This window comes from Hemibagrus wyckioides, linkage group LG14, assembly GCF_019097595.1.
Source record: "Hemibagrus wyckioides isolate EC202008001 linkage group LG14, SWU_Hwy_1.0, whole genome shotgun sequence".
NCBI classification, from domain to species: domain Eukaryota; kingdom Metazoa; phylum Chordata; class Actinopteri; order Siluriformes; family Bagridae; genus Hemibagrus; species Hemibagrus wyckioides.
Genome location: NC_080723.1, coordinates 14,708,350 through 14,852,528, shown reverse-complemented (window position 1 = coordinate 14,852,528; position 144,179 = coordinate 14,708,350). Strand labels below are relative to the sequence as shown.

The 144,179-nt window shown below is 38.4% G+C and overlaps 4 protein-coding genes across 9 annotated transcripts; 2 read left to right on the top strand and 2 right to left on the bottom strand.

Annotated features, from left to right (window-relative positions):
* Positions 1–60,033: 60,033 nt before the first annotated feature.
* Positions 60,034–67,367, top strand: smu1a (SMU1 DNA replication regulator and spliceosomal factor a). Its single transcript, XM_058408392.1, has 12 exons — positions 60,034–60,162; positions 62,230–62,440; positions 62,543–62,695; positions 62,882–62,992; positions 64,053–64,181; positions 64,328–64,447; positions 64,553–64,669; positions 64,826–64,953; positions 65,073–65,199; positions 65,347–65,514; positions 66,689–66,841; positions 67,016–67,367. The coding sequence occupies exons 1-12, from the start codon at positions 60,137–60,139 to the stop codon at positions 67,112–67,114; spliced, it is 1,542 nt and encodes a 513-aa protein (XP_058264375.1). The 5' UTR covers positions 60,034–60,136; the 3' UTR covers positions 67,115–67,367.
* Positions 67,368–68,147: 780 nt separating this feature from the next.
* elp1 (elongator acetyltransferase complex subunit 1) lies at positions 68,148–87,211 on the bottom strand. The gene is made up of 37 exons (XM_058408391.1): positions 87,106–87,211; positions 86,790–86,941; positions 86,333–86,485; positions 84,527–84,608; positions 84,360–84,440; positions 84,188–84,273; positions 83,942–84,041; positions 83,502–83,592; positions 82,695–82,818; positions 82,474–82,567; positions 82,116–82,346; positions 81,039–81,209; positions 80,814–80,898; positions 80,532–80,693; positions 80,285–80,391; positions 79,757–79,860; positions 79,613–79,666; positions 79,265–79,370; positions 77,747–77,862; positions 77,459–77,532; positions 77,259–77,337; positions 77,107–77,186; positions 76,871–77,023; positions 76,058–76,143; positions 74,531–74,679; positions 74,299–74,422; positions 74,096–74,193; positions 72,923–73,124; positions 72,643–72,704; positions 71,380–71,442; positions 71,182–71,242; positions 70,971–71,084; positions 70,732–70,843; positions 69,824–69,951; positions 69,277–69,428; positions 68,365–68,443; positions 68,148–68,284 (listed from the first exon to the last, which is right to left on the bottom strand). The coding sequence occupies exons 2-37, from the start codon at positions 86,937–86,939 to the stop codon at positions 68,217–68,219; spliced, it is 3,981 nt and encodes a 1,326-aa protein (XP_058264374.1). The 5' UTR covers positions 86,940–86,941; positions 87,106–87,211; the 3' UTR covers positions 68,148–68,216.
* An 812-nt stretch (positions 87,212–88,023) lies between these two features.
* Positions 88,024–109,368, top strand: tbc1d2 (TBC1 domain family, member 2). 3 transcript variants are annotated; one of them, XM_058408073.1, is made up of 14 exons: positions 88,024–88,216; positions 89,772–90,242; positions 91,817–91,964; positions 97,732–97,849; positions 98,050–98,174; positions 98,607–98,851; positions 99,730–100,122; positions 102,543–102,653; positions 103,602–103,774; positions 104,172–104,672; positions 105,416–105,536; positions 105,637–105,822; positions 107,376–107,497; positions 108,690–109,368. In XM_058408073.1, exons 2-14 carry the CDS (start codon positions 89,772–89,774, stop codon positions 108,874–108,876), a joined length of 2,901 nt encoding a protein of 966 aa, XP_058264056.1. In that variant the 5' UTR covers positions 88,024–88,216; the 3' UTR covers positions 108,877–109,368. The 3 variants fall into 3 exon arrangements, with proteins under 3 accessions (XP_058264056.1, XP_058264057.1, XP_058264055.1); XM_058408072.1 differs by lacking the exon at positions 88,024–88,216 and adding an exon at positions 88,361–88,713; XM_058408074.1 differs by lacking the exons at positions 88,024–88,216; positions 107,376–107,497 and adding an exon at positions 88,359–88,713.
* On the bottom strand, positions 108,481–143,003 carry slc44a1b (solute carrier family 44 member 1b). Of its 4 annotated transcripts, none has more exons than XM_058408076.1 (17): positions 142,720–142,999; positions 140,515–140,604; positions 138,689–138,831; positions 132,438–132,574; positions 126,879–126,972; positions 126,567–126,736; positions 124,121–124,210; positions 123,719–123,885; positions 122,920–123,106; positions 121,745–121,913; positions 120,567–120,723; positions 119,102–119,185; positions 117,730–117,867; positions 117,362–117,598; positions 116,655–116,762; positions 115,857–115,905; positions 108,481–115,567 (listed from the first exon to the last, which is right to left on the bottom strand). In XM_058408076.1, the coding sequence occupies exons 1-16, from the start codon at positions 142,777–142,779 to the stop codon at positions 115,873–115,875; spliced, it is 2,064 nt and encodes a 687-aa protein (XP_058264059.1). In that variant the 5' UTR covers positions 142,780–142,999; the 3' UTR covers positions 108,481–115,567; positions 115,857–115,872. The 4 variants fall into 4 exon arrangements, with proteins under 4 accessions (XP_058264059.1, XP_058264061.1, XP_058264060.1 ...); XM_058408078.1 differs by lacking the exon at positions 142,720–142,999 and adding an exon at positions 141,251–141,869; XM_058408077.1 differs by lacking the exon at positions 115,857–115,905 and having other exon boundaries at positions 142,720–142,997.
* Between the last annotated feature and the right edge of the window lie 1,176 nt (positions 143,004–144,179).

Below are 144,179 nucleotides of genomic sequence, written 5' to 3'. Positions count from 1 at the left end.
CCGAAGGTCTAGAACTTTAGTGGTGGGAGCAGAAACAATTTATGTGTGATATAGTGAGGCCCAGGTTTGAAAGTCTCTCACAGACAAACTACATATTGATTGAATGTTCAGCACAAAGTGAAAGATAGGGTCATGTTGGACCAAAACACTTCACAAAATAAATGACTAGCCTATATCTTCATGTTCTGAACTGAAACTATTTATTTAGCTGGAGTTTGTCTGAAGCATGTTGTGGTCACAGAATTTTTTTGTTGTTGTTGTTATTAGTTTTTTTGTTTTTTTAGATTTTGGTATGCTATAATTAGCTAGTGTGTTAATGCTTCAGTTTTAGAAAACAGAGAAAAACAGCAGATGTAGTTAATCTTTAAAGGCCTAAACACATTGATTTCAGTGGAACAGATGGAGGTTTCCTTAAGGAAGGCTTTTCCCTTCAGTGACTCACATCCCAAAGTAATGCCAACCTGTCTATGTGCTCGAATCCAGTTGTCAAATATCCCTTTCTTTATTAAGAAACTGGCATATTTGTCAATCTCAAGCATTATTTCTCTCTAGGATCACTGCACTTTATATTAAAGATAAACTTTGATAAATGTTGATACTTTCCTGCACTGGCTCACAGGGAGGTTTCCAGACATTTTTCTGTTTCAACAGGCTGATTTTCTTAAAAAAATTTTGGTAAATAATAAATAATCGGTGTAAACAAGTAAATTAGAAGAATCTGACGGTAAGGTCATAGACTGGTTTGTACTCTAGATTGTGAATTATTATTATTATTATTATTATTATTATTATTATTATTATTATGATATAGATTTAAAAAAGGAGATAATACAAAAATATTTTAGAGCAAGGTCACAGAGGAAAGGTATAACCATGCTGTCTGAAGAAGTATTGATGAGCAGCAGTTGGCTGAAAAACAAGGATTTTGTTGTCAACATATACCAATACAGATTACAGGATGGTGGGAAAATACTGATTAGCTATTGCAGCAACCTGTCTGTCACCACCAACCAAAATCACTGTGATCATATTTTCCACCTATTCAGATGTTTGAATGAATATGAATATTAATCGAAGCTCTTCACATGGCTTTAACATACAATAAAGGCTGTGTTCACGTCTTCTGTAAAGTCCACAGAAACCTACAGAATAATCCAACTCTTCAATGTGATTCATGCCGACTTGATCATTCAAAGCCTCTTTCAAGTCTCCAAACAGTTTTATATTCTATCATGTTCTGTTATGTTTATGTTCTAATAAATATAAATAAGAAGCAAAATTGAGAATTGGGGAAAAGAATCGAGTATAACAGTGACAGCTCATCAGCAGAAGGTAACGCTGAGTTTTAAACTGAGGCTATCATGGGCACAAGCTCACCTAACCTGCATAGTTAAAGCCTGGGGGGAAAAACCATGTATTCTCATTTTTAATGGTCCAGTTGGGGTGAGTCTGTGCCCATGATAGCTGCCGATTCCTGTTCTTGGCTGACAGGAGTGGAATTTAATGTTGTAGCCCTTCCGTCTCAAGGGTCAATGTTTTGTGCACGGTGAGATGCTTTTCTGCTTATTACATTTGTAAAGAGTAATTATTACGTTTCTATATCCTTTCTGGCAGCTTGAACAAATTTGACCATTTTCCTCTGACCACTATAATCAACATGGTGTTTCCACCCACAAAAATGTCACTCATTCAGTGTTTTTTTTGTTTTTCGCACCATTCTATGTAAAGCGTAGAGATTGTTTTGTTAGAAATTGCCAGGATATGAGCAGATTCTAACAAATACTCAAACCAACCCATCTGGTACCAATGGTGCCACGATCAAAGTCACATGCAGATCAAAAAGTGGGCGAATAAAGATGAAACTTCTAACTAAAACAAATCAAAAGGACAGTACAAAAGATACTGTGCATGATATCAGTTTAAAATTGAATTTAATCTAAAATCTGTGAATCATAACCAGAATCACAAACACAAAAACGAACCAGAGCTCAGAAACAAATATAATTCCTATAGGCTTCATATTCATGGGCTAAATACATGAAGGGAAAATCCAGCACAGAGGTGTAGCTTGGCCAAGCAGATATTGTGTATTCGTTGTTAGGCTTTTATAGTTGCCTGTTGGAGGTTTAACAACCAGAGAAAGAAATCCCTCGTAGTGACTTCTGCAAAGCAAAAGTTTTCATTTGGTGTAACTATAGCAATCACTTTTGAATCCTGTCACCTGCTGCACCTCACACATCCCCAGAGGTGTGATGTCGTTGAAAGCACAATGATTTTTTTCCTTTTTCCCGATTAATTATCTAGCAAAAATGACAGTTTTTCCATCCAGAATTAGGAATAAAATAGAATAGGAAGACATGAAGCACAGTGAAATTCTTTTCTTCACATATCCCAGCTTGGAAAGTTGGGGTCAGAGCACAGGGTCAGTCATGATGAAGAGCCCCTAGAGCAGAGAGAATTAAGGGACTTAATCATGGACCCAAAAGTGGCAGATTGGCAGAGCTGGGGCTTGAACCCTGACCTTCCTATCAACCATAACAACCTAGAGCACAAAGCCTGCTATCACAATACTTGCATATTACTTTGCAGTTAAACATAACCAGAATTATTAATCAGCAGCAATATTCAATAACATCTTGGTGACACTTTGCAAACATGGAAAAAATAATAAGGACTATGGCACATAGTTTATACACATGATGTCGGTATTAATGAACTTAACTGGCTAACTAGCTCATCATTATACAAGCTACCACTTTTTTGGCTTCTGGGCAATCATAACATGGCACCAGGCAGCACAAGCGAGCTTTCACTTGTCTGGTGGGCTAGCTCTGATCAGCAGAAGGAGTTTTCTGGGTTGCTACAGTGATGACAATAAAATCTTGTTGGTTATTATGTTTGAGTGAATGTCCAACATCATCCTTAAATTTCACTTTTTTTTTCAGTGTGTTTCTCCAGAGGTGGTATAAAAACTTTTCTGTGCTGACTGAGGTAGGCTTGAGGCATAGCAGGAACAGAATGAGAGACCCTGCTGCTTGTACACCTTACCAACGTCACACACTGACAAAGAATAACTTTGTGATTTGACAGCAATTACATAATCATGCAACATCTTTTGCCTCCTCATATAACAAAACTGTATATTGCACATGCACATAGTTTACTCTATTCATGATTTACCCAAGAAACTATTATCATGGAAATGTAGCCCTTTATGTTTTCCTTCTGAATGTCAGAGACTTGTAAAGTAATAGTCATCCCTGCTTTCAACTGCACAGAGATCAACAAAAGCAATCTGACAGCAGCTTATTCACACATAGCTATGCTGTCATTAGCTGTAGTACCGTAGCAATAGCTGCATTGTATTTGTAAGATCTCATCTCTCTGGTGCTATTTTCTCGTGTGTCCATTTGGGTTTCCATTGCTTTTGAGTTCATTCAGCCCTGCTCTGCAGCCATGAGTGATTAGTAATGGGTAAACGTCCGCCGGTTTGAGCATGCACAATGAAAGTTAAAACCTCACAACAGCATTTGATAGAGTTTCCATGGCTACAGGATCACAGATGAATGAGAAACGGAGCCCAGATGAGAAAATAAGTCTAGTGAAAATCAGTGACTTTCTATAGAATGACAAGTGACTCCTCTAATCGTGTGATAGAAATTCTGATTTACAAGCACACATATTATAACACGGTTAATAGTGTTGACATTAATGGCACTGTTTTCCAATCTTTCAAGACACTGTCAATTTTACTCCCCTTTATAGAGTTTTAGCTAAAATTGTTCAAATAAATCATATAGGCACACAGTAAACATGCTTAGACACCTGGTATCTCCAATACCAGGAGCAATAACATAAACCCTGCAACTCTCTGGTGAATACATGAGCACATCTTGCCAGTGCTTTCAGCTTCTATGCTATGATATTCTTCTGTCTTTGTGGCTGTCATAATTCTGCATGTATCCACAGAGCCTGTGCCTTTATAACACCTTTTTCATAGAGAAAAGGGGAACTTTTGGGAAATAAGATAGCCTTGATACTATTCTATCCTGCTGTTTTGGTAAATGAATAGCCATCTCCATCAACATTCACCACCAACTCTACGTATGAAAAACACACATCCCATTCAGATTTGAATGATAGATACCACTCCCACTCCCTATCTTCCCTTGCATCCTCCTCTTATTTCCGTCTGTGAATGCATGTTTACACAAGAGAACACAATGGAGCCCATTTTGCAGGCGCATTCTAAATCCAATATTGACATTTATGCTTAGTAATTGATGACAATGAATGCATATTTGTTGCAACATGCGGTGAGAGACACTGATGCAAGAGCAGAAACTCTGTATGATCTTTATTGTTTTATAGAAAGAAATACCAAAAATACAGCAGGACACACACATAGATGAACGAATTATGGAGTAACACAGAATAGGTGAAAACAATCAGGTAACAAGACAGAGGTGGGGGGGGGGGTTCTTTTGTATTTTTCTTAGTGATGGCCTTAAGGGTGTGTATTGTAGTCAGTGCTGATCAATGCTTATTTTGAGACATTTTTTACTTTAATGTTTTCTTGAATAAGACAATATAAGGGACATGTTTCTGAGTAAATATCATTGTTGGTTCAAATACCAGAACTGCCACTCACCACTGAGCAACAACTTTCAGCCTTGGTTTCCCAGCTCAATTGTACGTTGCTCAATTGTAAGTTACTTTGAAAAAATAAATGTGTGCTGAATGAATAAATGTAAGTGAAAAATCTCATAATTGGTATACTTGAATTCTTCAGGTGCTTGTCCTTGGTAAAGATCAAGCTATTTTGTTTAAAGGCAGTGGACATTGCTCCATTTGTCAGTCTGTAGGTGTCTGTAGGTGTTTGACACATACCAGTTTCATCTTCTACACATATAGGGTGATTGTGAAATTATGGGTTATGGGTGGAAATAATGGTTGCAATTTTTCTTCATTAGTTTGAATCTAACAATATCATCCTCAAATTATTTGTAATAGCAATTTTATCTTATTGCTTATAATAATAAAAAATAAAATAAAATGATAATGTTGCACATGATAAAAAACACTGATCTACATTTTATTTATTTATTATCATTATTATTATTTATTTATTTATTTATTTATTTTTACATTTGTCTGAATCTCTGGCAGACTTTGCATTTTAGTGTTCAGTCCAACAAAAGGTTGGACTCACAAGGTTGAGGTTCACAATTCATCATAGCAACCCTTTCTACTCTTTGACATCTGTTTATACCAATGCTCATTATTTTGGGTTTTGGGTTTTAGGTCTTATAAAAATCTGTTTTCTTGATCAAACTGACACATGACTGCTCAAAGAAAATGACTTCCACTTTTTATTCCTTAATTAAACCCCACAAAGTAAATGTGTTGACTGTTGTAAGTCAAGCATTCACATAAAAAAAACAACAACAACCAAAACCTCAATGCAGAAGCAAAGGTTTGAGTTTTCTCATTAAGATGGCTGCTGATAACATTATGTACACTTCTTTGCTGTAATATGTAGGTTGTGTTGTTGCAAGCTTTCGAAAGAAATGCACAAATAAATGAACTTGGAATTTTGGTTTGGCAAAAATCCTCAAGTAGAGATGCATTGTACTGCTTCTTTTCTCACAAAAATCAAAGGGGTGCAAACTTTTGCACTCTTTGAATTTGGATGTTTTCTTTGGTGAGCAGCACTAAGAAAACTCCTATACACTTCAGATACATGAAAATGAATTTAGACACACACACACACACACACTAAATGTCTGTTGGCACTTTCTTAATCTCTCAGAACTCACAGTACACCCACTTGTGCTTATGAAACAGCAGATGCTCTGTGTAGGTATATTCCTCCTTTCTTCTTCACAGGCATTAATCCTAAAATTGCAGGGAAGAAATAGGATAATCCTACAGAAAATTACATTTCACTGTCACCAACTCAACCTCTGTATGATACAGAAAACTGAGCCATGAATATGGATAGAGGGTTTAGTATGTATTATGCATTGACATTGCATTAATGTAAGCTGTGTAAAATCCCTCACTTTGCCCTCTCAGAGTGAGGAAGCATCAAGTTATAAGGTGGACTTGATTGCCTTGCCAACATTTATGACCTCAGGCACCTCCACCCCTGCATTTCTTCCCTCATTGTAATTTATAATGGTCCTGTTTTTCTGCCTTTTGCCTTTTGGGCAACAGATTCAATTAAACATGTTTATTTATGACAAGTTAGTTAACTTTTTGGATTTAATTAACCAGTATTTAAATGTGTAGGGGATACAAATCACCATCATGGCAACCATTTTAATCTTTCAGTAAAACTGGAAGGAGTCATTCTAACAATTTCATGTACATTCTTGCCCACATTGTATATGAACTGGGATCTGTGTTGCTTATCTATCATGTTTATTCAGATAGTAAAAATGATAACACAAATCAATGAAGACCCAAAGCACTGCATACTGTAAGTTTTTACTTATTTATATAACTTGGGGTGTGTAAGGTAATTCACTATTCCACCTGCTGGCACTCCCAAATGTAGAGCACTAGATACAATTATTATTGCATATATAAATCTGGTCTCCTTAAAATTATTCCAAAGATTTTATATTGTATTATTGTCAGCCATTCAGTGTTACAGTGTTTGTGTCTCTGAAATACTACATCAGATTATTGACAATCACGTCTTTAGAAACCAATCAGCCTTAACATTAAAACCAATGACACATGAAGTGAATAGCATTGATTATCCTCTAACAGTTGCAGCTGTCAAGGGTGGGATATATTAGACCAGTCAGTTCTCGAATTTGATGTTTTGTAAAGACAAAAAAATGACCATATTTAAAGATCTGACCAAAATTGACAAGGGTCAAATTTGCCTCTAGGGTCAAATTCAAGTGATGGCTAGACTACTGACTAGCCAGTCTCCTCCAATCCCATAGAAGAGCTACTGCAGCACAAATAGCTGAAAAAGTTGGGCCTATGTTTAGCTATGATAGAAAGGTGTCATAAGATACAATGCATAGAATCTTGCTGTGTATGGGACTGTGTAGCCACTGACCAGTCAGAGTGCCCATGTTGATCCCTGTATACTGCCAAAAGCACCTAAAATAAGCATCAGAGCCATGTGCAATAGAAGAAGGTGGCCTGGCCTGATGAATCCATGAATACATCAAGTGGATGTCACTTACCTGGGGAAGAGATGGCACCATGGTGCTTCAGGCGAAGAAGGCACTGTGATGCTCTGCATAATGTTCGGCTGGAAAACTTTGGGTCTTTACATTCATGTGGACGTTACTTTGACACCTACTACCATCCTAATCAGCCAGTTTTCTTCTCTTTGACCCCAGGCCATGGTTGCATGGTCAGAATTCAAACATCTCCCAATGATTGGAGGAAACCCCTTAGTGTTGCGTCCTATTCTGATTTTTTATATATTGGATATTTGCATGACAATATTTCAATTTGGAATATGGAAGGTGGACATACACTTTCAATTATGTTTTATTATAAAATAAAAATGAAATAACCAACTTAACTTGGGTTTTTCTTTATGTGTAATATGAGACACTCAATACTGGGCATATAAGGGTGCACATTAAATCTTTTGTCTTTGGTTCACAAATTATTTATTTGCTGTTCAAAAGCCAAGAAGCAAGAAACAGACTGATTGAGCCAGTGTTGAGTTACCTAGTATCAGTTCCCTACTACTTGTATTGATCTTTTTTTCTGAGCAGAGACTAGACATTATTGAAAATGTGGGGTGATGCATGATGCTAAACAACATTCTACTGTCTGTTATCAAAATCCTGATAACAGACAAATTGTGTTTCAGTTTTTTCCACATGCTAATAAAGGAGCAAAACCTAATACCTTCCAATATCTTGAGCATTATTAAAGAACATAATACAAAGGAAACACAGTATATTTAGCACGCTTGAAGGGGCTTTGCAAGTCTTAAATATGTCATAAGTCATTGCCATTTATCTTTAAGATTCATTGCATTCATGTCATTTCTGTTTAAATTTAAGAGGCAATAACTATGACATATCACCATTGGGAGTGTTGTAAAATGAACCAGAAACACAAGAGCAGTACTAAGAAATACACAGGCTTGTTTGTGCTGCAGCTTTTTCTCTATCCACTCTCTCCATTCCACAGTGATCCTTTTGCTGGAGATTAGTTGCTGATGTAGCTATTACCATATCACACACCTGGGCCATTCTCAATGTACTCTCAGTGTACTCTCCACTCATCCTGCTAGCTTTGTATTCCTCTTTTATATGTTTTGTAGATCCAGAACTTTCAATAAAGAAGCTTACAGAACTTGGTTTCATTTTTTTTTTCACACAAGAAGCAATTATTAACAACAAAACCCCAGCAATGTTAATTTTATATCCTCCAACAACCACTGACAAATCAATCCTTCGTGGAGTAATGCCAGAATGTTACACATCCACTCAGGAGAGATGATTTTTCAGAGGTTATTTATTTCTTTGATTTCATGTGTATTTTGTTTTTATTTTAAGAGGAGAAAAATATGGTTTATGTACTATATTACCCGTTTTTGGTTTTTCCAAATCCCTGATTCTTTTGCATTTAGGATTTCTCCCTATAATTATATAAAAACAGAACAGCTACTAATAAGCTCTCCATTGCATTAAGTATAGTCTATGTAAAGGCATTTACAGTATGACCACCAAGCCAAGTTTCAGGGTGAATCTTGGACTCTTATTGATTTTATAGTACCGTACATAAAAGCCTCCATACTTTGCCCTATGTAAAGCAAAAAAGCAGGAATGGAATGGGAAGCCATTTGGTATTTGGCCAATTCTCTGGGCTGGCAAAACACTGTTACCATAGAAACAGACATAATTAAGAATGCCATGATCAAACCTTTGCCCCATTTCTTATGGAGAAACATTTTGTGGTTATAGGACTTTCCCTCTTGAGGTATATAGGAGCCTGGTCTAGCAATAACTTCCCCTGAACATTGACAAGCTGGCCACAGAGTGGAAAGACTACTAGGAACACATTGGACACGCTTACTTACACTGTATGAGGATTGTAACCATGGCGATATTAGAGTACGTGTATAATATATAAATGCACCTTTCATGTGACATAGATCAAATCTATGATTTTACATTTCATGTAAAAATAGTGAGAAGTCATTAATGTTTAAACACACACACAGTATACAGTATAGTCCCTGTAATAGTTGTTGTTTTAGATACGGTTCATGAATGTGTACGTTTCTGTGTGAAAATCACTCAAGCTGAAGTTTATTAAAATAAATGATGTCCATTTTTTTTTCTTGGGTATAAACAGACTGTCTACCATTATCGTGAGTTGACACGGAAATAAATCAATCAGACTATATGCACTATAACCTGCTCTGAACCAGACCAGTGGAGTGGCCTTGATTTTCCAGGCTCAGAAAGAGAGAGCACATTAAGCCAATGAGTAAAAACCACCACAGGCACTTTCTATTTCCATCAGCAGAGACACGAATTGGCACATCTTAGCCCACTGACTGCATTGCTTTTTCCATGGAAGAGTATTGAACATTGACTCATGTGTCCACATATTTCACTTTCTCACTTCTCTATCTGCTTTCTTTTCTGTTTCTACTCAGTTATAATGGGGAATGTATGGGTAGTAATATGAAAATGACCATGTGGGAGGATGTTCAGCATCCTCATTTCCTCGTGTGTATACTGTCCATTAACCATTACACTCTAAAATCGTGAAACACGTAGAAAACCTCCACACACTAATGGAGGAAATAATTAAGCAGTAACACAAAGATGCCATTTTATCTGCTTCTTCTGTTCCTCTGGCTATGGCTCTGATTTTCTGATACCTGTTGTCTAAAGCTGTGAAATTTAGTTGGAGTTTATTAGGAAACATAAAGCTAACTATTCTCTCTCTCTCTCTCTCTCTCTCTCTCTCTGTGTCTCTCTCTCTATCTCTATCTAGCTGCTGGACCTTAGTGCCTGCCATGTGAATGTAATCCTCTCATTATACAAGCCCCTTTTATTTAATCATTCTTCCTGTTATAGACAGACTCCCGGGTTCACAAAGGGGTTAATTATCTATTAGGATGAAGACTGGCTTAGGATGTGATCCATTTGTGCCTCCGATTATGTGGCTAAAAACCCTATTTGACAATAATAGTAATAGTAATTATGCAATAAAATCAAATGAGCTCATTTTTTTTTGTCGTTTCACTAGTATCTTGAAGTCAAGACCAGAGCAGATAATAATCCATCCATGTACTGTAAGTCAACAACAGTTTAATTGCACAGCTGTCTACAACACTGTCTGCTGCACATAGCCCTGCATTTAGGTAGTATGAAAATAGACAATCAGAGCAAAAAATAATAATACTAGTGGGCAGTTTTTAAAATTTCCCAGGAGTCCAGAGTGAAGTTCAGACATTCTGATTTAGATCTTGTCAGTCCCAGTTTCCGGAATCTCAGTGGAACCTCAAGCATCATGAAGATGTGTTGCAACACAGTAGGAACATAAACTGTGTGCTTTCCATGTGCTATTTAAGCTTCTGCCTATAAGAAAGCTTGTTAAAATAAGTGGTATTTAGGATATTGTCCTAAATACATACCTTATACTAAGGTGCTATAAAAAAGAATTAATATTCACAAGGTTTAATGCTGTAGTGCTTTTTGCCAACAAAATTCCATATTGTGAAGAATCTTTCAAAGTAGTAAAATGAAACATTTCTAAATATACATAGCGAGAGCTATATAGATCAATGACCAGTATATATATATATATATATATATATATATATATATATATATAAAAATACATGAATACTTTAAATATACATTTATATATTATTATACTGTGTTGGTCCCACTTTTGCTAGCCCTGAGCTGTAGAGCCACTAGATCCCTGAAGGTGTGCTGTGGTATCTGGCACCAAGATGTTAGCAGCAGATCCTTTAAGTCCTGTAAGTTGCGAGGTGGTTGGATCGGACTTGTTTGTCCAGCACATCCCACAGATGCTCGACTGGATTGATATCTGGGGAATTTGTAGGCCAAGTCAACACCTCAAACTCGTTGCTGTGCTCATCAAACCATTCCTGAAGCATTTTTGCTTTGTGGCACGGTGCATTATCCTGCTGAAAGAGGCCACAGCCATCAGGGAATACTGTTTCCATGAAAGGGTGTACATGGTTTGCAACAATGCTTAGGTAGGTGGTACGTGTCAAAGTAACATCCACATGCATGACAGGACCCAAGCATTAACCAGCATTAACAAACAACAGTTTGAGCAACAGTAGCTCATCTTTTGGATCGGATCACATGGGCCATCCATCGCTCCCTACGTGCTTCTATGAGCCTTGGCCGCCCATGACCCTGTCACCGGTTCATCACTATTCCTTCCTTGAAACACTTTTGATAGATACTGACCACTGCAGACCAGGAACACCCCACAAGAGCTGCAGTTTTGGAGATGCTCTGATCCAGTTATCTAGCCATCACAATTTGGCCCTTGTCAAACTCGCTCAAATCCTTACTCTTGCCCAGTTTTCCTGCTTCTAACATATCAACTTTGAGGACAAAAAGTTCACTGCTGCCTAATATATCCCACCCACTAACAGGTGCCATGATGAGGAGATATTCACTTCACCTGTCACTGGTGAATGTTATGCCAGATCGGTGTATGTATATACACTATATTGCCAAAAGTATTCGCTCACCCATCCAAATAATCAGAATCAGGTGTTCCAATCACTTCCATGGCCACAGGTGTATAAAATCAAGCACCTAGGCATGCAGACTGTTTTTACAAACATTTGTGAAAGAATGGGTCGCTCTCAGGAGCTCAGTGAATTCCAGCGTGGAACTGTGATAGGATGCCACCTGTGCAACAAATCCAGTCGTGAAATTTCCTCGCTCCTAAATATTCCACAGTCAACTGTCAGCTGTATTATAAGAACATGGAAGTGTTTGGGAACGACAGCAACTCAGCCACGAAGTGGTAGGCCACGTAAACTGACGGAGCGGGGTCAGCGGATGCTGAGGCGCATAGTGCGAAGAGGTCACCAACTTTCTGCAGAGTCAATCGCTACAGACCTCCAAACTTCATGTGGCCTTCAGATTAGCTCAAGAACAGTGCGCAGAGAGCTTCATGGAATGGGTTTCCATGGCCGAGCAGCTGCATCCAAGCCATAGATCACCAAGTGCAATGCAAAGCGTCGGATGCAGTGGTGTAAAGCACGCCGCCACTGGACTCTAGAGCAGTGGAGACGCGTTCTCTGGAGTGACGAATCGCGCTTCTCCATCTGGCAATCTGATGGACGAGTCTGGGTTTGGCGGTTGCCAGGAGAACGGTACTTGTCTGACTGCATTGTGCCAAGTGTAAAGTTTGGTGGAGGGGGGATTATGGTGTGGGGTTGTTTTTCAGGAGCTGGGCTTGGCCCCTTAGTTCCAGTGAAAGGAACTCTGAATGCTTCAGCATACCAAGACATTTTGGACAATTCCATGCTCCCAACTTTGTGGGAACAGTTTGGAGCTGGCCCCTTCCTCTTCCAACATGACTGTGCACCAGTGCACAAAGCAAGGTCCATAAAGACATGGATGACAGAGTCTGGTGTGGATGAACTTGACTGGCCTGCACAGAGTCCTGACCTCAACCCGATAGAACACCTTTGGGATGAATTAGAGCGGAGACTGAGAGCCAGGCCTTCTCGTCCAACATCAGTGTGTGACCTCACAAATGCGCTTCTGGAAGAATGGTCAAAAATTCCCATAAACACACTCCTAAACCTTGTGGACAGCCTTCCTAGAAGAGTTGAAGCTGTTATAGCTGCAAAGGGTGGACCGACGTCATATTGAACCCTATGGATTAGGAATGGGATGTCACTTAAGTTCATATGCGAGTCAAGGCAGGTGAGCGAATACTTTTGGCAATATAGTGTATGTGGTGTCCAACGATGAACTGGTGTTCGATACAGGGTGTATGGAATCATCTCATTCAGTGATTGTATTTATTCACTGCCTTGATCATGGCACAGTTTTAATTCGTATGATTATGGTAAACATTCCCAAAACTCACTAAGGATTTTAGACATTGCCTTGTTTTCAGTACTTGTTTTCAAGTACTTGGAAATAAATGCTGCTTCACTTATGTTTTTTTTTTTTTTGATGAAATATGACGTCATAACATAAGGCATAAAAACTAGATCACGATTTTGTTGCCTCTAATAGTAATAGTAATAATAGTAGCAGCAGAAACAAGCTCCACTTAGTCCAGAATTCAACAGCTGGAGTTCTTATTAGAGCCAGATAAGATATCTACACATATATACATATCTACACTGCACTGGCTCCCAGTAAAATTGCTTCTTGATAAAATACTATTAATGACCTTTAAGACTGTGAAAGGTCAGGTCCCACTGTACCTTGGTATATATGTTTTGGTCTGTTATGATTTATCATGCATGCAGGCTTTTTATTAGTACCTAGAATAATGAAGAATACTGCAGGATTACAAAAGGTTTTTCTGACAAAACGTACATCCCACAAGCAGATGTGCAAAAGACTCACACTTGTTTATTATCAGTGGATAATTACACCTGCATACTCTAGACTTATGCCTTCTTCTGCTGTAATCATACATACTGTGCTCATCCCATATCCTAGTGAGCATTCTTTCAAAACTCATACTATTATGTGCCGTTACTCTTTGACAGCTGTGTACTGTAATGATTTTTTTTTTTTTTATCCCACTGTCTTGTGTCACCCAGAAGAGTATAGGTTCCTTTTTGAGTCTGGTTCCTCTCAAGATTTCTTCTTCATGTCATCACTGGGCATTTTCATGGGCACTGATGCCTCTTGCTTTCTCATTAGGGATCTAAATCAACATCTAGATTTCTGTAAAACTGCTCCATGACCACGTCTGGGGTCATTGTTCAGACCACTATACAAACAAAATTGAATTCAATTCGGTTAATACCATAATTGTCCCATCTGCCTTCAACTCTTCTACATCATTAGCTGAAATTCACCCAGACCATGACAGAGCTGTCACTGTGCTTCACAATAAACTTGCATATGTGCAGTCTTATACTTCTCGCCAACTCATCTTCTGACATAGTGGTGTCTTTGTGAACCAGAAATTCATACATAGCACTGTGTAAAACTTTTTTTTTTTTTTGCTACTGGTTGTTGTGCAATGCTTTAAAGCTTTTGCATAGTGAAATTTTCTGCCTTGTCTTTCTGAAAATAATGGTTTTATAATGTAGCTACAACCAGCCTTCATGACTATTTCTCTGAGACTTCTGCTTGCCAGGTGAAATGTGCTCTTTGTTGCTAGACCTTGGTCATTTTTCTGTCTGTCCCAGTGTGTCCACACTTGCATAGCTCACTCTTGTAACTATGTACCTTTCCTGTTATGGTTATTATAGTTACTGGATGTTGGGTATTGCAATGCAACGTCTTCAATTTATGAAATATCCTTGAACATAACACTGTTTACAGTGCATTTATATCTGTTAGTGTTTTCAAGCCTCTCATCATTTCAGCCCAGTATCTGTAATTAACTTTTAATACATCCCTTTCTTGACAAATGTAAATCATTGGCTTTTATTATGTTAACGAAAAGGATAAATAAATAAACTGGATTAATAAATGTATGTATTTTATTTATGCATTTTAACACACAGGGTTGTAGGTGCATGGCCCTTTACCACTACACCATTTTTCTTATTCATTTTAGGGTAGGGTCTTTAATCTGTTGATTAATCACAAGCCCTATTAGCAGCTAGGAAACTTGACTCAAACTGAGATAACGATAGGTTTACCTTACTGTGCTTATTCCAACAATCTATCAGTTTTACATCTCATTTAATGAGACATTCCACATAATATAAGAGTTGTTTTCTTACCCATACTTGAATTAAAATCTTGGACTGCCGTTTAGTTGATCTTTTAGCCTCTTCTCATAAGCATGACTCAAAAAGCAATGTTAAAAGCTTGTTGTTTATTGAGTGTTAATCTTTTGTCCCATTAAAACACTGTGTGCATGAATCTGCAATAAACACCAAAAGATGCACAGACTACTCTGAGTGTCTAAACTTACTGTGTTGGGGGATTTATAGGAGATTTTCCCACAGGCTTCACTATCTGCCAAAAACAGTTTGAGGTCAATGAATGAACAGTGCAAAATTGCAGTGAAGTGTTTGAGCTTTTAATTTACTAAACTTCCAGCAAGACCTATGAATATTCTAGACACTTTCGTAAACATTTTAATGAAATTTTAGTCTTCACATACAATCACCTGTGTTGTTTTTTTTTGTCAAAGATTCACCCTTGCTTCAGTAGATAATCATACTGTATCTTAATTGTATGGAACAAAAAATAAAAAAAACCTAATTCAGAGTATGCTCATAAGTCTTACAAAACGGTGCAATATTAGTATGGTAATTGTGTTGTGTTGTTTGACATTATAGAATATAGCTGTAGAAGTGTATAATCCCACTGTCCAGTGTAATAAAGGATGAGGTTAAAGGATTTTCCTTTTCAGTATGGCTCCTCTTATTGTGTCTTCTTCAAATTTTCTTGCCGCTCATCTGTAGCATGTTCATAAAGGGTATAAATCTACATCCTGGTTTCTTTAAAGCTGGTTTCTTTTTTCCATTGTTGAAAGTGTTATACATACCTATAGAATTTAATTCTCTGGAGAGACCCCTAAAAATTACGTGTTGACTTTCTTAAAGAGACACATTTTCTTTTAGTATAGGTTCCGATTAAAATTGTTGTGTTTTATTATAGTGTTTTATTGTGTATAAAAGTGTTTTATTATAAAAGATTATTCCAAAAAGGAATAACTTCAGTTTTAGGAAGCCAAGAACTTAAATACCCATATGTGTTTACATCATATATCATATGATGCTTATTAGGAATAAATAACATTTTCATTTTTAAACTTTTATTCAGAGTATTTAAATTCCCGTAAAGCTGCTTTGAAACACTGTCCAGCGTTATAAAAGCATTATACAAATAAAATTAAATGTCGTACCATGTCATTTCATAGCTAAAAAAATAGTATTCAGATTTGTAGTCAAAAAGCCAAAATTCTTTCTTTACACAGTCACAAGTGCACATTACAGGTGTAACGTCGATAATTGGATTCGGGAACCTTGTTCTGCACCTCAGAAATCAACTGTCAGGAAGCTTCTGCCTTTGTTCGTACATGTTCCATGACTCGTACATGTTCCATGAGCTAAATAAGGAAATCCTAAGGCCATAAAAAGTTTCATTTTAATTTTCAGCACTAGCTTTATCCTGGAGAGTATCTAGAATAATAGAGTAACCACCAAATGTGTACGACAAACACTGCCTATTACGATTTATCACGTTATTTTCCTTTCTGTTCATTATCCCTCATTCTGTTTATTTGACTCCTGCTACTTGTTAGGTCTGTCGCTGTCTATTGTGTGTATTGTGTGTGGCACCTGAGTGCTTTTTCAACGATGTGTCTAGCCTCTGGTCAACAAACGTCTCTTGAGAAGAGCAATAGGGACCCATAAGGGTTTTAATGGAATGCCAGGGAGACGGATGCGGCACTTGCTCCAAACTGTGATTTATCTGGCCTGCTGAGTGAGAGAATCTGGGTAAATAAGTGGCATGGAAACTATCGTCATAGAAACTGTTGTCCTGCAGCACTGCTGAAGGGGGTCAACAGTGCTGTAAAACAGAAAAGGGCAGCACGCAAACATGGAGAAGACCAGAATAGTTAATGAAATCTCTTCACAGGTTTTTAATGAGCAAAATTGTCATGTTTAGTGAGACGGGTGGTGACCCTTTATCTGGACTACCAGCTGTAGCCAGTGTCTTATTTCTCTGAAAAAAAAACATTCTCATTAGGGTAGTGCTCACCTACACAATACAATGTGTTGTGCATATGTTGTCAGCTTATGGTTTCTACCTAAAAAGACTACATGAGTCCAAAGGTGTTGAATGCTGTTAAAGAAGAGATTGGATGGACCACCAGGCCATGCTCAAGTATCAAGCCAGAAGGTCTGTGCTGTGTAAAAAATAATCAGTGATTTACAAAAGTCTTTACATTTATTTTAATCACTTAGATTATAATGATTAAAAGGACTAATAATTAAAAGAACCATGTGGTCTGTAACAGTGCAAAGGCTTATTAAATTTTAAATGCAATATATATATATATATATATATATATATATATATATATATATATATATATATATATATAAAACAACAGAGCATGCTGTTTGAGGAAAACAATTAATGATATGTTGCATAACCCAATTCAAACCTGAATTATTGCTATGGCCCAGACTCTATTTTCATTACTTTAATTTAAGTGTATTTACCCGTGCACCAAATTTCCAACAATGATAATTATTATTTTTAATTAATTAAAGAATGACAATTTGTACACTTTGTACGTTTATAGAAATGTCTGCAAAGCAACTTTCAGCCTTTCAGCAATGTGCATATTATACAGAAAGCAAAAAGCCTAAAGACTTTCCTGTGTTAAAATGTAATGTTATAGCTTAATCTCTGGCAAGTATGGAGACTGGAGAAAATCGCTCAATAAACTTCTCCTTACAGGACACTATTAAGGACTAAAAACCTTTTCTATGAAGTATTCACCATATACGTTCCTGTGTAAGCTGTTACTATAGAAACAATAACATATTAACCTGAGTGCATTAATAAAACTGGGAGCCAGTACTGACCAGTCAGAATCGATTAGTATTCAACAGCCCTGTGGTGGTAACAGAGACAAGAGGTATTTTAATTCTGTTTGTCAAGTGAGATCATTCCTGTGCCAGTACCACACTATGTTTCCTGACACCTGAAAGATCAATACATGTCTAATTTACTTCTTTTTTTTCCCCCTGTGTGATCATCATGCTAACAAGGCATCAGTATAATGCAGTAGGATAACAGAAAAAGAAATTTGCTAGTGAAGAGTGTTAGCACTCACATGGCAGTGCTGCATGATGGTCACACAGAGCTCTCGCAAACAACACGCATTGCTCAAAATGAGGGGGTGTAAAGGATTACATCATCTCTGAGTCTGATAATAAAACCCAAGAATTTAAAAACCTGAGAAACCAAGTTTTATCTATGCTCTCTTACATGCCAAATCAAACTACTGCCAACGGTGGCAATAAAGAGAGAGAATAGATCTGAGCACTCTGCCTCAACCTTCTGTTACTGCATTGCATTGCGTATGCTTCAGTTCCTGCATTGTGGTTTTTCATTTGTTTGAATCTGTGTGTGTGTGTGTGTGTGTGTGTGTGTAGGTGTCTATGACATTGTAATCCTGAGCATGCTTTTAAGATTGATGTGTGGGAGGCGGACTCCCCACGGTGCTGGTGTAAGGAGGTGAGTACAGCCATCAGCTTTTAATGTTTCTGTTGTACCTTCAACATCCTTTCTGCCCCCAAATCTCCCCATCAAACTCCTGCACCTGAAGGAGAGAGGAGCTGAATATAGCCACTCATAAAAATAACTGCTCTGTCAGAATCCGATTTTTAAACATGACTCTGAAAATGATTTTGGAACAATGGAGATGTTCAGCTGTCATGTTATAAAAGAAACTCTGTAGAACTGTGAAGAGGTAGCTCTTACCTAGACATACCTTTTTTTTTTATTTTTTATCTTAAACATGGTGGTGAATCAGAACTGTGTTCCTTAAAAACATCCACTTAGTCACTGTTTCTGGAAAAAATATTAACTATAGATTTAAAAGGTCTATATTTTGGCACAGTGGCACAGCAGCTAGCATCACTGCCTCACAGCTCCAGGTTCCTGGGTTTGATCATGAGGCTTACTGTTTGCTTGGAGTTTCACATGTTTTCTTGTGTCTCCATGGGTTCCCTCTGGGTTTTCACCCACTGTCCAAAAACTTGCTGGTAGGTGGATTGGTGACGCTAAATTTTTGCCCATTCTTCATGGAAAATTACTCAAGCTCTGTCAGACTCAGTGGATGCCACTGATTCTCTGAAGTTGTTCAGGTTTCTTGCAAACAGCATTGTGTTTCCTAGTCCCTGCTGATAAAAAGCATTGCCACAACATGATGCTTCCACCCCCATGCTTCGTTGTGGATTTTAAGCAGTGTTGGAATTCTGACAAATGTTTGCACTCAGTGTTAACGTCACAAATTCTTGCCACGTCAGATCATAAATCATCCTTAAAAAATTTTGAAGGTGCTTTTTTTATTATTTTTTAATCACCACTTTTCCATAAAGCCCAGCTTTGTTGAGTGTCTGGAATATCATTGTCCTCTGAACAGGATTTCTGATCTGTGAATCTCTCCAGCTCCATACACTTACCTAGTCTCTTGGTTGCTTCGCTGATTAATGTCCTCCTCTGGGCAGAATTGTGGGTATGCCATATGCTTTCCATTTTTAAATAACAGATTTAATGGTGCTTCTGTTGGCAACTGGGCTGGCACTATGACACAGCAGGGTGCCTTATATCCCCGGTTCGATCCTGAGTTTCTGTCACTCTCCATGTGGAGTTTTGGCACATGCTTGCTCGAGTGAGTTGAATACTTATACAAAATGTAAAACTTTTAGATTGTTCTAGACCGAACCATTTTTCTAATCTTTCTAATCATTCTGATTAAAGAGACATCCGGCAACAGATTTAATTACATTATATTGCTTGAATGTTTATGGCATTTTTAGAAGCGCTTCTCACTTTTCATTTCTAACTGCGTTTTGACTGATTTAACATTTACGTTTGATGTAATGTCATTTCTAGAAATGGTTTTCCGATGACAATTATGAATAATGAATTCTCATAGAGGGTTAACTTTAATCATACCTACAGATACTCTACATGTAGTGATGAATAACCCATCACTTCATGTTTAAAATGCAAGCTCTCCTAATTGCACTTCATGACAGATGTGAGCTGAATGGGAGTTGTTGCCACTTGTGAGTCATGTCACAGCTGAAAGAAAGCTGCCAGGCTCATGTATTGATTTCAGTGCCGTTCATGTAATGAAGATGGCGGGGGCATTGACAAATGGGCAAACGATCAGGCAGAAAGAGCCCAGCTGTCTCTGCTTTCCAGCTTTTATCTGGCACATGTTGAAGATGCTCCACTCCAGCAGTGGCCACAAAAGCACAAAACCCTCCAAAAAGATCCGGCACTTTGTAATGAAGAAAGCATCTTATGCAGAGTCTACAATTAAGAGACTGACAGAGCAAGAGCTGCCATTTCCTTTATAAATAAATATAATACAAAAATGATTCATAAACTTCACAAATATGTTTAATTTACAGAATAGATATTGATTTGTTCAGGGTTGGTTTTTCTGTGCTCCTGTCAATTGTGTTTAGTTTTATTGTGAAAACCAAGAGCTGGATGCATTTCTACAAGATGCAAGGCTTTCACTTTTCATCTTCAGTAACAATTCATGAGTAATTAAATTAGTTCTTAGAGTCGAACCTTCAGTATCTGCTGGGCCAAGAAGACTTCCTGCATGAAGCAGCTTTGACGGGTAATTGGATGTTTGTTAAAAGACAAACTTGATGTGGGCAAAGGTGAGCATTAAAAGTGTAAACAGTCTATCAACCTTTCAGTTCATGCACACTACAGTACACCAATCAAACAGTTTACAATATGAAAGCAGAGTTACTTTCACCTGCTAGCTCCATCTTCAGTAGTCTTTAGAGGTTGTCTTCTTGCATTGTGTCTTTTTTCTAAAAAGGAACAAAGAGCCTCAGTAATTGTTTTTTTTTTGTATTTTTTTGTGTTAAATTATGTATTTTTAAATAAATAAATAATTAAATTGTTTATTTGTTGGTTTGTGTTAATATTTTAAGTCATTTTTTAAAGTCAGCCACTAATATTCATTGCCACAATGCAACATAACATTAAAATTAATGTGTTATGATTCATTACAGCTGTGTCTCAAGGGAAGCAACAAATAAAAAGGACACACATGCAGTAAGATGTGGTAGTTTTATTAGGTTCAAATCACCTCCATTAACCACATCCGCAATTAATATTTAAAAAAAGCCAGGCACGGGGAACACAGTTTGCGTCACTCCTTTGGGGCTGGGGGTAAAATTCCCACCTTTTGTCCTGTGTGCTTGAAATTTGCATGTTCTCCTGGTTTCTTCCCCAAGTCCAAAGACATGTGTTGCATGTTTATTGGCACATCTAAATCATCTGTGGTGTGTGTGTGTGTGTGTGTGTGTGTGCGATTGTGCCCATGTTCAATCCAAGGTGTCCCCTGCCTTGTGCCCGGAATCTCCTGCAATAGGCTCCAGATGCCCCACAACCCTGTGTTGGATAAGTGGCACAGAAAATGAATGGATGGATAGAAGCATACCAAGCAAACAATAAGAAAATGCTGAGAGAAGGAAAAGGCAAAGAAGAAAAAATGCTTGTTGGTTATTTCGCATTTATTTCTCGTAAGTTGGAGATTCTTTAAAACCACACACACACAGATTGCAGACAGAGATGATTTATTATTACAGATCTTTCGTCTGCTGATTGACCTAATCAATTTTCATGATCTTTCATGCTAGAAGCTTTATTTATAGTACGCTATCCACAAGTGACTTCATTGGCTAAGTACTTGAAGCTGCTGTAATGAATGCAGAAAACTATTTTTAATATTTTCAGTTTAGTAGTGGATTTTTTGGTTGTTTTTTTAGGAGACAGTGTGTACAAGTTAGTATGATGTGTTTCTGGCTTGTAAGCATGGTCTGAATTCTGTCCTGTGTCTAACTTCCTTCTGTCCTATGAATATACAGTGTAATGCTCTACAGTAGACCTATAGAGTAAAAGCTGGATGAGTGAACAAGGGATCGATTTCAGACACAGTGTAGGAGAAGCCAAATGTCTACAGCTGTTATAGTGAGCTGATATATGTTCATAATCCATTTAAATATTGTGAATGGTTCTTTTGGTTTATAGTTACAGAAGCCTTCTATTACTGTACATTCCAGCAAAACAACTTACTGGTTACACTTGGCTACAAATTCTGGGCAATTTGGATTTTTTTATTTTTTAAACCTGGAAATCAGGCAATGCACAAAATCCATTCTAATCAACTAAACTGAATTAAAGACCACCGTTATAAAAGATAATTTTATAGCTGCTTATTGCTTTTCCTAAAATAGAAAAAGAGAATATCATACAGTAAAAAAAAAAAATTTCATTTATTCAGCCTGCAATTTTTACAACAGGCAACTAAAATTGTAGATTGAAAAACTGCAGATGCTTAATACACTGAATGTTGAGCATGACGTTAGTGATTACAGAAGATTTTTCATATATTAAACATCATTAACGCATTTTTTGCTGTCAAATTCAATCCACAGAATGTAGCTAATGCACTACAAAAGTGAAGAGTAAACTTCATCCCATCTTTTGGCACATTTCCACAAGTAACGCAGCATCAGAAGCTTTGCTCTGTGGGAGTGTGAAGAAAAATGGAGTCACTTAAATGGAAATTACCACATAACCATAATGACAAATGCCATTAACAAAGACCACAGAGCTATAATCACAAATGAAAGACACTAATAGACTTTTCTCTTTCTTGCCTTCTGGTCCAGTCCTCCAACTCTGATCTTGTAAGATCTACAGATGCCTCCTTTCTGAATCCTGGCAGGTAGCAATGTGCAATTCCCAGCACTCCTGCCATGGCCACAGTGATCTCCTAATACAGGCCATGTCTGATCCAGGATGCCAGCAGGAAACAGGAGGGCGTGAAAGTCTGCAGCTCTCTGTCACGTTCTCTGTCTCTGCCAGGCTGAGAGTAGAAATATGGGCCTACATCACATACTGCCAGACTGGCAGCCTGTAATTAAGCATAGTGTTTGTTGCTCGTTCAGCCGGCGTTAAGGTGGCAGCTTTCAGGAGAAGGGGAGGTCTTTTCGTGCTTATACAATTGTTAAATATAGTCGGTAAACTTAGTTCAGGAAACTTTGTGACAATTCCTGATAGGAAAGCCGCATGTTGTTTTGGCATTTGGAAATGCTTTAGTAGTGAACTTTGTCAAAGAAAACTTTAGCTTTTATTCTCTTTGAGTACAAAAATGAAATGTACTGTTTCCTAAATTATGCCAAATTCAGTTAGAAGCCATAAAACTAATCCTTTAAAAATTGTGCATGCCCAGATGGATTAATTACCTTATCATGGTCTAATCCTTGAATATGTGTTCAAGCACACATGGATTAACTATGTATTTCACCAAGTCACCTCAGATTCTAATTACTGCATTTAAAGCGCTTGCATAGAAATAGAAATTTAAAAAATGCTATTTAAATGTCCTCCTTTATAAACATTTCAACAAGCTATGAACATTATTATTTACACCTTTAAAGCATGCAAATGGTTTCCTGTTTCTAATGTAATATGCATGTGGATTTGGTGATAAACATTTTTATATATGACACAAAAACTTCATAATTTTGTGTTTGATGATGGATTTTATGAACCTCAGATTGTCTCAGTGCAATTTTCCTGAGCAGAATGTGCCGGAATATCGTCAAGCACACAAACACACAGCAGTGGGTCTCAGATGCTGTCAGTTTCTCTTATATCACTAAAGCTAGGCTCAAGCACAAATACTGGAACAAAGTCACACCCATGCTGATTTGCAGGGCTCATGAGTGTAAGTCTGCTTGAAGAGAGAGAGAGCAAGAGCGAGAGAGAGAGAGAGAGAGAGAGAGAGAGATTTGCATGGAGGCAATTTTTAATCCTAATGAAGGCCTGTTGTGTCTTAACTCCTTAAGTGGTGATTGTTAGTTATACAATAGGTATTTTGTCATACACTTTGACCACATTAATTTTCATCCCTGGTGCCTGTCTCCTCTGGGTGACTGTGGGAAATGAATTTAGAACCTGAATTCTGCAGTGCTTTTCCATTTTGTGTTTGCCATGGAACTGAATGTAAATCACCCTTTTCTTGCTGAAATGTCACATTTCCACAAATACAATACGAAAAGCCATTAAAGGGAAATGAGGGCAGACTCACCACTTTCAGTAAATTCTCTTTCTCTCCTCTATTATAATGCTAAATTAATCAGCCCTCATGTATTAAAATCAGTCATAAAATGAACTGTTTGTGAGGGAAACTACACATACCTCACTGAGAAGATGTCTTAAGCGTATTTTTAAAAAATGACATAAAAACAGTAATATTTGTTGTGGTCATTCTTAAAACTGTTTCAGTCCTTTCTGGTACAACGTGACACAGGAAATCTGCATTCACCTTCAGTATTTGCTTTATCTTGATCAGGGTCATTGTAGGTCCAAAGACTATCCTGAGAACATTGGGCATACCATGGATTTAAAACCTATGGATCTATCACAACACACCCTGCACACACACACACACACACACACAATAATAAAATAAATAACAAGGTGGAACACATAACACATACCAAGGTTGAAGCTTATGTGAACAGAGGGAAACCATGTTGATGTAATCCAAGTTCAGAATCAAACCAGAGGCATTGGATCTCTGAGGCAGCAACGTTGTGTGCTGTCTCGAAATAAACATCTAATTTAACGTGTAATTAAGGATACCTGAGAACTACAATCGGGGGGACATGGTGGCTTAAAGGTTAGCATTTTTACCTCATATCTCTGGGATTGGGGGTTTCCTACTTCTGCCCTGTGTGTGCATGTTCAGGGGTTTCTTCCAGGTACTCTGGTTTCCTTCCCCAGTCCAAAGATGCTGTCGGTACTTGTGACTGTGTGCTATGCAACACATCCAGGTTTGTCACCTCCCTTTTTTCCCCAAATTCTCTGGGATATTCTCCCTGTGACCCTGTGCCCGAAAAGTGATGGATGGATGAACTACATGCAGTGGATTTCTTAGAGCTACAATGCATTAAAACATCAAAACTGCTTTATCAGCTAACAAGCCCTTCAGTGTGTATGATTAATTGGAGGATGTTGAAGGTCATTTAATATGAATTAGCGATCATATGTTTATGTTAATCCCACACCACTGGAAATCCTGTTGGTGGGAGAAGCCCCTGTGGAGTGCTGTCAAAATACATCAGCTCTTGCATTGCACAGGGTGACTTCAGCACCTTCAGGGAAAACCATCTGAACACTGCTGTGACCTATAAGACTGACTGAGCAATTACTCTAACCGTTCTCCTTCAAGTTATTTGAATGTTTCTTTTAGTAGTAGATTTTCAGACAGGTGTTTTAATTGTTTCAGTGTCTTATTGATAACATTTGTGTTGCCTTCCGAGAGAGATTTACAGTTCCTGGTTGCTTAGGAACTCTAATTGTTACAGAATCATAACCGCATAATCCAATCATAACATCATACCATGTTCAACTTTATTATAATACACCATTACATCAATGTTGTATGCCTTCACTCTTGGGGGAAAAACATATTTATCCGAAAGAGCCTTCTTGTCATTTCAAGTGCAAGGTCTTTCCCACCAGGGAATCAGTTCTCCACAGCTTCCTCCCACACTTTGATCTTCTCCTTAGATCTGTCTGAAAACAAGAGAGAACACACACAACTGCGGGAGAGAGAAAGAGGGAGGTCATTTACTCTCAATTTCCCATAACACTTTCAGGTTGCAGTGCACTCTCACAAAATCCACAAAGTAATTACCCCCCATATTTAGCGCCAGACCTGCAGTCCATGTCCAGGGAATACAAAGGCCCTCTCGACTGAACCTGGAGCGCACGGAGGGTTTGCGGTCCATCTGAGCTGAATGTCCTGATAATATGCTCAGTCACAGTGCACTTCAGATAGCCATAATGAAATGTGACATGGGTAGCAAAATCAATTGGCTTTCACATAACTGTGGGGCAAGTGAGGCAGCTTTATTATTTGACAAAGGGTGGGGTAAAGGGGGGGGCTTGCAGTTAGGGTGTGTGTGTCCACTTTCAACTTACAAGGAAAGCAGGAAATGGAAATAAATATTAGATATTACATTAAAGAGTTATGCCTTATTCCATTTGTGAGTTGAGCTTATCTCTTTGTCAGGTGTACTGATTAATCATGATTGTACTATAGTTAGAAAAGTCCTAGTTTTTCATATTTTCCACAGTTGTAGTAAGGTAACCTTATTTTTTGACCCATTTTCATTGCACACATGCATGCAGGTTCATGAACAGTAGATGAGGTTGGGTTCTGGCTCTCCACAGAGCCACCAGTGTGCAGGCTGAGGCTTGCTTTGAGTGCAGCTGTGAGAGGGCTACTCCCCTGAGACATCTGCTACCATACGTCCTGCTCATGTGCTGCTCCTGAAAATATGGCTTCATACAAAAAGGAACAAGGAAGAGTGAATCAGGTTTGTTTTGTCAATAAACATTTTTCCTCAAGGCATATGACTGTAAGCTACAGGTTTTTTATTAAGCAGGCACATCTATATATCATCTTCATGGATCCCCAAAGAAAAATCAAGGAAAAAAATAAAGATCAGCAGTTTGAACAAGACTGCACGAAAGTATGTCCATACAGACAAATGAATATGATTATACTGTGTATAAGTAGTACTGCACTTCATCTCTGCCATGATTCTGCTGTGTATATGTCACTTGGTAAGTAAGGGTAGGACAGGGGTGCGCAAACTGAGCATGGTATTTATTTGGGTCAAAGAAGAAATCACTGTCAACACTGAAATCCCAGACAGCAATCAATTGAAGCAGACAGAAACAAACACAGAAAATCCATAAATCAAAAATGAAAATCCGAGCTAGGTCAAAACCGAAAACAAGACTTAATAACACATGCTTAAAGTGAACGGCACATTTGTGATGAGATAATATATAAATGCAAGCCAATCAAGGTATGAACTCAAAAACAGGGGCAAACATATGGCAACAGATCAATTATGGGACAGGGATGGAGACTCTGACTCTGAATGTCCTTGTACTACGTGTGCAATATCTCCCACTACAACACTTCTGGACTGCATACCATGTTTGCACTGCTTAAGGATATCATTTTAAAAAATAATAATTTATTATATTGAATGTGCAATATTACTCACAATGCTACATTCATTTTCTCTATTCTACTCAGTAATTTTGCACATGTAACATGAAAGAAGCAAAAAAAGAAATGAAATCTGCTCAAGACTCTTTTTCACCAGTCCCAAATTTTGTATTAATCACCATAATATATTACTATTTGTAAGTTATGGCTAGTTTTAAGTACTGAAAGGAACTACTTTGGAATAACAAACCAGTACTTATGTTATCACATAGACTTACCACTGGCCTACAAACACTCATTAGCTTATACTGCACAACTTAATACACTTATACACTTATGAAGAATATGAAGAAGAATAAAAACAAGTAGAAGAAGCCTTTATTTTTGTCACATACACAATCAGTGCAGTGAAATTCTTTTCTTCACATATCCCAGTTTAGAAAGTTGGGGTCAGAGTACAGGGTCAGCTATGATACAGAAAGCATTAAAGGCCTTGCTCAAGGGCACAACACTGGTAGCTTGGCAGTGCTGAGGCTTGAACCCCTCCCTTCCAATCAATCAGTGGTGGTCCCTTTCCATTGTAAGGGTAGCTGACAAATGGCATATAGCACCAGAGAAACTAGAGTTTGTGTTCATACAAATTACACATCTTTGTCTATAAGAAAACAAAGCACAACAGGTCTTGAAAATAAATGAGTCTTGAAAATAAAAGCCTAGTAATAAGTCCATGGCAATGGAAATGTTACTGAAAGCACATGGTTTATGGCTCAACTGAGTATTTAATATGTTCTGTACTGCATATAGAATTTTAGAATAGCTTTTACTGCACTGATGTAGTCTCTGGGTGTTTGGAGTTATTAACTATTGAGTCCTGTTCGTACTCTATCCTTTTCTCTATTATGGTCATTGAAGTGCTCTGGCTTCTGCCTATTACACTGTGAGATTGAGAGGTCTCATTCTCATTGTCCAGGTTCCACTCCTTTCTGTTCCTTTCCAAGCAAACAGCTGGAAAGGAAACAGAACATTGGTCATATGGGAGTTCACTTCAGATTTTAAATAAAGAAAGCCTCCTCACAAGGAATAGACTTGTGCTCCCCAAGGAAAGTCTAAGATTGCACACCTATGTTGTATCTGTCCCCTGAAAAGTAGAGGGAGGTGTTAATATTTTACCGCCTGAAGCCCAGAGCTAGCTATTTTGTCTCAGTGATGTTGTGAGTGCGTTGGAGGTGATTCTCTTTGCACCACTTGATGAAACCCCTTTTCCCAGACTCTTCTATTCCACTTCCACCATTGTACAGATTCAACCCATTATCACAGTCATATGTTTCTCAAAATAGAATGATCCAGAGTTGAAGTGTAATTTGTAGATGATAAATAAGATTTGTGACAGAACAATTCTCTGGAGGCACTTCTGTGTTGCACATTTATGTTGTCTGATGTGTTGTTATAATGAGATAATCCAGCCAGCGCACCAGGATATCACTGACCTGCATCGATCTGAGTTTCACCTCCAGCAGAGGTGGCTGGATGAGGTTAACCAAACTAGATACATCAGAGAACATGATTTGTGCCATCTTCATTGGTCTATCCTTGGACACAGAGTGGAGGACACTGTAAAGTACACTGAAAAAAATGGAATATGTAGTCATTCAGTCAGTTGCCTTGCTTCTGGTCTCATCACTTGGAGGCTGCTTGCTGCTTCTGAGGATGGCTCCACATGGACAGCCTGGAGATAGCTGGGATTGCGGTGAATAATACCACTTAGTAACCATGAAGATGGTTTTGTGACTGCAATCACTATGAACAGTTTTGCACTCAAGTCTCTATCAGTGAACAGTTGATAACATCAACGAAATAGACTTCATGTTAAGACAAGAATGAATTTCTTGGTGAGACGATTGCAATTTTCACTGTGTAGTACTGTTATAGAAGGGAAATGCTTTATAATAACACTCTCCAGTGTCACCTGGATGAGGATGTGTTCCCTTTTGAGTCTGGTTCCTCTCAAGATTTCGTCCTTATATCGTCTCAGAGAGGTTTTCTTTCTTATTCCATTGTCACCTTTGGCTTGCTCATAATTAATTAGTATCCTGGATTCATATACACTATATTGCCAAAAGTATTTGCTCACCCATCCAAATAATCAGAATCAGGTGTTCCAATCACTTCCATGGCCACAGGTGTATAAAATCAAGCACCTAGGCATGCAGACTGTTTTTACAAACATTTGTGAAAGAATGGGTCGCTCTCAGGAGCTCAGTGAATTCCAGCGTGGAACTGTGATAGGATGCCACCTGTGCAACAAATCCAGTCGTGAAATTTCCTCACTCCTAAATATTCCACAGTCAACTGTCAGCTGTATTATAAGAATGTGGAAGTGTTTGGGAACGACAGCAACTCAGCCACGAAGTGGTAGGCCACGTAAACTGACGGAGCGGGGTCAGCGGATGCTGAGGCGCATAGTGCGAAGAGGTCGCCAACTTTCTGCAGAGTCAATCGCTACAGACCTCCAAACTTCATGTGGCCTTCAGATTAGCTCAAGAACAGTGTGCAGAGAGCTTCATGGAATGGGTTTCCATGGCCGAGCAGCTGCATCCAAGCCATACATCACCAAGTGCAATGCAAAGCGTCGGATGCAGTGGTGTAAAGCACGCCGCCACTGGACTCTAGAGCAGTGGAGACGCGTTCTCTGGAGTGACGAATCGCGCTTCTCCATCTGGCAATCTAATGGACGAGTCTGGGTTTGGCGGTTGCCAGGAGAACGGTACTTGTCTGACTGCATTGTGCCAAGTGTAAAGTTTGGTGGAGGGGGGATTATGGTGTGGGGTTGTTTTTCAGGAGCTGGGCTTGGCCCCTTAGTTCCAGTGAAAGGAACTCTGAATGCTTCAGCATACCAAGACATTTTGGACAATTCCATGCTCCCAACTTTGTGGGAACAGTTTGGAGCTGGCCCCTTCCTCTTCCAACATGACTGTGCACCAGTGCACAAAGCAAGGTCCATAAAGACATGGATGACAGAGTCTGGTGAGGATGAACTTGACTGGCCTGCACAGAGTCCTGACCTCAACCCGATAGAACACCTTTGGGATGAATTAGAGCGGAGACTGAGAGCCAGGCCTTCTCGTCCAACATCAGTGTGTGACCTCACAAATGCGCTTCTGGAAGAATGGTCAAAAATTCCCATAAACACACTCCTAAACCTTGTGGACAGCCTTCCCAGAAGAGTTGAAGTTGTTATAGCTACAAAGGGTGGACCGACGTCATATTGAACCCTATGGATTAGGAATGGGATGTCACTTAAGTTCATATGCGAGTCAAGGCAGGTGAGCGAATACTTTTGGCAATATAGTGTATTTCTGTAAATCTGCTTAGTAACAATGTCTACTGTTAAAAGCACTATACAAATATAGTAAATTGAACTGAAGAAAACATATGTGTATGCATACAATAGATGTATAGTTTACTTAAAAACTGTAAGGTTCCCATCAAAATGTGATGTAACGTTTCTGATTGTATTAAATTAATGCAGTGAAACCATGTATGGTAGAGTAAAGCAGTGGTAATGAGGCTGTTCTAAAATGCCAGTGACCTGGGTTTGATCCTCAGTTCACATCAGAGTGCACTGTATGATTTTATTCAGGGTTATGAAAATACATGATCAAATTATGTTAGATGCATGAAAACAGATTGTTACTGTAAAGCAATTCAGTCGTGTGCAACCAGTGTATGCATTTCAATTAAGTAAATTCAGTGAGCATTTTGTCAGTATAGACTCTGAAGCAGCTAAGGAATGACATCACTTCAGTGTGCATGTGCAAAATCTTCAGTTAAGGTCTTGCCAGCTTCCATAATGTAGATATTTTTTTAGGTTGAAGTCACTGAGCATGCCAAAACAGTTTAAGCTCAAAAGAACATTATAACCACAAGAACAATAATCTAACTATAATTGTTTTGGGGCACAAGAGCAGTAACCTATAATTGTTGACTTGTTGAGGGAAAGCCAAGAGAGCAGAACTAGCTATGCTCTCCAGGTGGGAGGGATGCCATTACGCTTTCCTCTATCAAATGTGGGTGTCTGTGCTATCATGTATACTAAAGAGAGCAGTCAGCACAGAGTGTGTTCAGATTCCCTGTAATGGGGGATGAGCAGTGGTTTGACAAGATGCAGTGATTGGCTTTATTTGTCTTAGAGGAGACACATTTTATCCTGCCCGCTGCCCAGTGGGTATCTGTTATGAGATAGAGAAGAGATATGTAGCTAGTGTGTTCAAACTGGCTAAATTGGAAGTTGACCAAATGAAAATGTTAACAAATTATCAGGGCTACAGGACTACAGGAGGACCACTGCTGTATTCTCAATTACGCATTTTAATTATAAGCCATAAAATTGGATAAAGCCATCTGCCATTGTCATTAAACAGCTTTATTCAGCCTCTATTTGTGATAATGTGTCAGGTCCTTGGTTTATGACTAACAAGTTGTAAGCATTGTACACTACATAGAGATGTTGAGTCATTACTGTAATTTACTCCTGTTATTTACAGTTAAACTGACTTAATAAGTGATGTTATTGAAATGTTCAACGATTCAAGTTACTTTCCAGACATATTTACATTTATTTGCCCACTAAACTACTGTAAGGGTTAACAGTGAACTTAAGTATGTAGAGACTGAGTATAAAGAAATGAGGGTAGTCTACAATAATTTATTGAGTGCTGCTCTAGATGGGGATTTTTCTCAGTCCAAATCACCCCTAATACGCCAAGTCACATACACCATGTCACACACAATGATCCATGGAATGTTGATAAAAATCTTTCATTTGGGAATGAACAGAGGCCACTCAGGAAGCAGGACAGAACCAGGCTCTTTGCTATGGCAACACAACCGTCTGTGCTACCTGTGAACTGCAAGGTTAATAGAGGATATTTACACGTTACACATGTTTTAAATGCAATGTAAATTAATAGTAAATGGATGTTACCTTTTATTTGCGTATTCAACTTACTTTAAGCAGGAGTTCAATTAGGGTTTAGTAGAAAGGGGAACACTACTCGTTTCTTGGGTATTAATAATGTTGGACCTGTACCATTCTGTTTATATGTTATTATATGGCATCCACTTTTATGGCATAAAATGTGATTAAAACAGATATACCTGGATTTTAATGCTTGTAATATTATGTGTTGTATTTCTTTTGATTAACCAAGAATGCAATTTTTACTGTAGCCCAAGTAAAACCAATTGGATTAAATAAGTATGTAAATAAATAAATAAATTGTACTTTATCAAGCAAACATTCATGACACACTGAGCAATTCTTCTGAAGTCATTAAACGTAGATTGATGTTTTTAATTATAGTCCCCACACATATGCCACTGCAGTACAAATCCAATTCACAAAAGCCCCTCTGCACTTCAAATATTTTTTCCTCCATGTATATTTGATGAGTTTCATTTCAGGAGCAGGATGGAGTAGACAGACCGGACCATCATTTCCTGCTCTCCTGCCTGTAGAGCGTGCTGAGATTACTTATTCAAATCACCAGAAACTTCTTGCTTCTGGTTAATAGTAATCATGCGGAATTATTGTCGTAGAGGAATTCAGTTCTTTTGAGGATGGCGTAGAAAGGATTCCAAAAAATTGTCATGGTGCAACCACCATACGAAGGTTTATTCCAAGTATGCTTCTGTGTACATATTTGTGTATTTGACCATGCATAAAAGCCTGTCATTGTGCTGTATGGGGTGTTTTTTTTTTTTCTAAGCCGAGAGCAAAAGCCTGGTTTCCTTACATCAACATTAACTTGAAGTGACACATAATTCACAAACGGATGGATGCATGTGCCATTGTGGAAATGGGATTTAAATTATGCAGAGGCTTCTGAATGTGCTGCACCATGTGGTATGCTAACATTTACTAGCTGCCATCAACAACGGCAGGAAGAAATATGGTGGCAGCTGGGGGAAACGTGTGCTAGAAAAGGGATCAGGGGATTTTTACTATGATGAAAAAGGCACATATGATCTAAAAACAAAACAAAAAAAAAACCTTTCCTCCTGAACAGAAACTTCTAAAAGTAAAGTGCATAGCCAAGCAAAACAACTAGCTAGTCTGATTAGCAGTGGCAAGTTCATTGACGTATGTCATTGCTGGCATCTTTATACCTGTCCACCCAAATTGCTCTCAAATCCTTGTCACAAGATCCAACCCAATTTTCATGGCTGCTCCGAATCTGTTCTGCACCAGGAGCGAACCTGTTCTGTTTGTATTTACTGCATCTGAAAATAGCCCTGAAGAAGTTTTTTTGGTACAGTGTGTTGCTTACTTGCTGCTAAGAGTTGCCTTCGGTTCATTGAAGCCCATTAATCATTAGTGGTGTACTTTGTGCTCCTGACCATTCCATTGTTTTGGTGACAGTATGATGTATCTCATGTCTCGGAATTAGAAAGTCTGTCTAGAAAGAACCAAAGCCTCAAATGTTCACAACTGACAGAAATGTCAGTGTTACCAAAAGATTTTGCTTGGACCACTTGACTTAATTATCTGTAAATGTGTGTGTGTGTGTGTGTGTGCTTGAATTTGAATTCATGCTCTGTTGAGCTCCAGTAAGAACGAAACCCACGCGGCATGCTATTAAACAGTGATGTGGAAGCTCTACATCCAGCATGCTGAGTGTGTGTGTGTGTGTGTGTGACTGAGTGCCCATTTGTCTTGCATACTGAGTGTACTGCAGCCCTTATCAAGCTCTGCAGTCCCACATGAATCCACACATGTTAAACAGAAAGCTGCCACTAAAGCACAGCTTTCTCTCTCTCTCTCTCTCTCTCTCTCGCTCCCTCTTGCTGTCTGAATTCATGCTCTCATCTTTCTCTTTGTTTTTCCAATGAGAATTTAGAACAAAGCATCACTATGCTAAAAGAGGCTGTGGACAATGGCCATCATAGCCACGAGGAGTTAAAGTGAATATTTTGTTCACGGGCCATTCTCCTTCGACAATGTCCTTTTTTTAGACGCGGTGCCAGGCTAATTACCATGTTAATTGCATGCTAATTGGACAAGAACAATACATTCATGGTTCATTGTTAACTTTTTTTTTTTTTTTAATTTTGGGGTTTCAGTTAAAAATGGGAGTGATTTAATGACAGTGCATTAAATGTGGCATTCCTTGACAGCTGAAGACACTTTATAATAGAAAGCAAGCGACTGATTGAGTCCTGAAAAGCAACAGACTACAAGCTGCTCTTTCGGTTTCAAATAGATACATATCCGTTGTGTGGGAGGGGAAAGTAGAAATTATTTTCTAACCAAAGATTGTAGAAGTATGCAGACACATCTGCATCATTTTGGATGCTTTATTTTACATAGTTTAGTGACAAGTTAGCGAGTGAGCACATGATGACTGCATCTCTGTGGTTTAAAATGTTCTGGTGGAAAAGAAGAATAGTTACAAGAGCAGGATCGTGTAAAAATGAAGCTGGGTCCTTAAATTCAGTTATACAACAGCACAGTTGCAATGTCTTTATTAATGTGCTAATTTGAATATGTTATTGTTTCTATAGTAACCACTTACACTAGCCTTTGTATGATGACTCTCCACATCCCTGATATGATCAAGTTTTCCATGAAGAAATGGTTATTAAGATTTTTTTTGGAAGGAGTCTCAAGTGTCAAGGCTTTGTAACCGTCAGGCTTTGTTTTTTCACCATAACAAGCTCTGACAAGCTCAATTTTTCTCAAGAGAGAAAAAAAGAGAAGCTTTTGACCGAACAACAGTTTATACAGTAGCTGTTATAACATAAGTGATGACAGAAGAAACTTGTCAGATGTTTCACAACATTAAACTAACTGTGAATGAATAAAAAATATAATGTGGCATTTTTTTTAATGGATAAATTTGCTCGTGTTGGAAAACTGCTGTGATGAGAACCATAAAATACTTTGAGATGTGTGCTGTTATCCGAAAATAATCAATTTGGGCTGTTAACAGTAAATCCACTACATAATACATAACATCACACCTCCCTATTGTTTATAACAGCATGTCTACATATCAGCAAAAGTAAAAAATTTAAAAAATCCGCTAGTCAGATAATTGTCACTGTGTTCTTAATCCATTTTTTTTTTACCATTTTTTTACTAGTATTCCATTCTGGAAATCGACTTAAAGGACATTCCAAATCAGTATAAACAAATGGATTATTTTATATATACAGTTGTGTTCAAAATAATAGCAGTGTGTTAAAAAAAAAGGTGAGTAAAGCTCAAAATCCTTATAATAACTTTCATTGGGAACACTGCACATTCAACTCTAAATGAAAACATGAAGCATTTCCTCTTCAGCATAATGCAACATGACCTCTTTAAGTATTTTAATGTGCTCAAACTGATCCATGATCCCTGGAATGTGATAATAGACCCAACACCGTAGTATGAGAAACATCCCCATAACATGATGCTTGCACCACCATGCTTCACCGTCTTTAAAGTGTACTGTGGCTTGAACTCGATGTTTGGGGGTCATCTGACAAACTGTCTGTGGCCTGTAGACCCAAAAAGAACAATCTTGCTTTCATCAGTCCACAAAATATTGCGCCATTTCTCTTTAGGCCAGTCAATGTGTTCTTTGGCAATCTGTAACCTCTTCAGCACGTGTCATTTTTTCCACAGTGGGACTTTGCGAGGGCTTCTTGCCTATAGCTTGGCTTCACATAGACATCTTCTAATTGTTACAGTACTCACAGTTAACTTTAGACTTTCTTTGATCACTATGTAGCTGACCATTGGCTGAGTCTTTGCCATTTTGGCTATTCTTTGTCCATTTGAATGGTAGTTTTCCATTTTGTTCCATGACTTTCTGGATTTATTTGCCATTTTATAAACAGAAAGCTGCCACTAAAGCACACTGCATTTGATATCATTTTAGCTGAGCAGCCTATAATTTCCTGCACTTCTTTATATGTTTTCCCCTCTCTAATCAACTTTTTAATCAAAGTACGCTGTCCTTCTGAACAATGTCTGGAACGACCCATTTTACTCCAATTTTCAGAGAGAAATGCACAGTTCAACATTTGCTGCCTTTGTCCTTAAATAAGGGACACTTGTTTGACACCAGTTTTTTCACAGAATAATTTATTGAACTCCACACTGCTATTATTTTGAACACACCCTTTTCAATTAATGATTCAGTTACACAGAATCAGCCACATGCATGTCATTACTGTTGGGTCTGTTGGTTTTCTGTTACTCTACTGCACCTACTAGTAAAATATTTGCCATGTAGAAATATAATTTCTACCAAAAAAAGTGATTGATCTGGATAGTGATGTTGGACTGCTATTATTTTGAACTGTATATATATGCATAAAGTCTGATATAAAATTATTCAGGACACTGCAGTCTTTCAGTGTGAGATGTTTTTACCTCTGATGGGATTACCTTACACAGAATCTTAGTGGTTGAAGATAATGGTTTCAAATATTATAAACAAGCACATGGAGCATCTCAGAGAGCAGAAATGGGTTTGATATCACCATTTACTTAAAATAACTGTTTTCTATCAATATATTGCCTCTAATATGCTAGATAAAAACAAATACTACAAAGCCCTGAGTGTCTAAATTTCATGGAAGCCATTAAGCACTATTGTGGAGTCTGACATGACAAAAGCATTCATTGCTGAACATGGACACAACAAAATAGGTGGAAATTACTTTTTTTTTTTTGCTTCTGGCAAAAAAGAATTATTCAAGACCTGAGAAAGTTGAAAATATTTGCTGAAATTATTTATTGTTGCTTATTCTTATTACAATTGTTTATATTTATATGTTCATCCTACCACATTTCTATTCGAATCATCAAATTTTGCAATTAACACCATGTTTCAGATTTATTTTATGAGTGGAAAATCTCTGTTAACTAAAATTCTCACGCATGCAGAATCTCTCCATATGCCATTCTGCTCACTACACTGAACCCTGACTTGTGGCATTTTCATAAAATAATCCATCTCTTCTATTCCGACAGGGCTACTTTCGAGGCACAGAGCTGAACAGAGAGGGCAGGAAGGAGGTGATGTTTATATATAGGACCAACGGTAAATTATTCAGCCCCTTCTTCACTGTTGACATTTGTGCTTAATGGCGATGCACGTGGGTCTGGCTGAGAGAGAGAGAGAGAGCGAGAGAGAGAGAGACAGAGAGAGGTATTAAGGTTAGCGGTTTCTTTCCAGGTCATTTCTTAGTAGTTTGAAGACTACTGTCACAATATATCTGGTTATTATCTACACTCGAATGGCATTAAGGCATTTGGCAGATGCCTTTATCCGGATGCCTTTATTCAGAACAAATTACAGAAGTGATTTGAAGTCTTTACTAATAGATAAATACACTAGTACACAAAGTCCAATGCGGAGGTAACATAGTTAAAAAAAATACACAGATAACACAATATTTGATCTCTGTTTGCTGGTAGACTTTTAATCTAGTGCTAATATAACTGCCCTTTTTTTGTACTTTTGTATACTTTTGTATGTATAGAATATTGAATTTTTATTTATTTCTCTTGTAATCTGCAAGCAGTCTCTGGCAAAATTATTTTCTTCGGAATGAATAAAACTCTATCTGATCTTATCTCATCTTAATTAAAGCATTTCAGGAAGAGAAGAGTCTTGATGCGTGCCTTCCTTGAACCTTGTGAGACAGTGGGACCAGTCAAGCGGTGCTAGAAGTTTGTACGATATGAAATTAAAATCTTGAATTACTGTAGATAGCAGATCAAGGGATTTTAATCACAGATTAACTCCACAGGAGACTTAGCAGAACTGGAAAATGTAAGCTTTAAATTTGACTCCAGGTAATTAAAAGAGGTTTTATTGCATTTTAATGTGACCACTGAATTTGTAACTAGGTAACATTTCAGAATTTAGTGCTAAGTTGTATAACAAGTCAAAAGAGATCATTAGAAAATTGCTTATTAGGAAAAGAAGTTTTAGGAAATTCACTTAACGCTTTACTTTTATTGCACTTTACTAAGTGAGAACGAAGACCTTATTGTATCAAAGACGTTTTTTTATTCAGAAGTAGTTCATTAGCACTATGAACTATGAACACCTTGTCAAGATTTCATATTAACACTAATAAGAGTCTCGATGCATTCTTGGACCCTGAGAAATGGTGGGACCAGTTGAGCAGTGCTAGAAGATCGGAGGGAGCGTGGTGCAGTGCTGGTCCCTTTTTGGCTTTGCAGGCAAGCATCAGTGTTTTACATTTGATGCAGGCAGCTACGGGAAGCCCCGAAGAAGCCACACTGTCTTTATAGCCCATTGGGTAGCTTGCTAGCCAGCTCACATTGATATGTACAATCCCATTACAGGTGCTTTATGCAAAATAGCCATGCTTTCTTCATTTTCATCTTCATCTGATGGGTTTTTATATCTTAAGTCAAAAATTATATTCCTGAAAAATATCTTGCTGATGATGTCACTAACTCTACCGTAGTAGCTGCGGAAGAGGAATTCTACCTGGTGAACACAGAGTAAACACAGTAAAATGTCTCCATGCCATTGTAGGAAATATAGGAATTCTTGGAAAGCTGCTTGACCAATCAAACGACCAAATTAGAGCTAACCGCTGTAATAAATTTCAAGTTCAAATTTTATTAGTCATCTACAATATCATACACAGTACATGCAGTGCAATGGGGTTTTTTTTATGACTGTCTGTGTTATAAAAATAGAGCCAAATGCTCAGCGTAAATGAGTACACCCCCTTTGAAAAGTAACATTTTAAGCAGTATCTCAATGAACACATCTCAAAATGTTGACAAGACTAAGTTTTATATACCATCTGTTTAACTTATAACATGAAAGTAAGGTTAATAATAATAGAATTTAGAGAACAAAATTTTCAGTTTTACTCAAATTAGGGTGATGCAAAAATGTGTACACCCCACTGAAATTCTCTGGAGCAAAGCTAAATTTTGAGACTACTCACCAGAGGTGAGTCTAATTATTCATTACACAGGTGTCCAGCAAACAGTTGACTATGAAAGGGTGTTACTTAAAGAAAACCCCTTCCCATTTCATGCTGTCAGCAATGGCACCACATGGACTAGAAATGTCACCAGACCTGAGAAAGAAAATAATTTCTTTACACCAGAAAGGTGAAGGCTACAAGAAGATCAGCAAAGCTTTACTTATCAGTCAAAATACTGTAGAAAAGTGGTACAAAAATATTAACACAGAGACGTCCAGGTCGTCCACGGAAGTTAATACCTCAACGGGATCGTCTTCTGCTGAGAAGGGTTGAAGAAAATCGGCATGGAAGTTCACTGCAGTTATCTAAAGAAGAAGAAAGCCAAACTGGGGTGACTGTTTCCTGTGACACAATACACTGCAGAGGAATGGCATGCATGGGTGCCGTCCATGAAAGAAGCCTCTAAAGGCCAGGCACAAAAAAGCCCACCTAGAGGTTGCCAAGGCCCATGCTGAAAAGATGAAGACTACTGGAACTCTATACTCTGGTGTGATGAGACCAAGATAAATATTTTTGGAACTGACGGCCTCAAAACTGTATGGCGTCACAAAGGTGAGGAATACAAAGAAAAATGCATGTTGCCTACAGTAAAACATGGTGGTGGCAGTGACCTTTTGCTGGGCTGCAAGAGTGCTGCTGGTGTCGGGGAGCTGCATTTCATTGATGGCTTCATGAATTCACAGATGTACTGCTCTATACTGAAAGAGAAGATGCTACCATCACTCCGTGCCCTTGGTCGTCGTGCACTTTTCCAACATGACAATGATCCTAAACACACATCTAAGGCCACTGTTGGATTTCTGAAGAAGAACAGGGTGAAAGTGATTCAGTGGCCAAGTATGTCTCCTGATCTGAACCCAATCGAACACCTACTGAATGGGGAATTCTGAAGAGAGCATCACTCTTCATCCAGCATCCAGTCTCTAAAAGAGGTCATTGTTGAAGAATGGAAAAAGATAGATCTTGCAAAATGTCGCCGACTTGTTCATTCCATGCCTAGAAGACTTGGTGCTGTCATTAAAAATCATGGAAGCCATGCAAAGTACTAGATGTAGTAGTTTTGTACTCATTTTTGCATCACCCTAATTTGAGTAAAACTGAAAAATGTGTAACCTAAGTTATACTATTAACCTTACTTTCATGTTATAAGTTAAATAGATGTTATATAAAACTTAGTCTTACTATAGTATTACTATATAATAATATTTACTATGAACTAACTGTATAAGAAATATTATTATTGCACTTCACTATATACTAAGATGATTACTCCAATGTGTCCACAATAACATGACAACCCATGCCTTCAACTTCAGGGTTCCTAGAAAATTTGATCTGAACTTAGATTAAAGCGTTCTGTAATGTGGATTTAACATCCACACACAGTGCTAACAGTCCTACCTACCTGCCTATATATACAGCTCTGGAAAAAAAAATAAGAGACCTCTGCAAAATAATCAGTTTATTATGTATTTTTGTCTTACAGGTACATGTATTGGTGAGATGAACAGTTTTGTGTCATTTTTTGTGAACTGCTGACAATATTTCTCCTAAATTCAAAATAGAACTATTGTTATTTAGAGTGTATATTTAAAGGAAATGAGAACACATCAAAATAACCCAAGATCATGCAGTATTTGCAGAGCTTTAATAACTCAAATAAAACACAATGCAAATAATTTGTAAACAAATCAGTATTTGGTGGAATAACCCCGATTTGCATGCGTTTTGGCTCCATGCTCTCCAACAGTTTTTCATATTGCTGTTGGGGAACTTTATACCACTCTTTTTGCAAAAAAGCAAACAGCTCAGCTTTGCTTGATGGTTTGTGACCATCCATCTTCCTCTTGATGACATTCCAGAGGTTTTCAATAGGGTTCAAATCTGGAAGATTGGGCAGTGGTCTCTTCTTTTTTCCAGAGCTGTATATATACATATATAGCTTCTTAAGTGGCTAAAAACCTCCTCAAACAATCTGTAGGATAACACTTTGGTGTACTTTTATATCTTTGAGGTATTTGTATTTTTTTTTTTTATTTATCATTTATGCACTTAAATCCCCACATAGATTTGAATGTGGTTTTTTTTTTAGTTAGTTATGGAACATTCTAGCACTTGTACAATCCAACATAGTCTCTAGCCTTCCAGGTTATGAATCATTATCACCATATTCTCCAAATAATTGTTGTCATTGCACTTTGTGTAAGACTGCAAGAGCACTCTGGCTCGGTGACAGTGGTCCTAGTGGAGCAGATCTTTCTTGCTGTGTCTCTGCATCTCTGCTTCTTCACACTTGCAGTTTGCACAGCCTTTACAGCAACTGCACATTGGCTTGGTCAAATAGACTCAGGCAGATCAACTTGAATGTGTGTTTGCTGTCTGAGCTGTACGAACATCTTGTTTAGCAGCAAGTCTGTTGTTTTCTGGTGTATTTTCTGTTACATGATCCTGTTATAAGCCAGTCTTTCTGCAGTGTGTATACTGTACAGCGCAGTCTTTCTGCATTGAGCCCCAGAACTCTCTGTATCCCTCATTAATTGATATTAAATTATGCAAATCTGCTCTTTAATGGAATCTAGCTCTTTCTAGAACGTTCCTTGACGAAACGTGTCCTACGTCCGTGATCATTTCCTCACATGTCAGGATTTCCATAACTTTGATTTATGAAGGTCTTATTTTTAGAAAGATGGATTAATCATTTTCTGTATTATTTTCCCTGCACCATTAATCTACAAATCCTGTCCTTTGTGTTTTTATTTGTTTGTTTGTTTGTTTGTTTGTGTATTTGTGGCAATGCTGTACATAGAGCTTTGCTTCAGTTTTTGTAGTTAGTATGAATCTCATTAAATATCATCATTAAACATCTAGTCTAAAAACAATCAAGATTAAATATTAAAAATGTTTCTCTTCTTCCTTCTTCTTCTTCCTAATACAGTTAATTAAAACATGACCAGAAAAATAGATAATCTCATCTATCCTCTCTACAGCTTATCCTGCACAAGGTCACAGGGAAGTTGGAGCCTATCCCAGGGGAATAGGGGCAAGGTGGAAACTTATCACAGGATACAATCAAATACATTCACATACCACAGACAATTTAGAGACACCAATCAGACTACAATACAACTTGGGGGGGGGGGTTGGGGGCACAGAGGGCACATAGGAAACCCTCAAATCCCAGAAAGAACATGCAGACTCCACACGCACAGGGCAGTTGCAGGAACTGAACCCCCAACCCCGAAGGTGCAAGGCAAACATGCCACCAGCCCAGACATTTTCTTTTTAATCTTATTAAGAAAATATACTCTGTGTAATGAAGTACAATTTCTAATTTACTTTCCTTTAATGGCAATCTTTCAGCTCACTGAACCCAGCAAAGTCATTTTATAGGACAAAATGTTATTACTGAGCACTTACTCACGAATGTTATTATTGTTACTGCTCTGCAATCAGGTATTTAGCATCTAATACAGCAGCAAATGATCCATTTTCATTTGTGTGAGAAACACTAACTACAGGTGTATCTCTGTTTTCTAAACACCAGAAACATTAGGAAATATTATTTTCTGACTACAGTACATGCATTGCAACTATTAGGACAAAAAAATGAACAAATTAACAAAACAATGTCTCTGATTTAGCAATAAAAAATGAAACAATTTTCTAAACATTGTCATATGGTGACACTTTACTTAAGGATAGTGTTCTTATGGCTAATGACCTTTATAAACACTTTGTGACCATACATTAGCAGGAGATTTTGTTATGACATTCTTGGGCTGGCTTACATAAGATTGTCTAGACAGCATCCGGTTACATACTGTACTACTCAGTGTACTTCTGATCAAATGTCAAACTAAACAATCTTTAATTGAAGGTCATTTAAAATATTCTATACATATCACTGTCATAACACTCGTATAAAGCAAGAACTTGGAATTATCAGTTTCTATCACCCAATTCTGTTGTTTTAAGATATTTACCCATACTTATGAACTTTAATAAGCTTGAGGAACTGCCAGTGCATTCTGTTTTAATTTCAGTATCATTGATCTATTTTTTATGACAATCTATGAGACAATTGTAGGATCTCATGTCGCAATTTCATGTGGATAGAGCAGGCAGTCCTCATCAGGGACTCAAACACTGCACCAATTACTTCATGCTAAACAAAGAAACACTGAAATCAAAGTCCACCTTGTCAATTACTTTTTATGTGAAGTAGCTTGCTTAGTATGCAGCCATCTTGTCATTAAAACCAATTGGTAGACATATTGGACATATTATTGCCCTCCACATCTTGGTATTTCACAAGTATTTGTTTAATAATAATGTAATTGACCTGGTTGGTTGGTTGGTTGGTTGATTGGTTATTTAAGTAGGTGGTTGGATAGTTAGTTAGTTAGTTAGTTAGTTAGTTAGTTAGTTAGTTAGTTAGTTAGTTAGTTAGTTAGTTAGTTAGTTTTATTGTCCACATGGTGGAAATTTGTCTTTGGCTACACCATACATTATATACAATTACATAAACACATCAAACTAAAAACAACAAAAACAATGACTCAGCATTTAATATTATAACAGCCATTGCCACAAATCACATCTGATAAACATTTTTCCTTGTCTGTGGTTGGTAACAACTGAAATTGAGAACAAATGAGCTTAGGAAATAAAAATTGCAGTTTAGCTGCATTACAAGCATATGCTCTGGCTGTATTGATTTGCATCTGGCCAAGTGTCACCTCACTCAGGTCATATTGTATCAAAAGTAGTTGTTATGACAGCTGGTACCTGTATGAATGTTGTTGTCCTTCAGCTACTCCATGTTCAGGGTCAGCAGATCATACAATCCGCATATTTGATTTCTCATAGGATTTACACCAGATGCACTAACTGATGCAACCCTCCTTTTTTATCAGGGCTTGGGTCTCAGAGTTAACCTTATCAGTGGCTGGGTTGGTTCCCTGCCTGGGAATCAAACCCCAGCCATAGTGGGGAGAGCACAAGGATCCTGCCACTGGACTACCAAGGACACTCGGTGGGGATGTGGCAGCTTAGTGGTTCAGATAAATGATTAATAGTTAGAAGGTTGTGGGGTTTAATTCCCAGGTTCACCAAGCTGCCACTACTGGGCCCCTGAGCAAGGCCCTCCACCCTCAATTTCTCTACTGTGTAAACAGATGAGATCAAATGTAAGTTACTCTGGATAAGGGTGTCTGCCAAATGACACAAGGAAGCCTGTTGGAATAAGCCTTTATAAATGTTTATGTAAGTTTTGCCATATAAGTGTTATGTGTTCTACCTAATACATAACACTCTGTTATTGTATATGATCATTTTAACAGCATTGTTTAAAGCAAGCAAATGAATCAAATGCCGGAAGTATGACTTTAGGCTTACCATGACATCCATTCAGTGAGGTCCACTGCATGAAATAGGTCTCCATCTGACACAGAAAAATGGCTCAACATACTTTACTTCACATAAGGAAATCTTTTCCCAGCACTTTACTTCACATAAGTAAATGTTTTCCCAGGCACCATTTCATATTCCTCTATAGTAGAATCTCCTTCACTATTTCTCCTCTGATGCTGGAAGAACTTCAGAGCTCTTGTCACAAATGGCACATGAAAGCCATAAATCTGCTTCACGATATTTGGCTTAGTCATAAAGACACATTTAAAAGCACAAGGTCACTAGAAAGCCATATTGCCTACTATTGCTCTGGATAACCTGTTGTCTTTTCTTCATCTGTGAGTTTTCATAAGCCAATATTGTGTGAGCGAGTGAGTCAGTGGACCTATCAGTCTTAAAACATGTATTTTCATCTTTGCATTGCTTTCAGGCTGGCTGAACACAGATTCTCTTCATATTTGATGCCCACATCGAAGTGCATTTACAAGCAGAGTTAATACACTCCTCGACTGGCACAGCTCAAGATAGATGGAGTGTGTGCCAAGGTAAAATATGATGCATATCCTCCCACCAACAGACTCCTTCTCAGCAGTGGATAATAAGAAATCTGGGCTTGTGTTCCTAAAGGATGCAGGTAAGTGGGTGGAACTTGGGTTGGATCAAATGGCACTCTGCCTACACTGATCATGGTCAGATCTCGCTGTTAGAAGAGAAGAAAAAGAAGCACATTTTTTTCACCATTTTATGATATACAGGACAGCTGTGGTAATAGAGAATGCTGGGACATTGTGCCATTAAAATGCCACCATGCTTGCACGAATGATCTATCAGGGAATCCAGCTGTAATAGCAGCCTCATTTAGTGCCATTCTGGTTGGCTTTGCTGATCTAGCAAAAGGAAGGCATGGTTAATGGAGCTGTAATGTTCTGTCCTGCCCAAAATATGGTTCAGATTCTGCTGTACAGGGAATGAAAAGAAAGGGATTGGTTTGGCAATCACAGGCTGTGGTAGAAAACAAACTGCCTTTGTTTTGGTATATCTCCATTTCCCTACTCTTTTCCATTTCTTGTACAGGTTTCTGTGAAGGAAACAATTTAAGTACATTTTGTCGGGGCTGAGATGGAATTTTCCACATGATGCCAAAAATCTATCAATAATATCCTACTGTTTCCCAGACACATGGCCGTTTTTCAAGAGCGCAGTGCGGCTATTGATTTTTCCCCAGGGTGCCTGTGATCATTTGAATTTCAGAGCCTTTTAAATACACCAAGACTTTCTCTCGGTGTGAGAAATCTTTCTATCAATAGATATAGCACAGTATCAGGAAAACAACAATCTGTAATCCTACAATGGTTCAGAACTGGACATTGTAAGAAATTTGTATTTTTTTTGGTAAATAGGTGTTTGGCTTGGTTGTAAATGACAAATGTAATCCACTGGGTTAATAAACAGTGCTTTTAGAATAAATACTGATTGATTGAAGAATCATGCTGAATAGAAAAGACACGTTTCTGCTACACAGGAGACAACAAGCAATTTGTGTAGGGAAGAAAAACAAGCACTTTATGAAATTAATTACAGTTCTCAGAATGGTGTCCAGGGACCCCTAAATTTCTGAAGAATAGCCAGGGGGTTCACAGTGATCAAATTCTGTTACAGTGTTGGAACTTGCAACTCAATATTATTATAGTTATTATGTCCATAAATCATGTCAACTGGGATCTAATGACACTTTTTAATACAAAATTTAAAAAAAATCGACCCCTTTTGGGGTAAAAAAAAAAAAAAAACTACCTTAATAGGGCAAAAAAAGATATTCAAATAATCATACATGTACTTTCAGTGCTCTCCAAATTGCCTATTGCAGATGAGCCTATCTATGACTCTCTGCAAACTGTGCCTACCCATAAACCTCCTCTTTGTGTTCAGATACACATACACAAACACAAATCTGTGCTAATGTATAAACCAGATTTTAGCTATTAGTAGTTGGAATGGTTTCCTGTGTTGCAAATGCTTGGGTTGAAAAAAAAAACACTCATTCACATGTGTTAACTAGTGAGAGTTGTTGTTGGCAGAGCTTGATTCTCCAACCACCTAATCTACTAACTAATTCAGCATTGCAATGTTTAACACTCCACATCTAAGTGTCTGCTTTCGACTTACATGGAGAAACAAGAGCATTTGATGAAAAACCTGCAGTGCTTCTCTAAATCTTCTGTGGTCCCCACACTAGCAACTCTAGCCTATAATTTCTAACCCCTACCAGCTAGCAAAAGCAAAAGAGATATTAGAAAGTGACAAAGAGATGGCTTTGGATAAGGGTCTGTCTGGGTTAAACTGCAGCTGGATCCTGAGAGGTACTGACTCTGAATAGCGTCTCTATTGCTCTGAGTGTAAGACACAAATTGGGAGATAATCGGAGAAAGAGTGGATAGCTTTAATATCTGCCGCATTGTGTCTTGGAATTCCCGTGTGTCGCTTAAATTCAGTTTGTGATCCTTCTGCAGCCTGGTGGGAAATAGAGCGACTCTGTACAGCAAAGCAAAGAGCACTGCGGCTGATAGAGTGAAGAAAAAATCAAATACTCATAGTGAGTCTCAGAAAAGTGGTGTGAAACTGTCATCAGGATATTGTCAGAGAACATTCAAAGGGACTAAATGTCTCATATCAGGGGTGTCTGTGCAATCTTCTGTCTGGTTGCAGGTTTTCATCGCAACCAAGCAGGAGCCAGAAGTGGTCGCTGATTGAAGGCCAAGATCAGCTGATTAAGCCGGAGGAAGCAGGTCTGACTCCTGCTACGTTGGAACGGCTCTTTGTAGATAAGATTGGGAAACCTTATTTCATTTGGTGTATTTCCTTAATCAATTAACACACCACATAGCTTTTATTAAATCCACTGTTTCCTACGTAATAATAATAATAATAATAATAATAAGGGAAAACAATGGGGATATTATAAAAATAAAGAAAGCTGAACATTGCAGCAGACAGATAAATATTAATGTACATTATAGTTGTAGGAAATCTCACAAACCACTCTCAGAATAATCTAAAAAAAAAAAAAAAAAAGCATTCAATATCCATCACAGTCACCGAGGACAAATCCCCCCAAACCACCAGAGGGCACCGTTATCCATTTCTTAATCTTTGAATCAATTTCCTCCTTTGATTATGCTCACCTGTTTTGTATTGGCTCATTAGTCAACCTATTTACGATACATGTTTGGTTGCTGGAGTGTTGCACATCATATGTTTATCTGTGTTTTTGATTACTGCTGGCACTGTGAATCATTTTTCCAGTTTTCTCAGTCTAGTCTAGCCCTTTGTGTTCTAGTTTGTTTCTTCTTTCCCAGTCTTTGTTTGTTCTTTTACTTATCCCACATTAAAACCTTCTGCACTTGCATCCGCCTTCGCCTCCATGTCGTGACAATATCTCATTCTTTCAAGATGTTCTAAGAATGTTTGATGTAAGGAATCATGCAGCAAGATGATGCACTGACAACCACCAGTGCTGATTATGTTTCCTATAACACCACACCATTTACAGTTACATTTGGAATAAAAGAGAATATCTATATATTTAGGCTCATTGTGCAAGAACAATGTAATTGAACTGTGACTTCCTAACTGAATGCTATTGGTATACGTTGATCAAATCCACATTCTGGTTGTGAGCATTGTAAAGAGCTGGTTTATAAATTTTCTAACATTATAGTATGTATTTCTGTGTGGTTATACAAACAGTGTAAGAAACGTTGAAATACTAGCAGTAGTTTTTTTATTAACTATAACATTTATAGCTATAGGGGTGCACAGAAACAGCAGGATATGTAACAATACCGAAAAGATTAAGAAGATTTCAAAGTGTGAGGAAAGAATAGACGTTGTGTGCAATATTTATGCGGAGCGTCTGCAAATCTTAGTTCTTGTTTTATATTATAGCAATAACAGTCATTCCCACACTTTCTCTTAAAGAAAAATGGTACTGGGAAACTGTAATCTATAACCTCCCATGTCCTGAACACAATAATATAAAGCTGTGATTTGCCTTAGAGATGGCTGGAACTACTGCTGGAACAAAAAATTAATCAATACCTTCTAGATTTGAGAAACATACCATTTAAAGACATACACTGATTCTTACAGAGCAACACATAGTATTAACAGATGGATGAACAGACAAAAAAATACATTCACCCAGCAAGAGGGTTAAGGTAGCAGAACTAGACAATAGTTTTTTCATACAAAGAGTGTTCCAATCACTTCCATGGCCACAGGTGTATAAAATCAAGCACCTAGGCATGCAGACTGTTTTTACAAACATTTGTGAAAGAATGGGTCGCTCTCAGGAGCTCAGTGAATTCCAGCGTGGAACTGTGATAGGATGCCACCTGTGCAACAAATCCAGTCGTGAAATTTCCTCGCTCCTAAATATTCCACAGTCAACTGCTGGGCTTGGCCCCTTAGTTCCAGTGAAAGGAACTCTGAATGCTTCAGCATACCAAGACATTTTGGACAATTCCATGCTCCCAACTTTGTGGGAACAGTTTGGAGCTGGCCCCTTCCTCTTCCAACATGACTGTGCACCAGTGCACAAAGCAAGGTCCATAAAGACATGGATGACAGAGTCTGGTGTGGATGAACTTGACTGGCCTGCAGAGTCCTGACCTCAACCCGATAGAACACCTTTGGGATGAATTAGAGCGGAGACTGAGAGCCAGGCCTTCTCGTCCAACATCAGTGTGTGACCTCACAAATGCGCTTCTGGAAGAATGGTCAAAAATTCCCATAAACACACTCCTAAACCTTGTGGACAGCCTTCCCAGAAGAGTTGAAGCTGTTATAGCTGCAAAGGGTGGACCGACGTCATATTGAACCCTATGGATTAGGAATGGGATGTCACTTAAGTTCATATGCGAGTCAAGGCAGGTGAGCGAATACTTTTGGCAATATAGTGTATGTAATGCTGGTATCTGGTAACATTATTTAAGCAGCAACATTATTCTAACAACACTCAGTATCATATCACATGGCTTAAGCACATTACAGGAATTTATTTTTGTAACCATACGCCATATCCTGTATAAAACCGGTGAATTTTTTTCTATATGTCCCAGTAATGTTCTCAGTTGAACATACCAGTCCTTTCCATGGTTTATTAGGGTCCAGTTCCCCCAAACTGTAGTCATTACCATCACTTACATTTACAACATCCTTTCATTTCGTGCTAGAGGGACTTGTTCGACCTGCTGTAATAAATAACTAATGAGCTACTTCAGCTTCAGCTCAAAAGATATAGCTTGTGACTATAAATCTGTAAACCTGTAAAAGGCCATTTTTATTTTGTGTACTCATCTGCTTTAAAAAGGAGGGGAAAAAATACATGGCTTAATTATTTTTGCACTTTTAATTAACTAAATAGAACCCCCAGAAAATGTCAATCAGCTTATGTGTAGGATTTATTTATTATCTACAAAATACATTTTGCAAATAAATAATGCAATAGATTTAATTAGGCTGGTGCCAAAATATATCTCGCTCAATTATAAAAAAAAAAATAATAATAATAAAAGCAGAGTACGGAACTTCTTCATGTCCTTATCGCTTAAAACTTTCACTAACATGACCTGCAGCCTGCTCTTCTCTGTCAGCTAGTGTCTATTCTCAGAAACTATGATTAATGCAATGCTTAGGCAGAAACGAAGGACGATATATATGCGCTAACCATTTACATCAGAGCAACAAATTAACTTTATACTCCCTAAAAAAGGCAATTAAGGCTACTCAGAGTTTGTGTTCAGCCAGCAGATCATCGGCATGCCCCCATCCAGAGTAGCAAATTAATGAAGTGTAAACCATGTAAGGTTCCTCTTAGGCTGCATTCAGACATTAGCCCATAAATAGTAGAGAGGAGAAAAAAGAACAACTGACAATCTTGTCCGTTTACAGTAAAAAGCAGATCTTAGATCAGTACAGCCTCTGGTTCTAGGGTTTTTCCATTTTTGGCGAACACAGTTTTAGATCAGAAATCATCTGTAATATTAAATTCACAATGTAGGAGCAGCATTATATCATTCTCTTCTATTCAACACCTCTTAATTATGTCTCTCAGGAGCGGTTGATGTAAATGTGTTAGCAGAGCTAACCTGAGCATCCTTCATAGACAAAAAAAACAAGACAATAAAAATAAGAAAGAAAAGACTTTTTTGACATCCACATCATATTCTTTTCTGTTAAAGAGTGAGAAAACATTTGTTTTTTTGTGGAACAAATGTTCAAAAGAAAAATAAGATGCAGAATGAATCTTTCTTTCTATCCAGACTTTCGATTCATGCAACCTAGCAGTGACAGTCGTGTCAGGTGACACAGATAAGACAGTAGAAGGGGGGAAAAAATGAAGGCTTTATTTGTCACATACATATGTTACAGCACAGTGAAATGATTTTCTTTGCATATACCAGCTTGTTAGGAAGTTGGGGTCAGAGCACTAGGTCAGATATGATACAGAAGAGAGAGTTACTGTGACTTTCCTATCAACAACCAAAGCCTTACTATTTAAGCCACCACTGACCTGCCAGGGTGATATGATGCTCATCTCTAAATGTTTCATTGTTGAGATACTGATTATATCATACTGATAGTGAGATATTGAATGTTTTTTCATTGTTGAGGTATTAGAATGTAGCCATCTTTGTGTACACTATGACCAGCCATGTGTCTAAATAGAAGTGTTTTCTATTCCTGTATTATGTGTACTACACATTTCATATGTTCTTTTGTCCATCATCTCATATGGCCAAGCACTTGTTTGGGGAATTACATCATGAATGCTTTGCTCCCGGATCCTGTTTTATCTCCACTCAGAGATCCAGAACATGGTTTTGAGGCTTAAAATGATTGGGATATTACATTACACAGGCTCAAATTGTATTTGATAATTGTAGACTACATCAGTATGTGGTTGAGGAACGATGCTGCATGACTCGAATGTTGTGACTGGAGCATTGTGAGAGCTGTGTAGCACTGAATGATCTGGATAAGTGAACCAGCAGAGAATCTGTGAGTGATTCATATAGCTGTAGATATACTCTGGATGCATGTATTTCACATGGTGTTGACTGAAGTTGGGAGTTTTATCCTGGTGGCAACATCCTGGTGGCTTCTAAATGGACGATCAAACGATTTAGTGCTATAATTCAGAGAATTTTGGTGCGTTCTGAAGTACTTTACAGGCATTACTTTCATTTGTTCAGAATAGGCAACTTAAGTAAAACAAAATCACACTGATTTCTTTTGCATTTGAATCCATTTTAGCTTGGATCTCACTTTTAATCCACATATTGCAAGGAATAATTCTTTAATTTAGACTGTTATGTAATTGCCAGATGATGGCCAATTACGATAATTACTCAAATAATTGCCCAGAACCCGAAAGCAAGAAAACTGCAGAGCCAGTGAGTGGGCTTTTTCTGCAGCAAATCAGTCTATAAAACACAGCAGTTTCCAAACCTACTTGATTATTTGAAGATTGTAAATCTTTTAAAAGCAATCCAAATTAATATCTCAATCACACATCCATGAATTTTTCCCCAAGGCTAGAAGAGGAATGGATAAATCCTGTGGTATTTATTTGGTACATAGAAACTGACTGATTTCTTAGTGCAGCTCTGTGACCTTTTCTGGCTGAATTTACACTGTTCCTTCAGTCATCATGGACAGCTAGACACGTTCCCAATGGCCATAAATGTCACTCAGCGTACTCAGAAGTTTCCATATTTTCAGTGCTGCACAACAATAGCAGAGGTGGTGGAGGCAGGCTGACATTTCTGCTCGCTCTCACTGTTCAGCAGTCATCCAGAGACAGAAAGAGAGGGAATGAGAGAAGAAGAAAAGAATAGAGAAATAGAAACATCTGTTAATGAGAGGGAATTGGTATGAACATGTGGGGTGAGAGAAAGAAAAGTGTGCAAAAGAAAGAAAAGGGAGCTTTATGGTTTTATGTTGGTAAATGACATGATGAAGGACAAGTGACAGTAACTGATCCCGGATCAGCACACAGCACCAACCACTGCTAATGACACTCCCAGAAATAAAAGATACTAAACTGTAGCTTTCGTGTTCTATGTAGAGGTACCCTCATGGGCAGTGTACCGTTAAAGCTTTACTTGAAACAGTAATTACAGTCCATTTCCATCCATCTATTTTCTGTAGTGTTTTATCCTACACAGGGTTGCAGGAATCCTGGAGTCTATCCCAGAGGACTCAAGGCATAATGCAGGGGACTCAGGGGGACTTACATCATGAGAAGGACACACTCACTCATTCACATACTATGGACAATTTATGTCAATTGCCTATAACTCATGTCCTTGGACTGGGGGAAACCAGAATACCCAGATGAAATTCCATAGCACTGGAAGAACATGTACACAGAGTGGAGGCTGGGACTCATACCTCAACCCTGTAAGTGTGAAGCAAACTTGCTAAGCAAACCACTAAACCAATAAGCTACCCCAGCCCATTTATGTACCTTAAATCATTTTTAAAGGTACACTATAATCCACATTTCCAGGTGAAAGCAACACATTAAATGTTCAAAAGATGTACCACCCCAGAGACACAAAAGGAAAGGTTTGGTGTTATTTTTTTCTGACAGTTCCGAGACGTCCTTATAAGACTCCTATTATGTTTGACAGTATAATTCCAATGCAATTTTATTGAAAAGGTCATTATTTTCACACATTTCATTACAAAATGTAATCACATTGTCAGACCAAAGAACTAGTGCCTTCTAGTGGTAGATCTCTTTAGGAGCCTGTATACTTGCAGGTGCAATGATGGCATTCATCATCACATTGGAACCGGATCTTGTTATATCCCATTAAACTACAATTACACTCATAATAATTTGCATGTGAAGGTTTGGATCCTGTTTGAGTGTGCATGAATCACACAACTTTACCCTACTACTACTGTAATCTGAATGTTTTAGTGCTAACTACAGGGTAGTATACATAACAGATCTCTTATTAAACCAGAACATTGAAATATCACCTCATGAAGCAGATTCTGCTCAACGGCACTCAAGCCCAAATTTATGTTCTGAAACCAGAGCCACAGATCCCAGATCAGTGAAAAGTGGTTCATGCTCTGAAATCATGTTGCATCAACTCTGTTCGTGAATGCTGATTGGTCTTTGTGCTGTGTTTACCCTTAGAAGCAGGTGGCCGTCTCAAGTGGGACTAATGCGCCATGGATTTGGGTATGATCTCTCTGTTTTGGCCACGAGGAAGTTGCAGGGAATCAATAGGCTCTTTGTGAGGGAGGAAAGTCTGCCTCATATGCATAATCAAACCAGTAAACTGGCCAAGTGAAAGGCTGTTAAGAGGCCCGCCTGCTTCCCTGAGCTGCCATAATACCAATAAAATTGGCAAACTCTTATTTCTTTATATATGCAACTAAAAGACGGCTGGAAGCAAAAACACAAACTTTAATGCTTACCCAAAGTCTTTATAAGTAAACAATACTAAACTAACCTGAGTATGTTATTTGACCTCAATGTTTTAATCTTAACTGATAGTAATGTCTAAATTTATCATGTGTTTATGAAAGCCCTTTGAAATTATTGCACAGTGCACATACATTATTTCCAATGGTAAGGCAGTGTAAGCCAACAAAGATGGTCTATGGGGAATTTTGTGTGCGTTCTAGGAGAGTCTAGCATCTACTGATGCGTTGTTCACAAACGAGTCGGCTTTTTGGGTCTTGAATGTTGAGAGCAGACTTGTTTATGCGACCCTTTTTTCCCCCTTTTCTATTACTCTTGCTGTGTAATGTAATCAAAGTGCTCCAGTTGACATGCCGCTGTGTGTGTGTGTGTGTGTGAGAGGCAGCATGACAGAGAGGATCTACTGAACTGCTGCATGCTGAAGATGTACTGTCTGTAGTCATTGTAGAAGAGGAGATCAATTATCAGGATAAATGGAAATAGAACGTCTTAATGAAGCACATATGCAGCAGGCACAACAACATAAATGCAGGAATGCTCACTGTGTCTGTCATTACACATTCATGGTAGCTTTCTGAATTTACAGTTGGTAAACAATGTAAGGTTATGTTATTTTAGTAATTAGCTGGATCATATAGATGGTACAGTTTCACTGATAACAGCTTACATGGTAACGGAACCCGAATAATAAACATACATAATAACTAAACATGTCCTTATTAAACAAATGAGGAAAAACACATAAATGTTAAAACTGTGACATTTTCTGGAAAGTGACATGTCCTTCTGGGATTTTGTAATTTTCTGATCGCAGAAAACATCAAATCAATCGCTGTGATATTCAAAGGTGCTTGGTATTTTTCTAAATTACAGCCAAAGCCCTCTTCAATTCATGTGCGTCGAACATGAGTACAGCTATTATAGAAAGTAATTAGATGTGTCTTCACTAGTAGGAGTTAAAAAGAAGAATCAGGTGAAGAATCAAAAAAGTGTTTTTGGCCAAAAAAAATCCCTGAGAAATCCTGGAGGGACTGTGTACCTGTCAGAGCTGAGGTTATTTATTTAGGTCTTCTGCCTCAGGAATGTCTTCAGGATGAAGAATTATATTTTGTGGTTTCTTGGTATCAAGCTGTCATTTGGAGGGAAACTGAGAGAACAATTTTTATAGCTGTTATAACATGAGAAAGTACATTTCATTGAGGTTCCACATCGTTAAATGTAATTCCAAATGGATAAAATATGGTACGCATTGTGTCATTCTGTAATATATTACCAAAAGTGCATTGTAATTGGTGATGAATGTGATGTTATAGGAAAAATCACCATCTTCTTGATTACGTTCCTATAACAGCATGTCCCATCATTTTGTATACTTTAATCTGTCTCATTCTTAAGTGTCCTTTGTCAGTATGTACAATGAAAGCAATATGATATGATGCAGTCTAGCATTGCTGGTTTAGAGAATAAGCATCATGCACGGTATATTTTACAAATTCTAAATCAAAAAGAATAGCCTTTGCTTCAATGACACCTTGTATCAATGCTTGTGTGGCTCTATATAAATCCAATGAAAAAAATGCCAAAATTCAGAGGTTTTGAAAGCTTTACCTTGGGATAAAAAACTTTCCTGGACACAAGAGCACCAGCACTTGTAATAAAACTGTAATAAAACTGTCAGTTTCGCTTTCTATCTCCCATATGAACTGTGCTAAGGTCAGACTGTGGTCATATTTACAGCTCTTAGTCTCTGTATTCATTAAAGCGTTGACTTCCACGTGCAATTCCATTTTCCTGCTTGGTCTCGTAAAGATTTGAGACGCAGCTGGCATGCAACATGAATCACTTCTCTGTCGTTTGATGTGTTAATAGAGTTTGGCGTCCAAACAAAGAAGCGTTCTAAAGCTCTGTGTCTTTTTGACATGTCAGACAACCTAGTTTTCAGCGACGCGAAGCGGAGTTACATAAATATATAAATATAAATATAAAACACACAAATTACATAAAGATCTGTCAGCGAGTCACTGCTACCAACACCACCTCGTTCAGCTAACAAAGTGTTGTTTTGAAGGCTAACATGGCAGATATGACTTAGCCAGAGCGTAACTAATGCTTTAAGTAGGACCTGTTTAAACGACTACTCATCTGTGATGGAACATTCTCCTTGATTTCAAATTACACCTCACTCGAACATAATTTGTTCAGGGGCTTGAAAAGATACACTATCCTTGAGAAATTGCATGTTATACCCTACTGACACTGTGCTATTTACAGAATTCTGTGTATGGATGCAAATGTCACAGATGTCACTGTGGCTGAATTCTGGAAAACAGCCAAAGGAGAAAAAAAATCAGACTCAAAATTGTCATTTTTATGCCAATAAGATATTTGAAATTTCTATTTTTGGGTGGCGCAGTGGAAAGGGTTGATAATTCACAGCTCTCCAGTTTAATCCTGAGCTTGAGTTTTTGTGTGACATTTCTCTGCATGTTCTTCCCTCACGGTTTCCTCATGGAAACCCATTCCACCTTACTCCAGGTTCCTTCCACCTCCAAAAAAAAAACATGGCAGGAAGTAGATTGCCTTCACTTAATTGCCTCTAGATGTGAATGTGTGCACACGGTGGCCTGAAATGGACTGGTGGAATCACATCCAGGGTATATACCAGGCTCACACCCAGTGTTCCCAGTACATATTCCAGATCCATCATGACCTTGACCAGGATAAAGCAGTCGGATCAAATAGAGATGATAAATCTGAGACTATTAGTGAAAATTCACCCTTTTTTTTGCATTCTTTTTTCAATTTAACCCAAAGTCTACATTACAAATGATATTTTCAGCATCAATAGTAAAAAATATATATATAATCTTGGAAATATTTACATGAATTTCATATTTTCTTAGTATTTGGGATTTGCTTTTTCCCCTTATTGTGTAACTAGATGATCTTTGTTAGAACGCATCCATCACAGTGTTATCTGAAAACTTGCTTCAATTAAACAGATTAAACTCATAGTAAATCTGACCTGTGATTAGGTAAAATGTTGAGAGAGAGAGAGAGAGAGAGAGAGAGAGAGGGAGATTGTAACTATATCATACCATATTACATGGATTTTTATTTTTATTTAGGCTCCTTTCTGACTTAACCGGAGAGGTGCTCAGTGTTGACCTGAAGGATGTGAGTTCAAATCCCACCACCTCAATGCTGCCACTACAGCGCCCTTAACCCCTCAACTGCTCGGTTGTATAAATGAGGTAAATGTTTGTTGTTTTGGATAAGGGAATCTACCAAATGGCATAAATAACTAGTGTAAGAGCCAATTTAACAAACAGCAGGAAAATCTTTAGACTGGAAATCTATATATAGATTTAAAGATCTGCCTAACACTTAGCTAGCTAAGTATGCTATTCTCATGACCGGATCAAGAGTTTTAGATAGTATTGTGCCATAGTGAAATGAACATAAGCCTAATCAGTTCAGTTGAGTTTGTGATCAGATACCAGCTGTCACAATCAGTGCTTACACAATCTGTACAGATGATGGAGTACAACGTTTTAAAACGTTCAAATTGCCAGCCATTTAGTCAACAGTGCAGAAGTGATTGAATTAATCAGTCAAATTTTCTCACTGAGGTTTGTGTGAACAGAGATCAGAGACGTGAAGAGACGGAAACGTTCAGGAACGTAAAGAGAAGAAGACGAGGCTCTTGATTATATGCCATGAGAGAATTTTAGCTCAGGTGATGAGACAGAGACTGAAGTTGATGGTGTTTGTAATCAAAGTGAAATCTCATTTCATATTGTAGCCTTCTAAGCCATTAAAAGTTTTTCTATGAGTAGATTATTTTTACTTGCAACAAGAAAAGGATGATTACATTGAGGAAAACCTGCAGTTTCCATAAATATATCAAAGAAAATGACAAAAAAAAAATATTCCCAGGCTGATCCATTATCATAAACCCAGATTATGATAATTAAGACAACATTCAATTTTTTTTAATATCATTTCCTCATGTGCATGTTTCTAAGTTGCCATATCATCACTGGATTCATCACAAGTTGGCCTCAAAAGGTAATGCAGCATTAAAGCACTGGCATTAAAAACTCATTGTGGCTGCAGATTTTCTCTCAGGGATCCACACCTGATTCCTTCTCTTATTAGTTTGCTTTAATCAGCTTCTATTTGGGGCTACACTGGCTCCTATAATAAGAATAAGAAGATCCTTGCTGCAGTATAAGGAAAGAATTAAACCTGAAAGAAAACCCATGATAACCTCCCAAACCATAGTAAATTAAACAATACACTACTGATTTGCAGATCTGGGTAGGGCAGATGTAGGATGAGATTTGGGACATACCCTGTCCTCTTTTTGCATGTAAAATTAAAGGTTTTCCATCTCCTAATAGATCGCCCTCTACTGGACAGATCAGTGAAGTGCAGTGAGTTTACCTCAGACAGCAATGGACTAAACAGACGACTCAGCCAAAAAAAGAGATGATTGTATAATAGCCAACTGGAGCTCTTAGACAGGCAGACAATACTGGTAATACAGCCATTGTGGGATTTTCAAGTGTGCATAATCATCACAGGCTGAGTGTTGGCTGTGGTTAGAGAACAGTGAGTCCTCTAGCAGTGAGCACTCATATAACAGGTGCATCCCTTCCACCCCACCTCTCTCCACCATAAATTAACCTCCATTTTCATATAATGAAACAAATTGGAGATGAACTGATTTTGGGGGGGGTTTTTCCCCCAGTTTATTAAATCGTGTTATCTTGCCCTCGGTGTAACATAGATCCAATGAATAAATTTATACTGGCAGAGAAATGCAAACATTTGGGATAATGCTTTGTGGAATTAGAATCTGAACAGGTTTACTAACTGCTGTATTGAGCTCAATAACATCGATTTCATTTCAGCTTTTGGGAGTCATGCCATTTGATCTAAACACTGAAACACAAAATATACACAAGTCACATTAGTCCTTAGTTACAAAAATGTTCACTGGCTTTTTTAAGTCATCCTGAACTTTTTACATCATGTGTGTTAAATGCTTTTTATAGTGCATTTGCTTAAGATTGCTCAAGGGCCCACCACTGATAATTGACGTTGTGTAATTCTATGTATGCCTCCAATTTTATTCAGATTAGAAAAAGGATGGTCTTCAAAACATTGTCAGTTTCGGGATTCACTTTGGGCTTAGTGGGTTAGCATATTTGCCTTGCACCTCCAGGGTTGCGGGGTTCAATTTCTGCTTCTGCCTTGTGTGCATAGACTTTGCAAGTTGTTTTTGTGATACAGGTCTCTTCCCCCAGTCCAAAGACATGCATTGCGGGCTGATTGGCATCTCTAAATTGTCCATGGAGTGTGTTCAGTTGTGCCTTGCAATGGGACTCCTTTTTTGTTTTGATATAAATAAGTCTGTTAAGCATTCTGTCAACAATAGTGATGAATAAGGCACGAACACAAGGCCAGTTTTGGTTGTAAGGTTGTGTGATTTACACCGATCAGGCACAACATTATGAGCAGTGAGAGGTGAAGTGAATAACACTGATGATCTCATGGCACCTGTTAGTGGGTGGGATATATATTAGGCAGCAAGTGAACATTTTGTCTTCAAAGTTGATGTGTTAGAAGCAGGAAAAATGGGCAAGAGTAAGGATTTGAGCGAGTTTGACAAGGGCCAAATTGTAATGGCTAGATGACTGGATCAGAGCATCTCCAAAACTGCCGCTCTTGTGGGGTGTTCCCAGTCTGCAGTGGTCAGTATCTATCTGTCTAACTAAATGGTCCAAGGAAGGAACAGTGGCGAATCGGCCAAGACTCACTGATGCACTTGGGGATTGAAGGCTGGCCCGTGTGATCCGATCCAACAGATGAGCTACTGTTTTGCTGAAGAAGTTAATGCTGGTTCTGATAGAAAGGTGTCAGAATACACAGTGCATGACAGGTCAGGGCTGTTTGGCAGCAAAAGGAGGACCAACACAATATTACACAGGTGGTCATAATGTAATGCTTGGTCGGTGTAAGTCTGAATGTTGCGTATCAGTTGGTGTAATGGTTTGGTGTTAACACTAGTTGGCGGTAAATGGTGTTTGCAGGCGGAAGATCAAACCCAGGGAGGAAGAAACATTGTGCTTCCGGTGTTGATTGCGCGTCGTGTCCTGCAGATTTTCACTATAAACAATGTCTATTGAAATCGAGTCAGCAGAGTAAGTAAATAAATGTGTGAATTCTCCATTTGCACGGTGTGCTTTTGTGTTGTCTGCACGAAGAACTAAATTAAAGAGGTTAAAGCGCTCTCCTGGAGCCGATCAGGCCTGAGCGTGGGACGTTAGCTTTGTAGCATTAGCATAGTCAGTTTACTAGCATGGCTAATAATGAATGGGTTGTTTTGTGTTCCGTGTGCATGGGGCAGTAGGCACGTGTTTACGGAATGCAGTTTTAATCGTTAAATTTGAGTTAATTGTAAAATTGCTGTATTAATGCGTGTCGCCGTCCTGGACCGGTGTGTAATTGTGATCTGGTGGCTAGTGAGCTGGCTAACTCAGCAGAGGCATTAGCCTGTTAGCTTCAGTAGCTGCTGTGAAGGCGACGTGTATGAATCGTTGTGAATGGAGAGAAAAACAGAAATAGTGTCCACAGCAGCAGCAGCTACGTGTTTAACCTTCTTAATTTTGTTACTGCACTGTCGTGTTGTTGTTTCATTAAACTTGTAATGGTTTGTAACGGCATTGGAATTATTTGTTTGATATGGGAGTTCTCTGCACTCTCCGGTTAATTTACAGCTTTAAATTCAAGAAACGTTGATTTGTGTAGATCAGGATTGTCTGTATACAACAATTAGATACTCTATATGTTGGCAAAAGTTTTGGGACATCCCTCCAAATCATTGAATACAGGGGTTGGGCTTGGCCCCATAGTTCCAGTGAAAGGAACTCTTAATGCTTCAGCATACCAAGACATTTTGGACAATGTGGGAACAGTTTGGGGATGACCCCATCCTGTTCCAACATGACTGCACACCAGTGCACAAAGCAAGGTCCATAAAGACATGGATGAGTGAGTTTGGTGTGGAGGAACTTGTTTGGCCTGCACAGAGTCCTGACCTCAACCTGATAGAACACCTTTAGGATGAATTAGAGCGAAGAATGCGAGCCAGGTCGTCTTGTCCAACATCAGTGCCTGACTTCACAAATGCACTTCTAGTGGAATGGTCAAAAATTCCCATAAACGCACTCCTAACTCTTGTGGAAAGCCTTCCCAGAAGAGTTGAAGCTGTTATAGCTCCAAAGGGCGGGCCGACTCCATATTACATTCATGTGCATGTAAAGGCAGAAATCCCAGTTTTGGTCTGGCTCACAGTCTCCGCTCTAATGCATCCCAAAGATGTTCTGTTGGGTTGAGGTCAGGTCTGTGTGCAGGCCAGTCAATGATTTGGAGGGGTGTCCCTAAACTTTTGGCAATATAATGTAAACCTGTATAACAGATCTATCAGGTGGGTGAATCAGATTGTGTTAAGGATTGTATTAACTTGCTATATAATATTCACTCTAGAAACCGGTTGTAAATCTGTTAATGTATGTTTTACCACAGCACTGTTGAAGATCTTGATTTATTTTCTCTGACAGCTGCAGGGTTTACATCAGAGCCTTCTGTCTAATATCTTGTAGTATCAGTAGTAACAACTCAATCACAGGGACTTATCAGATGGACGCAGGTTTTCTCTTCTGATGTAAGAGTCAGTTACTAGAGTTAGTGTTCTACTAAAGTCTTTGACCACATGCATGTTCTTTTTTTTATTACAATTCCTGTCATGTTATAGGAAAGTAATCAATCTTGGATTGATTACCCCCCTACTGCCCCCCCACCCCCGGACAAAACTTCTCCTCTTTCACATATTGTTTATTAACCTCCTGACTGTTCCATGGACCATTTACTCTTTCGTTCTGTGGTGGTTACTGACAACCCCACCCAAAAATACCCAAAATGTACACCCCACCCAAAATATACAGATTATTGACATTTAAATGAATGAAGAGAAAAACAGAATGTATACCACTGTTATGAACTGTTACCACAAACACCTGTGATGTTTTTAAATTAGATTTCAGTATTAGTGTTATTGGGTCTAATACTGGTTACAAACCTAAGGAATGGTGTAAGTATTTTTTATCAATCCAATGGCAAGCATGAGACAACAAGACCCAAAAAGGTTAAAGCAATCACTGTGTCTCTGAAGTCTTATTCTAAGTTTGTGATTGTTTTTTTTCCTGCAGCGTGATTCGTCTGATCATGCAGTACTTAAAGGAAAATAACCTGCACCGCACTCTGGCGACGCTGCAGGAAGAAACCACCGTGTCCCTTAATACTGTAGACAGTATAGAGAGTTTTGTGGCTGATATAAACAGCGGTCACTGGGACACAGTGCTACAGGCTATCCAGTCCCTCAAACTCCCAGACAAGACACTGATCGATCTCTATGAACAGGTGAGATTTGCTAATAGAGGAAATTAGTGCTTCTGTTTACAACACTTGTATCTAGCTTGACAAATGGTTGTGCTGGTAAATTAACGTGTGGTGCTGTGGCAGGTTGTGCTGGAGCTGATTGAGCTGAGAGAGCTTGGAGCTGCCAGGTCTTTGCTGAGACAGACCGACCCCATGATCATGCTGAAACAGACTCAGCCTGAGCGCTACATTCACCTGGAGAACCTGCTCGCCCGCTCCTACTTCGACCCCAGAGAGGTGGGTTCTGACACTGAGAGGAAGCTTTTATGCTCTGTAGTGAACACAGTCGCACCGAGACATCACCTTCTCCTGTACAGCAGTTCAGAGTTTAGTCACAGTACAGATGGATAAATTGCTGCTGTCAGACTGCTTTCATATTTGCCTTTGACATGACAGTAAATAAAAGTGCTTGTGTGTTTGTAGGCATACCCTGATGGCAGCAGTAAGGAAAAGCGCCGTGCGGCTATCGCTCAGGCTCTGGCGGGGGAGGTCAGCGTGGTGCCACCGTCTCGTCTCATGGCCTTGCTTGGACAGGTGAGGAACAAACCACATTCATTGCCTTACTGATAGACTACAACTGATATAAGCAACTTAAAATTCTTTGTATTTAAGAATACAAGTGTAGCTGAACAGGTCTTTTATTTGTTACTACACACTAGGGCTGTCCGATTCCTTTAATTGCTTTTAAGTTTTAACAACTTCTAAACTAATTAGATTATGAATATATTTGTATAATAAAGAGCCTATGAGGTTATACTTGCACAGACAGACAAATATGTTAGCAGTAGTCAGTCCCTCCTAGAGCTTGTGCCTTTAGAAATGACCACAAAGGCAATTAAACTCTATGATATTCTTAGGAAATTTTTTCACAGATTTGGGCCAATCATCACAACACACATGCAGCCAAATTCCTCTTCAATTCATATGAGTTGAACATGAGTACCGCTATTATATACAGCAACTACACGTGTCTTCACTGGTAGGAGTTTAAAAGAATAACCATGCGCTTGCAATTTGGAAAATTTATGTAAATTATCCAACAAAAATACCTCACAAAAACTGCACAAGTTGCATCACAAATTTTGAAAAACTCTGCTGCAAAATGAAGCATTTTTGGTCACAGTAATCACAGAAAACTCCCAGAGGGATTGAGTAATGTAGAGCCACAATATATCCACCTCACATAAAAGCACTAAGCTGAGAACTGACCTGAATGATAAAAAAGCATCACGTTATTCAGAGACTCATATTTATTTTGCTAGTGGTGGAAAATAAATAGTGGAAGATGTTGTGGTCTAAAGACTTCTACTTGTTTTTCACTGTAATTGTAAGATGGCTAGCGTGAATGTCTTCCATCGTTTGGAGCATCATCCTCAGAAATGAACAAGAACACATGCTGGATTACCATAAAATAAGCAACAAACAAGCTAGTAATGTGTCTTAAGTTGAATACATGAGCACCATTAATAAGTACTAACGCTAATCTTTACCTCTTATAGTTTGTTTGAATTTGAACAACCTCTCCTTTAGCCCCTCCTCTTTATTTTTTAAAGTATGGTTTAACTTTAGTAATATTCCCCCATCTCTTATTCAGTCTCTGAAGTGGCAGCAGCATCAGGGTCTCCTGCCTCCTGGTATGACCATCGACTTGTTCAGAGGCAAAGCTGCGGTCAAGGATGTTGAGGAGGAGCGATTCCCTACTCAGCTGAGCAGGCACATCAAGGTATTGTCCAAAATACTGAAAGCAATAAGCTCACTGGAAACGGATCTCATTGTACTAACAGTTAAAATGTTCTTTCAGTTGGTGACAAAAAGTTCTAACTGTGTAATTGCTGGGATTGTTTGATCGTGTTGTATGTGCTTGTGTAGTTTGGACAGAAGTCCCACGTGGAGTGCGCCCGCTTCTCTCCTGATGGTCAGTATCTGGTCACTGGTTCTGTCGACGGCTTCATTGAGGTGTGGAATTTTACAACAGGCAAGATCAGAAAGGTACACACACACTTCTCTCATGCTTCAGGTTCTCACACAGAGATTTTGTTCTAGCTGCATGTATTCATGTTTTACTAACACTGACCTAACATGTGTGTTATACAGGATCTAAAGTACCAAGCGCAGGACAACTTCATGATGATGGACGACGCCGTGCTGTGCATGTGTTTCAGCAGAGACACTGAGATGCTGGCTACAGGAGCACAGGATGGCAAAATAAAGGTCAGTTTAAACAGTGTTAAATTCTGTGCTGCACATGTTCTCATGATCGTATTTAGAGAGACACTGAAAAGGTTCCTGTGACAAATATTTAACGGGCGACATAACAAAGATGGACAGTTTCGTTTAACACATTTGGGTTTTGTCCTGTGTTTGTAGGTCTGGAAGATCCAGAGTGGACAGTGTTTACGGCGATATGAACGCGCTCACAGTAAGGGTGTGACGTGTCTGAGCTTCTGTAAGGACAGCAGTCAGCTCCTCTCAGCCTCGTTTGACCAGACCATCAGGTGAGTCCGTTTTAGAAGGTTTTTGTTTTTATTGTCGAAGACGCATGTATTGCCTTATCACAATCCTGAAAGTAAAAGGTAAAATTTGTTGAAGGAAGGTGTTTTGTGTGTGCGCGCAGAGTTCATGGTCTAAAGTCAGGCAAGTGTCTGAAGGAGTTCCGAGGCCATTCTTCATTTGTCAACGAAGCCGCATTCACTCCGGACGGCCACCACGTCGTCAGTGCCTCTTCCGACGGAACTGTGAAGGTGCGTATTCTCTCAAATCCTTTAAATCCTCTCTCCCACCCTCAGTGATCTACAGTAGTATACAGTCACTGAACTAGACGTGAACTGGAAATTTTGCAAGGACATTAATATAACGTAGAATATTTATTATCCTTTTCGCTTGGTCAGATCTGGAATGTGAAGACTACAGAGTGCACAAGCACATTCAAGTCTCTTGGCACCTCAGCTGGCACAGACATCACTGTGAACAACGTCATCCTGCTTCCCAAGAACCCTGAGCATTTTGTGGTGTGCAATCGGTCCAACACCGTGGTCATTATGAACATGCAGGGGCAGGTAAGACATATTCCATTACAGCTAAACCAGAAGGCCACTTCCTGCGAGGTTTCCATCACAGTTATTAGTACACTGATATTAATGGCATATGGGTTTGGAAGTAAGGGCACAGGGGGTAGGGTATGGAGAGACCTGAGCTGTGATCATCCTTTATTTCAATCATTTTCGGGTGCAATTCTCAGCCATTTCATTGTTATTAACTAAAATGAAACAAAATCAAACGCACCATAACACATGCTACAGTTATGGCTACTTCTCTGATACAACACAGCTCCATAAATATATAAAATAATCTGCAGACCTGTAGTTTCCCCAGCTGTGATGCAGGACTGTCTCTCATTGGTATATAAAAATAGTAAGCATGTAAATAGGCTGCCAAAAAAAACTACACGCCTCGCTCATGATGCGTTCATACTCTATAGCTGTGTCCAGATATCTCTACTACTCCACTGTACAGTAGGAGAAAAGAAGCATAATGAAGGAGTCATATGTCCAGATTCTCAGTATTCATAAAACAGTGACTGAGAAATAACCATATGACTTGCTGATTCCGCCGAGAATCCTGTTTTCCGGAGCCAGTGCACACTGTGCTATCCCATAAGGCAATGGGACTGACACAGAAGAGCTTTCAGAATAATAAATAGTGCATGCTGACTGTTTTTAAGTGAAATGCTATAGATATTAAATGCTGGTCATCATGGTTAAACCATACATGTTTAACATCACCCAAGTAAATTGTTAAAAAAACAATTGTTTTATTTATTTGTTTATTTAACAAAAAAAGCTTTTGCCTTTAACCTGACATCGTAGGTCACATGATGATGCCATTATGATGGCTGTAGTTCGTACTACACACACATACTGATCAGAATGTACTGTTTCAGTGGTTGAGCTGTAGGTACTGAATCAAATGCTGTAAGTACCGTCACGGTACATGACTTTGGATGCAGCTTATGAATCTCCTGATGCTCACACCCTTCTACTACCCTACCTATTGAAATTTATTTTCAGGAAATCGTATCATTTGTGTTTAATAATTTTAATGTAGTTGTAGTTTACCAACATGGTGCCAAGTATTGTGGTGCATTTTAAACGTCTTGGGGCGTTACATGTACTGTTATTTTTTTGCTGAGCGAGGTAATTCTTAACTTCTTGAAACGCTTATGCACTGCAGATTGTGAGGAGCTTCAGCTCTGGTAAGCGAGAAGGGGGAGATTTCGTCTGTTGTACACTTTCCCCCAGAGGAGAGTGGATCTACTGCGTGGGAGAGGACTTTGTGCTTTACTGCTTCAGCACAGTCACCGGCAAACTGGAGAGAACCCTGACTGTAAGTCTCCGTTTACACTCATCATGTGTTTAAACACTGACATGTACAAGTCATAATGGGTTAGAATTTACATCATTTTGGGGTTTTTTTTTTTTTTTTTTTACTCATAATGGTGTTGTAGCTGGTGAGGGAAACAGAATTATTTAACCTAACCTAACCTGGGATTTCTGTCAGGTCCATGAGAAGGATGTGATTGGTATCTGTCACCACCCTCATCAGAACCTGATCGCCACATACAGTGAAGATGGCCTGCTCAAGCTCTGGAAACCTTAAGCACCAGACTGGACCAATAGTTTACTCGGATATGGACTGTGCTTACAATCGATATTTTTTTTGTATATATTATTTTTTTGTTATGTTTTCTTAGTGCAGGTTTTCATATGCATGTTGAAGAGAACAGAACAATTCCCTTCAGAAGTTCCTGTCAGTCTTGTGTTTATCTTGTTGTGTAACAGTAGATAACTTCTTATTCTTCTTGCTTTTTACATGAATGATTTTCAACTCCAATTAAACAATTTGACCACAATTCGCTTTCCTCCTTTTCTTTACACCAGATGTACAACTCTATACATTTTCTATTAAAAAACTCCATGTATGACTATAACTCAGTGTTGAAGCAAAACATCCAAATGAAGAATATAAGAATATATTCTGTACAGTGTACAATTCATCACTGGTCTGTGATTTCTTGAACAAAAGAAGAGAAAAGGATGAAGTGCTGGTTGAGTAGTAGTGTTCCTGCCTACAGCAAGCTAAAATATTAATTATCTGATGAGGCAAAAAGGGAAAAATGTGAAACTGTGGGACAGAGGATCTCTAAAACAACTGGCCCTGAGGCTTGGAGAATTAGCATGCCTTAAAGCGTACTGAACTCGGGGGACTGATGAAGCAAAAAGAAAAAGGCCAGTCAAGATTCAGACCTCTAGCCAAGATGATAAAACTTGTGAGGGTGTGCTGTTAAATTAAAATCTTGAAACTCTTCCCATTGAAAGGCACAACCCACTTTGTCATGGTGCTTCTGTGTCTCAGGGTATGTGGATTAAAGCACTAGTCTTCGATGCGAGACCAGGTGGCATGGAAAACTCATGCAAGGCTCCCAACATACCAACATTCTGTCCTTTTCTTTCCTCTGGTGAAGTGATTATTTACCCGAAAGTGTCTTTCACTTTAATAAATACAACTACGATTATAGAGGAACTCGGCTGCACTACTGTAGAGCAATAAATCATTTCACTGCTTTATAAATAATGCAAAAATCTTTCATATATGTATTGCACACATAAATATAAGAGTTATGAAATTGTCATTTTGCTTTCAGGATATTTAATTATTTAATGATACTGTAAAACATATGCAAACAGCTTATAAACAAGAACTACTCTAGGATCGAGAGTTTCCATTTGACAGCCTGACGCATCTTGGGTGGTGTGAGGATCTCTGCATCTGAGAGGGAGAAACACACAGCTCTTTAATTCACAGCTCAGATAGTGTGTGATAAGTGTGTTGTTTTAACGAGGACTCACCCTGCTGGGGAGCTGTGACGGGTCTGGGCTGCTGAAACGAAGCCATGATGCTGTTGGCTGTTGAATTGGGGCCTGTGATCTAAAACAGAGAGGCAGTGGATTTCAGATTCATGAGATACAAACAGAATATCAATAATTAATAAGAAAGATATACTTCAGAATGCCATTCTGTTCTTTATCAGACCATATGCTTGTTCTAAGTCTGGTTTATACTTCAGAACCACTTTAACAAGTAGGGAGATGTGAGCTGTCCATAAAAGGGGCAGGCAGCAAACAGCAAGACATGAAAAGTGAAAAGCTCCTGTTTTTTTGTCTGTTCGAACAGTGGGAAGTGGGATGAGCCGTTTTTTTTTTTTCTGAAGCCTTATCAGAGGAAGAATTTACAAAATCCAATACAGCCATTCTCAGTGTGTGATCTGGGAATCCCAAGGGGTCTCTGAAGCATAGGCATAGATTTTTGTTTTTTGTTACAATGCTGAAAATCACAACCCACATTTATCAAAGTTATATTAATAATTACGTTAATGTACCTTTTAATGATAATTATTTGTCTATTAGCCTTGAATTGAAACGGTTCAAATGAAATTCTCAGTCATTTATTCAGTAAATTTACGAATGGAAAACAACATCTCTGGCTTCAATTAATAACGGGCATAAAATATGAATTATTGGATTATCTGTATAAATAAATGTGTGCAATGCTGTCTGAATTAAATTACTATTTTCTATATAATGTGTATTAATAATAAATGGTGTTGGTTGCAAGTCTTATGTGCAAATAAAGATTACTGTTATGCAGCGGGCATTTTGACGCACCAGGATATCCAGTACATCGATCTTGACAAGCTTATATTTCAAACGCCTCAGCTACCTCTAACACTAAACCTAAGTGCTTGTGTGTATTACTCTTACTGGAGTATGGCTTTGTTGAATTCCTTCGTGCCAGATCTCAGGGATGCTCGCGTCGATGAGCTGGAGCAGTTCACTGTAGTCTGACTGCAGGCTGCTGGCCAGCTTGTCAAACTGAAACAGTACCAGTGCCTTCAGGAGGCTGTGGATCTCCTCTGTGGAGAGGGAAAAAAAAAGAACACATGCTACAGTTATGGCTATTTCTCTGATACAACACAGCTCCATACAAAAGCAAATAAATATATAAAAAGGCACATGATAAATATATAAAATAATCTGCAGACCTGTAGTTTCCCAAGCTGCTGTCAAAGCCTGTCTTAAAAAAACATTTATCTGACAAAAGTCAAGAGCCTCTGGCTGTTGTGACGTTTCTCATCTCTGCTGCTAGTGGCAGAAATTAAAGCTGACCAGTACCTCAAACACAGCGGTCCAGCAAAGGAGGTCAAACCAAGCAAAGAGACAGTTCTTTATCTATAACTCATGAACTGGGACAAATCCTGCAGCACTTTTCACTCAGCTGAGCAGAACTAAAAGTGATTTCCAGTCTTACCTCTCATCTTGTCAACGACATGGATGATCTGGATAATGGCATGGAGAAGGGCGATGTCCTCGAAGGGGCTTCCTTCCTTTAAGCTGTGCTTCTTTCCTTCTGCTTTCCTGCGGTTCTTAGATGATCTCCTGAGTAAAAGAGCTGCGATTAGCCTCAGGCTTTCATGACGAACAAGTTACAGAGGAAACAGACATGATTTTTCCTCATTAAGCTCCAGGAAAAAATACCTCTGAAGTTTCAGACCAAGGTGTTTTTTCCCTCAGATATTTCAGTAAAATAAACTAAATTTGCTAGTAATGTCATGGCCAAGTGGAAATGTTGTGCCTAATACACTATGAAAGAAATAAAACATGCTGTTCACAATAAAGACATTCCTGGCACCTACACTTACTGTCCAGTTTATTAGGAACACCTGCACAATTCTTGCAATTATCTAATCAGCCAATCATGTGGCAGCAGCATAGCTCATAAAATCATACAGATACAGGTCACAACAAAAATCAGAATGGGAAAAATGTGACTTTAACCATGGCATAGTTGGTGGTACCAGATGGGCTTAGTCTGAGTATTTCATAAAATGCCGATCTCCTGGGAATTTCACATACAACAGTCTCTAGAGTTTACACAGCCTGGCTGGTATATGGAAGAATGGCTTCACTTGGTCAGTTTTTCCAGGAATTCCTCAGAAATGCTCTGCTAAGTTTATGACAGGATGCACTGCCTTCAAAGTGTTCAACTATCCTGTGCATGAATGGGATGTATATCAAAGGGGTGAGAGGCAAGAATAGTGCGATCAAACAAACAGGCTGCATGAACGAACAGTGCTGGAAATGTTTTTCTCTCTCTTGTTAGGCCATGCTAAGATGAGTATAACATCTGACCCAAATTCATTACTTCTGAATACTCACGAGGAGATGCGGGAGTTGCTGTGCGAGTACTTTGATCCGACACGGCTGCCGGTCATGACGCTGCTGGCTTCTGAATAGAGATCAGCGTCTGCACAGTCCAGGCCGTCCTCATCTGCAGCAGAGAGAAAAAACAGTGGAAGAAAATAAAAAGGCATCTCTAAATAGGTCCTGTGTGTTCCATCTAAAAGTCTACAATAAACTAGAAATTTTATGGCTTCATAGTTTATAGTGGTACTTACCAACAAACTCCAGTCTTGCCTTCTCTTTCTGCTCTCTCACTACAGCCAGTCTGTTTTTATGGCGTGTGAACAGAGCCCTCTGGGAGTCCACAAAGGCCATCTGAGTACTATGAGCTGAGCAGAATTGGACAAACATCAAGCTTGAGGTGAGAACAAACACATAGTAAATGTTTAAGACTTATTAAAGCTAAGGGTGAAAAATGTATAGTACCATCCAATAGTGCAGGTTTCAGGTTGGTTTCAATTATGTCAGGTCTGTTGTAAAGGTAAATCTGTAATAAGGAAATAAACATTAGATTAAAAATCCAAGTAAATAAAATAAAAAGATAAGAAATGTAGTTTTAGATTAAAAGTTTTACATTAAAAATAAAAATGCACAAATGTAAAATTAAAGCCACAAATTACTCACTAGCCTAAGAGCTTCCTCCCAGGCAGCACCCTCAATCAGGGCAGAAATAGCCTCCTCACAGTCCTGAAAATACCACCATACACTGCTTTTAAATTAATACATACAAAATACTACCACAATTTATATTTATTTCACCATGATATGTAAATATATGCATATATGTAATGTACAAGGTCATAGAGTCCAATACAGAAATGTATAGAAATGAGACGTTTATATTCATACATTTTTGGAAGGAGTCTCCAGTGTCAGCATTTTGTAACGGTCAGAGATAATTTTAACTTTTACAAACAGGACTTCTCATTACAAGCTGCTTTGTCTGTCTCATTAAACTCAAAGAAGAAAATAGATGCTAGTGACGGTTTATAGCTGCTATAAAATAAGTGCTATCAGGAACTAATATTCCACCACATTAAACATAATTATAATCATAAATTACATGACAAATTGCAGAACAGCCCATTAAATAAAGAATCACGCCAATATTTCCTCTGTTATATCCAGGTGATCTTATCCGCAAAGGGCCGGTGTGGGTTCAGCTTTTCATTCCAATCAAGCAGAAGCCACATCTGTTTAATCAGTTGAACTTGGCTTTCAGAGTACTATGAGGTCTGGCTTATGCTTGTTTGGAATGCAAACTTGCACTTCCACACTGGCCCTTTATGAATAGAATTGGACACCACTGGTCTTATCTCTCTCTACCATACCTCTAGAATGGGTCATTACCATAGACGTATTTCCCAGCAATAAGAAAACGGTAAAAACCCTGACACATTTATATAGAACTATTTATCTAATTACCAATCCATGGTCAGTGTGAATTAAGCCCTAAATCTGTATAAATTGCCCTTTCAGAAATTGAACAATTTTTTTTAGAGATCATGTGGTTGGGTGACTTTCCAATTAAGTCAATGTATCTCCAAGTAAAAATATCATCTGGAAAAAATGTAATGGTTCTAGTGTTAGAAAGTGGGATAAAGCTAAAAAAAAAACAACCAAAAACAACTTGAATGGCATCCCAGGACTGCAACGGCTGTTTTAAACTCATGTTTTTGCCTGAATGCCTTTAATAGGGTTTAAGTAAACAGGTTTTCTGTTCTTTTCTCAGTATAGGGAAAAACTAGGAGATAGAGATTAGGATGAAAAATGCATAACATGGAGGAATATTCCAGCAGCCAGGGCCAAGCAGCTACACCACAGCAAGAATCCTGGAGATAAAAAGCAGTGAGGGGAAATTTAAGGAGCTGATAAGATTACTCTCACCTTAGCATACTGCTCCAGCAGCAGAGCAGCCTCTGTATGTCTTCTCATTTCTAGAAGCTTCTCTAAAAGATAAAAAACATTATAAAAAAAAACCCAATAATCTATTTTACTGCCATTAATCACAATAACACCATTTGTGCACTGATTGTAAAGATTCAGGATAATCAGCTTTATGCATTTATTTTATTTGGTATATTTTCTGAGGTATTAGATCCTAACTAGCATGGGCTATTATGAGGTTAAATGCTTTGCTGAACACACACACACACACACACAATACCTGCTAGATCTCGTGCAAGCTGTGTCAGCTGTGTGGGCGGCACAGGGATGTGTGTCGCCACAGCGAGGGCGTGTCTCCAGCTGGTGCAACTGATGAAGGCCTGCAAAGCACGGGGCATCTCTCCACATCGCCATAGCAACAACCCTGCCAGCTCAGCCTGCTGATCCTCCAACAGGTGTTCAGCGTAGGCCACACTTAGCGCCTGATGACATCACAGACAGGTTAGAGTTATTCGTGAACTCAACACCCTTCAGGGATGTGATTATTCAAATGAGCACCATATGTGAATGCCTTCTAAGCCATTAAGTCAAGCCATTGTGCATGGAATCTGAATATCAATGGTGGCTATAGAACATATGGTCTCTTATGCAAGTGTCACCCCTTTGACCTCTCCCTAACACCCTCAGACTCTTCAGAAGCTTCAGTACTGCTTTCATGGCTATAGCACCTATAATATAATAATGACTTCACACAAGCTTCGGTTTCTAGTGTTTCTAGGGATTTTTATTTTGATTTTATTTACACAAAATATGAAATATGAAAATGCTAATTATTTTTCAGACATTTGTTGGTTGCATAAGTATTGACCCCTGGCTCAATACTTGGTAGAACCACTTTTGTCTTCTGGAATGTGTCTCTATCTGCTTTGCACATCTATCTGGATCTTAATATTTTGAATCATCTCACTTTATGTGAACAAAAATGGCAGGGATAATTATGCAAGGCGCTGTTCCATCCACTGTCAACAGTCTAAATGATCATGATTTATAATCCTCTGATAATCATCTAAAAACAGTCAAGGTGCTGTTCAATGCATTCTTGCTATTACAATTACATCACATCAATTCAGAGCTTCTACCTGTGTATCCTGAATGAAATAGAGCTAATGTACGGAGGCTAGGTTCTGTAGGAACCTTAAAGGATGGCATCTGTGTTACCTTTGATGGAGTCACCCAGATGCTGGATTATGTCACATATTACTAATATCTGCCAACTGATATATTAAGACCATAATACAAACTAGCAATTCATTCAGATTTTCCTTCAAAGATCATTTAAACACAGTACACAATTTCACAAAAGATCCCATAAGCAAGTAGACAGTGATAGTAGGGAACATTTAAGCCACGGATCTAAACGTATTATATAATCAGCATTTATAGGAGAAGTAACCTGGTATTGCTGACTGTCTGCAGAGTAGAGCTGCAGAGCTTCAGTGTACAGCTTCTGATCCTTCACCAAGTTTAATAACTCAGTGAAGTGCTCCTCATCTGAGAGAGAGAGAGAGAGAGAGAGAGAGAGAAATCTTAAACTCTTGTGTTTATATGTTTTCTATTTGTAATCTTAACCTTCATTCAGACTGTGTAATCTCTCACCACACTTGCTGAGGTGATGCAAGGCCTTCTTGTATCTCTTCAGGTGTTTGTCTATAGTATAGCGCTGGTAATTTGGTTCAAGGGTTTTCAGCATGTTCAGGAAGGAAAGATATTCTTTGGGGTCCTAGAGATGATAAAAGATAGAAGAGAAAGATAAGATTTCCCCTCAGCTCTTCTATTAAGTTATGTTTTTACAAACGGAAACATTTTTTTACACGGAAAAATCCCCAACCTTCTGAGACTTTTCTGCTACCATCAGCACCAGGTCGAAGTCATAGGTTCCCAGAGAGTGCTCATACAGCTCATTAACGTTGACCAGGAATAAGAGATACTTCAGAGCCTCCTCTGCACTCACTGCCTTTTCTGCACTGGGTGGGTTTACTAATAATAATAATAATAATAACAACAATAATAATAAATCAGAAGGTTAACATTCACAAATGCAAACATATAAAATCTGGAGTGATTACAGATTTGAATAATTTAATGATTTCGGCAAATTATAATACTGGCTGATATTTTATGCACACAAAAATTAACACAGACAAAATGTTTACTTAAACACAAAGCAACATAGCTTGCAAAATCATTTGCAAATAAAAGAAATTATGATTTATCATAAGTATTAAACAAGGTTATATTTTTTTGACTGACTCTACAAAAACGTCAATATTATGGGCTATTTTGTATAGAATCATGACATACTACATAACATAAATTAAAGTTCACTTGCATAACAAGTATTTACAAATAATTTCATTACCCCCGTGTTATCCAAGATGTTTGTGTCTTTCTTTCTTCAGTCGTAAAGAAATTATGTTTTTTGAGGAAAACATTTCAGAATGCCTTTTGTGGTTAAAAAGTATACAATATTTTTATTTTATTTATTTTTCTAAGAAAATGACCAATAGTTTGGCTAGATAAGACCCTTCTTCCTCGGCTGGGATTGTTCAGAGTTCTTTGAAGCTGCATTTTGGACGTTCAGACTCGTGGGCACCACTGAAGTCCACTATACGGAGAAAAATCCTGAAATGTTTCCCTCGAAAAACAGAATTTCTTTACAACTGAAGAAGGATAGACATGAACATTTTGGATGAGAAAGGGGTGAGTAAATTATTTGTCAATTTTTGTTCTGGAAGTAAACTTCTCCTTTAAGTCCATTTCACTAACAGGTTGTTATACTACAAAATGTGGAAAAGGTTCAAGGTAATAAATACTGGGGCTGTAAACAGCAGCCTAAAATACGCATTTACTCATAAGCTCACATCATAATCGCACAATATGACTTAGTGTTCCATTATTCCCAGTGTGTTGCAAAACTCAGTGTCCTGTGCTCACAGAGAGCTCTTACTGCCCTCTAGCGGCCAAAAAATAAGGAAGACGCTACTGAAATGTCACCATTCTCACTCGTGCTTACATAAAGTATTTTATGTATTGTCAACTCTTATAACCCTGAGTGTTTCCATTATTACATAGCAATGAGTAGCTGTCATTTACATATACTTTTTTTTCAGTTTCATTTCACCTTTTTCCATGATAAACTGTCTACTGGAACCCTTTAGAAACACACTAATCAAAAATCTTTACAAACTTTAACTTTACAAACACACTAATCAAAAATCAGACACCGGGAGGAACTATTATTTGTTTTAAAAGCTGCAGTATTTACATACATATTGTGTATAATGAATATGAAAGACTTTATGCATCCTCATTTATTTATTTTTTTTTAACACATCACTCATCCCCTAATTCTTACCACGCAATTCATGGACCTTCTGTAGAGCAATCTCTAGTTCTGGTGTCGTCTTCCTCACGTGGGATGTTAAAATGCACAAGCAGTATCTGTGAGAGGAAAAAAAAAAAACAATCGAAATGCTCATTAGTGGTCAGCTGAAGTATGTGGTCATACTATAAATGTTTAGTCATAAACAGCAAGTCATATAAATGCACAATTCGGTCCTTGTCAAACTCGTTCAAACTCCTTACGCTTGCCCATTTTTCCTGCTTCTAACACATCAACTTTGAGGACAAAATGTTCACTTGCTGCCTAATATATCACACCCACTAACAGGTGCCATGATGAGGAGATAATCAGGGTTATTCACTTGTCAGTGCTCATAATGTTATGCCTGATTGGTGTAAGTAAGTAAGTCACTCTAGATAAGGGCATCTGCCAAATGCTGTAAATAACACAAATCATTTACTTATAATTTTATTGAAGAGTACAGAGAAAAAACTCTGTCTTTTTTCCTCACAGGAAAAGGCTGATTTTTTTTATTCATGGAATATTACTTTAGAAGAGCATAAGCTCCCTGGTTTCTCTTTCACCACTGTGGACTAGGTTTGATTCCTGGGCAGGGAACCAACTCAGCCACTGAGGTGTTAACTCTCAGTGTCAGTTCCAAGCCCAGATAAATAAAATAGGAGGATTGCATCAGGAGCGGCATCAGGCGTAAAACCTGATCCAAATCAAAATCGGATGATCCTCTGTGCTAACTCTGAACAGGGAGCAGCCAAAGAAGCCAAAGAGCAGCCAAAGAAGCCAAAGAACAACTTTGAAAGAACATACTTATGTGGATCAAGAGTCTCCATGGCAGATCGCAGAGCATCACAGACAGTGTCGACTTTCCTCCTCCCATGACCTTCTCTCGCTGTTACTGAAGCAGACTGGCATGCAGAATTCGCCGGACACAGGTACATTGTCTTGGTAGTATCTTCTTCTCTATCAATTAAAAAGTCCTATCATGCTTACAATGAAATTTACACAAATACAGCATGACACTGTACGCGCAGAAAGGCACTTACTTGAGCTCTGTAAGAAAAAGGTTGATGTAGCTGACTGAGGCAATCTGTTTCAGAAACAGTTCTGCATTCTCCAAGAACGCCTGTGAATCAAAGAGTATAAGGTTACTACACTAAATCAAATGAGAGGAAATCACTTGAATGAGATCACTCACGCTGGGATTGTGGTCGTAGATTAGGTTCAGGTTGATCCGCAGCTTCCTCATGCATTCGAATGCATCTCTAAATTTCAGCCTGGAATATTGAGAGACCTTTCAAACTCTTTTGAACTTGATGAAATTTCAACATTTACTTACTCTGAAAAGGTGAACTCATGAATGTTATGCTCTTTACGATTTATTAAAAAACCACATACTCATCGAGACACTTCCTGACTTGAGCCAACACAAGAGCTCGATGGTGGATGGTTTCTAGGTTACCACGGGGCATCTGGAGAAAGAAGAAAATGCGCACAGCCTGTTATCAAGGATAATCTAAAATGATCAGGAATTCACATCCCAGTCATTTTCTCTTAAACTCAGTGTGTCATCTCTACACCTACAGATACAGTTAATGACTTTCTGTCTAGAAAACAAGTCTGAAAAATAGGAGCTGACAGGCAGCAGGAATGATGGGTGGGCACGAGTTGAGTTCAGTACTAAACCTGGAGGATGAGTCTGGTGTCCTGAGGCACCACAGTAACGATGCGAGATCCTCTCTCCACCCTGCGCACACTCTCATCATTTTGAGCTGCTTCTGAACTCAAAGCCGTCTGCATATCTGCAGCAACAGAGTTTAGAAAGAATGTGAAGTTGAAAGCTCCATCATCTATTCTTGCTCAGAGATACAATATTGCACGATGAATAATGACCGTACTGTTACTCCTAAACAACAGTACAATATCGCATTATTCCATTAAATAACCATGGCAAAGCCAGATCTGTTTTTGTTTTGTTATTCCATCAATATACATGTATAGAGTGGACTAAAATATAAGCAGTGTCCCAAATGATGTACTAGTTTATACACTATGGACTTACTCAATGCAATACCATCTAATGAATTAATAGTAAAGGTTTTTTAATAAGCTGGAAGCCGTTTCCCAGTTGATAGCAAACGACATCAAATCACACAAAGTGAGCTAATTTAAAATACATCTCTAAGATGCCTTGTCCACCAGCATGTCATCGAGCATACCGAATTTTTTTGGGCATCCAGAAGTATGTGGTAGCCCCGCCCCTCTTCCACTGTGTATCCAGAGCTATAACTGTTGCATGAATAAACTGCCCAACATTCTACACTCAAGGAAATTTTCAGTATGAACACACTACTCACGCTATTTAAACTACAAAATGGCATATGTTTGTGGTCACCTGACCATCATGATCCGTGTGTTTGTCTAGATTTAGTCCTCCGTTTCTGGGAAGGTGTTCCAAACTGGGTTGAGGTCAGGGCTTTGTGTAGGCCACATGTCTTCATGGAACTCACTTTGGCCTCTTAGTTTCAATGAAGAGAATTGAATAATCTACAGCATACTAAGACATTCTACACAATTGTCTGCTTCCAGCAGTTTGGGGAAGATCCGCATATGGGTGCGATCGTCAGGTGTTCTCAAACGTCTGGCTATAAAGTGCAGCTTTATACTGTATAATGCTCACTAGCATGCTCAATGCATGGGGTCAATGTAAGCGTTACTCTTTTTACAAGTACATTTACAAAAAGTTGAATAAAAATTACAAAATACTGTGAACAGGCCAATTTTCAGCACTGGTGAATTCTCATATCTCACCTGTTCAGAAGGTCTGGAATAAATCTCGACAACAGCAGCTCTGATACCCAGTTCTCATACACCATTGTTCCTATTCTAACTACCACAGGGTCTTGTACATCAGATGCACCACATAAAACACATTTTAAAATAAACATAATGTGTAATGTTCGATAATGTACGAGTCTTGCCATCACAACAAGGTGAGATGTTTTCTTCTTCATGACAGAGAGAACCAGAAGAGGCTTGTGATAAGAGGAACTTGTTTTGCGGACATTTAGATTCGCTATTAAAGTATTAAAATGGGCAATATGTTGCTCTTCAGTGAATAAAACGTCATCGTTGTTGTTCTGTTTTTTAACATTGCTGCTTTATAGGAAGGAAGTAAACAATAAGTCATACTTGGTCTCTTACCTTTGATTGACAATGTGGTCAGGCGGAAGCAACGGCAGGTGTGTGAGTGTGTGGTGAGAAGAAGGAACTCGTCATTCACCACAAAGGAGGAAATATTAGAAGCGATCTGTGGAAGAGAACGGTCTTTTAATCAGATATAAACGTGACTAAATCTCTTCATCTCTGTCTGTGTCAAATCCATGTTATTTATGTAGTGCTGTTTCTTTCTCCCAAGAAACTCTTTTGAATGAGGTTAATTAACTGACCTGTTAACTAAAATAAAATATCCAGCAAGCCGTGACTAGCCAGGCTGTTAAAATCTTTACTTGTGGTGTTGTTATAAAGAGATTTTAGATCACTCATACATACCACACTGTTACCGATGTAGAGATGGGATCTTTCGGTCAGACCTACTAAATGCTCCTGCAGAGAGACACAATACATCCGAATGCATACGTAACAAGGGACATAATCAGAGAATGACAAAGCAAAATGTCTTTCCTGTATTGTTACCTCTCCGTTGATGGTACACAGAGATGTCTGAACGCATGGCTGCAGAAAGTTAACACTGAACTCTAAAGAATCCTTCCATTCGGTCACTGCTATCTCTGCAGAGTCTGAACAATAAAGAATTGCATAATTTCTATACTGCTGGACTAATTATAGTATCAAAGCAATTCAAAAATATATGTGGTGATTAAAAATCCACTGTTAGCCACTAAAATTATTAGAAATATTATAAACACTCACACACTTCCTGCCCGTGAGTGATGCAACGGCATAAATGACAATTAAACCAATTGTTTTTGTTTTATTTTAGTTCAGTTTGGAGGCAGTGTGTGTGTTTGGAGACATTTAATTATAATTATTATTTAATCTTACTACATTAATTTAGTTTAGGTATGTGATTTGTAGTTGTACTTTATATTAGTTATAATAACTCTGTGTTATCTGTGAGCGAGGACACTCTTTGCCATTTTTCATATTCCACTGTTAAAGAACAGAATCAAGAATAAGCCGTAGTACTATAGGATCTTTTACCCCATTTTACTCTCCTGATCTGTCCATCCTCCAGCTGCAGAGCCAAGATGTCGCTCTTAGAGCTGTGGCACAAGCTGATCACATGACCTTCAACCTTAACCTCGGACCTGATTTAACACCCAGACAAAATTACAGGGATGAAACCAAAACAGCAGCATTTCAACCCTGATGTGCAGCATATGAAATTGTGTTTCCTGGCATAAAGGTAAACACAAAGAAGTGCAGGATTTGAGATGTTGGTCTGTACCTGATGGCCAGTGTGAGTTCTGAGCTCTGGGTCTCTGCTGGGGTCAGTATGAGTAAACGTGACTGGTTTAGTTCAACTCCACACGCTACTGCCACAAACATATCCTCTCTCAGCCAGAGCAGCAGACGCAGGGACAGAATCCCCTCTTGGGCTACTGCAACACTACATACAAAGTACAATCAGCATTAAAACAAACACACACACAAACACAAACACACTACCGGGAATACAGGAATAACAACAACAGTAAAAACAAAAACATTGACAGTATAGTAATCTAACCTGTATGTCTTTCGCAAAACCAGTGGTTTAGAAACGACTCTAAATCCAGATGCATCCTTCTCAGGCTCACTGGCATCTTCACTGCCTGAATGAGAAAGGAGAAAATTTACTTATTTGCTTTCAGATCCAGACAAAGCATGAATATGACCACTGACACACACCATACTGAAAAAGAAGAAACAAATGCTTTATTTATTTTTGTCATTTATTTTTCTATCAGCACACCTCGGCCTGCGATGTGCAAACACCCGTCTGCTGTTAACGCTGCAAACTCATTGGTACTCAGAGGCTGTGCGTGGAAGGTGACCAGGTTGACAGGAGCAGGAAACTGCAACTCATAGGAACACATGGGTGGAGGCACCACAGACTGACGAAATGTGGTCACCAAAACTTTATCTGTAAGACAAGGAGGACATAAGGGTGGAAAAGATTTAAAAGACCTGGGCAAGATGGTTATATGTATATATCTACAGTATACATTTATGCTGACATTAAAGGTATAGTCAGCAATAGGAAGGTAATTTTTGTTTTATTTAGTCCCACCGTTAAAAAATCCATCCTGAATGACTAGGTGACATAATGATCTTTATAATTAACAAGCAATCTTCAATGGCGTCAAAGATTTATAGATAGATAACGTTCTGACGTGACATTTTTAGTCCTTTCATCAACACTGCGACAAATGATACATCACCCACAATGCAGTTCAAGGCATCAGTAAGAATGAATCTGTGTCTAAAGACAGCGATGCAGCAGGGTTTTAGTGCTTCAGTTTTCCAGCTGCCTTACTTTCTGCTCAAGCAACTCATGATCCAAAGTTTTCATGTTACTCTCATGTTACTCCTGCCATCGACGCCAATAAACTACATCTCGGACATCATTAACTAACCAAGTCAAGTCTCTGCCGTAACTCAGTAGAGCGCAACTGCACTGTATAGCTGCACTGCATTTTGAACTGTGTTTGCTGTCTGCACTACGTCTAGGATGGATTTTCTCATTAATACGACACTGAAGATCTCTAGGAAATGGTGTGTGTGAGAAAAGAAGCTCTTGCTATTTTGTTTTTACAAGCTAATGAGAGAACCTGTGTGTTGTTATGTATGTTTGTGAGTCTTCTCACACTAACAACCAAAAAAAAAAAGCCAAATTAGCGCCTCAATTATTAAACTCATCATAAACTTTTCCTTCAAGTGGTCCAGGTGAAGCAGTGAAAACAAGTGTGCAATGCCTAGGCTACAACAGCAGAATGATAGGACACCACAGACACCTAACTTAATCCTAAGAAAGCTTGGAGTCTCTCACCTCCATCAATCACTGCCACATTGGCATTATCATGTGAATCATATCCTTGGCTGCGATCTGTGCTCCAGCTCCAGACATACGTGCAAGTGCTCCAGTCATTATTCAGCAGGTAGAGATGGAGAGGTTTCACAGGGTCCCAACACATACAGACTGGAGCCTTTGAGGCCTCTCTTCCAAAATGCAGACTCTGTTTTAGGTACCAGTGGTAATTCCCTACTGTCCATAACTGAACTAAAAAAAAGAAAGAAAGAAAAAGAGAGAGAGACACAGATTTGATGAAACAGAAACTGACAGTAAAAACATTAGTGTAATTACAAATAATTCACCAGAAGAAAAGAAATGTTAAGTCATATTTAACTGTATGTGTTAGGGCTGCTGTTCACTCCTGGGGTCAGATCCTCAAGCCAAACAGCCAGAACGGTGGAGTCACTGTTCCAAAGCAACTCCTTCACCTGAAACACATGATACACTTTTACATACATTAACGCACCCATACACAAAAACAGCCACTGTTCGTCCAGTATTAGAATAAAGCTGTACTCTGTGTCCTCTACAGCGTAATGATGAATCATGGCCCACCTTAACCTGGTCCTTGGCGAACGGTAGAGTAAAGTCTCCATGCAGCAGGCCATTCTTTTCCATAAACACAACACTGTATTTGTTAGGGTGCCGCTGCGTGCAGGCTATCAGGCTACCTGAAGGTCTGAACCACACACAGGAATGTTAGGCCACAACATAATACAGACTCGCACATACAGCAATATTATCACTGATCTAAGTCATCAGTCAGTGTACTCTAAGGTCATCAGGAGGTCACTACTGGTTGCCATAGTAACTACTTATCGGCGCAACTAGCATTACACGTTACAACGAATATGTTTTCTTGGAGCTAAAATAAAACATTCTGGAAGGAGATTTGGTGTTTGTGTATAAAACTCAGCAGTGTATATATGCATAATATCATACGAGATGAAGGAGAAGCATTGTGTGCTCTTATACTGTCTTCATCCCCTTTGGTCAAGTCGCTTCATATTTGAGTCGCTACTTTATTTTGACACGACCACATCTAATCACCAACAGTTGCTGCGGCTTATGTTGCTGGAAGACACAAGCTCTCACTGAAAATAAATGATCTCTAATCGCTTTGTCGCTGCATATGTGAAGGCACCATATGGTTACTACACAAATGTCCCAATTTTAAAATTTTTTTAAGTTATACATTCTAGAGCACATTTAGTACAGTCACTACTACAAATGATACATTAACTAGAATAAAAACCAATAGCAAACATGTGCAGTGATCAATCTGGTCCTAAATCTTAAGGCGGTCATTTATTACGACTAAAATGCATCAGCATAGCAGTGTGATTACTTCAAAGCTCTTACTTCCAGCATAGAGCTTCTTCAAGGCCGTTGACAACTTCACTGGTAGCCTGCAGGACACACTCTCTGTTCCAAACTCGGACTTTTCGAGCCCCTGAAACAACAAAAAAGCACAAATCTACAAATCTGTACAAAACTAGCCCAGCGTGCTTCTTAGTCCCATGTTTTGGCTGGTGGAAATCTGACTAGGATTAAATGTTGTAGGTAAATGTGAAATAATAACCTATGGTGAGCTTATGCGCATTAATACAGACTAAGTGAAAGGAGAGCATACTATCTTGGTTTTAACAAATTTTTTAATCAAGCACATTAAAAGTCAGGGACTGATGTTTTGTCGTATTAACAGTGGCTATGAATAACTAATAAGTAGCTCAGACATATAATGTATTTATTCCAGCTTATTTATTTGTGCACCCTGAATTATTAAAATGCAAACCACTTGCCTGTCTGAGGACAGATGGAGCCAACTGCAAAGAGCTGCCCATCTCCTCTCCACGTGATCCTCGGCATGCGGTCATCCCATGGCACTGCAGGCTGCACTTCCTTACATGACATGCAGCAGAAATTTGAATTGTAATACATGAGAACATACAAACCGCAATGAATACTATAGTTTATAATAAATTATTTGACAATTGTCTGGTTAGTATATTCGGGTCTACATTAACACACTGATAATGAAATCTTACTGCAGCTTTCCTCTGTGCAGCCTGCTTTCCCGCTGAGCCGTGAAACTGCGTCTCCTTCTTACCCCATCCAACCGTGATGAATTTTCCTGATGCACAAATACAACAGATTCATTGGTACATTAAAAACACAAAGAAAATGTTTCTCTAAGCTCTGAACATGTAAAAGTCCCACCTTCTCCAAACTCCTCCTGCTGAATGGCCACCTCAGTTATGGGCTCAAAGTCTTTAGTCATTAAGATGACTGTCTCCTGACCTAAAGATCAGAACAGCACATAACGCAATCACACGTCTGTGTAATTAATCCATTATAGTTGGTAGAAATATCACTCAGTGACAGACCTGTGCAGAGTGCCACAAGCTCCTGGTCTGGACTCCAACTCATGGCAGTGAGTCCAGAATCCACAGTCCCCACACACTCCAGCTACCAAAACACACAAATATCCACATTCACATGACGAGAGAGAAGCAGGATGGCTACAGGTACTCTCAAGGTAACACTCATTTGATGCTATTTGAAATGAAAATTCCAAATTTAACACAGAAATACTTTAATGTAACTTACATGTAGGGAAATATGCTCATGTGTTCACTCGCCGTCCACTTTATTAGGAACACCTGTATACCTGCACATTCATGCTGTTATCTAATTAGCCAATCATGTAGCAGCAGCCCAATCATTCAGATTTAAGTCAAGAGCTTAGTTAATCACACATCAGAATGAAGAGAAAGTGTGACCTCTGTGATCGTGGCATGGATGCTGCTACCATAAGGGCATGATGAGTGTTGCATAAACTGCTAGGGAATTTCACACACAACAGTCTCTAAAGTTTTTCTGGCATTCCTAATAAAGTGGACATTGGTGACAGTGGTAGTGGTGGTGGTGGAAGCAGTGACCTTTATTTAAGCTGTATAAACCCTCATTTAGATTAAATCTATTCTACAAGTGTGGCCTGGAAAAGTAGTCGAAGGCACCAATGGAAACAAATTTGAAGACAAAACAATAAATATAGCATAAAAGCAACATAAAAATACACAGACAGTAATATAAATTCAGATATCACAGGAACAACTTCCAACATGGCTATTCTCAAGTTATTTACAAGTGGCATAAATTCAACCAGTGAAGGCAGCACAGTGAGTTTCCTGTAAATAGCTCCATTAAAGCCTTTTTTTTTTCCAGCTCATGGGGAACAACAAGCTGAATAATGTCCTAAGAATAAAGATTATAATGATCTTCTTTGGATGACAAATATATTGGTAACAAGCCAAATAGTGTGTGTCTGTATATATTTATTGATTTCATTATATAAAAAAATAATAATAGTAAACTTTGCTATGGTTATTTTCTTTAAGGTAAGGGGAAAAAACATCTGGAATTTTTTAAATTATTGACAAGAAAGAGAAGAAAAAGTGATAAAGGGAACTAACTAGTTTCACGGACGTTCCCCAACATTAAACATAACTATAAAAAGATGTTTAAAAAAAAAACACACCAACTGTCAGATGCTTCGCTTCAGCTGCATCACACTACCTGGTGTTAGATATTTTCCTGTAACAGCATGTCCTGTTGTGTTTTATTCCTTTATAGGAGATAATATGCTATTCTCCAGACAGTTTTGCTTGAATTATATATCCCCACATTGACACTGGCCTCAGTTTAATGCTCACCTTTGCAATGTTTGAGTATAATAACATAGTTGAGGGCATTAATACAGTCTAAGGGAAAGGAAAACAGGACTATTATCTTGTTTTAACTATTTTTAATGGAGTCAGTTACTAATGCTTTAGCTATCATTGGTTGTGTTCTGTCTTCACACTGCATGTTATAGTCTTTTTAGTCGAAGTGCTTAGGTGTGACTGATTACACAAAAAGAGACTATGAATAAAAAAATAACTAGGCCAGACTTATGATGCTGTTGCTCTGGGTTATCAATCTGTCCACTCCCGGTTATTAAATATTCAGACAAATCTTGGTTTAATGCTCATCTCTGCACTGTGTGAGTGACCACAAATTTGTCACAGTTGGGATGCAGCATCAAATGTTCCCAAAACAGCATTAATTACTGAGAAGTGCTTAGGCAAATCTCAATTCACTTACTTTTTGTAAAGTAATGTGGTAAGCTGTGCAGGGGTCAGTATGAATACCTGATTAGTGTTAAGGTTCCACAGGATGACATCACCCTGGGCAGTGGCCACACAAGCAGATTCCTGTTCAGGCAGATCCTGAATGCCCAAAACAACCCCGCTGCCATCCTCTGAGAGATAGTTCTCCGTGGTTAGAGACACTTCATTCAATACCTAAACACAAGAACACTGAAAATCAGATTCACAAAGCATCTCAAGTCAAGTCAAGAAGCTTTTACTGTCATTTCAACCATACATAGCTAATGCAGTATATAGTGAAATAAAACAACGTTTCTCCAAGATCATGGTGCTTCATAAACAACATGGAGCTAAGAACTGAACGCCATATAAAGTGCATCGTGGGCAACCGAGTGCAAACAGGTTCTGTAATCAAACAGCAGAATCAGTGTGTGATACAGTGAGGATGGGGAACTAGGTGGACACTAGAGATGATGGACATTGCTGATTTTAGTGTTACCTGTCCTGTCCTGGGGTCGTACTCTGTGATGGAGAACTGAGAGGCGATCAGTAATGTTTCTGTGTCTATCCTCACAGAAACACACTGAGGAGAGCCTAGGCTCTGTAGGTCCGACATGCGCACACATTTCAGCAGCTTTAAGTTTCTCATTTCTGTAAACAACACGAAACATTCATCATTCAGTACATACACATGTAATTATGCTAGCTGTGCTAAGTCAAAAAGCCAGATAGTTTTACTCGCACAAAATCAAAAATCGCCATCCTACTAAGTATTACCATAAATCGTCTAAAATATCATCATAAAGATTAAATACCTTTCAGACTGTTTATACTATGACAGGAAAACCATATGGAGCATAACAACAGAAACACGCTGTCAAGTTCCTGCAGTTTCAACTCTGACCTCTAAAGACACGTGGTACACACATATCGTAACATCACCACCTAGCGGCCAATACTGCCAATACAAATAAAGAGGCTTGGCAAATAGAAATCAAAGCTCTTTATTCTGCACAATATTCTCTACCAGAAATCTTATATCATATTTGCACAGTACACAACATTTTTGTACACAGCATACATGTATTTTACTTTCCCTTATCAACTACATTAACAGCTTTGTTGTTGGAGCACTTCAATTTCAACCTGCACTTCTAATACTTCCCTGTTTAAATCAAGTCATACATTTGCATTAGCTACATAAAGGCCATGTGACAAACATGACAATAACAATTTTAACATGCAATCAAAATAATTAATCAAAATAACTCATGATCAAAGCAGGTGTATTGTAGCTGTGAGGTGTCTACACTACCTACTGCACTACAGTGTCATACACTTGCAATAATATTTAGGTTTAAAAAGGCTTAGTTAATATGGCAAAAAACAAAACAAAACAAAACAAAACAAAAAAAAACATGATCCTACTTGTGAACATGTGATTAACATACCCACAGACATCATCTGTGTGACTTATGGGAGGGGGGCAAATATTAGCCCTTTACCAACACATATAGGTCCTGCATGGACATGTTGTGTAGAATGATAACACACACACACACACACACACACACTTGAGTGCAAGACCTAAAAAGGCTGTTGATTAGCTTATTGGTTGCATTAGGCATGTTGAGAACAGGAAAAACCTGAACAACCAAATATATTTCAAGTGTCTTAGGTTTGACATGAGAGCATGCTTAGTGTATTTAAAATGGACACAGTATTTTCCTCTTTGCATACTTTGTAAGAGACTGTAGCTTATTTTCAGAAATAACAAAAACTATATATACATCTGAAGCAAATATAAAGATGTAAAGCAAACATATGAACACTCTTCTGTGGAAAATCAGAAGGTTAATTATAAACTCAGGAGGGAGACTGACCACATGTCAATAGTGAACTCAGTACACGGACATTGTATGAGAGGTAAGTTCCTATTTTGTGCATGTTTTCTATGTTGTACAGTCAACCGGTTCAGCCAGATATTTCATGCGAATAAAACGCCAATCACATGCTGTTCCGCTCAAATGTAATCATGCGCGTTTACACATACGCCCGAATTAATAACTTACTCTATTATATTCATGCTTTCATTCCTGACTTGAAGGTTTCCTTTATCCTTAAAGGCTGCATATCAAGTTTAGTCCACACTGTATCTGGGTGAAGTACACTAACTGGCACACAGCCGCACACTTCACAACACATGGGCACAGGGTGAGAGAAAGACAGCCATACAGACGCAGGTTTCTTCCTGCTCCAAACAGAGACAAGTCTAAACGCTACTCAGCCTTAAGGCTCAGACTCGCCTTTGGGAGATTTAAGCACCAATCCAAGGGGCAGTATGCTAAGGAAGTGGAACACGAGCTCAGGATTTTCCCTCTAACTATTAGGAAAGGAAGGAACGAGAAGTGTCCTAACAACAGGTTAGTAGTGACTTTTTGATAAGATTTACAACTTCCAAAGCATGGAAATGTCTTTATTTTGCATCTGTAACAACAAACTGTAAAATCAATGAACTCCTAATCTCGGTTGTGTTGGGTCCGAGGTGGTCTCGGATGAGATTTATGTTTTAAACGAAACCTAGACTTGTCAATGAAACACAGGCTGTTGTGTGATCAAGAGTGTATTGCCTGATTTTATTTTTTTTTAATATGTATATGCATATATACATAGATTTATACGACTTCATCAGTGAACGACTGAAGATGATTCCTTGATTGGTAGCTCCGGTTGATTTCTTTCAGTTTGTGCATATATATATATATATATATATATATATATATATATATATATATATATATATATATATATATATATACTCTAAAGACATTGCATTACGCATTACACCACCCACTATACAACTGGCATTCAGAAGCTGTTTGGAGTCAATTTACTGATTCGATTCCTTTGAACAAATCGCGTTACGCGTATCGATTCTTTTTCTTCGAGTCATCAGTAACAGCGAAGCTTATAGAAAATTTCTCCATTGTATTCTTCATTTCTGACCCCCCTTATAGAAAATCAAACATTTTATACTCAAGTCTTGTCACTTATATGTAATAATTTAGCAACTATTCTATACAACAATTTAACATCAGTGAGAGCTCTACAAATCATAGCATCATAAATACATAGACAATTAAAAAGACAAAACATAAAAAGACAAAAAAACAAATATAAAGATCCTATACTTCTCTAATCGCTGATCATTACAAACGGTACACGCTTATCAGCAGGACTGGAAGAAAACATTACATATTAACATAACATATTCACAATAGGTTCTGTCTTTGAGGCTACACAAATGATTTCTAAAGCCTAGGTCATGACATAACTTTACCTGGTTAAATGCTACCCATTTTCTCTGTTCTCTTGAAATAAGGCATGAATTGTTGCTTGTGTGGTGTAAATATAGCCTAGACAATGACCCATTCGACACTGTTGTGCTGAACTTTTTTTTTTCTGTATTTTTTTTTGCCAGATGGAGGGAGAGGGTGGCTGCAAAGGAAATCCCAATTGTGCTGACATGTCTCAGCCACTTCCCCTTCTGACAGAGACACATACCGAAGGAGCAGAAGGAGAGAGGGCCAGTGTAGTGGAGATTCTGGAGGAAACACACACAGACACGATGGGTCTGTCCACAAGGGATGAGGGAAAGCCGGGAGCTCAGGTCGTCGTTCCAAAGTCTGAGAGCACAGCTGTCTGTCTAAGAGACTCCTCAGAAACTAAGCTTTGTGGATACCTTCACAAGCAAGCTGGGCCACTGAAAGCCTGGAAATATCGCTGGTTCACCTACGAGGAGAAGAAGTGTCAGTTGTTTTATTACCGCACTGCACAGGACATTAACCCTCTTGGCAAAGTGGAGCTACGCAATGCCACATTCAGCTACCCACTGCATGGAGAAGAGGGAACCTTCCACATTCAGACACCTGAGCGCACTTTCATACTTAAGGTATGCTTACATTCATTATGTGTGTCCGAGCTTTAATGTATGTTATTGTTATTAATAGCACAGCGTGACTGAATTCTCAGAGGGTGTTGATTAATTTTAAGCAGTAGTGCCAGAGCTTATATTTATAAATGCATTCTCATGCATATTATTGTTTCTATAATAGCAGCCCATATTTCTATATACCGTCTAGTGACATGCCACATAATCTAAGCCATAATAAATGACTTATTTTAATTGGTGTTATTTAACTGGTGTATTGTTGGTTATATAGTTTTCTGTAAAGAGTCATTTATTGAAGATGTTTGGAGGCAGTCTCCAGTGTCAGTTCTTTGCCACTGTCAGTCAGTAAGTTTTCCATCACAGTAAAGTCTTCAGGATAGAGCATTCCTGTTTGTTGTAAATGATATGCTTATTTCTGATTCCTTTTGTCTAACTTGACACGAGAGAGACAAAAGATGCTGACAAGAGAACAACTGCTTACACTGGCGCTTCTGTTATAATTGGTAACAGGAACTAACTTGTGTTGCGGATATTTCAAGCATGAAATGTAACTATAAACAGAATATATACTGATGTTCATTAATGAATAACAATTTTAAGTATTGATGAAGTGCGATTATGAGATTATGAGATGCGATTATGTGTGATTATAAGAGGAATAAAGCTCTTCAACCATTGTCTTATATTCCTAAAACAGCACACATGGTTTTGATTTATTTCCTATTTAATATATTGTATGTACTTTTAAAAAAAGCTACTAAACAAGGATTAAGTACAGTACTAGTCATGGACAAGCTACTCTAGGGTATGTCTTTGAATCTTTAAGGACCACTGTTATCACAATATCTTTAGGTCTCTTCTTTTACACAGTGTGTCATTTTCAGAAGAAATATGTACCACTTTATGGGCACTAATTCACTGATTCATAATGTTTTATTTGTCATGTTTGGAATGACAAATGCCCTTGGATTCATGTCTGTTTTGTCTGCTACGTTACAACATGCTGTTGCCTAGCATGACGATAATCGACACTCCCTTTGACTAATTTGGTTAGCAAATCTTGTCCTGTTAATATAGAATGAAACAAAGAAGCACACAGCAATTTTCTCATGATTCATGATCATTTAAATATTAACACACAGGCACAACAGCATGTGAATTATTGTCGTGGAACGTGACAGAAAGCATGTGGTGGTGAGAAAATGCAAAAAAAATGCTATAAGGAGAAAAACAGGGTAAATGACTTAATCAGTGTGTTGTTTTAAAATGAGTTTTATGCAGTAATTAAATTGATGATTAGGATGGAGAAGTTTCTTTCAAGATTTTCATGTTATTATATCGAAACTTTAATATTATGGCAATGTCTGTAAAACAAGTTAGCAACATTTTGTAAGGGAATATCTAATAGAATAATTAACTTGAGTCGAGTTTTCAGTAATGCTAAATTTTCCACATTTTTACTGTATTACGTAACAAGGATATATTATACTGTTCACTCGCTTATATGCTTATGCGCTTAATCTGACTAAGTGAACAGCTGCACTGTGTCTCAGTAAAAAGCATTTGTTTTGTAGGCAGCAAACAGAGATGCTAAGATGTACTGGCTCCAGCAGATGCAGCTGAGACGTTGGCAGCACAGAGAACAGCTTTGTGCAGACTCCCCGCTGTCAATACCAGAGAATCCCATACAGGATGGCCAGCAGTATTTAGACACCTGCCCTGGTAAGAACCAGATCAATAAACCACAAAACACCACATGATGCAGCATGCAACTCACAAACTTTGTATTTGTGTAATGTTGGGATCTTTTAGTAGGGATGTGATATATTATCTAACCTGTGACAGCTAAATAGAAAGTGAAAATCCAGTTGCAAGTAGCATATGTGTGGTTTGCTGGGGAAACCCAGATGATATTGCTGTGATTGGAATCTAGCAGTTGACAAGTGCAAATTATTGTACTTACTTTTTAACCTTGCCTTGGGTAAGAGCTTGTAAAGTTCCTGTTGTTTAAGGAGCAACCAGTCAGTAGGCCTAAAGAACTTTGTTAGTTAAGTGTGATTTCCACACAGTGTGTTCCAGACTTTGCTCAGTTTGTTGGCTGCTACGTGCTGTATAAAGTTGTCACTGCTCCCTTGTCCTATATTTAAAAATAAAATGCAGTGCCCTGCATTGAGTTAATAAGGGACACGATTTACACAGTGGTAAGAATAACACAATAGTGAAATCCATACAGTTTCACAAGAAATAGCCTGATTGATGATGGTGATGATGTTTGGCTGTGATCCTCAGTTAAAATGAACTACATGGCCAAATGTTTGTAGACACCTAACCCTCATAACCATGTGTGATGATTTAGGATATGCTGTTTCTTATTTAAACCTCACTTTACTGTTATAATAACCTTCACTCTTTTGGGAAAGTTTTTCACTAGATTCTGGGGCATGGTTGTAAGCATCAATGAGGAAATGATATTGGGTGGGAAGACCTGGGTGCAGTCCAAGTTTTCATCAACCTCATTTGGTGCACAGGGAACAAGTTTAGTCCTCAGTTCCAGTGAAGAAAAACTGTAATGCTACAGGATAGATAAATCCTATCAAATTGTGTGCCTCCAATTTTGTGGCAAGAGTTAGGGGATAAATGACATATTAGTGTGATTGTCAGGTGTCCAAATAATTGTGGCCATATAGTGTGTCTTAGAGTATTTTTCAGTTGTTCATATAAAATATTTTGCTTAGTAACTGCTATATATCGATCAGTAACTACAGTAAAACTAATAGGGAACGTGTGTATATACAAGAGTAAGAAATTTAAGTCTAGGTGTTTCTTTTACCTCCTGACTCTCAGGACAAAGACAAAAGTAAAAGTAAAACTGAAAGGTGTGCTGAGTCACAGAGTTGATACCATGCAAAGTTTAACCATTACTGTTTGTGTACTCTTTGCTATGGCAATACAGGAAAATATTTTCCCCCTTTTTTTAGGTAAAGCAGCAGTCAGACCGAACATGATTAAGATTCACGGGAAGTCACTGATGAAAAAAAGACCATGGATACAAAACACACCGTATTTTTGCTAGCATTACTTTTACTTCATGCCAATTTGATCACATTTACATGTGAATTCGTTGGTCTTGTGAGCTTATTTAAATATGCAGGAGGGTGTGTGCAAAAAATTAACAGCAGTCTGAACCTTTACTTCACTATAAACTGTGCTGCCTGTGCTGACCTGATATTCAATTAGAAGTTTAGTGTAGCAAAAATCCAGAATGGTGCTGCTGTTTATAACTGAACTTTATCTTTATAAGCATATCCCTTTCCTTCTGGTACATCTTAGTGATGAACTAGTAATCAGCCCACAAGATCTAAGACTGTGTTCATGTGAAGTGACATCCATAAATGGAAAAGTCCAAGCACCGTAAACTAAAACCTCTTTACAGGAGATGTTTACGATTATGGCCAACAACTCAAATCAGAGAGCATTATTTACTTCAGAACCGGCAGTGAGTAATCATGGCTAATTATGGACCGTTTAAAGAAGGAGAGGAACTGCATGCATGTATGTGTGTTGTAATCAGAAGACATTTGGGAAAGTGTATATTGAAACATGAGAAATCCCCTCTACAGACCTGACTATTGACTAGTCCCATGTGACCAGAGCGTGTAAAACCCAAACTTGTCTAAAGCAGATTCTTTTTCACCGTTTTTCAACACTGAGTTACAGTTGTGCTTTGTACATTATCTTGGAACGGTTACACAATTTTAATCTGAGCTATCCTTATCTGTAGTCTTTATAAGAACAGGAGAAGGGTGTGTTTATTTGGGGGAATTTTGTGCTCCATGGCAATGACTTTAATGTTGTTATTTATACAAAGGGTTCTGGTAAATGTGAGGCAAATACTATCTGAAAATCAGATAATATCCTAGATTTCTCCCAGCAGTCCATCCAACAATAAAATACTGATGTCTAGCTGCTGACTCATACTTCAGGTTGAAAACGTAGAATTATGTATTTCTATATAATTCTTATCTATGCACATTCAAAAGCAATAATTGTTGTCTGCTCTGTAATTAAGTTAATGATACTGTAATTACATGAAATGCTGTAGGAATTCACCGGTAGATTTGACCAGCAAATTGTTCCTGCCTTGTTAAGTGTCACAGCAATAATATACCACCATGGCATCACTTAAAAATGAGCACTGTCATTCTGATTGTTCCTAATATTATTTGGCTGTGGATTAAAAAAGACATTTTTTAATGTTCAAAAATTCCCCAACTTTCATTTGTGAAACTAAACTACAATACGTGTTTTATTGCATCACAAACATTCCCACATACCGCTTACTCAATAATCTCTTGAAATAAAAAGCCCCAGTTATCCTGTTGCATAACTGTGTGTGGATTAAACTTGCTTTGGAGTTTTGACACTGCCCACAGTCTGGTAGTTTAGATGTTCTTGTTTCAAAATGATCTGGATGCACACTGCTCATCAAATGTTAATATGTTGTGACTGAGGTTAAAGATGTACTCTGTGGGTTTCAGAACAGTTATACATTTCAGCCATTTAGAAGGGATACAACTAAGCATTTGAAGGTTAGGGGTTTTGCCCCAGATGCCCACAATTGCAGTTTGGAAGATGGGATTTGAACTCATGGCCTTAACCACTTGCCCTGTCTTTATTGTCATGATCTCAAAGCTGCCTGGAACAAGCCTTTGATTGATTTCTTTATAATACTGCACAGCAGTGAAGCATATATAATTAATGCCATTTCAAAAGAAAAAAAAGCTTGTGGGTTTATTTATTTTTTGCTTTATCTTTTGAAGAAGAAACATGTTTTGCTTTCTCAGCTTAAGCAGCGGTCAAACTAATCATGAATAACAATCATCCAGCTGAAAAATGAATTCACTGAAGCAGAAAGGTTTCAGGACATGTACAAATTTTGGTTGCGTTTACTTTCATGTCGTGCCGACTTTATTACTGTGACCTGTGAATTCATTAACCTTGATCTTGTAAGCTACTGTGAACAAGCAGTGGATTGGTTGGTGTTTGAAATAAATAGCAGTCTAAACCTCTGCCTTACTGTTTTCTTACTGCTGCTTGGAAAAAAAAGTCTTTTGATGGCATTTAAAATGGACCTTAACGCTTACTGGATCTTAATGATGAAGCAGTAATACATACATGTTTTGGTAATTCTGATGATAAACATATTTACAGTTGCATAGACATGTGTGATTAACCAGATTATACATACTATAAACATATCTATCTGTCTATCTATCTATACACGTGTGTGTTTATATACACAGTATACACACATTTTTATTGACAGTAAATGTACATTGTAAGAATGTCAAAACCATAAAATCTAAAACGCTACTTCTTCATGTAGACAGTGTTAGACAAATGAACATGGGTTGGTGGGTGTGATGTTGAGATATGGTCTTGGTATTGCTGCACTGCTTTGATGCTTTTTTTTTCTGCACTGCTTGCAAATTGCATCTATTTCCTGTACAAGACCGAGAGGCATACCAGATAAATGATTATATAACTAATGATTCACATCCCTTGTTAGCATCTTTTTCTGGTAATCCAAAATCTCCAGGATGAGATTTGATGACCACAAAATGACCACAAGAACTTCAGCCTTACCCACTTGCATGCCCATATACATTCAAATGGTTAGCATAAATGTTATGTTGCATACAAAATAAGACCTATTATTAATTAAAGTACTTCATCTTGACTTGGCTTGCACAAGCGCACAGCTGCAGGATGCAGACTCACATGGCAGTGACTATAACAGGAAGTGAAAAAACAAATGTCTGGAACACTTTAAAAGGTGGCCTGCCAGAGGAACTTTGCCAAATTTAACAACTATGAAATACTGTGTAACAGTATATCTGCAGATGAAATTAAGCCTCATTGTAGGTTATTCTGAGCTCAAACTATTGTGTTTTTATAGAAAAACAATAAACGTAATGATTATTGCCCTATAATAGCACATAAAACATTTTAGTACTCTTATACAGCAGCAGAAACTATCCAAAGCCAACAAACTATTAATTATTACATAGTGTCAGGCTGAAATCTTTATCCATTTATAAGTATTTTTAATATTGTTAGGTTACTTCCTGTTGTCATGCACATTCTAAACAGTCTCTGACTGACTTCTCATTTTTTCCCTCTCCCTGTCTAGTTAATAAGACAAAAATTCCAGCTCCCTTTTCCAATTCCTTTTGGAGGAAAACCTATTTTGCCTCTATCCATCCATTGTCTATACCCGCTTTATTCCTAATTAGGGTCACGGGGGTCTGCTGGAGCCTATCCCAGCGCACAAAGGCAGGGGTACACCCTGGACAGATCACCAGTCCATTGCAGGGCCACATATAGACAGACAACCACACACAGGCAGTTTAGAATTACCAATCAACCTAACATACATGTTTTTGGACTGTGGGAGGAAACCAGAGTACCCAGAGTAAACCCACACAGGCAGGGGGAGAACATGCAAGCTCCACACAGAAAGGCCCCTGCCTCTTTGAACCTGGGATTTGAACCCAGGACCGTCTTGCTGTGAGGCAACAGTGTTAACCACTAAGCCACTGTGCTGCCTCTTTTTGCCTCTAAATATTACAAAATCACTTTATATATTTGTCAAATAACAACACGTTAATGCGAACTTTAACTTTAATAGAACTTTAATCCATTTCTTATTCATATTAAACCGTTTAAAGCATCCATACAAATCTCTGTGAATGAGCTATTACACATATTAGAAAAGTACATTAATATAAACCTGTGACTGGAATGTATACCTGGAAGAAAAATAATTTTTTTTTTTTTTGGAAAACAGCAGCTCAGATTTTTCTACGCTGTTCATTTATGTCAAAATCATTATTATTTTCCAGCCCTAGTTTTAAGCTGTTTGTTATGTTTACTGAGTCAGTGCCGTTAACAATGACTCACCTAAAGGTTATTTTAGACATGTTGCAAGATGACAGCACCTCGCCCTGCACTACATTCCACTCCAGCAGACCGTTTAACTTGAGTGGAACATTTTGCGGTTTCACTGATTACTTTACCATGTGCTGCCACGTATAGCATCACGCGTTTCCCTCCTCTAACTTTTATACTTTATATAGTTTCACAGGCTGAAAACAAAAGGCCATCCTATTGTGGTCACAATGATTCATTAAAAAATGAAAACAAAAAATTCAAAAAGCCCAGTAAACCCACCATAAGGTTCTTCTAATACAGATGCACGCTCATATGGGCAGCTCACTCCGAGTTTGGATTCATATTGTGTTAAATGATATATATATATATATATATATATATATATATATATATATATATATATATATATATATATATATTTCAGAATTGTTAAATATATATGTATATGTATATATATTTGTACAAGGTGGGTAAATATTTGTGATTGTGTAAACACAGTCAGGTGCTACTTCAACTGTGTTTTGTTTTGTTGTAGCAAACTTCCTGCCCATAGTGAAGATCCCATCGGGTCTGGTTGGAGTGGAAGCTGCCAACGTTCCTGTACAAACAAACCCACTCAACATGTCAATTAAACACCCGCTCATTGAGATACAGTGAGTGCATCAATACTTTGATGAGTTAATCTTAAAGTGTGTAATAATGGTTATTTTATTTTAATATTATATTTTTCATTTGCTTTCATGTGTGAGGAAGCTTTAGCCCACAATATCATTCCCATTCCTTACGATTGCTATGTATTCTTGTTGATGGCAAGTCTAATAAGTGACTAATTTTTGTTCATTGTGTGTTACAGAAACTCAGTACACAGCTTTCTAATTCGGCGGCCATGTATGGAAGTGGGCCGTAGTGTATTTTGGGCAGACTCACCAGCCAGCAAGTTTGATACCCCTAACAAATATCCCTCCTCCTGTACAACAAGTAAGCCCCTTCCTCTTATATTACATTCAACTCGTATCATATCGTTGGTATACACCATATACCTTTCTATATGTACAGTATGTTCAGAGGAAAAGCTCCAGTCTCTTTGGTGCTTCAGGCTATAAAAAAGGAGAAAAATTCACAAAAGAAACAAATCACGTGTTACAACCAACATCAAACCAAGCAGAAAAAGGAGGCACTTGATGATATCGTATCTTATACTTTATGTATAATCTTAATGTTATGCACCTGTGAAAATCTTTCAGAGTGGAAACTGGTGTGATCATTAGGCCTAAAAAAAGACAGATAAGCTTCTACAAGGCAATGTACATTTCCTTATACAGAAAACAATGTGATGTGAAACTTTTTACATCAATCTATAATTGCAATGCCTTATATTGAGTGTACTAATTATATCCCACTCCTCCACAGCCCATGAAGCCTCTCCTGTCCAGACACCACCTTCAAGTTCAGATCTGCCTCCTGAAGTGGAGTGTGATAGTCCTTGTGAAAACCTCCCATCCCGTGGTTCATCTCTAACGCTACCCAATGGGAAACATAGGAAAGGAAACTCTGCCACCTTTCCATTTGACCGCAAAGAGTCAAACACCATTGACTGCCTGTCACGCCTTAAACAGGAGAATCTCACCCTGGCCACGGAGGTCCAAGCCCAGAAGGTGGAGAATACAGAAAATAACAGATAGGAATTGCAGTTTATAGCATGCTCAGTGATGGCTGCTCATTATAGTAGATGAGAGGCTAAAATGTAATATCTGTTAATAGCTTCACTATAAAACCATTAGGGTTGAGTAATATTTTAATATGTGATATATTAAATATTTGTCAATACCATTGAATCTGCTACAGTAGAGTACAATTATGTTGGTTTGACTGTTGATGACAGTTGATACTAATCAATTTAGTTGCCTTCAATTAATCACTTTGAATTAGCTTTGTTCAGAATCTGACATAGACTCACCCTGCACAAATGAGGATATAGAGAAGGACTATTTTAAGTATCAGAGTCAAAGGCAAATTTCCTTTGCTAGTCTGTTTATACATTTGCTTAAAAATATCTATAATTCGTACACATCATTTGTCTGTCCGTGTGAAAAACAATTATAATGAATAATATTCGATTTATGATTAGTTCAGGTCTGCCTCGATTCGTTTAACTGCCTTATAAAATGTGTGCATGAAATCAAATAATCTGATTGTTACATCCCTAGTTATTGACATGATCACATCTAGGCAGTTTTATCCACTGTAATAATCTGATATGCCTGTCATTAATAGACTGTAAGATTCTCTAGTTTTGGCTAGAAATAAATCACCCCCAAAGCATCTTTATATCATTCTGCATTTTTCTCAGAACATTGGTAACGATGTTAGGTTTGGTTCAAAGTAATCTGCTTTAAGACATTTGTTGACAACAGAAAATGAAACCTAATATTGATGTCTTTATATCTTTATCTTTGTCCTTTATGCTGTTAACATGTTTACACCAGACTGCTGAACCCGAACTTGATTCATCTCTGTGTATGTGCGTTGTTAGGAATTGGTGTGGCTGCTGCACAAAGCTCTGGAGGCAGCTCAGTTGGAGAAGCGTGCATGTGCTCAGTACCTGGCAGCTGAGAGCGAACAGGAGCGTCTGGAGCTGCTGCGTCATGGCGAGCGCTGCACCGCGGACATGCGCGAGCGACTGGAGCAGCTGCGACGTGAGAACGAGGCACTGACAAGAAGCCTGGAGGAGAGGGATGCACATGTGAAAGAGCTACAGGACAACGTGAAGCTGCTCATGGAGAAGAACCAGGCTAAGCAAGAGGTCATTGTCAAACTATCCGAGCAAGTGTCAGAATGCATGGCTGACCCGAGACGCACCATCTCTTCTGACCCCATCAGCACAGAGAGCCTCAGGCAGCTTTTACAGGAGATGGACAACCTTAAGGTGGGCTGATGCTGATTAGTGAAAAGGTAGCATCTTATATAGTGTCTGGAAAATTACTGTAGATAAGATAATTCACTAGTGAAGCAGGCCAGATATCTGTGTTAGGGAGCTAAACATGCCTCTTCCTTGCCTCTGAACTATGATGAAATGAACCCATGTAAAAAGAATTTCTGTCTCCACTTCTCAAATTTCATCTAAACACAAAACAGAGAAAAATCACAATACTCCCAATATAGAACCTTTAAACCCTTTAACCCTAACCCTATGGAAAATATGGGTCATTAAAGGAAATTGCATTTAATGGCAGATAAGAAGTAGCATAATGGCAAAACAAAATTAAAAATAATAGAATCCATAGTCAAAAAATTATAGTTTATATGATGACAATTATTCATTTTAATTGTGACATGAATATTTCTGGTAAATAGTAAATAATTATTAGTTATAAATTGAATACTTTTGGTTTTACTCACATTACAGCCAGTCTATAAAATGTCCCTGGGGGTCCGGTGGCAGGCTTCTGCACTTTCACCACTGCTGCATGAGTTCAACTCCTGGGCAGGAAATCAATCCAGCCACAAAGGGGTTAAATCCCAGTGCTGGTCCCAAGCCTGTAAATTTTGTGCCAAAATCTAAATATACTACTCACAAAAAGTTAAGGATATTCAGCTTTCGGGTGAAATTTCAGGATGCACTAAAATGCACTATAACCTTTCCAGGTGAACTTAATTTGACCTTCTCTACACTTTTGAATGCACATGTCCAACTGTTCAGTGTTTCAGTACTTTTTGCATAACTTGCTATTCTCTAACAAGGTGCTTAACGGCAAAATTCACAACTGGTGTTTGATCCATAAATCGACCAATAAATTTTCTGGATCAATTAGAATTGGTATTTAAACAGTCCACTTCATCATGCTGTTCACATTTTGACATCATTAGACCAAGACGACACCTAAACATTTGATTAACAGTACCTCGCCATTGCGAGGTTTCAAACAGGATGTTCTCAGAGGGAAGTGGCCACTGAGCTTAGAGTGTCACAGAGTGTCATCAGCAGGTTGCAACAGTGATACAGAAAGACTGGAAGAGTCATGGAAAGGCATAGAAGTGGACGTCCTTTGGCACCTCCCACATTGATGACCGCTTCATTGTGAACAGTGCCCTGCGGAACCGGATGATGAATGCCACTCAACTCCAAGCACATTTAAGGGCGGTGACCATTCAAAACCATGTACATCAGCGTGGTCTGCGTGCTAGATGACCTGCAAAGGTACCTGACCACACCACCAGGCACAGGGGTCGGGCCAGGGAGCATTTACGCTGGACGAGGGACCAGTGGGCCTCAGTGCTGCTGCAGCAGAAATGATGGCCGCCAACGATGTTGGAGACGTCAAGGAGAGCGCTATGCATCAGCCACTGTTGTGGTGGTGTTACAGTCTGGGCAGGTGTGTCTACTCAATACAGAACTTCCCTACATCTTGTGAATGGTTCAGTGACAAGCCAATACTACCTGAATAACATCATTAATCCAGTCATTGAGCCCCTGCATGAACAACACAGGCCTAATTTCATCTTCATGGATGACAATGCTTCAGCTCATCAACGTCACATCATTAGGGAATGGCTGCTGGAGGCTGGGGTACCTCAAATGGAGTGGTCTGCACTTTCTCCAGACCTGAATCCCATAGAAAACCTATGGGATCAGCTGAGTCGCCGTGTAGAGGCTCGTAACCCTGCACCCCAGAACCTCAATGACCTGAGGGCCGCCCTTCAAGAAGAGTGGAACGCCATGCCTCAGCAGACAATAAATCGACTCGTGAACAGCATGAGATGTCGTTGTCAAGCTATAATTGATGGTCAAGGGCACATCACAAATTATTGAGACATTGACATTTTTTGTTCCCACCACTGCTGTTGGTTTTGTTTCAATAAATTGTTTGAGATGAGGAAATCACCATTGCATGCTTCTACTTAAATGCCCTACATTCATGATATAATATCACTGTAGCGTGAACTTTTTACATTTTCCATAAATTTCACCCAAAAGCCAAATATCCTTAACTTTTTGTGAGTAGTGTATGTGGATCAGATGATCTGTTGTAGCGACCCCAAACAGGGAGAAACTGAAGGACAACGGGCAGTCTATGAAATAGTCCTTTGAAACCACATATTCAGCAGATCCTAATAATAAACAAAGCAACCAGAAATGAGGGTTCAGAATTTTTAAATCTGTTATTTCTGTCTTTCTTCGAGCATGACACTAATTATTGATTAGACAATATAATGGTTCTTTTGTGGTGTGTGGTAGCAGCTTAATACATGCAAACAAATATCTATTCACATCTTTATTAGTGAGAATCTATGATGGTCTTGTAGATTTGTTTATTGAACACGTGGTTTGTTTCTGTTGTGTTTCAGGATGACATGGAAGCTTACAAAACCCAGAACAAGTTCCTAAACTCGGAGATCTACCAGCTGACCAGACTGTGGCAGAACAGCTCAGAACAGGAGAAATCTCTTATGGTGAAGGTGAGAGTGAGCCACTGTCACCTGATTTCACGTCACGATGCGTCACTTGCAAAAGACTTGCATCACTTGTTAACTTTGTAAATCTGTCATGTTATTACTTAATCACTTGTGACACTCGGTCTCCAGTTGTTTGAAAAGCTGAAGTTAAAAAGAAGTACAGATTCTTGTAGGAGATTGATATTGCAAGCAACTTGTGGCAAAACATTTCATAAGATGAGTTATGTTGTGTCTTTCCTGACCACTCTTCAAATTCAACTGCCGAGTCATTACACGCTCACTGAGAACTCAAGGTTGCTTCCAATATGGAAAATCCCTACAAAAGATGTGTGTATTAAAGACTATTTAATACACACATCTCTGACAACAATAGTCATAAACTAACCCATAAACTCTAACTAGCTAAAAACCAATAAGCTTGTTTTTTTTTTTACCCCATTTCTGTGTATTTTATTATTCTTATTTGTTTATTTTCTTCTCTAACTTGTTGAAACTGCCAGGGATAAGTTTTAGCATGGTAACCAACATACAGGGTTACACACCAAGGATAAGCAGATGCCACTGATGAATCACTCTCCCTAAATAAAACCAAGTTTAAAATAAAAGAAATATAGAGAAACTGGTCAATTTTGTTATTCACTAGCCAGTTTGCTAATTGTGAGTTTTCTAGGTAAACAATTTAACAATACACAATTCACAAAGCTGATAACAAAATAGCTTGTTTTCAGCAAAAACAAAGCTATCACTGCTGAAACCTGAATTAATTCCAGTTATAGTTTCATACTGAATCAGACTTTGGTTCTCAGCTCTCTCTGTGATTGGCTGTCAGCTCCTCTCAGTCACTCTGCTCTGAAGTCCTATTGTATGTATAGCATACAGTACAGTATGTGTATAAATTTACCATCAAGTCTAACCCGGCCTGGTGTTTGTGTATGTGTGCATGTGTATCAGTGTGCCTATCTGGAAGCCAGTAACTGTCAGATGGAGAGCCGGTATCTGGGGGTCCTGAGAAAACTCCAGGAGAATAAGGAACTGAATACAGAGCAAATATCAGCTATCAAGAAGTTAATAGAAGAGGCACTGCAGGCCGATCAGAAAGATATCCTCAGATTCAACACTGTCAGGTAAAACTGGGATTGTGTTTATTATTAACCGAAACTTGGCCATTATTGTATTGCAAAGGACTGAATTTTGACCAATCTGTTTTGTATGATCAAAAAAAACTCCAAATGGTGGTCAAATAACAGAAGGATGTTTTTAACCATGACACGTTGTCTGTACACCAGCATATTTTGATTTAATGCAAGCTGTATCAAGCTCACACTGAACAGCAATATAAATGCACTATGGATTTTTGTCTATAGATTATTTGTGCTGTGCAGCCTTGAATTCTACAATCTGTGAATCCAAATATTCATACGTCTAAACCAATCTCTATGGTGTGATACAAAGATATAGCAACATTAATTATTCAAAACTAGCACAGAAACCTAAGTCCTAACACATGGCACTGTTCCTCAGGGAGTATGACGAGTACGGCTTTAAGATCGTCCCTGACTATGAAGTGGAGGACATGAAGCTGCTGGCTAAAATCCAAGCTCTGGAGATCCGCTCTCACAACTTGCTCCAGCAGGAAACTGGTGAGCGTTCCCTTCTGGCCCGCTGGACTCAGTTCCTAGGAGGTCGTTCTCCTGATGATCTTTCCTCGAGTGAGGAGCTGAAGACTTTGGTGCGAGCAGGAGTCCCGCGTCAGTACAGGCCTTGTGTGTGGCGCTGGATGGTACGGGTCAGGACCCAAGCGCTGCGCAAGAGCCACCCCGACCTTTTCCAGCAGCTGTGTGAGAAGAGCCGTTCCACACCACACCCGGCAGCCAGGCAGATCCAGCTGGACCTGCACCGCACACTGACCACCAACCAGAGCTTCTCATCACCCTCCAGTCCAATGCTGCAGCAGCTCCAGAGAGTCCTGCTGGCGTTCTCCTGGCAAAACCCAGCTGTTGGCTACTGCCAGGGACTCAACAGGTATACAAACAGAACCTTTACCAACACTAATCTGTAAAGCTGTAGTATTTTTTTCAAAAAAGAAAATGAGGTGAAGTTAGCAAATAATTACATCCACTTCCTTTAGTGTTTTGTCTGAAGGGAGCTCATCCTGAAGTACTGCTTTTATGTCACTGTTACGCACCGAATTGCCTGTTAATTTTGATTAAAAACTATGCCAGTCACACATAAGCATAGTTTTGTGCAAGTCACACAAAGAAGAAGCTGTTCATTTCCTAATGTAAAGTTTATTGTTATCGTCAATTTGAATCTAACCACAGTTTTTATAAACTATGAAGTTAAATAGGAAGACTCTATGACTATGGTTCACTGATTTAGGTTCTGGGCTGCTGAGATGGTGGGAAGGGGAGGCTCCTAACTGTCTGAGACTATTTCAAGAGATTTGTATCATAAGAAAAGGCACAACAAGAGCATTCATCAAAATTTTCTGTCCTCTGGCACCAAGCTTACCATCTCCCTCAATTAAGGATGGAAAATGATGTGTGTCCTTGTGCGTTTGTGTAAGCAGTATGAGTTTGTGACTCACTACTGCTCTGTAGTGGCCAATACACATACAGCAGGCCTCAGTTTAAGTAAAAAGAAGGAAATCTTGACATCTAGTGGTTACTCCATGATTTAGCATTGATTTGCAGCAGCAGCATTCAGTTGTACAACCGAATGACATATTAATATGTTGATGTGTGTGTGTGTGTGTGTGTTTTCAGACTTGCTGCTATTGCCCTGTTGGTGTTGCAGAGTGAGGAGGAAGCTTTCTGGTGTCTAGTGGCCATAGTGCAGTTCCTCATGCCTCAGGACTACTACACCAAAACTCTTCTGGGTTCTCAGGTACTAATGCGTAAAATAAAAACAAAAGACTCTCATGCTTGTTGAGTCTGTGTACATTGTTTTCTGATCAATGTGTCTGTTATATGTTGTCACAATGCAGGCAGACCAGCGTGTGTTTAAGGACTTTATGGCAGAGAAGTTGCCACGGTTGGTGGCACATTTCGAGGAATACAGTGTGGACGTGTCCCTCGTGACATTTAACTGGTTTCTGGTGGTGTTTGTGGAGAGTTTGCCCAGTGACATCCTGCTGAAGGTCTGGGATGCCTTCCTCTACGAAGGCACTAAGGTACAACACTCTGCTTTACTATCCTTCAATTATAAGGATATCCAGTACTGTAAAAGGTCTTGGGAGCTATCAGTAATAAAGTCAGTAGTAAAAATGTAAATATCTATAAAGTAATGTAATGAAATGTAAATATCTATCTATCTATCTATCTATCTATCTATCTATCTATCTATCTATCTATCTATCTATCTATCTATCTATCTATCTATATTTTCTGGTTTATAATAAGGTTCATAAAGGAAGCTGACACCATGTATGTCATCATGATACATAATCTGACATCTGCAGCAGAAAACAAGATATTCAGTGAAATGTTACTTGACATGTTTGTGCCAAAGGGCAAAACACAGACTTCTTCAGCCTTACTAACTTTTTAAGATGTCATTAGATGTGAATGTCTAAAGGCAAAGAAATCAATAAGATGACATGTAATAACTACAGATTATCCAGAATTAGATTAAGAATTTCTTTCAATTAAACAAATAGATCCAGGAATCACCTTAATCATGGATCCAGGAAAAGATCCAGGAAACAATTTAATCAACTATTGTTACACCTACGGTGGTGTATTAGGCATATTATTATGCTGAACTGCAACATCTTTCAACATTTCATTAACAAACATGAAACCACAGATTTTTTTTTATATAAGGAAGAAGCAAAAATATTGGCACCCTTGATAAAATTGGGTAGAAACACTTATGGAAAAACGTATTTGAGGTCACGCAACTTGAGTCTTACACTGACAGTGTAAAAAAGAAATCAAACACTCAGATGTGGTAAAATTATTGGCACCCCTGTATGTAGTACCTTATATAATCTCCCTTGCCCAGCATGAGTCTTATCATGCATGTTTATCTAAACACACTTTATTTATTTTTTCTTACTTAGCTATACCAAAGGTGCAAAAAGAAATCTTTAGCTGGCTCTTTATCCCATTTTCAAGCTGTGATCCAAACTGTCAGAGAAAGATGAAGAAAACAGACAGGTTGGCAGCTCCACTGTGCAGACGTTTTTGTAGAGTTTTTTAGAAAAATTATCTTGCATCTAAGAATTGATTTTCTGCTGAAATCTGAAGCTTTATAAGAATTGGACAGGAAAGAACAGCCATAGAATTCAGCGCAAACCCTTTTACTTTAATTGTGAATTATAATCAAGGCCATACACATATTTAAAAATATATACCTATTGATTTTTTTGCATTATTTTTATTTATTTACAAATACATTTATTAGTTTTTAGACATTTTATTGTTATCGAATAAACAGATACCATTGCACAGTGCTGGAGATATGCTTCTAAAGTAAAAATTGTAGTATAGAGAACAATCCTGTCACCTAAAGAAGAAGATACTTCAAGTATACTGTATCGATTACTGAATTTGAGTCTTACTATGATAATAGTCTCTTAGATAAAAGAGGTAGTCTTTTACTGTAGATAAAGAAATAATCCCTTACTTTAGATAAAGTACAGAAATACTACACTTAATGTGTGCAGCACATAGTGACATGGTCATGTAAAACTACCTGTGGACTAACACTATTTCTTTCCAGGTGCTCTTTCGATATGCACTTGCTATTTTCAAATACAAAGAGGAGGACATCTTAAAGATCCATGACAATGTGGAAATCTATCAGTACCTCCGCTTTTTTACCAAAACAGTCACAGACGGCAGGTGAGGAATGCTTAATAGAATGTCAAAAGATTTTTCAGCCACAATTGTCTGCTATAAATTCAGTATCCTGGAAGACAGTTTCATTTCATTTCATTGTCTGTACCACTTATCCGATCTATCATCTCAGGCGTCATCGGGCATAAAGGCAGGATACACCCTGTTTCTTGAAACCTGACATTCATTTTTAACTCTTTTTACCAGAGGCCAAAAAGATGGAATTTCTGTTTGTGTTGGGGTTTCTGTGTTCACCACTGAATTTATTTATCAGGTCACATTCCATAGTGGAGGTTATATGAAAGCAGGCACTCAGCACTTTAAGAATTTGCAGTTTTTCTGTTTTTACCTAGCCTACTAGGGACAATATATTCATAGAAATGTTAAAACAAATAACGAAACTTTCTATCTTCAAAGTAATTAGTGATAAACCCATTTCTGTTCTCTGAGATGCCGCAAGTGCTTGTTCGTAAGCATCTATTTAAAGTTGAACCTTTAAAAATGTAAAGGTGTTCTCTCCAACCACTAAAATTCTGCATAAGGTTATCCCAACAGAGGTGAAAAACTGAAAAGCCAACCGTGTCCTGACTAATTTTATATCAGACATGCACCAATAAATTATGTTATTTATTTATACTGATTAAACAATGTCTGATAAGTTCATTTAAATGCCATTGTCCTAATAAAGAGGGTTACTACACTTAGGCTTAAGGTATTTGTTGTTCCCAAAATTCTTGCACTTTCTGACCCCTGGCTTATAGGTTATTCTGAGACTTGTTTCTGCCCTCTACAATGCTTTGCATCAGAGCACTAGACAGTGTTACTATTTTTGCCCTGAAGACAGACTGTAGCATGTATAATTCACAAAGCTTGCACACAGCCGAGAAACAAACACACCACATAAACATCACTTGGGATGAGTTTAAGGCCAGTTATGCTGTAGGCTGTTCTACTGCTTGAGTCTTAGGCTATTAAAGCATCTATTTGGATTTGATTTGCAAAAGTGTCGTTTTATTTCAAATAACCAAACACACAGAGGGAATGTGGGAATGTTTAAGAGCAAGACTTTAACCAGCAGGAAAGATTTTGTATCATGTACTTGTTTTCAATCATACAGTATTAGAAAGTAACATACTTGAAAAGTAACTTTTACCCACAGTTCTAACAGTTTTAACCCTGTTGCATGTTAACTTCACAGGAAGTTGACAAGCATTGCCTTCTGGGATTTGAACCCGTTCCGGATGAAGCATGTGAAGAACCGGCGTGCTATGCACATGCAGCGGCTGCAAGCTGAACTCCGAGAATTGGAGAAACTGCAGAAAGAATTCAGCTCGGAGAACGACGTCATGGACCTCATCCCCAGTGAGGATGAAGATGATACATAGACATATAGATGTACATACATGTACAAAAAATACACAAGAGTTGAACTTGAACAAAAGCCAAAAGATCAGATACTCTATGTATGATGCACATCTACTATAATGAGAACTGCTGAGATTATTTCTGATGGACACTGGCAGATTTCTCATCAGTATATTCCAGACTGCTAGTTTTGAGGACATGTATGTTTGAGAAGAAAACAGACTCTGTTGGATGAGTCAGTCAGTGAAAATTCATTATGGCTTTAAGGGACTGATCTGACTCATGTAAAATCTAAAGTGTTCTCTCATTAAAATATGAGAAACACCAAAGATGCCTGCACTGAAAACAATATATCAGGTTATAGCACTTTATTTACACTACCATTGGTAAAGCTAGCTCATAAAAAAAGCAAAGAAAAGATTTTTTGTATTTCAGGTAATAATAATTTTATACAGATGCACTTATTTGTAAGACACTGTGGATTTTATAATAAAACAATGTTCATATTTTCATTTTGTGTTCTCTGTAAATCAACATTGTTATGCACTTCAGCTTGGGTTTGTTTTTTATCCCTCATATTTGAGGTTCAGTCTGCATTTACCTCAGGAATTGTACTTTTCTTCCTTCACATAACTAGATAAAAATCAACCCTTACACACATTAAGAAAAAAAAAGCAAATCAACAAACCAAAGCAAAGAAGAAAAGTGGCACATTTCCATATCTTTAGTGAGTTCAAAGTCATAAAGCCATTTAACTCAGTACGCTGATAAAGCTGTTTATTCTGCCATGCAAAAATGTCACATGCTCCAAATGAAATATTCAATATACATTCATATCACATACCAGTCTCCCACTGAAAGCATGTATCTGGAAATCTGTTATTAAGAGATCATTTTTGCTTTGTACAATATCCTGAATGATTCTCATTTTGTTTGTTTGCTCCATTGTTTGGATCGGCTGCTGGCACAACCATCCTTACATACATACTGTACATATCCCATTCAGCCATAATATTAAAACCACCAGCCTAATATTGTGTAGGTCTGCCTTGTTCCATGAAAACAGCTCTGACCTTTACAGGCATGGACACATATGAATGTGTGCTGTGGTATTTGGTACTATGTTAGCAGGAGATCCTTTAAGTCCTATAAGTTGCGATGTTGCGATAGACATCCCACTGATGCTAGACTGGATTGAGATCTGGGGAATTTGGAGGCCAAGTCAACACCCTGAACATCTTTTCATGGTTCTTAACCCATTCCTGAATAATTCCAGAATAATTAACCTGCTGAAAGAGGACACTAATGAAGCCATTAATGAATACTGTTGCCATGAAGTGGAGTACTAGGTCTGTAGTAAAGATTAAGTAAGTTGTATGTATCAAAGCAACGTTGACATGAATGCCGGGACCCAGGGTTTGCCCAGTGCATCACACTACCTCCACCAGCTTGTAGCATCCTAGTCCATTCTCTTCCCCTGGTAAGTGACCTGGCATTCCACATGATGAAAAAGAAAACCTGATTTCTCAGACCAGACCACCTTCTTCCATTGCTCCATGCTCCAGTTATGATGGTTACATGCCTGTTGTAGGTGCTTTAGGTGCTGGATAAGGGGTCAGCATAGACACTCTGATCAGTCTGTGGCTACACAGCAAGCTGTAATTCACTATATGTTTAGGCACCTTTCTATCATGGCCAATAACTTTTTCAGCAATTTGTAGTAGCTCTTCTGTGGGATTGGACCAGGTGGGCTACCCTTGTCTCCGTAGGTGCATCGATGATCTTTGGGCACTCCTGACCTTGTTGCTAGTTCTGTTGCTGATCCTTGGTAGGTTCTAACTACTGCCTACTTGGAACACCTCAGAAGACCTTTTGCTTTGGAGATGCTCTGACCCAGTCATCTAGCCATCTCAATTTGGCCCTTGTCAAAGTCACTCAGAACCTTACACTTGCCCATTTTTCCTGCTTCCAACAAATCAACTTTGAGAACTGACTGTATAATATATTTCCCACCCTTGGGACAGATGCCACTGTTAGGAGACAATCAATCATCATCTGTGTATTATAACTAAGTAAGAAACTACCTCATTCTTAACCTTCTCTAAGAATTTCTCAATTATCATTCATGTCCAAACATGTCTATAAAATATTGGTTTCTGTTCCTTTTTTAAAGAATTTAAAAGAAGGCCCATAGTTAAAATTAGTTTCCAGGGCAAATGAAAATAGGGAAATAGGGAAGTTAAAACAGAGACACACATTTATTTCGGAATGTAGTATTACCAAAAAAACCTTGTTACCTTGTTTGTTTCCCCAAACAAGTAGCTTTCATGTGGAACATAGGGGAAGCAGTGAGGCGCTTGAGCTATCTGGTATATTATGAAATAACCCATAAATTTTAACGATTTTTTTTTTACATTATTTATTACAAATAGGTGTCATTATCATTTATCTTTTAGCAACATAATCTCCATTTTATTCTATGCACATATTCCAGCCCTTAATTCCACTGAGTCTAAGCTGGGAGTGAAGTGTAGGTCAGCTTTTAATACATATTCAATAACAGTTGAGGACAGTGTTTAAAATTTTCCATTTTATTACTTTAAAAAACAAGATACATATGAAATCATAAATATAAAAAGAAACAAAACAAAAGAAAAAACCCTTAATTCAATGTTACAAACAACTATACTGCAGGTAAAAGCTAAGAGCTAGTGTTACACCAGACAAGGAAACTGATGTATTGCCTATTGATAACAGTTTTCTTCAGACAGAAACGGCCTATTTCTCCACGGGGACGGGAACAGAAGCGTAGTTTCCCGTAATGAAGAGGAGAAACACACTCACATCTCGACAACATAAAAACAGTGGCTTGTCACTGAATAAAGCTATTCTTCTAGAAGTGTCAGTGTTTAAGTCACATGGATCCTAACGCCAAACAATTCACGTCCTACAAAAATGGCTCATTGTTTTAAAGAGTTAGAGTTAGAAAAAGCCCAGACTGGGAGCATGCAGGTTGTATATGTGTGTTTATATGTGCATGTGTCAGTGTGTGTGTGTGTGTGCGTGTGTGTGTGCGTGTGCGTATTGTGTATATGGACATTACTAGCTTGGCTCTGACTACAAGCAGAGCATCTCTACATCTCTCTACCGAACAGTGACAGGCCTGAACATGCCACATGCCAGCTGCTCAGTCGCCACACTCATTGAGAGAGAAAGAGGAAAAACAAGGACTCAACTAAATACCAAAACAAGCAGTTAGAACAATACAGCTTTTGTGCACGTCATCTGAATTTTACATTGTGCACCATTTGGCAAAGTGGGGGTCGAGCAGAGAGCCAGATCCTGCTGTTCCTTAGCATTGCCTCAAGATCGCAGATCAGCTTGTCTCACTCAGATCCTCCCCAATCAGAGCAGAATCAGAAAACACAACACTGCGTTTAGTAAAGTCAGTAAAGGGCAACTTCTGCTAGAAGCGTACATCCCACCTCAGTGGACAGAAATTCTCACATTCCCATTTCTTGACTATTTTTGAACGATGTTTTTCAAGCATTTGAGAATAAATTAGTTAGCAGAATGAAATGTTTATAATCATTTTAAATCTAAATCTTTTTTCTTTTTTTTTTTACACATATGCCATCTCTGTGTTAAAATGATTACTTAGTGCAATTCTTAACATGCTTAAACCATTAGACTTGTGTCTGTAACCAATATGAATTCTTTCTCCCCCCTTTACCAAACTTTTAAGTATGTTCAATATACCATCCACTATATAAACATCCCATGTTCCTCCCTAATGTGAGACCTGGAATAACACACATGGACAAACAAACAGAAGACCACAATACACTTTAAGGTCCCCTTTTCCAAGAAAAACAAAACCGACATTCTATTATCAGTCAGCATGTACACATCGTTACACGTTCAAATATACTGTACAGATATTTCGTATACAATTCCACTCAAAACCCATCATAAAGCAATTGTTACAATATTCGGAAATTAGCCAACATTTCTCAGGCTGCTCAAAATGAGTTAAAAGGGAATCACTAGTCTTGATTATTTTAGTGAAAAAGTTTTTCTAAGCACATTATTACTGACAAATACAGATTGTGTTGGATATTAAGGAACATTTATTTTGCTGTTAAGGCTTTGGGAGAAGGTGGAGGTTCACAATTATTGTGACTTCATAAGTAAAAAGTCTTATCCTCTCAGATTTGAGAATTATTGTTATATAGTTGTATTGTTGTAACGTATTGTCGTATTTCCAGTATAGTATAATCCACATGAACATTTTAGAAAAGAAATTCTTGAAGAAATCCTGTTAAGAACTGATAAACTTAAAAAAGCCATTGTTCAGCAACTCTAGCTCCCCAAACATGACTCATCTAGAAGACTAGCTACAGGGCTTTAGATATTAAATCTTTTATTGAGTTTTATTTTATTTGCCCTGGTCTGATTAGCAAACAGATGACATGGTGTGATTTAAAAAATCGATGACAAAAAGATAGTTTTGTCACAAAGAATTATGTGTTTGTGTTTCCTGTATCTAATCTCATCGGTTTTGTGTCTGGGGCACAAGTCAAAAGTGGTAACATGATGTACCACTATAAAACAAAACATAAACACTTCACTCATTTATAGACATGAATTTATAACAAGCATTAAAAGGTAACTGCTCACACCACTCAGTGATGTTAGTCACTTATCTGAACCTTTGTAATAAAGGAATGTTATTAACTGGACATTTTTCAAAGCAACATTAAGGTCAAGCTGCTAACTAAAGGTGAACCTACACCATCGTTAAAAGTCACCAACCCATCTCATGACCACGGGTTCCCTTGTTCCAGCTGCTAAACACCTGGCAAATGTTGGCTAAAATCCTTCAAATGCTCCATTAATAAAGATTAAAACTACAAAACAACTAGTAAAATCTTGACTCCTCCTGTCCACACGCTGTTCATAAAAAACTCGCTTGTAGCTTCACTGCTGATTAGATACCGAATGTGTTATGGAAAGCTTGAACTGGTTTAAGGCTTACACGCTCTCTGCAGTTGAAGGTCATACTGTACTGCAAAAATACTGTAACCAACCAATTAAATCCAGCAGGATGTGCTGCATGCTGAATGGGTTAAGGCAAGGTGCGAGTTTTTGTGTGCCTCTCCTCTCCAAGCCACTCGGTATCACAGGGATGCCTCCCAAAGAAAAAAAAAAGAAAAAGTAGTGCAAGTAGGAAGACTTGAGTTTGCTGCAGGAGTAAAAGTGGACACTCACACACCACACGGACTTAAAGCACCCAGACTCTCCACAGGATGCAGTGTGTAAAAATGATAATAGTGGACTCATATTCAGTGACAGGTTAATACTTCTCAGAGTCAATGAGTTAAAAAAAAATGATTTCACATGCAGAAATATTTTCAGAATTTCTCTTCCCATAGGCTGAAGGAGGGACTACAAAAATCACCCTGTGTTTAAGGAGAGACCAGGGCCTGGTGTCCCAAAAGCACCACACTGTTACATATGTGTAAGGGCCATTCATTTATAGTAGGATAATCAAAAACAAGCTTTGTGCCTGGACACATTCAGGAAACCAGGTCCTGGGCTGATATTCAAGAAAAGTTGGAGCACAAATCTACAATTGGGTCAGAGTAGAAACATGCAAGCAATCTGATTTAAAACCAGCACTCGAAATGTGAATCTAAGCCTGAAGGGTTATGTGATGCTGTAGCTAAAGACTTGCAGCTCAGCTGTGAAAAATGTTGGGGTTAAGAAACTATACAAAGATGGCCATCAAGATCCTGGGTGGTACGTATCCAGCTTCTCAAAGTCTAAATGCTAATTCAGTGTTTGCATTTAATATCCTAATTAACATCAGTACCTAATCTCAAACGATGTTTCGTATTTAGATCAACATATAGCTGAAAAAACAAACAAACAGAAGGCCCAGTAACGTTCGTAGCATAACAGCTGTCACTGGCCGGAAAGTTTCAAACAACTTTCGTTTAGATGTTTACATCATTAGGTTTCATCCTCTCAGGAAGAAGTCATAGGTAAAGCAATTCCCTTCCATATGTAGAAACAATCAGATCTAAAATCTAATCTGAACCCTTTTTTTTCTTTTGGGGTGGGTGGGATCAATGCTTTAACATTGAGGCACAAAACAAAACAAGAAAACTCAGCCTCTAATCTTCCTCCCAAATACACATCCATAATGTGACTGGGTGTAATAAAAATATCAACAAGAGCAAATGATGTACAGATGTTTCAGTGTTAGTGTCAGGAGTTAAAACAACTGAAAAATAAAACCCAATTAAGTCCTTCATTGCTGCATGACACAAAGGTTTCTACCAAACCTCAAGAAACCCATTTAAGAAAAAAGAAAAAAGTCTGTTATGAAAATTTTACATAATAAAAACAGTGATTCTAGACATTATTAATACTGTGTTTCACTAGATGGCAATTGTTTTTTAGTCTTATAAAAAAGGACATCACTACGAAAAATGCATCAGCCTTTTAAAATATGCAGCGCTTCAATATAAAGTGCTTCATTACATTGTTATTTCTTTTTTTTTTTACAGTTTCTTATTAAAATATTGTATTCCCTGGAGTGAAACCATAGTAAACATGTTACACATTGGTAAAAATAAACATTTTGGAATGTCTTTAAAAAGTCCCATGGCCGGCTTTTGGTCAAGCTGAGCTTGTTCCAGGAGCCTAAGAGGAAAACAGTGATTACATTTTTATTACAAACAACAGGAATAAAAATACCTGTTAGAAAAACAACTTGCATGAATAGACTCACAATGCCACGAACGAGTGCACAAAAAGGAGAAACAAATACAGATGCGGGCATGAATGTTAGAGACAAATGAGAGGACATGCTGGGACAAGCAACAGCGGACTGCAGGACTGTCTTGAGACGTTAGTGGTCTAAAAAAACACCAAAGGACTCGTTTGTAATCCTCCACTTGAATATTACTTATAGAAATACTAGCATTCTCACCCATGACTAGAGAAGCTTAACGCCACCAACCAATCCTGAATGCAGATTTCTGAAAAATCCAAACAAATCCAAATAAAACAAAACATCCCCAAAAAGTGTATCTTAATTCAATAGCAAATAATGTTAAACCAAAAGGCAGTGCAGTTAATGACAGCATCCACAAGGCTGGAACATGACTCAGAGCCAGCATTTTGGTGGCGAGTGTGTACGCTGCCTAAGCTTGTAAACCCACCCAACTCCCTCCCTTCATCCCTCCCTCCCTCCCTTCCTCCACCCTCCTGCTGACTGCGGCTCATTTTCCAGCCTGCCAGTTCCATCCCCTGCATGGTCGAGCTCAAAAACCTCTCCTCCAAAAGCAACATGGTGACAGTAAAGCCACAGAGAGAAAATATTATTTGCAACAAGGGCACTTTGGGTACAAGACAGCCAGCAATTAAAAAAAAAAAACACAGGCAAGAAGAACAACGGCAAAATAAATAGTCCATGCACAGAAAAACAGAGTCTGTTAGTGAAGAATGTAGAAAGGATTGAAGGACAAATAAAGATAGTAATAGCGAAAGGGAGTGTTAGTCAGCATGTGGCCATGCTGGGTGTGTTCTGAAGCAGTGTGAGCAGCATGAAGAGTGTGAGAGTAGGTAAACACACACAAACGAAGATGATGAAGTCTTGACTGAAGCATATGACGAGCATGTACTCAGACAGCACCCAGTCCACCAAAACACACATCAGCAGGTAGTAGAGCAGGAACTCCTGCAAGACCTCCCACTCACAGCCTGCCGGTGGCACAGTCACACTCACCATGGCCTTCATCTCAGTCAGCCCCGAATCCTGACGAGAGCGAGATCGCTTGCTGCTCCGTCCCCGTTCTGCCGGCGCCACTGACCTCCGGCTGTTCTCCACAAACTCCTGCAAAAGGACAGATAGCTGGAAGTGTCACATATGGGATAATTAACAAAATAACACAAACAATTAACTTATTAAATGGATTAATAAAAATAACAAGAATCGTAATGAACTTCTTTAACCCACATCTTAATGTCATCTTATTAAGTGGCTGAAAGATCCTAAATATCTGTATTTGAATTTGTACCAGAAGTATGTCTTTGGATTTCTTCGTATTTTTTCCCTTGGAAACACATTTCATTCACATTTTTGGGATTTGTTACATTCCAGAAGTGTCAGAAAGGTTACCCTGGACATGATAGCCGAATGTACTACAAAGCTAGGACACAGGACTGCTGTTAAAATGTGGTCTTGTAAGTGGCATTTCATTATATGACTTTCTGTGTGGATTTTCTTACACAATGAAAACCAAAATACACAATTAACTTACAAATTAATATTTAAAAGATTTATTTATATTAATAAAATATTTGGCAACCCCAGCAGAGATACTCTGTATGAACGGTGCATGGTTTGATTTTGGAGCTCAGTAAAATAAAGTGTTACGGTCGGGCTGCTGGAAATAACCAATGATGATAATAGAATTCCGCTGCAAGACTCACCATAAGGGCTTTGTCCATAAAGAACTCCTTGCCAGGTGTGCCGTCGTTGTATTTGGTGTCGATGGCGAAGCAGAGAAACAGCACGTCCACCACGATCTCGAAGATGGACAGGAAGCAGTGGGCCACCAGAAAGGCGAACAGGCACACGATGATGAGTGGCAGCACCCACTCCGTGTAGTCCCTCTGATAGTTCAGAGCCAACACTCCCGCAAAAGCTGTACATGTCATGATCAGGACCTGCAAACAAACACACACCATTTATTTATTATAGAATAATCAACCTTCTTGCATTAATAAATTAGGTTAATAAATTATAATGCAAAACTCTCTGGTTATATTCAGGTCAGTTTCAATATGAGGTTGTTTACCTTGCCAAGGAAAAGCACAAAGTCTCCTATGGTGTTGATGGCTGCAACCCTCAGAGCGTTTTCCACCAGGATCACAAATGCATCACGTGCCGACGTACAGAAACTGGTGCCGTTGATGGCCGTCGCTGCGTACGCATTCTGAACACAAGTTGGACAGAGAGAGCACGAAAAAACTAGCCTTAAACTCAAAACAAGACAATCATCCAGAATCTTCAGCATTACATTTATAGCATTTGGCAGACTTCCTTATCCTGTACAGCTTACATTTATCTCATTTATGCAACTGGGCAGAGGAGGGTAACGGCCTGGCTCAAGGGCAGCAGCAGATCTGAACTCATAACCTTTTGCTCAATAGTACAACATCCTTACCACTGAGCTACTTCCAGAATGCGGCTGCTCATTTTATTGAAAACAACTAATAGGCATTAATATTTTAAGATCAACAAAAACAGTTACATAAAGCAATTCAATCAATTTTGGTTTTTTTTAGTTTAGTAACTGGTATGGAAGAATGTGTAGAACATGTGGTTCTGCACTGATATTGACATAACTGGTCTGAATTAAAATAAATAAAAATAAATTAATTAATTAATTAAATTAAAAAAAAATCAAAAACATGGCATAAAAGTACACTTGTCAAAGAACGTTGCACAAATTTGTGCATTTGAGTGCCATAAGAGATGGTTCAAGATGTGGGATGAACTTGTGAACTTGATTTTGGAACATTAGGTGAAGGACTAAATTCAGTTCAATTTTATTTGTAAGTGCTTTTAACAATGGACAGTGTCACAAAGCAGATGTACAGAAACATAAATTTAGGATAGCTCAATTTTAAACATATCCCTCATGGACAATTCAGAGGTCATGGTGGTGAGGAAAGAGTCCCTGAGATGATGGAAGAAATCTTGCAAGGAACCAGACTAAAAAAATAGACCCACCCTCATCTGAGTGACACCAGAGAATGGAATTATAAATTCTGTGTGTACTATATGGTCAAAAAGTGAACGTGTGTACTATATGGTCAAGAATTCTAGTTTTTAACACGAAGTCTGTTTTCTTGAGGTTATCAGCTGTTCACTGATGGAGTCCTGAGGGCAAAATTGTTCGCATCCATTATCATCAAGTCTAAACCCATCTCCACGGTGTCTAAGACAAAATTATTCCTCCACAATCTCAAACCTGTCAAGGTCTATTGTTTATATGAATAATAATAAAAAATAATGATAAAAGACTTATAATGTTATTTTTTTTAAGAATATATCTCAGCTGTCCATCCAAGCCTAAGAGTGTAAGAGTAATTCGTCCAAAACACACATTCCTTACTGAACAAACACTACCCATGATGTGACAGGTAAATAATACATCACAGTACCTGATTTAGATAATTGAGGCACTTCTCCAGACACCACAGGCAACAAATACACGCTTTCAGCATACAGCGTGCACATGCATTCTCCTGGAGAGGAAAAACACAATGAGTACAAATCAAAGCATTCAGCTCACATTTCCTTTCTCTAAATGCTAAATATTCACTTATGTCGGCATATGTTGCTCTATATCATTCCGTATATCTGGGGCATATTCTGAGTTCAGTTACAGATGCATAGTGAGGATTTATAAAATTGTACTTATAAATCAACAGTAACCACAGATTTAAGCATTATTTAGACTATTGCACACACACTAGGTAAAGTATGAGTCAAAAAGATGTTCCTGACTCTAACCTTAAACTTTTTAAATTTATTTTTTAGCTTGAGTGTGGAGCAGAATTATGTCCAACACCACTGTCTGACATGTTGATGCAACCACAATATGTTGTGCTGAAATATTTTGTTTTGGGCTGGAAACACACTCTTAACATATGGAATACCTTTCAAGGACATTGTTAAAAAAAATGTATTAAATACATTCATAATTACAATTACAACACTTAAAAATACTAATAAATTATAAGTATAAAGTTGTAATTAATGATTACAATATTATGAATTAATAACAATTCACTATTAGTTTTAAGAAGTTGAATTGTTAAATAAAAGTATTGTCCTTTTAAAGTTTACTGAAAGGATTTTTGTCACACTGAAGCTCAAACCTTTTGCAGATAAATCTGGAAATTAAAGTGAGCTGTAAGCACAGCAGATGAGAGCTCGTAGAGCATATAATAAGAACAAAAATATTGCCATTAATTTATTATTCGGACAACTAAAACAGTGTAATGAAATAGATTACGTCTTATGCACACGTTACCATTTCATCACCTTGATTCAGTGTCTCATAGCTTCATTCCATGGGTGCACAATTATAAGCCATAATAAATGTGATCACAGGTAACAGATTCATGGTAACTAGCGCTATTCACGCAGCAATATACTGACAATACACTAGGCTACTATTAGATCTTCTCATTCTAATATCATTACATTATTTTTCATTTTCATATTTTTAAAGATAGACAATATTAAAAAAAAAAAAACATCCCGGATGCTTCTACTAAAGAAAATTCTGGCAACCTCAGAAGAGTGAACTGCTCGGAGGTCATTTTAATAAACTGAATGGGCAGCTCTGTAGCACCACATTGAATACAAAAGACATTGCCTGCTAAAACACTGACTATTTTTAGCTTGATGTCTCTAAATGTGGCCCCATAAATAAACAAGATTTAAAAAACTGCCTTATTTTACAAGTTAATGAGAAAAGCATTTGGATGTAAAAGGCATGTTGCACAATCCACAAAAAAAAACACTTCAACTGTACATTCTACAAGATCCACAGAGTCTAGCTGTATAATTTGGTATTATTAGAGAATATACTGTGAGTGCAGGCTGCTGTGGACTGACCTTTCCTTTGAGCTGATTACGGATGTAGATGAGGATGAGGCGCGGGATCTTGACCAGGGTGATAATGAAAGAGCCCTTGGCCACAGTGCCCAGGTGGTAACGGATCAAACGAAACACAGATGACAGGATGGGCGTCAAAGGGAGCTTGTTCTTGTCCCTACAAAGAGTTAGTGAATTGCAGATTAATTTATTCAGGTTACTAAATCCATGCATCTATTGTCTTCTTCTCTCACTGCAGAAGGTAGTTTGATTTTATACTGAACCATGAAACAAGTGTTTGGAATCTAAGAGGAGCAAAACAAAAGCAAAGAAACTGAACATAATCCATCAAGCTTCAGCTGCCTGCAAAAGCTGGTTTGAATCTTAAGATTTTACAAAGAAGCTACAAAACAAAATGGCATATTTTTAACCAGAATTTACAATAAAACTCTAATTCTGAGTCAATATTTTTAACTCTTCTCACTGTGTGATTTATTAGCACCTGAATAGTTTGCTCTTATTTGTTAATGATAAATAATTCAATTGTGTTTATTTAAAAAACTGGCTTAAGTAGCGTCTTTGCATGTGCTGATATTATGAGTGTAGGGCTTTAGAACCAGGTTATAAGAAATAGAACAGGATATTTAAAGCTTTGCTTGAAGTGAGGATAAAACCAATATGCAAAGCAGGTTAGAAAATACCACTGTGCAGGAAAGTTTCAAATGTCATATCCCCAGAAGTGCCGCTGTGCCCACGGCAGTGCAGGCATGTAAATGACCAAGAAAATATCAACTAGGCAAGAGCAAGGGAAAAAAATGTCTCATGCGCAATCAAAATGAACAGCAAAGTTGTGCTGCAGCTGTAGACCTTCTAACCCCATCGAAAAGTAATGCATAGTTCTGTGAAAGGAAGCGGAGGTAAAAACACAGCAAACAGTAAAACACATTTTTGCATTTTCGATATAGTCCTTTTACAAACTTAATAAGCATAATTTATATACAAGACTGCAGCAAATTATACAATTTGAAGCAGTTTAACAGAGTTTTACATTACGTCTTATACATTTACCTACACTCAGTTGCAGAAGTATGATTTAAAAACATTGCTTATTTTGTGTGATAAAATTCTAGCTCCTATGTAAAATGCGTGATGTTTGACAGGTCTGTGCAGATACAGAGCTCTAAATGATACCAACAGACCTGGTAAAGTAGTATGTGACCACAGCTCCAGCCACGGTCATCTGCTGACAGGCCAGGATGAACTCACTTATCCAGATGAGACCCACAGCATGGTACCAGGTGAGGTACTGCAGCGGGCCGCTCAGTCGAAACTCAGCCAGACCTGTCTGCTCGTTCTTCTGTGGGTTTCCTGTGATTGGGCAGAGATATGTGAAAATATGAACAACAGAAATCTTGTAAATCCTGCTAGAGGGTTAAGCTTCTCAGTCCCTCCAGGATTTAGCAATTTTGTGATCGCACAATTGACTGAGAAAAACTCTGAGACATTCAGGTTGCATTTTTCAAAATGATTAAATTTTCCGCAGATTTGAGTCAAGTCACGTCATCATAACACGCATTCAACTAAAGCCCTCTTGGATTCATATGCATCAAACATGAGTACAGCTATCATGGAAATGAATTAGATATGTGTGTATTCACTGAAAGGAGTTTGAAAGAAAAATCCTGTGCTTAAATTTCACTAATCCAAGTAGCTAAAAAGCCCAACAAAAAAAGCATTTTTGGCTACAGCTTCACTTGTCAAACAACACATCTGCATTCCCGAAAATAATGTTGTACTGCAGTTAGAACTTGTAATAAGGGAGAGCTGTGATCATTTCCAACAATTCTGTGACCCAAATTCAGAATCAAATGCCCTGTGGAAATATCAAAACTTTAAATGTCAAATAAGCGCTTTAGTTATCCACAAAAAGACTGCAATCATCAGGATTTATAAAGGTTAACAAATGTTGTCTCCGCCTCGGGCGAGTTTGGGCTAGTGTGTGTGCTGCGTAATTAAATTTCTTTGGCAGTCAAAATAACCTAGAATATAGAATGACATCTTCTATGGTCTAACAGCAGCTGGTGATGAAGTCAAGCTCAGCAGCCTGTCTGCCACTGTAATGACATTTCAGCTGATGTGTAATTGTCATACAAATGACTGCAATGGTTTAATCGGTTTTCTATTGATTTTATGCCACTCTTTAATAGCTGTGTAATAATCCACAGCAAATCGGTTTGCTGAGATATAGATACACACACACACACACACAAACACATATGATCTGAGCTCAGATATCAGCCAGGATCTCAGGTCTATCAGGTAATCCTGAGGATATTTAATCCTGAGGATATTTAGTGTTGGCAGGATTATTCACCAGTGGTTCCGAGGAAGAGGAGTACTAGGATCCAGTAGACCCAGAAGAGGAAGAGGGCGAGAAAGGTGCAGAAAGGCTGCAGCACCAGCAGCGGCAGGTGAATAAACACCTTCCCGGCCACGTGGAACAGAGCGATGGTCAGAGCCACTCGCTTCCTCATGAACAGCATCAGCAACAGCAAGATCACCTAAAAAAAAAAGCAATGCTGTGAGCAGAGGGATGCGGAGAGGGCATTAATGGCTAAATATTAAAGTCAGGAAAAGATTTGCCACTAAGATTTTTAAACTGCTTTGCTGTTTGATGCCTGCACAGATTGTTTCAGGAGCACAGCTCTGTTTCTTTTTCTCTTTGTCTTTCTCCCTTTCGCTCCATCTGTCAGTCTCACTCACTCACTCTTTTCCTGCCTCTCCCTGTCTCTCTGTCTCTGCTTGTCTGTCTCTCTTTCTCGCTCTATTTCCTTCTCTTGTGCACTCTCTAAATTTCTCTCTCTTTCACTTTCTATATCTGTTTCTCCCACTTTCTGTATGCCTCTCACTTACTGTCTCAGTTTTTTTTGTCTTTTTCTCTTACTCTGCCTGTCTCTCATCACTCTCTGTATCTCCCTCTCTTTCTCACTTTCTTCCTGTTTCTCTCTTTCTTTCTTCCTACTTCTCACTCTGCTGTCTCTCCCTGTCTCTATTTCCCTCTCTCATGTCCATTTGTCTTTCTCTCCCTGTATGCTTCTTACTCTCTCCCAACTTCTCTCTCTCTCTGTCTCACTCTCTCTCTCTCTCTCTCTTTCTCTCTCTCTCTGACTTACCGTGAACACAGTTGCTGAGGTGGCATAGACCAGCAGTCCTTGCACGTGGTCTTTGGAAGCCACAGTCTCTTCGTTTGTTTCTTTTACTTCCTTTAAATCTGTAGTCACAGTCTCGTTCATCGTCAGCCTGTGGTCTATATATAACCACCACAGAAAGCTGGTGCCTCCTACAAACACACAGCCCACCTTCATATTTTCACACATAAGCTCCCGAAATATCAGACCAGGTCTACAAGACCTCCCACAGATATTAAGAAATACCCATAGCTGATTTCAACAGACTAGAATTTGACAAGAAAACAAGCAATGCTACAAGAGTACATGTTCCCAAACATATACCTTCCAGCTGGGAAGAGTTCCAATCGGAAAATATAGGGTAAATAGAAAAAAATGCAAACTTGCCTAGTGAGCCCAGCACCACAAGAACAGTGAGAATCCACACCAGGACTGCAGAGATGTAGCGAATAATCACCATCAGGATCATGGAGAGCACTGGAAGCAGGCACATCCCACACACATGCATGTTAGAGTGAGAGAGAGAAAGAGAGATATTCATAGAAACACCACAAATCAAGCTTACACTACACCTTAGCTGGAGACAAATAATCACATCCCTCATTTAAACATCAAAAACTGAACTGTTGGTTCATTACTTCCGAAATATGTCATTATTATACATAAACATAGAAGATATGCCAAATCCATTAGCATATCAAAGTGTGACATGTGGCAGCCTGGGAAATTTTCTTTCTTTTATAATTAATCCTAAACACTATAGGCTTTCCTGAACTGACTCTCTGCATGTATCTGAACAGCAAGTAAAGGTAGCGTTAAAGGTGACAAAGGAGAAAACCAAAGATTTAAGGTTGCATTCCTATTGTGGTACAGGAGACATTTTTACAGCCAGGTTCCGATTACAAACTGAACTGATTAGGCTTAAAATTAGGCATATACCCATTTCACTAAGGCAGCTAACTATCCAAAAATGCTCAAGGCTTTACATTTATTTACTCTGTGAGAGCAAGTATCCTTAGCAAGCAAGCTTTTAGACATCTTTAATCAGACACACTGTATTTTTACATACTGTGTGTTAAACTGACTCCTTACTCAGTGTAACCTTTACAGAAAGATGGCCAAGAAAACATTTCCACATCACTTTATATATCACGAATATATTTGTTTTCTTAACCCTACACTGGTGTTCTGTTCTGCCAGTGGGAATGAAATCAACTTATTAGACATTATAAACAAATGAATTATTTTATCGCTGGAAATCTGGTATACAATTAGTCGTTGGCTTTCAGTGTGAGATGTCTACCTCATTTGGGATAACCTTACACAGAATTTTAAAGGTTGAAGATAACAACTTTAGATTTTACATTGGGGTGTCTCAGAGAGCAGAAATGGGGAGAGAGCAGCACTGGTCTGCTTTTTAGAGGCGGGAGAGTACAGGAGAACCCATTGCAAGCCCACAAGCAGAACACAAGAGATTGTAACCATAGCTCACAACCAAACCATGAACCCTGGAGCTATGAGGTGTTAAAAGTAAGTAGGGTTTCTTGAGATTTCCCATGGGCTTCCCCTGTATCCTCCCACCTTCTAAAAACATGCTGATAGACCTTTTTTTTTCTTTAACATTTTTTTTATTTTTTGTTATAGTAATTTCTTTTCAGTTCACTGACCTATTTGTGCTTCCATATGCAGAGTTTAGTTCATTTGAATCTAACTCTGCTGTGTTTACCCCCTTGGTGCAGTTCTTTTGGGCAGGTGCAAACACAGCAATCACACGCAGGTGTGGACCAAAACAATTACTCTAAGAACACTTGCCTTTTCAGTTGTTTCTGTAGCTACAGTTTCATCTTGTGGTCTATATATAACTACCACGGTGCTTCCTACAAACACACAGCACACCACTTCCAAGCCGATTCTAGCTCTGCATGATTGTACCGAGAAAGAGATTTGACCCTGAATCAACTCAACTGCAGGCAACATTTTTTTTAGACACGAGCTGCTACACTAACCGACAACGGACAACCTGTGCCAAAAAAAAACTGAGCCGAAGTGCTGCAAATGCAGTAAATGATATCTGTTAGAAAAAAGAAAATAAATGCTGGATATAGTATATTAAGTTCTTTATATTATTATCATTGTTGTTGTTATTGTTATTATGCACCAATAGCATGTGCTCTGTTCACAAATAATTTCAGTCAGTTCTACTTTTACTCCTACTGTTTACCTTTTTCCTGTCACTAAATGTCCAATCAGTAAATGAAAATGTAATTACTTGTGTTATTATTGCATTTTTAAGGTTATTATTTGTGTCAAATACAATTGATTCATCCCGTCATTTGCAATTGAAAAGCAAAAGTAACTGTAATTTACTTGTGTGTTCAGTGTTGATAAATCAGTGTGGACACTTAAAAAATAGCTTCACCAGGATTTCTCTGGATAGTTAAAGGTATAAAGATTTTACTAGCTAAAGAGATTTTATTAGGAATCCTTAATGAGGGAAAGGTTTCTACACAGAAGTGTTCAAGAAGCCTTAAAGGTGCTAGAGTGTGTTATTACCCTACTGTCATGTTTATATATTTTAAAAAGTCACAGAAAAGACAAATATATGACATATATGATTAATTGTGACAGATGTTCATTACTGTGACTTGCGTGATTATTTTACAAACATATCACATAGACTTTTCCCTTTCTGCTGCATTACAATTTAACCTTCATGTTATAAGTAAGTTTGTAACATGCTGTATGATGTTGTTAGGCTGTGTTGCTTAGTCTTGATCCTGTGTATCCCATTCACTGTTTCTGTTTAACTCAGATAGTCAAAGAATGCAGTTACCCAGCGCTAGCAAGCAAAGCCCCGCAATGATCTCTTTACTAGCCACCACCCCAGCGATCAGCCTGTGGAGTATGGTGTTATCACTGACGAACGTCACCACTGCCTCTGCAAACTTAGAATAGCAGGAAATGTCCACGGGCGTGCAGCGGTTAAACACCGGCAGAGCTTTACTGCAGAGAGGGAGAGCGAGAGAGAGAGAGAGAGATAGAGAGAGAGACAGAGAGAGAGAGAGAGAGAGAGGGGAAAGCAAAACGCAGTGTAAGCAAGGGAGAAATCTGTGTGCTGTTAGACTACGAGCTTGAGAGGGCTTACCTCTGTGGAACTGGAAGTTTAGGACATTTTTCAAAGCGCTCCGGAAGGCTTGGGTACCTATGGGCAGCCATATCATAGATGCAGAGCTCTGAGCCTGAAAACAGAAAAGGAAAGCTCTTAAGGAAGGTTATAAAGTCTGTGAAATCAAGTGCAGAAGGAACCTAACATCAATTAGGATTGAAACAGAATTGAATTGAAAGTTAGTTTCTGGGAGAGATGATAAATCAGGCACCAGGATGCCAGGATCCGTTACGAGGGATCATTTAAGATGTAACTAGATGACTATAGTGGCTGTGAGCAACCGTTCAAGGACATGAGTGATTGTATGACGCTCTACACTATAATGACCTTGGAAGTCTCATCCAGCAAACAGTCCTCAAACTCATTTCTGTGATTTAGAGAAAGTTACAGCTCTGCTAGAGTCATTAAGCAGCGTGATCTGGGCTTGTGCAGCAAATGGCCTTGTAGAAACAGAAACAATATTTAAAAGTGTGCTTGAGGTAATAAGGGTTTTTCTGTCCATTAGAATGTTTTATTTCTCAGTAATCTTATTGCTGGCTTTTAGCTGAACGTCATAACAGCAGCTATGGTGAGATTTTCATTTAAAATAAATAAATAAATAAATAATTGTGACACTGCCAGAACTGTGTTTTACTCTGTATACATGAAAAAAATTTTTTTGCCATACATAAATCCCATCGGTGTATTCTTACATTCACACATACAGCGACTCAGCAACAAAGTTTATTTATTTTCAATAAGAGCTGGCGATTTCTGGTGACATGACTGACAGCGACTGCTGGTGACTAAATGTGGGCGTGTCCAGTGATGCAAGAAAGTTGAGAAAAGTTTAACTTGGAGCAACTACCAGCGCGAGAAGACAGTAGAGCGCACGTGATCTGTGACAAAGAGCGCACACTGCTTCTCTTTCATCTTATATATGAATATGATGCATATACTGTATACACTGCTGAATTTTATACCCAAAGCCAAATCTCCCCCCAGAATACTTCATTTCAACGTCAAGAAAACTGATTTGGAGTGCTAGTTGTGCCACCCACTGATAACGCTGTTACTATGGAAACCAGTAGTAGGAACACCTACTGGCGACTTGCAGTGATGAACTCGCTGTATGTGTGAATGTAGCATAATGCCTGCTTTACAGGACTTTAGCAGGTCTCTACACTCCTCCCTCTCATAACTACAGTCTTTTCCTAATGGTTTTCATTGCAGTTGCTGAAAGGATTCAACAAGGTCGCTAAATAATATCCTGAAAAACGATAACAGAATGATCTGGCACTGGAAAGAGTTAAAAGGCAAAATAAAATGCTGATTTTATGCGGATTTGATTACTGATGCAGATGAGCAGAATGACATGCACACAGAAACAAACATATTCATTATATCTCTCTTGGTGCCAGTAGGCATGTGTCAGACAGTAGAGTGGACACAACACCAAAGCACTGGACTGTAAACAACAGACTCCCTGCAGGACAGAGAGACAATAGAGTCTTTGTCTTCAGCAACACACTTCTGTGTGAGTGTGTGTGTGGTGCGCATGTGTGTATGCACAAGCTTTAGGTCCAGGGTTTGCATGTGTGTGTGTTAAAGAGCTTGTGAATGGAGATACAGTGTGAAGAAAGACAGCATGTTTGGGTCACCAGTACGCTCATGAGACAAGCCTTTGTCTGAACAGGGAATGAATTGATGCTCGACGACTTCATTGCCATGACATCATGGTGGCATCTGTGATGACAAACTGCTTTACTGTCCTTGTCCAGTAACTAGATGTAAACTGTTCTCCAGAAAACAACCTATTTATTGTCCTTAACTGAACATGTTCTTCTTAAGTGTTCATCTTTTAGCGTATCGACATCTGCAGTCATGAAAAGCTGATCAACAATATATGAAATTCAAAAGTACATTTTTATTATTATTATTATTATTATTATTATTATTATTATTATTTATTATTTAGTTACTGAAAATAAAACATAAAGCCAACCTTCATTTCATTCATCGTTAAAAAATAGTAGATGATAAATAGTGTTAAAAATATTATAATGTTTTTTTAAGGGCAAATCTTTCTTTGTACATCAGATCTATCTCTCTATTAGCATATGCGCTGTAAAAAAAATCAAGTTTCCATAATGTTGGAAAAAGATTTATCAGATTTTTTTCAAATAAAAGTGTCAGGGTTATGCTGAATCTGCGCTTGACCACATTTCCTATCAGCTCCTGTATATCACATGACCTGGTCACTTGTCTCACTAGCACCTTCAGCTGTTCAGTGTTTCCCCTAATCAGCACCCCTACTTAAGCTCAAGTTCCTGTACGCCTCATTGTCATGCTATTGTTTTTGACTTGCTCATTGTTTGTATGCTTTGCTGTTTGTTTTCACCATTTTGCTGTTCTTTTTACACCTTCCACAATAAAAGTCTGCACCTGCATCCATCACCACTATAAATACCTGGCAGATCTGTTGCAGGTCTTCAGAGCAGGTGCTACAGACAGAAATGTGTATTCAGATAGAGTTTAAAATGATCCGTATCAATCACTATCATTAACAGAATCACGGTTTTTGACCAATATTTTTGCGATTCTTCTGTTACCTGGTCAACAAATACAGTAACACTGTTTTTTCTGGTTGGAAAAAAGTCAGAAAAAAGTTTTTTTTTTCTGCAAAACAAACCACTCCAACGCTACATGAACACTACTTCAACAAAAATCAATAGTGGAATTTATTTTTGTATAAATAAATTTATCACATTTTGTGTTGTTTGACAGTCTCCCACACCTACCCCCACATGCTATGTGCAAGCAAAATCTGTGTTCTTGTTTTTTTCACTGGCAAAGACCAGCAGTAAGTCGCGCCAATCAGGATATAACTGGCATATTATACATTCATTTATTTATTAAAATCTCATTTCACCTTGTGAACACTGCCATTCTTCATTCTTGCAACAACATAACTTACTTTCCTCCACGGTAGTTACTGAACTATAATTAATGAATGAGTAATATCTGAGCTGGGATTTTTAAGGACTAACATTGGTTCAAGTGCTCCTGCTATGAAAAGTGCTGTACCTGAAGGCCATATTTCTCAATTACTACACTGATCAGATATTTTATACATTGTTGATTTTCTACATTGAGTCAAATAGTACAGTATTTGTATTATTATTAGCAGTGGAAGTAATAGTGGTAGTAGAGGTAGAAGAAATACTTATAGCCTGATATTTATGGGATATTTTTAGAATGTTTACTCTGTAAATTCTTTAAGGTTACTGAGATTACAGAGACTTTCACATTTCGAATATACTTGACTTGGTGTATGACCTCAACATGCGTCGAACATTTCCCCACCAGACACCAGTCTGGACTCCATAGCAGCTTTTATTGACAAATGACCACCCAAGAGGGCATCTGATTGACATGTAAAGCAGCCAATCCCAGTGGATGTCCCTACAAAAACAGACTAGTGTGCAGCCATAGACTGGTCATTTAAATAAGTTGTGCAAATTATTGAGTCTTTACTGTGAACTTCACATCATTTGAAAAATCCAGCATTTAGTTGATCCAGATAAGTGCTTCTCATTTTCACTGTTGTAAACACAATGACTTCCTTCTTCCATGAGGGAAGTAGAGTGTCACAATGGCTTTTTTCCAGGTTGAGGAAATCCTGTAGATTCCAACCAATCAGATGACAAACTCCTGAAGTGTTTCCTTATTTTTGTGCCATATTCATCAGACGTTCAGCTAACGGATCCTTCATAAGCAAGACTACCAGTGGTTTATCAGTTCATTAGTGTCACATTGTGTGTGTGTGTTCTCCTGCCACTGCCTCGTTCTAGTGTTTGTATCTTTTCAGCCATGTCTATTCCTAGAGTTTTTGTTTTGTTGTCCTAGTACTGTCATGTGTTGCGGTTCATTTTGATCATTTTTGTACATTATAATAAATATATTTTGCACTTGATACCACTTCGCCTCATTGCTCCTGATAGAGCTGGTCTGGAGGGGAAATGTCCGATGTAGTTGTGACAACACGTGGTGTGCAGTGGCTGATGGGTTCTGTAGTCCTGCACTATGCTATTTACTTACTACTAAGTAACCAGCATCATGAGGTTATACAGAAAGCAGCACACCTCTCCATCTAATTTCTTTGCATTTTTCTACAGGCCATGTAAAATCTGCTTTTATTCAAAGAAATAATAAGAAAGACAAAAAAAACATGAAAATTATTGTAGTCAAGGTTTCTGGGATTTTTCATTACATACTTTATTCCAGAAAGTCTGTAGGTACAACATGTTCCTTTAAATGTCTTTTTATGTTTGTTCCTTGCTTTGATTCTTTTAGGTTCCTCCCTCTGAGGGACAAGGAACGAATGAAACGATGGAACGCAAGGACACAGGAATTGAGGCCAAACATATTTGCTGAATAAGATGCCCTTGATCATTAAACCTTCATTTTCGCTCATTGCACAGCTCTATCATCTCTCACTGCATGTTTGCAACATGTGCAATTACCAGAAGAATTGAATACACATTTGCTGAATGCATTTTTGGTTGCACGATTTAATTTTTTCATTAATTTGTTCATTTGCAGTATTGACTTTATCCTGGCCAGGGCTGGGTTTGATCCAGAGCTTATTTTGGGAATGCTGATTGTAAGGCAGGAATACATCCTCTGTTGGATGCTAGTCTATCAGACTCACACACACACACAATCAACCTATTTTCAGGAAAGATGATAAATCCATGTAAATCCATTTGGATCACCTGACCTCAGGATGGACCATGTAGCTGTAAAGAGGAAACCCTACATGCTGTGCTACCTTTCTGCCATATTTTCATAATTTATCATTTTTTTGTTATATATCTAATAGTATATATCTAATCTGTCACTTTTATGTGGAGGTGAGGAAAAGATACCATAGCTGTGTGTCACATGCTGCAGTGTAAAGCTTCCACGAGGAAGCAGGTGTGTATCCTCACTCTCGAAGCATCCTATTTCCTCCTTCATCGATTCTTTCAAGCACAATGAAACACTGATAGATCCTTGATCAATTTTAGATCAAGGGCTAAGAGGATCAAGGAGTCAAGGAAGTGTCAATTAGAAAGCACCCTGAGATTCAAGGGTACCTTGTAAACACTAAAGACTAAAAAAAGATCAAGAGAAGAGAACTGGAAATGATCAATAAAACGCAGCTTTTACAGAGATTAAAAAAGAACATTGTTACCTCTGAACATTTAGGGGAATTTATAAATAGCACATTAGATAAGACCTACATACACATCCCTGTGGGATACCTTTGTTTAAAAAAAAAATTGGATGAATCATTTCTGCCCTCACACACTGAGATATTGTTCAGAAATTATTCTGCATCCATTTGAAACACGGAGGAATCAACATCAATCGCCAACAGTCTATTTAACAGCAGGGAATGATCAATGTTTTCGAGATTTCTGAATTCCAATGCTAAATGCCACCTCAGGAGTCCATGCTTTGTGTTGGCCATCCAGTGAATGACAAGAGGACCTCGAATCAGCGTGGACTTACCATTCATCATGGCAAATCTCTTTAGATCTTCGTAGGTTTTCATCTCCTCGGGAGGACACATTGACACACACACTGCCATTGATTTAATCTTCCGTTGAATTATGTCTAAGTTGCATGGGTCCAGGAAGAACACATATCTGTAAAACATCGGAGCAAATGCAAACAAATTATCACACTAAAAATACATTACATTGTAGAGTATCAGATGTTCAAGCCCAATAAAATACATCTAGCAATGAGCTATTCAAAGTGTTTATCTGATGAACAAACCAGATACCACATCAGGCCACCGAATACAGTGTACACTATTGTGCGATAGAAATCGACAGCAGGCAGCACATATTTTCATCCCAGGAGTGCTGGCTCACTCCAGGATTTTTTTTTTTTTTGGCAGTGAGGTAAAGCGATGACTTGTTTCTACCCATAGTTAGAGATCTCCATCATGATCGTGGCCTTCCCTTGGTCTTTCATAAGTGGGGGAGTGGGCACAGTGCCCACATGGAGCCATGAGGCCCATTGTCCTCCATACAGAGCAACAAAAGCAGCCTGTCAGATGCAGAAGACACACACGACAACCAAGAGGAGAAATCCTGAAAAAGACAGAAATCTTGGAGCCTAAAACAGGGCTGTAAACACTGCTGGACCCAACAGGTCTGATATCATGGTTGAGTCGTGATGTGGCACACGACCTACATTGCATCCTTGCAAAAGCATCTGAATGCCTGGTAGATATGTGCCACATTTAACGGCTAAAGGTTGCAAATGATGCAGATACTGAATGGTCATATGTTAGAAAGCCATTTATGACATGTAGAAAAAGAAGCACAAAGATGTTACTGGGGAAGGTGTAGTGGTGATACTGGCAAAATAAATTAAGTTAGAAATAAAACAGGAGTGTTGATGAAGAAACTGGAAAAAGCAAAGTCCTCAAACGTACTGACTATTGCAAAGTGCTGACACTGGAGACTCCTTCCATAAATGATTCATAAACATCTCCTCATTGAAAACTTCAACATGTCAATGACGTATATGTTTCTTTCTTATTTTCTGTTAAATATCAAAACATAAGACTTTGTTTATGAAAAGCATGTACTATAACAATCTCTGTGAATGAGCTGCTAAAACTATAAAATTCTAAAATGTTAGTGCACTGATATATATATACCGGACATTTTGCCATGTTGCTGTTGATGGAGCAACATTGATTGACTGATCAGATTCCAGAATTAATATAATGCACCCTTCTGATCAATATTCTGAATGCTCAAATCTGATTGGTCAGAATGTGTGTATTATATTATTTCATATAACAGCACAGGCCATTCTGGCTGTAACATGAATGACGTTAATATTAGCATGCTTGTTGTAAGAAGTTATCGTTTCTATAGTAACAGCTCATAAACAGGCACCACATAATCAAAGAATAATAATAAACAGATTTTTAAAAACATGTATAAAAAGTCATTAGTATAACCGTTGATGTGGTGAATTTTTTAAGGACACATTTATTTAATACCTATGTACAGAGTTGAGGTTGTAAGGACCCTCAGTCTTGCTTTCTGTTTTCTCTGTGTAAAGGAAAAAATGACAGGCTGCGTGTGTGTGTGTGTGTGAGTGTGTGTGAGTGTGTGTTTGTGAGAGAGAGAGAGAGACAGATAGAGAGAGAGAGAGAGAGTGAGAGAGAGAGAAATGCTGGTGACTGTTTATCACAGCTGTTACGTAGGTGAGAACAGGAACTGGCTTCCACAACATTAAATCAAATTATTAACTATTAAAGAGGCTTGATGTGTCATTCATAAATAAATGCAAAAGAGAATAATGCACTTCAGAGGATGGGATGGAGAGCCACTGACCTATCACAGACAAATCAGAGGGTGGGCATTAACCATGAAGCAAAAATCAACTAACCATCTTGATGTTATTTTGTAAATTATTAACTTACTACACCATAAGCAAAAAGAGAGAGCTTACTACAAACAAAAAGAGATAAGAAATGAAAATAATGACTAAGTGGAGAACTGAAATCCTGGCAGATGTTGGCTCAGTGGAATCCTATCAGGTATTTGAGTTCACATCTGCGAGCTGTCATTTACTCATCCCTCTGCTCTGCAGTGAGCCGGTGCACCCGTGGCCTTAATCTCACCTCATTATCCATGCTGTCAGGAACTGGCATTATTACTATTATTCCTGACCAAAAGACTGCAAGACTCCCACCTCTGGCTCCTTAAACAGGGCATGTAGCTCACACCTTTTTCAGGGACACCTTACACAGAGACTTTGTACACCAGATACCTTTCAACATCCTTCCAAAAATGTCTAAAATTCTTAAAGTATGTCAAACTTAAATCTTAAATACATCTTAATACCACCTCGGATGAAAGTAAACATGATTTCACAAGATGACATAGGACTAGGTAAAATAATGATATAACATCAATACTGTGATACGACATAGTGAAGGCGGAGTGTGAAGGACCTACACCTGTGCAGCATTACTCTTAAATATGTTCTGTGTTTCAGTGAGCAGCAACAAGGATAAAAGGGGGAGAGATGAGAGCTGTGGGAGACAGGGAAAGAGAGCTGAGCAGCCCAGAGCTGAGCGTGTGTGTGTGTCTGTGTGTGTGTGTGTAATCAGCTTCGTAAAATAAAATTGCTGAATAAATTGCAAAAATAAAGAACCCCTTTTGAGTTGTCCCAAGCCTGCCTCCCATCTCCTCAAATCTGGTCCAACTCATAAGAGTGTCACAGATATGATGTCGTACTCAATCACTCATTATTATATTCTCATACATATTGTGAATTGTTGAAATGCCTTCAAAAATCAGCAAAAAAAAACCAATTTGTTATATGGCCCCACCCCTAGGATGAATTGTACTGATTCATATCTGTCACATGCACCAGTAAAACACAATGCAGGATGACCCAATGGAGTCCATTCAAAGGTAGTTAGTTAATGAATTGTTCCAGTCACAGTTGTCTCCAGGTCTTCTGTGTATAAGTATGGTTTACAGACTCATTACAATTTGGGTTCTAACTCACACTGGTTTGTCTGGAGACAAAACACTGGCAATAGACTAAAATGCAGAATGCCGGCTTCAATTCAATGCCACGTGCAGGCATATTGCTGAGTGAATGATCATGATTTTTATACATATTCATCCTATTCGCTGAGACCATAATGCAACGAGGCAGGCTTCAAAGCAATAAACGTAGAATGTTCTTGCCTGGGCAAGTCTGTCTTAGTCAATTCTAATGTGTCATCATCATCGGGGAAAACTCCCAGCATCCAACGTGATAACTATGAGTCACAGATTTCAGGCAATTATTTACTGCAGTGGATTTAGAGCAAATGTAAGCGATGATCATTGAATTTCAGTGAATGCTAATTTGTTTAATGACTTAAGAGTCTATATAAATTATACACTATATAATGTGATAATATATATGTTTTGAACGATAAAGCCACAAATCAAATGAACAAATCAGGCTGCAACACAATGCACTAAATTATAGCACCAGCAAAACAATAATACTTGAAGTAAATGCAATGGCATTAATACAGAAGTGAAATAAGGCAGGTCTTAATAAGGTGCCCTGAGGGACACCACTAGGAAATAGTGAATTTCAAAGTAAATATATTATTTCTGCATTTACCCTCAGTTATTATTCACAACTGGACAAATGTCACTGTACAAGTGTTTATACGTAGTGATTTAATATACCTCCAGTGTATATACAAATATATATGTAAAATTCAGACTGAAACAATTTTTTAAATAAATTTACCTTAAAAAAAAAAAAAAAAAACAACTTCAGTCCCAATTTAAAGACTGTAAATTGATATGGAAAAAGTATTCAGACACTTTTTTTTTAAATGTCAAATAAAAATAAATCAAGTTATAGAGAACACTCAATAAAAGCTTCAGAGATAAAGCAGAGAGAAAAAAACATTCTTAAACATCCCTATCAGTGCAAATGCACATAATATGCAGTAGGAAGGTTCAGGGAATCACAGCTAATCATCCTCAGACCGGTGTGCCTCACAAGATTACACAACACGCTTTTCACACTAAGGATAAGGAAGGTAAGCAGTGATCACTTGAAGAGAGTTGCAGGAAAACCCGAAAGCAGCAGGAACATCAATGCAATCGTCTCTGGTCCTAGACTCCATACAAAACTCCTCTGCTAAAAACAAAGCACAGAGATGTGTATCTGAAACTGTTTAGATGCATCAGAACTCTTCTGCAAAAAACCCCCCATAAAACTTTGTGCTTCTCTGCAAACAGTACTGGAGTATAACTCATCATCAGAGGAAGGAACAGGGTGAGGTACATAATATGTACAGGGACATATTATAGGAGAAGTTAATCTCATCTACCAAGAAACAGAATCTGTAGAGAAGGTAAGATAACTTTTAACAAGATAATGAACCCAAGCATACCACCAAAATAACACAAGAAGGTCTTGCTGAAGGTCTAGCTCTAGACCCTCATAATATTGGTGAACTGAAGACGAACTGGCAAGAGGACTGTGCCAAAATTGAATCAGAATGCTGCAAAAACCCAAATAGTTATACTCATTTTACTTAAACCTAATTACCATAGATGTCTTTTGTAGTGTCTGAATGCCTTTCTCCTATTTTAGTGCCATATCTTTAAAACATATCTTTGTTTATGCTGATAAATACATCCAGCTTTGTTCATGTTTCTTGAGAAGTACAATATTAAAAGACCTTATGTATGTAAATCTGAGGTGGATACATGCCCTAGAAGTATATTACATATCAAACAAAAAGGTGACTGAATACTTATTTCCCCAAAGTGTATGCATCATAAATTAAACAAGTAACATACTATACCAAATACATGGAAATATTAAGAACCTAAACAATCATGGGTAATATAAACAGCACTAAACTAGCCAGGAGCTATAATCTTGCCTTAACTCCCACAAGAAGTCCCTCATAAAATGCAAACCCACATATTGTCAAAGCTTTCACCACTGCAAAGTTATTTCCTGTTCTCTTGGTTTAAGGTGCTTTTGCAGTTCTTCTACTCAAATGCTACACACTGTGGCAGCATTTTGGAGGAAATCATAGAAATTCAATTCAAGTCAATCAGACGATCTCGAAAAGCCGACTTAGCTCAGTGAGGCATCTACCTTTTCATATGGTTTATTGGCATGATCTCCAAGAAAGCCCGTAAATATGTGTCACTTTCTGACAATTTTATCAGCTAGTTAATCCAGTCATTTCAAACACGTAGCATCTGAGACATCACCTTTCAAGTGAATTGGAAAAAAATAAAACACACAGAGCACTGCAAAATCCTTCAGCAGTGGATTGATTAAAGCAAAAATAATATGACACTCGTATACCTGAATGTCAAGGTTGATTCGGCCTTGTGTTTCACTTTGTATGATGCAGCAACGACAGCAAGCAAAGACTACTTAAGCTTAATAAATGATAAATGCATCCAACCTTTTTGATTGCATGCATCATACACTAGGCTTCCAAAACCTTAACAAAAAAGCCTTTTGTCAGGTTTGGACAAGACTCACGTAATTTAAAAGCGGAGGTGAACACGCAGATTAATATGGTAATAAAAGGCAAATAATACAAAATCTGCAGCCAATAGCAATGTGAAAAGAAACAGAGAGAAAACCATAAACAGTAAGCAAAACCCTAAAATATTAACCAGAGCATGAGATATAAAGGCTTAGAATTGTTGATAGAAAGAGAAACAAGGTTGAAATAAAGGTTTACATGAAAGTTTTAATAAAAATGTAAAGTGTAAAATTAGAATTCTGGTAAACTTGAACAGTTGTAGTTTGATATGACAGGTAAAGTGGGTGTGGCTATAAGCAGAGAATTCTGGGAGAGCATGGTTCACAAGAACAATAACTGCATGACCTTGTTTCCACCAAGCCAGATTTGTGAAGTGCTAACAAAGAGAAGAGCACACTTTATTCCAAACACAGAGAGGGCAAATTAATTTGACATGAATGCAAATGAATGAAGATTAAAAAAAATCCTTTCCTGTAGTCCATTAAGCACAGTGCAGGTTGTGGTTCAGCCCCCCTTTCGGGCCTTTCTGAATTATTAAAGCCTCTGCATGGCTTTAGCAGGCCTTGTAGTCTGAAGGTGAAGTCACAGCCGCCTGACATATGCACTGATGTGATAATCGAAGGGCACAGAATTGTTCACAGAATTTGCAAGAACGCATGAGGATGCATAAAAAGCACAGACTTACTTTCTGTCTTGTTGGTCCAAGCCGCTGAACTTGACCCCTGCTATGGCCTCATTGAGGTGGCCACAAGTGTTACCGAAGCTGTCATATCCAAACACCAGGCGTGCTGCACCACCTGTCATTATAGTATAGCCACAGATAGCGCCCTAAAAACAACCAAACAACAAATAATAAGCATTGACTGCACATTAAACAGATTGTAGGAAATAAATCTTTCTCATTCTAGCTGTTTAGACTCAAAAATACATTCACCATAATCATTACAGTCTCGTTAATCTAGCTCAAAAAAACATTTCTATCACATCATATTTTTTATGACAATTTGTATCCTTCACTTTCAGTCTGTGATATAATGCAAAAAAGTACTGGATATAGCAGTGCCACAAATCTGTTTTGGCTTTGTTTGATTTTGTTTTAGTTGTATTCAATCATGTATTTGTCTTCTGTAACCACTTTATCGTGGACAAGTTGTGGTGGACCCAGCGCCTATCCCGGGAATACTGAGAATGAGACACCAGTCCAACACTGGGGATCATAGCAGCAATTTAGCATAGCCAGTCAACCCACTGCCAGGTTTTTGAGAAGTAGGAGGAAACCAAAGTCTCCAAAGAAAACATGACATGACCCCAGAGCACACAGACATTCGAAGAATGTGTGTTAACAACCCAAACACAGGATCAAACCCGGTTGGCCAATGTTAAGTGCTGTGTCTTCATACTACAATTTTAATTTAATGCAGCACTAAAATGTGGGTTTAGTCCATTTATTTTGTAATGTTTCATCAAGTTGTCCTCCTATATTGTCAGCTGTACAGAAAAGATCTCAGAGAAAAAACGATTTGGTGCTCTAGACTGTAAAACAAGAGAGAAAACAAAGTATATAGACCTCCATCCTACAGCCGCTGAGAAGGCATCTCTCATATAAATTCTGCATTGTACATCAATTCAGAAATCTCCCCAACTTACACTATCAGGCAGTTAATGTGCTTGTGTTTTTATAGTTTGGCTCTGGAAGAGGGAACGTTAAAGGGAGGGGTTGTATTTATTAGAATTAGAAGTTTCAAAACAGCTAACTTCAGCTAATTTCCAAAAATCAATTACTTTACTCTATGTCAGGGTTTCGTCAATTATTGGGCTGCAGTCTGGAAGAAAACTTGGCAAAGTATTTCAATTGATTAAACCAAGCACCTGGGAAAATACTGCAGCAAAACCGATAATTTCGTAGAAAAATGGCTGCAGTTCAATAACTGGCTTTCTAAATAGGCTTGGCCTCTGTAACAGTTTATCCAATCTTATGCATTTATATAAATGACTAAGATGAAGGGGCTTTATCAGATCAGAAACTAGCTTATCCAGAGCAAATTCAACACATTTTATACATGTAGGCAGTTGAGGGTTAAGAGCCTTGCCTTGAACTTATAGCCTTCTCATCAGTAGCCCAAGACCTTAACCACTAAGCTACCAAATATACTCTCAGATGTGCTGAAAATGTCTTACTTACTGCCATAAACAAATTGCAAATTTTTAAACATTAAAAGGTGACTGTTGCCATTCAGTCATATGCCAGAGTACACAGAGAAAGACCTCCCTTTAAATAGCTTGCACATCCTTAAACATGCAAATTAATAGACATCCTTAAGATATATTAATGTAATAATGAAAATCCAACCTCCTAATGTATTTTTATTTGTAACTTTTAATTTCGGTTTAAGTTTAAATACAATCAATATTAAGCCCTGCATTTATGACAGATAATAATGGCCTTCCAATGAGTACATCAGCATGAGTCTTTAGGCTGTTATTATCTAAAATCCTGAATAAGTAGCTCACCATTCCCCCGCAGAAGAGCATAAATAGAAGGAACCATGGGAGATCTGTGCAGCTTCGGTCCTCCAAGGGTTTCCATTCTCTTTTCACCCTCTGAAATGCACAAATGCAATGTCATCCCAGTCAACATCACTGCATTAAAAATAACACGGTACATAAGCTCAGTAAAACAGTACTGCTTGCTTAAATGTCCTGCACAAGCCAAGAGCATGAAGGTAGTCATGCATTCATAGCATAGTCAAATGTGGCAGAGAGACTGCACTCATAAATTATTTGAAAATTGAAACGATAGCAAATCCCTGGGCTTGTGTTTGTCGTGAGGATCGTCTCAGAACAACGTTTTATCCTCTTGGGTTGTAAAAACGGATAGAAATGGCAAGTCGAGCTGCATGGATATTTCGCGCATCAGTACACTGGGGGTTGCACTCTAATACACAACACACTGAAATTCAGAAGGCAAAATGACCAACACTCAGAGAGTCAAGTGCATCATGCTTCGCTATGTGAGAGGAAGAACGGGACATCCTAATAGGATTAACCTACGCGTTTTTCAGCCTAGTGTTCAAAAACAACGAACCGTGAAGTCCGCGGCCGCAGCGATACACCACAACACAACATCACAACACAACACAACACAGCACACCAAAACACAACACAACACAGGCTACATCTCTGTCAGATTTCTGTCTCTGGCTCGACAGAGGGCCAGTGTAGGCGGAGGATGGCACGCTTTCCTTACCTCTGCGCTACCGCAGCATCCCATTGCAGGTTTGAGTCGCACAGACCTCAACGCTTCAGCGCAAGAAAACAACAATAAGCCCAACTTGCAGGGAGCCGACGAAGTGTGTTTGACCCCGCATTAACCGCGTGCCGCGCACTAACACGACGCATCCATCAGATGGGGCGCGCAAACGCGTTTCCCCGCGAACGCAGCAAACTAATATCGCCTCTTCTGCCTCCAGGTAAAGAAGGATTAATACTTCAGGATTAATAGCGCTGCACTTCCGGCTGGACTGAGCAGGTGTAGCCGGAACAGAAACGCATCGTCCACTCACGCCGCGAGCTGGCCGAAGATGCGGACGCAAGGGATGCTGGGACGCACGAGGAGACCGCCAATTTTAAAACCTCTGCGATGCGTAAGCCTGAGCCTTCCCCCCCATATTTCTTCTTCTTCTTCTTCTTCTTCTTCTTCTTCTTCTTCTTATTATTATTATTATTATTATTATTATTAATAAACCATATTTAATATTTAATATTAGGTCATTTTCTATTTCAAATTGTAGCATTCTATTTGTATACGTATAAAAAATAGACAACCATATTAATTATAACCAAAAAAAATAAATGAAAGCTTTTTAACCTGGGTTATTAAATAAATAAATAAATAAATAAATAAATAAATAAATGTTTTTCATAATAATAATAATAATAATAATAATAATCATCATCATCATCATAAAACCAACATAGATCAAATCATTTTAAAGAAACCCTCCAAAATATGTACATAGAGCTGCTACATTTAGATGCTCACAACTTATGAATTTACTTCATAATGTAAAATTCAAAATGATAAATTTAGTGTTGCTCAGCTGGACATAAAATCAAGAAAACCAAACAGCAGAAGACTAGTGTCGACCAGCGCGTGTACCACTTGACGTAACATCCATCAGCACCACGGTCAGCGGCATTAATATTCTAATTTTTATTGTAGCCACGCCCACTCCGGAAGTTTATTTTAAAAGGCAAACGACACGCACCACAATTCTGTGGCGTCGTCGAATAGAAGATGAAACGATTGGTTACGTTTAAACCCGTGAAAAAACTCAAATAAACCAAATATCGCAATTCAGCTGTCAATCTGTTGCTTTCGCTAGTTCAGTCACAGATTGTTGATGGCTAGTTTATTGTGAATAGAGCTAACAAATAGCTCACATATCCATACACTCCACACTGCACTTTGTCTTCACGCACGCGTCTGGCATCTTGTCTAAAAATGGACATGTTCATTTATCATATTCAAGCAAAACCTTGTTAAGTAACTAACATAAGTAAACTATTCAGATCTTCACTTCAGTCAACGCTATTTAAGTCCAGGCTATGTAGCGCGATACACTGTCCTGCTGTTTAATTTCAACCTCCACAAATGGTCCAAACATTATTGTGACTTATCTGTATGTTTGTCAGTCATCGAAATAGGAAATCCACCTTTCTCCAGAGGGACTTTTGCTTATAGGCGCTTGATGCTGATCGTCTCTGCTCGCTCATCTTCCCCCGTGTGAAGCAGCATTACGAGCTGACTCCGGCAATGGCACCGAGCTGCCAAGGCGCGATGGAGAAGGGAGCCATTGTTCTATTGTTCGCTGTTGTACCAGGGAGAGGGTGGGCATTAGTGTGTGTGTGTGTGTGTGTGTGTGCCAAAAGAAAGGGAGAGAGAGAAACAAGGAGGGAGGGAGATACAGGTGGATGGATCGATCCCACCCAGTTACTATACTGTAAACAGCTGTAGTAAACACGTTGGGCATCAAGGTCGCTTTTTTGTTCTCCGTCCACTAGAGGGCTGTCTGGGGTAGAAGATGAAACACTAAATCTCGGCCCTGTAAAGGTATGATTTCATCAATCTGATGTCACCGTTAAGCAACCTAACAATTATAAAATATTATAGAGGGAATATATCAAAATATCTGTTTTCTGAGTAGGTGAAAATAATTGTAAATAAAACTTGTAATAAAATGAATTGGGCTAAAAGATATGCACTGGAAGGAACTCCTTTTGTTTTCCTGTACTTAAAATATCTGTCTCGCCCTTCTAATGCCAACAGATCTGGTTATCTGAAGTCTCCACATGCTTTTGTGTAAACATGCAATTATCTTCAGCAACTGCTAGATCAAAAGGTCTAATTCTAATTCTAAGGTTTCCTTTTGTGTTGATCTGAGAACAGTATTATATGTTCTTATGTAATTTTTAAGATTTAAGCTGGAGGTGAAGAGGATGTTTCTATCCTTGCATGAACGGACACCTACAAATTTAAGAAGTAAGTTCAGATATATTAGAAATGGGTTCATGTAAGATCTAGTGTTTCTGAGACCACACAGAATAGTAGTTTAGGGACACTTGGATGGTTGACCAGCTGTTTACCTCCTTCTTTGTATTTCCTCTGTTGGATCCCATGATGTGAACTTTTACCCTCAGTCAGTTGAGTCACCAGAATCACATGATTTTTTTTCCAAAGTCAACAGTACTTTGTTTATCTGTGGCTTGTTATTACACCAACCAGGCGTAACATTATAACTACCTGCCTAATATTGCGTTGGTCCCCCTTTTGCTGCCAAAACAGCCCTGACCCATCATGCACTGTTAATTCTAAAACCATTCTATCAGACCAAGCATTAACTACTTCAGCAATTTGAGCAACAGTAGCGCATCTGTTGGATCAGAACACATGGTCCAGCCTTCACTCCCCATGTACATCAATGACCCCGTTGCCAGTTCACCACTGTTCTTCCCTTGGACCACTTTTGATAGATACTGACCACTGTAGACTGGGAACACCCCACAAGAGCTGCAGTTTTGCAGATGCTCTTTTCCTATTTTCCCTCAGAAATATATGTATGTTCTATTTGTACATCCCATTCCTATGGAGATTATTATGAAGTTGGTCTCCCTTT

Coding starts and splice junctions, on each gene's coding strand:
- elp1 (XM_058408391.1), bottom strand. CDS start 86,939: ATGAGAAACTTAAAGCTGCTGAAATGTGTGCGCATGTCGGACCTACAG. Junction 79,371..79,612: donor TCTACATCGGTAACAGTGTG/GTATGTATGAGT, acceptor TCTCTTCCACAG/ATCGCTTCTAATATTTCCTC. Junction 77,338..77,458: donor GTCAGGAAGTGTCTCGATGA/GTATGTGGTTTT, acceptor TCAATATTCCAG/GCTGAAATTTAGAGATGCAT.
- smu1a (XM_058408392.1), top strand. CDS start 60,137: ATGTCTATTGAAATCGAGTCAGCAGA. Junction 64,448..64,552: donor CAACAGGCAAGATCAGAAAG/GTACACACACAC, acceptor TGTGTTATACAG/GATCTAAAGTACCAAGCGCA. Junction 66,842..67,015: donor AACTGGAGAGAACCCTGACT/GTAAGTCTCCGT, acceptor GATTTCTGTCAG/GTCCATGAGAAGGATGTGAT.
- slc44a1b (XM_058408075.1), bottom strand. CDS start 142,779: ATGAGCGAGCAGAGACGATCAGCATCAAGCGCCTATAAGCAAAAGTCC. Junction 140,605..142,719: donor AAAAGTCCCTCTGGAGAAAG/GTGGATTTCCTA, acceptor TGTGCATTTCAG/AGGGTGAAAAGAGAATGGAA. Junction 120,724..121,744: donor GTCACATACTACTTTACCAG/GTCTGTTGGTAT, acceptor AACTCTTTGTAG/GGACAAGAACAAGCTCCCTT.
- tbc1d2 (XM_058408073.1), top strand. CDS start 89,772: ATGGAGGGAGAGGGTGGCTGCAAAGGAAATCCCAATTGTGCTGACATG. Junction 105,537..105,636: donor AAACTCTTCTGGGTTCTCAG/GTACTAATGCGT, acceptor GTCACAATGCAG/GCAGACCAGCGTGTGTTTAA. Junction 105,823..107,375: donor TCCTCTACGAAGGCACTAAG/GTACAACACTCT, acceptor ATTTCTTTCCAG/GTGCTCTTTCGATATGCACT.